The sequence below is a fragment of the Nasonia vitripennis genome (genome assembly GCF_009193385.2).
Source record: "Nasonia vitripennis strain AsymCx chromosome 4 unlocalized genomic scaffold, Nvit_psr_1.1 chr4_random0003, whole genome shotgun sequence".
Taxonomy (NCBI): Eukaryota; Metazoa; Arthropoda; class Insecta; order Hymenoptera; family Pteromalidae; genus Nasonia; species Nasonia vitripennis.
Genome location: NW_022279638.1, coordinates 4,062,289 through 4,190,722, shown reverse-complemented (window position 1 = coordinate 4,190,722; position 128,434 = coordinate 4,062,289). Strand labels below are relative to the sequence as shown.

Here is a 128,434-nt window from a genome sequence, read left to right as displayed (position 1 = left end):
GGAATATGGTGAAATGAGATGGATGGGTGTGTATGTTTCTGTCATGTTTGTGTGTTTTCCAATTTAAAGAAATATGATTTAGCTGTTTGTTTAAAGTGTGATATGGATAGTGTATTGCGAAGGTGAGATGGTAGGCTATTCCAGAGGCAGGAAGCACTGATGAAAAATGAGCTCCTCAGCGTCTCCGTTCTGAAGGACGCGATGTCCAGGGGGGTCACCTCACCCCTTACAGGCTTGAGCGCGACGTGGAAATCAAAATAGGCTAATAGGTAGATAGGTACGGAGGTGTTGAACATTTTCCTTAGAAAACAGGCCATGAAGTATTTCCTACGTCCGGCGGTGGTAAGCCATTGCAACTCACGCCTATAAGGGGAGATATGCTCGTCCCTCCTTACACCGTAGATATAACGGATCCCCGTGTTGACAAGCCTCTGCAGCCTCAAGTCAAGTTCCTGTGTCAGGTCACAGTAAGCCAGTGAACAGTAATCGATGATGGGAAATAGGAGTGCTTGCACCAAGTGTTGGCGCAACCAGAGGTTAGTGCTTTTCCTAAAAAAATAGAGACGGTACATTAAAGAGTGAGCACGTTTACAAACTTGTGTAACGTGCTCTTTCCACGTGAGTTTGGAGTATAGCACCAAACCCAGATTGCGCACCGATGATTCGTAGTCGACCCGGGCTCCCCCTATATTTATATAGGTGTTAGCAGTAGTAGGTAGAGCATTTATATATCAGGGGGAGCCCAGGATACAGGATAGGGGAAGAAACTCCGAATATAAATCAATCATGAACAGTGAGTTAATTATAACACTGCCCCAAGCGGGTCAAGCTTTACAGCCTACTCCCGACGTCGGTTCCGATCAGGTAAAAGCCCCGGTGGCCGACGCAGGCTCCATGGATGTTGGGGGGAACCAATTAACTCAAACAAGACAGGAGGTTATAGAGGTGGGTCACTCGGCCCTCAAAGGAAGATTAGCCTCAAGTGACGCATCAGGATGTGATGGAGTCATAAACAGGGGAATGCATGAGGTGGTCTAAAATTGAGACAGCAGATCGTGCGGAAGAAGAGTTGATGGACAAGATTCAGAACCATCTGGACAAGATGAATGCTGTAGTAGGTCCAGCCAAAAACATTCACAAGAGTGTTAAGAATAACATGAGGAAGGTCATGTCTTTCTGGAAACGGCTCATCAGCGTAAGAGAAGCGTCGCGCAAGACCAAGTCTAGCTTTGGACTGATTATGTCAAATAGCTCACGGACCTTGCTGACCTCAGATGAAAAACGGGAGGTAGAAACGCCAAGGAAGAGGAAGAAACGGTCCCCTACACAGAACGAGACCAATAAGAAAATAAAAGAAGAGGATAAAACGCCAAAGCATAGCCAGAGTGCGCCACTAGCGATGACTTCCAGCACTACTCAGTGCCCACTTCTCACAACAGGGACATTACCACCCTAGCAGAGGGTAGAAACAAGAAAGAAAAAAAAAAGAAAAAGGAAAAAAAAGAAAAAGGAAAAAGAAGACGATAAGATTAACAATAGTGTTGTAGATCAGAAAGGCACTAGAAAATCTAAGCCGCCAAGGGCAAGACCAACCCGACCAGAGGCTCTAATCATAAAAGCTACCGACGGGAAGTCCTACGCTGATATCTTGCGAAAGATGAAAGCAGACCCAAAACTGAAGATGCTAGGGGATATTGTGAATAGGATACGCAAAACGGCGGTTGGTGACTTACTTTTGGAACTCCAACGCGCATCGGAAGGTAGGGCAACGGAACTTCGACAAGCGGTACAAGAAGTGCTAGAAGAGGGTGTCACCGTAAGAACCCTACAAGATTTCAAGGTCTTTGAAGTAAATGATCTTGATGTTCTAACCACTAAGGAGGACATCGTAGAAGCGCTACGGAGGGAGTTTCAAGATAGCGGCTTAAATGCAGTGGAGGAAACGGCGGTAAAGTCTGTGAGCAAGGCATATGGCGATACGCAGACAGCGGTCATTCAAATGCCAGCAAAAATGGTTCAGCAGATGATCGCAAAGCAGAAAATCAGGATAGGCTGGGTAGTATGCAGAATACAGGAGATAAAGCGAAATGCACGTCCACTTCGCTGCTATAAATGTCTAGGATTTGGACATATCGGCAAAAACTGCACAGTAACACAGGATCGAAGTAACCACTGTTACAAGTGTGGTGTCGAAGGACATAGTGCAAGAGATTGTAAAAACAAACCGAGCTGCGTTCTCTACCAAGAAAGAGGAGCAACAGAGAAAGGTGACCATGCTGCTGGTAGCTACACATGCTCAATATACCGAGCAGCAGTAGAAAAGTTGAAGAAACGAAGATAATGACGATAGTGCAGTTGAACTTAAATCACTGCGAGACAGCATAGGATTTACTTAACCAGTACATTCATGACACGGAGGACGACGTAGCCATTATATGTGAACCATACAGGGCTCTGGACGAGACATCGTGGGAAACAGACGAAACTGGCAGAGCAGCGATCTGGGCATGTGGGAACGTGGCATTCCAGGAAAAAATGTTGACCAGCGAGGAAGGATTTGTTCGTGCACATATAGCAGGAATACACGTATACAGATGCTATGCTTCGCTTAACGCACCGATCGAACAGTTCGAGCGGCAGTTAGATCGACTCGTGCAGGATATTGCGGGAAGAAAGCCAGTAATTATAGCAAGCGATTTTAACGCATGGGCCGTAGAGTGGGGCAGTCAGAGGACTAACCAAAGAGCACGAGTACTGCTTGAAGCATCTGCTCTCCTGGACTTGGTGTTAGTTAATCAGGGTAGCACTAACACCTTTAGAAGAGGGGACGCAGGATCTATTGTAGACCTGACCTTTGTTAGTAGTTACCTTATTGGCTCAATTGACAAGTGAACCGTGAGTGAACACTACACAAATAGTGATCACCAGGCCATAATAATGGAGGTAAGAAAATCAGAGCAGAGACCCAGCGCGAGTACAAGGACCAACAGAATCGGTTGGAAAACGAAGGATTATGATAAGGAAATTGTTGTTGTAGACTGTATTGTAGACGACCACCAGTATATTGGTAGGACAAAGAGGTTGAGAGTGCGCGCAGCGAGTGTGACTGGACCAGAAGAAGAGAACAACGGTCAAGAAAGAAATACTATAAAACCGGAAGAGGCCAGGAAATAGTAGATGCCCGCAGACAAGAAAGGAAGGACGCTAAGAGGAAGCTTAAGAAGACAATCCGCGAAAACAAGCGACGGTGCCTTAAATAACTACAGGATGTGGTCGAACAGAACCATTGGGGTCGACCTTACAAAATAGTAATGAAGAAGATTAAAGGAAATTACGTACCCCCTTCAAAATTCCCGGAACTATTACACCGGGTAGTGACCACACTGTTTCCCAGGCAACTGGAAGAGCCAAGTATCATCGAAAGAGGTGCGAATGAAGAGGATGATTCACTGATCACGATTGAGGAATTGTTAGCCGCCTGCAGAAATGTAGGAAACAACAAGGCCCCAGGGCCGGATGGCATTCACAATATTGCATTGAAGCATGCCATCCATGCTCATCCAGAGGTATCCTAGAATTGTACAATCCATGTCTAGAAGAGGAAACATTCCCCACCAACTGGAAGAAACAGCGACTCGTGCTTCTGCCAAAAGAAAAAAAGCCACCCCAGGATTCCTCATCATGGGAATGGATCATTTTATAGAAGAAAAAGGTGAATTAGCGGAACACCAATATGGCTTTAGGAATATTCGTTTAACCCTGGACGCAGGTAGCCTAGTGATCGACACTGCGCAAACAGCGATAGAGGTGAAAAGATGGAAGGGAGGAAAAAAGAAGTACTGCGCCATAGTTACATTGGATTTGCATTGATCAAAAATGCATTCAATTCGGCTAAATGGAGTGAAATACATGAAGCACTCTGGAAACAGGATGTCAAAAATCTGCGCTGCTCTATCACGATTGATGCCAAATGTAGGAGGCCCAACTCAGAAGCGAAGGTTACTCTTAGCCAGTGTAACCACATCGATTATGCTATATGGAGCCCCAATATGGGCAGATGTGATGCGGGTGAATTCACTGTGTACAGACGAAGTGCACTAAGAGTGGCGCCCGCTTACCGTACAGTATCGGACAATGCGGTGTGCGTTATTGCTGGTATGCCGCTGATTGACCTATTGGCGATAAAAAATAAGGAAGTATTCCAAACTAAAAGAAGAACAAGTGACAAAACTCAGAAGGAGATCTGGGATGTAGCAAGAAAGAAGACAATGGCCGAATGGCAAACAAGAGGGGATGTTAGTGACAAAGGGCGATGGACACATTGCCTTATACCAAAAATAGAGGATTGGACTGGAAGAGAACACGGGGAAGTCAACTACTACCTTACACAGTTTTTAACCGGGCACGGATGCTTCCGGGCTTATCTGCACCGATTTAAATTAGACGATAGTCCAAACTGCCCAGCTTGTTTGGACGCTAACGAAGATGCGGAGCATGTTCTCTGTGATTGTTCGCGATACCAAACGGAGCGAGAAGAACTCGAGTGTTATCTCCAGACCAGAGTGACACCTGAGTCAATAATGACAACTATGTTGACGTCGGAGAATGGTTGGAACACAACAACTACGTAAGGATAGAAATCCTATCCTCAAGAAGGTTAGAAATGACGAAGAGAAAAGAAGGCAAAGACAAGGCGAAACAGCGGAATAAAAATGTAGCTAGACGAAGGTCACTGAGCCGTGTCGGGGTTGAGGCTGTCCAGAGGATAGTCGGACAATGCCGCACGAAGCAGTCGACCGGACGATGCGGAAAGAAGCAGACGCCCGGACGACGCAGAAAGAAGAAGGCGTGTTGACGACCATTTAGAAGAGGCTTAAAAGCCTTTAGCCCCCCCCCCCCCCCCGAAGCACTACTTCGACGGTCGGACTGCGGGGAACAAGGGCACAGAAGATGGAGCTAGGTACGCCTTTACCGAGGGTCAATAAAGGCGAAGAGGGCGTTCCTTGGTACGGTTGGGAGTTTTTTATCTGGACGTAAAAAGGATGGGTTTAGTCGGTGTGAATCCGACACACGGCTGACATTGCGGATGGGGCTGTTTTGACGACCCTGTTGAAATATATGATACATTTATATTGTATACTGCCAAGTTCTGGCCAAGTTCAATATGAGCATAGTAATATGTAGTATAGTGCGCGCTAGAATGAGTGAGCGCGCTAATGAGGGTGCAAGGGGACGCATACATGCCACATGCCACACATCCCCTCTTCGCGGTATGTGCACATTTACTATTAACATTAATAATCCTCTCTGGCCTCATTTATTCAACATGGTTGCAGAGCTGGTTTTATGAAATATTGCTTTTATACTAACTCTCGGGGAAGTATAAAACAATTTAACAAAAGTGAGGTTAAAAGCCACGTGCTGTGATAAAAAGTTACAAGTAAAAACTAAGTGAAAAATCAAGAAAATATTGGTGATGAGATATGGACAAATGTATAAAGAATAAAACACAGTGAAAAGTTTCTGAAAATGTATATGAAATTAGAGTGAAGGATTAGAATTCGAGGTTATGGTAAAACGTGGCAGCGACTCAGAAGAGAAAACTGAGAAAGTCAAGGTTAAACAAGAAAAGAGTAGAGTAAAGCGACTTAAGAGTGTAGTAAAGAAAATAATTATTTTGAATAATACAAGGAAAGTGCTAGAAGAAATAAGACGAAAAATTGATATGGCGGACGAGATGACTGCGGAAAATAAAGGATTTATGTTGCAAATCTTTGATGGGACAGGCTACGAAAAATGGAAATACAAACTAAAATTGTTCTTGGAACTTAAAGAGTGCAAGGAAGTTATTGAAAATGATGAAAGACTGACATCAATAACAGAAGCTGAGTGGAAAAAGAAAGAAATAAGAGCAAAAAATTATATTGTGAACAGTATGACAAATACGCAATTAGAATTGATTATTTCAGAAGAAAGTGCCAAGAAAATGATTGACAAATTGGGCGAGAAAATGTAACAAAGGAAGACAAATTAAATTATTTTTTATTAGCACTGTCAGAAAGATTATCGCATATAGTCGATATTGTAGATGCGTTGCCGAAAAAGGACAAAACAGTGGAATTTGTAAACTCAAAATTGGAACTAGAATTCAAGAAAAGAAATGGCGATATTGGAAGTTATCAATCTAGTGCTTTTGTGTTAGACAAGAAAAAAAGAAGGAAATAAAAGGACATGCTATGTATGTGGTGGTGTAGGACATTTTCAATACGATTGCCCAACATACAAAGATTCTTGGAATCAAGGCACGCAGCAGCGAGGAGGCGGCAGAGGAAGTCGCGCGACACAGTGAGGATGTGGCAACGGCGCAGGCAACAGCAGTAGCCACCTATAGCCAGCGCGAGGAGGCGCACGCTCTCAACAATATCATCAACAGCGAGGCAGCGGCAGCAGCAGTAGAGGCAACGGCGGATACCACAACAGAGGCAGAGGTCAACGAGGCCGAGACGGTCAACAGCAGCAAGATCGGTCTGAATCCAAGGTCTTCACAATAAAAGTAGAGGTTAGCAAAGAAAACAGTGTTGAGGTAAACAATTGCGAGAATGATTTGGAATGGGTTATAGATAGCGGATGTTCGGACCATATTATTCATGATGATATATACTTTGTAAATTCAAAAGAATTAGAAAATCCGATTGACGTAAAAGTGGGAGATGGTCGTGAATTAAAAGTTAAATTAAACTGTTGATTAGAGTAAAGTTGCCAAGATTTATACAATGAAAGAAAAAAACGAAGTTTATGACTGTATCGTGAGTTATGTAAATTTATTTGAAAATATAACAGGAAAAAGGATTAAAAAATTAAGGTGTGATAACGGTAGAGAATTTATCAATAAGAATATTTACAATTTTGCAAAAGCAAAAGGGTTTTATATTGAACGGTGCCCCCCGTATGTTCATGAATTGAACGGAACTGCGGAACGATACAATACGTCGGTAATAGAAACGGCGAGATGCCTATTAGCCGAAGCAAAAATTCATACTAGATTTTGACCGGAAATAGTCCAAACAGCAGCTTATTTGAAAAATAGAACCTTAGCAAATACTTTAGAGAAAAAGACTCCGTATGAAATCATGATGGGAGAAAAACCTAATATTAAAAATCTTAAATTATAGGGTAGTAGAGTTTTTGTTCGAGTCCCAGAAGTAAAGAGAAAGAATAAATGGGATAGGAAAGCAGATTTATGCATATTAGTCGGTTACGACAGTGTAGGCTATAGAGTCCTAGTGAATAATAAAGTAATTGTGGCTAAGCATGTAGACAGAATTGAAGAAGATGTTAAGTTAGTTGGAGTTAATGATATTGACGATGAAAATGAAAACAATAAGGACGTTATACTTCCTCCTACTTCGCCCCGCGGGGAGAGAGTAGGGGAAGAGAATCTGATATAAATGAGGAAAATAAAAATTTGTTTAAAAATAATGAAAATGAAAATAATGAGAATGAAATTACTGCACCTAATACTAGCGACGAAAATTTAAAATTAGTAAGAAGGTCCGAAAGAAAGTGAAGTCCAGTAAATCGATATAGAAATCCAATAACAAATTGTATTTACGTAAATTATGTAAGCGCTGATAATCCTGAAAATTATAATGAAGCGATAAATAGTAACGAGAGCAAAAATTGGAAAGAAACTATGAACAAAGAGATTGATTGTTTAAATAAAAATGAAACATGGAAATTAGTTAAAAAACCTAAATATAAAAGGGTGTTAGATTTAAAGTGGGTCTATACAAAAAAGGGAGAAAGTAAATTTAAAGCAAGACTTGTAGTGAGAGGTTTTCAAAAAAAAGAAATAATTGAAGATATTTATTCACCAGTTGCGAAAACTCAAACATTGAAAATCTTATTAAATTACTGTATACAAAATGATTTTAAAATTAATCAAATGGATGTAGAGTCAGCGTTTCTCAATGGAAAAGTAAAATCAGAAGTCTATGTTAAGCAACCTCAAGGCTATGATGATAATTCAGGTAGAGTATGCAAATTAGAAAAGGCTCTATACGGACTCCGTGAAAGTCCACGCGCATGGTACGAATGTTTAGATAGATATTTGTTTGAATTAGGTTTTGAGAAAAGTAAAATCGATTATTTTTTATATTTCACAAAAATTAAGAATGAGAAAATCTATTTAATTATTTTTGTTGAGGATCTATTAATTTGCAGTAAAAATAAAAAATTGATAGACTAGTAGTCGATCAGTAAAGTTTCTAGTAAAGTTTCAGTAAAATTCAGAATGAAAGATATGGGCCAAGTCAAAACGTATTTAGGAATAAATATTAATTATGATTATAATAAGAACGTTATAACTTTAGATCAAAGGAATTATATTGAATCTCTAGCAAGGCAATATGAAATTGAAAACGCGAAATTATATATGACTCCGATGGAACAAAACTTAAAATGTGAACCTGCTTTATCAGCAACAAATGGGATTAAATACAGAAATTTAATTGGAGCACTATTGTACTTAAGCTCGAGTACTAGACCAGACATTTGTTACTCTGTAAATTACTTAAGTAGATTTCAAAATAGCTATGATCAGAGTCATTATAAATATGCTCTAAGAATACTAAAATATTTGTATTACACAAAAGAATTAAAACTGACATATAAAAAGAATTTAAACGCAAATATTTTGGAATGTTATGTTGATTCTGATTGGGCAGGAGATATTGTTGATAGGAAATCCACGACTGGATATGTAATTAAAATGAATAGAAATAATATATATTGGAAATCGAAAAAACAAAATATTGTAACTAAATCATCGACTGAAGCTGAGTATATTGCGTTATCAATATGTGTAAGCGAAGTAAAGTTAGTAAAAGAGTTGCTAAAAGATTTTGAAGTAGAAATGAATAATCCGATATGTATTTATGAAGATAATGCAGGTGCAATTAGTATAAGTAAACACGGAAATTTAACTAAAAATTCAAAATATATTGAAACACATTATCATTTTGTAAATGAGAATTATTTACAAGGAACAATTGATGTAATAAAAATTGATTCAGATGAAAATCCTGCAGACATATTTACTGTCATTAGGACGAATAAAATTTGAAAAATTTAGAAAAGATAAAATAAGTAATAAATAAATAGAGTAAAATCTATGCACAATATAAATGTAAGGAGGCGTGTTGAAATATATGATACATTTATTTTGTATACTGCCAAGTTCTGGCCAAGTTCAATATGAGCTTAGTAATATGTATTATAGTGCGCGCTAGAATGAGGGAGCGCGCTAATGAGTGTGTAAGGGGACGCACACATGTAAGCCTCCCCTCTTCGTGGTATGTGCGTGTGAGTCACATGACTGTAAGCGGTGTCGAGACTATACGAATCTCTTGGATTCGAACCGTCGTCGACTGCACATGGTGCCGACGGACGTTATATGTATTGAAGCAGTTCAATCAATTACATTTACTATTAACATCAATAATCCTCTCTGGCCTCATTTACTCAACAGACCCCATAAACAAAGTTGCGCTATGGTCTTTCTAAGATTTTCCCTAACACCTCTTCTCCGAGAGAGAAAAAAACACACACCAAAAAAACCTATTTATACTGAATATTACTAAAAATATTTTAAATGATTTACTTTAATTTTGTCATTTTTACTCATAATTCTTTTTTTTAGGATTTAAAGGTGTCTCCTTAATATTTTTACTTTTAATGTAAGCGCCTCTTTTACGTAGTGCTTCTTTTTCTCGTTATTTTTAAGTCATTGCCATACAATTTTTGCAATTTTTCTGTTCTTTGTAGTTTTTTCTTTAATTTTTTCTCTTCTACTTTGCAATCATCTTCCAACAATATAGTTATATCAGAGTGATGAAATACATTAGAAACTGTCATTCAATCATCAATTTCCATTAGAATAATAGAACCAATGTGAGTTTTTCTATGCCCACTATATGAATCCATTTTTTGTTGTTGTTCAATAATTAAATGTCTTTAACTATTGTTTTCTATTATTATAATTTTATAATTTCATTTGAATTAAAACTTAATTTTTTATTAACACAAGCAAATATATGACTAATAGTTCTTCGTATTGATATAACTGTTAAATCATAGTTAATTACGCAAGAAAAATGTTGTAAAATTAGAAATATCATAATGCTACGTGATTGTACTTTTTCTAAAGTAATCTTTACATTTGAATTATTTGGTAATAATCTGTTAATAAATACTTGTGTTCGTCCTGTAAACATTTAGCCGTGTGTGGCTAACTTCATGGTCTTAACATTTTTCGGGCTGAAGGATCCTAAGATGATTTGAGAAATATTGTTCACTGACATACTCGTTTATTATTAAAAAAGCTGCTTTCTTGTCAATATATCGATTAGAAATATAGAAACATAGTTATGGATACAAAATATTATTATACGCCAAAAAAATTTAGATACAATAATATAAATATTTGTATTTTATAATTAAAAATTCGCGAAGCCAATATAAAAGTAAATAGTGTTGCAGCGCCGCAGGTTCGAATGCTTCTCAAACTCGCCTTTGTGGCGTTACCGCACCCCTTGATAAATGTTGAGAAAATTGGTTTTAGTGCTCAGTCCGTTCTGACCTTTGGAAGCTGTAAGATCAGTAAATCATAGATATTTTAAACAATAACATTTTTTAGAATTTTTTAATATAATTTTTCATTCGAAATATTTTAGTATCAGAAGCAGTCTAACAGTTTGGTAGGCTGTGCCGGTTATATTTATTTAAATATTCTCCTCTTGTTTATCAATGACATCTAAGCGTGCGCGACAATATGTATAAATAACTTGAAAAATTGGTTTCAGTGCTCATTCTGCTCTGACCTTTGGAAGCGGTATTTTTAAAATGTGTATAAATATCCAAGATACCGGTTTTGTTTCTCAGTTTTTTCTGGACCTTTAAACCGGTAATTTCGGTAAATTTTTTAACTATAATTAATCTGTATTCTTCTAATATGGTTTTTCATTTACAAGATAATCCAAGCTGCATTGTATTATCATGACAGACTAAACGTGTGCAGACAATAGTTATTTAAAAATTTTTCCGCTACTTATACATACGATTAACGCAGTTTGCAAAATTATTCTAAAATTTGGAGTTGAAAATTATTTAGCGTTTTGTATATGTATATTGTATCATGCCTCATTTGAAATTTTTATCTACAACCTTGTGCCTATATTCACTTTATGGGTTTTAATCGAGAAGCGCTGTTCGCTTTGGCGATCTGTGAGTCAGGTCTGAAATCGTTCCGCTTAAGTCGATGCTATTGCACAAGGTTGTTAATTGAAAGATGATTTGAATAGGAAACGAATTACAAAATCGGTCGCTGTAATTCATAAAAAATGATGATCTCGGAAAACCGGAGAACCGGAGAAGGACGAAATAGCAAGCCCAGATCTCAACTTTTTTTTTATCCGTACAAAAATAATTATTTACTGTATATTAGTCGGCTCTGATGGTATAAACTTTCGAGCGAATATATATATGAATAATATAGAACAATTATAGTTTGAAAATCTAGGTACTTTTTTGAGAATTAAAGATATATTTGTCTCCTTAATAAGTTTCAGAATAAAATTTTACAATATTTTGAAAGTGTCAAATTATCTATAATTAAAAATTCAAATCATTCAAAACGTATTTATGAAATATAAATATTTAACACAACAGAGCGAGCGTCAGCGAGTGAGGCATCTACTGCTAGTTTTTATTATAAACGGAACATCCTTAAGACACTGCGTCTTTGGAAAAAGTTCCAGTTAGGACAAGTATTTCAAACAGCATTAAGTCTGTTCGAGAGAAAATCTCAAATATCTTTTGAAAAATCAAACATAAGTTTCTGTTTCAGGTACACTAGTTTTGACTACAAAAAGTCAGTCAAGGTCGAAATACTTATATAATTCTTCAGATATACATTCCCTTACAGTATAGTACGATTTCAGAAGCACTAAGTCATTTGAAGATTAACTGTACCTGTAACTCTTGTCACGCTCTAAAATAATTCAAGGACACTGCGTTCTTGAAAAAAAGTTCTAATTGAGGAAAGTATCTTAAACAGCAATATGACTGTTTAAGAGAAAAACTGAAAAAATGAAACTTGGTAAATAAAAACCTATTAAGTAGAAGCTGAGATATAAATGTATACAAACGAATGAACACACACGCGCGCGCGCACGCACGCACATCCGTATGGACATTTTCCAAAAATACTATTTTTTAACTAAAAATACGTCAATACACATTTCCTACATGTTTTTACACAAACTCCGAAAATTACTGTTACAAGGCTCCTTTAGAAAGGAAGCAAAACAAACTTTGTACGGAAAAAACGCAAGGCGAGATTATACACAAGAGCTACAGAGCTGCTGGCTCGACTAAATAATAGACATAGCAAAGCGTCATCGAAAAAAGGTTTAAAACGCTGTGCTCGAAAAACAAACACGTTGTTCTGCCGTACTCGGTACAGAGATTCGTTATGATCGTTCACTGCGCGCACGAAAAGTAGAACCCAACCTGTCCCACTATACATATCGTAACTAAACTGTACTGCTTAAGTCGCTCTCAGTGACTCTCGCGGTGCGCTGCAAGTCACGTAATGTGTTGTGTGACAGCCTGACAGCGTTTAATGGTTATAAAAGGTTAAGATCTACTTTTTGTGAGCGCAGTAAAAATTCATTGCGATTCTTCGTGCCAAACACGGCAGCACAACGTATTTTTTTCGAGTGTTGTGATATATGCAATGACATGAACATATTTGGCCCGAAATACGAATCGACAACCGTAGCGTACTACTATATAAAATACAAAGCATGAACTATAGTCATTATCATTATGCAATTTTATTATGTTTTTATGATGTGATAAATTAAAACCACAAAAACATGTGTTTATTTTCATCCGGAACCACTTAATTTTGATAATTTTATATTTTTTCATATAAATAAAAATTTTTGTATACCAAAGTTTGATATCATGTTTATAAAATAAATTCACTATGACCGTACTTATCTATTAGATTATGTACAGTATATAAGCGTGACTATGTAATCTCAGCTCATAATACTTATAGTAGAGCGCGGAGCGCAAATATCATTGGTCAAGCATTAAATGCAAAACGCAAAGCAATGCAAGGCGCCAAGCCACCGCGGCCGTAAGGCCTCGCGTGGCACGCTAGTTAATGATCGGACATCACACCGAAGAAACGTTGTCAGCATGGTATACATTTTGTTTTTTTATTTACAAACTTGGGTTACTCTCATATTTTTGACGGTTTTCCAATTTTTTTTATCATGGAGAGTATATAATACAAATTTCTTTAAGCTATTTTACTGCTTTCTCTAGATAGAATTCATCTGTTTAGTCCGTCACAGCATTTTATCGAGATGGGTATCAATTTGTACTTGTGCTATCTCTTTGAATATATTTTCAAATCTGGCGTCTTATATTATTGATTTAACTTTATTTTCTTCCTTGTAGAAAATTTAAATTAATAAGATTTTACAATAAATTTAATAAACTATTTAAATTACTGCTTTAATAATTTCATGAAAATTCATTCATCAATGTAGGATAATGGTTGTTGGGATATTACTATTGCTTTTTCCCAAAGATCTTGAGTAAGTTGTATCTAAAACAAATATTAAAAATTAATATACGTTAATGAATACATACTAACAATATAAAGTGAAGCAACAGTTGTAAATAAATACAAACTAAATAGATTAATAAATGCATTAATTATAACTGGAGGGGAGATAAATGTAAAATTGACATTGAATTGTTTATATCGGCGTTAAATCTTCGAAATGTATAATATATTGTATTGCTGCCTTTGCCTTAACGAGATTGTAACGGTATATATTTTCCCGAGCGACTGGATAGTCAGTTGGTTCCAGGATCTGGATAGGGGAAAGGGGCAAAAAAGAGTCTGTTTTTATATTCTTAACAATAATGAAGTATATTTCTAAATCAAACTATAGTATTTGGAATCAGTTGTTGAATCCCGGCTGAAACAAAAATCAATTATGCGTCTCGTTAAAAATACTTCTCCTTTACAAGTGAAATTGTTTAAACTAACGCGGTTAACAAATTATAAGAATGTCTACGCGATTTGGTTAGAAATTCATTCGGGACGGTGGAGTCGTGTGCGCACGGCTACGCTGATCCGAATGTGTCGCGTGACAACGATTCCGATCGCTCTGTGTGCGCACACGAACGGTCGAGATAGTGTCACGGTGTTTTGAGGTTATCCTTCAGACTTGTGAAGTCGTGAGCGTACGGCTCTACAAATCTTCGTCGCACGTCTCGTTCTTCTCTTTATCCTGTGTGCACACAGCGATAAAGCGAGTTGTGAGATGTCGGCGTAAGGCTGGTTTTGGAGGTTAGGAGTTAACCTTAGATTAACCAGGGCGTGAGCGCACGACCTGGAGAATCGCCGGCGGAACTACTGTTACCTCTTCAACCCTGTGGGTTCACAGTGGCAGAGGGAGGCAGCAATGTGTCGGTATGTAGGTTAGGATTTTACGGTGGCACCGGGTGTCGCCCACGTGTGCTCACGTAGACGAGGCTCGGTGTCGTTCGGATGTTTCGGGTTACCTCGTGGGCTCAGGAGACGATTTCGTCGGCGCGGGTCTATCTCGCGTTTTTCCTTGTTTTACGTGTGCGCACGATACTACCTTGAGTGGAGCTCGAGTAGAACTGCCCGTTGCGCCGCGCAGTCCGCCATATAAAGGCGCGCGGCGCGGATGTGTAAAGGTGTGTTCACGGCGCGCCGCGTGCGCCGCCTGGCGCGTCACCGCTAAGTCGCTCGCTGGCTGCCGCGCTCCGCGCTCGTGCGGACTCGCCTTGCGGATGTTGCATGCGCGCGCTCAATTCGCGTCGTGCTGATACGCCTTTGGTTCGTTGCGCGCGCGCTTGCTTCGCATGCCGCGTATATTGCGGCCGCCTTCACACGTATTTACATGTGCTAGGCTCGTGTTTCGTTACATTTCCCCCTTCCTTCGGAGCGTGAAATTACGCAAGAGAAATTTCGCGCTTAGAGAAAAGCAAACGTGCACAACGAGGAAAAAAAATAAAATTCACTTCCGTACTTCTAGCCTCGCATTTGTCTGACTTCGCCCGTCGCCGGCACTAGACGGAGTACCCGCTTAACGCCATTGTACCGCACGACGTATTTTTTAACGCCGATTGGCACAATGACATCATACCCGTCCGGTAGCCGTACTAAACGACGCGGGAGGCTGGCCGTTGATTCGCGTGGTGGTGGTGGTGGTGGCAATGAGGGCGTGACAACTGGTTGTGTTGTCGTCACAGGCGGCGGCGGAGAACGCTTCGGCGACGATGGCGGTGTCGTCAGGTCTATGGTGGCCACTATAGTCCCGTGTTGAGGGCCCCGGCGGATTTTCCCTGTTGACACACGGCTTATAGTGGTCTTTGACGGCTTTGTCCATATCTTGCGCATCTTCGGTGTCGGTTTGAGGTGCAGCAGGGGAGGTACTATAACATCGCTGATGATTCGCGGCTTCGATGTCGTTGGCCGCAGATTGTCCCCTGTTGGCACCTGTATCGGTTCCAGTGCCAACGTTGGCTGTGGATGCGGCGCGATTGGTGTTGAAGTATAATCCGGTCCCGATAAAGGTTCGACCGGATTATACTCTAGCGCGTCAGCCGTGAGGTCAGCCTCCATGAGCGCGAGAATTTCGTCGAGCGTTTCGATATCGAAGTTTTCCATTTTACTACCGGCGCGCCTTTATCGTCTCTATTTATATCCTAGCGACGTGTGAATTTGTGAAACAATCTCGAAGTTTCGCATGTTTACATTTTTTTATGTGGGCAAAAATTCATTCGAGCCGCTGTGCACTAAACTCCATACAAAAAAATTTCCCGCTTCTTCGCCGATTTATTTTGATCGTGCTCGGCGCGGTGCTTTCGGTTTTTCTACAGCGGTTGTGTCTACAGGCTTAATGTCTGTGTGCATAGGAGTCGACCTAGCCTAGTTCCTAGACCCTAGTGAATTTTGTGGCTGATTCTACAATGACGGCTTGTTCGGTCGCAACTTGTCGGTTTTCGCTGAATATGTCTTAAACTCTATACATTCGCCTATTCTCGCTTTGATATAACCTAAAACTAAAATATAATATCCTAATTTTACTCTATAAACGAAATTTCTACCTTTTTCGTCTTCTTCGAAGTTACTCCCGATTCCTTCGTCGGTAGCGCGCCATCGTAGTCTTTGCGCCTGGTGCCTGTTGAGCCTTCGCCTCTGGTTCTTTTTCTCTCGGTTTACTGGGCTCATACAAATTTGAGCATGAACGGACCCTGGGCCATTTATTTCGATGATTTAGTGTGGTTGTTGCTCTGCCACTGCTGCCCAAGGACTAGTCACTAAAAAGCCTTTTATCCTCGTTTGGACCAGGAGAGTCTGTTAGATGGTGCTGCTGGTATGGCTGGCGAAACGAAGATCGATCGCTGACTCTGCCTCAGTCCCATGTTCTACACAATAATCCGCGGCTTCTGGGCTCAGGGTGGAGATTCGGGCTCCGGTGTCGATGATGGCGAGAAACTCTTGCTCGTACACCGATATCTCTACCAACATTGGTGTAGCTCTCACGAGAGCGCTCCTGACTAGCCGGTTGTCCATCCTTCTTGGCGTTAGTTCGACGACTAACTGTAGTTTTTCGTCGTCGGCGTATTTATAGCTCCTGTTCTGCATCGGTGAAGGACTTAAGATCTTTCACGTGTATATGTTTCACGTAGCGCCCTCTGTCGTCCTGCAGATCAAATCTTACCGGCGACACCTGTCTTTTGACCGTAAGCGGTTTTGAGCATATTGGGGCAAGCTTGGCATTTCGTGCGTCGGCCTTACTCGACAAAGTTATCAACTTCCTGACTACTTTGTCGCCGATATTCAGTTTCCATTCCCGTCGCCGGAGGTTATAATGCTTCTGTTGTTTTCTGAATTGACGAGCCATTTGCGCCTTCGCTAATTCAATGTCATCCTTTATGTGCTGAATTCTACTAGACAGTGGCGTAGTGTGCTGCGATCCCACTATCTGGTGAAGGCTACCTGGCATTCTAAACTCTCTACCTGTATTTAAATATGCCGGAGTGTAGCCGGTGGCTGTGCTACTAGCGGTATTGTAGGCGAACTCTAGCTCGCGCAAATTGTCATCCCATTTCTTCTGGTGTTTGCCTACATATTAGGCGATCATCGTTTTTACTTTCCTATTGGTACGTTCTACCGGATTGCATTGCGGACTATACGGCGGGGTTTTTCGGTAATCTACCCCGTTTTCCTTCAGGAATTCTTCGAATTCTCTGCTGACAAATTGTCGACCATTATCGCTGACCAGCGTGTTGGGACAACCATGGCGGAGAAAGACTTTTTCCTTTACATGACGGATTATGGCCCTGCTGTCGGCTTTCATGAGTGCTGCTAGTTCTATCCACTTGGTAAATCTGTCCTGCATTACTAGTAGCTATATGTTGCCTTTGCTGGATCGTGGTTGTGGTCCGACAAGATCAATCGAGACCATCTCCTAAGGTTGTTCGACGTTGGTGGCATGCACGGTACCCGCTTTTGTCTGTTGTTGAGCTTTGTAAGTTTGGTAATTTACGCAGCTAAGCACGTATCTGGCTCCATCCTGTAACATACCTGACCAGTAGTACCTTCGGGCCAGTCGCTGTAGTGTTTTGGCCACTCCCAAATGCCCTGCGGTCAGATCGTCATGGCATTCTCTTAATACTTCGGTTCGTTTTTCGGTGGGCATGCAGATTTTCCAATCTTCGGTTGTGTCCGTTGTTCTTGTGTCGTTAAAATCCAACGTGTGTAGGATATGGCGGTCTAATACTCCATTCTTGATGCAGTACTCCAGATAGGTCTTTGGATCCTGCCGGGCAGCAGTCAATTTTTTTGTATACCATGTGCAGTTCGTTTTGATATCGATGTTGCATACTGCTACTGGTTGTCTGGACAGAGCATCTGCGACGGTGTTATCCTTACCTCTTCGGTATTTCACCTCGTAATCCCACTGTGCTAATTCCATCGCCCATCGTGCTAATCTGCCGGACGGATTGTCAATCTTCTCAAGCCATTTAAGAGACTAGTGATCTGTCAGGACAACAAAATGATATCCCTCGAGATATTCTCGGAACTTCAGAATATTGGATCGGTTGGGTTGTAATTCCGCTATGATCAGACAGATGTTCAGTTTGCGTAACGCGTCCACCTCCAATAGCATCTCATGGCGTAGCCCTTTCATGATAATAAATTTGTTCCTGAAGGTGGCGCTGAGGGTTGTCGCCTTACCTTCCACATAGTCTCTCAGCTCGGTAGTTGAGCCGTCTGCCAGCGTAGCGATAGTCTCTTGCTTCCCATGCTGCCAACCGTTGTTTTGTCCGATCATGGCAGTTTCTGGCGTTACGAACGAACTCAAGGCCCCTGGATCAACCAATGCCAGCACCGTATATTGGTTTATCTGTACATTTACGAGGTATTGGCCGTCTTGGGACGGTCTCCCGCTACTGTAGAGCCGTTCCTTGGCGCGTTTCTCGAACGATCCGGGAATCCATGGCAATCTCTTGTGAGGACACCGCCCTTTCCGCATACGGAACAGAACTTCCGTGCTACATTTTTGCAGTCGGCGCGGGAATGGCCGTGTTGTTTACAACGCCAACAGCGTTCGGCTCTGTTATAATAGTCGGTTGTCCCGGTGTTCTTACTCGTGAAAGCGCTATTGATGGCGGTTTTTCGTTCTTGTTCGCGCAGTCTGGCGGCAATATCTTCGTATTCTTCAATGCGCTGTATGAGCTGCGGTACGTCCTTGATCTCCTTCATGCGCACCCGCAATTGTAACTCGGGTTTCATATTGTAATACAGATTGTCGAGTTGTTCTACCAACGTATACCCTCCACTTCTTCTCAGGGTCGTCAATGCATTGCAGTAAGACCTTATGTTCTCGTTGGGTTTCTGAATCCTTTCCGCGATTTGTCTTGTTAATCGCTCGATAAATAAAAATGTCTTAACCTGATTTCGAGCTCCTCCCAGGTCCGACCATCACCGTCGCCATTGCAGGGCTTTTCCTCGCAGCAGTTCAGGGACTCCTTGAAGTAGCTGCTTACCGGTAAATCCGTACGACGCCTGTAGTTCCCGGACCTGTTCTAAGAAAGAGTAGACGTCTCTCCCCTTAAGGTGACAGTTCCATTTGCGTATCTGGTCGAGAACTTTATTTTCTCCTATTGGTATTTCCGGTGGATCTCCGGTCGGGGTGGATAAGCGTCCGGCGTTACGGGTCTCTTCAAGCGTCCGTTGAATTAATTCGTAGCGTTCGAGTTCTAAGTCTTGTTTCAAATTGGCTTTTTCATCATATCCAGTTAGATCTTCTGCTTTCCCGACGAAATCCTGTGGATTCTTTCGGACATATCGAACTAGTCGTTGGCAGAGCTCTACTACGGTACCCTCGCAGTCGAGGTTATCCCCCCGTAGTTCGGTGATAAGCTGCTCCTTGTTGAGGCGGTAAATCCAACTAACTCTCATCGTAAAAAAAAATTTCCAGGTTTTACTTCGAGACGTTGGGCTGTGTACAATTTATCGTTTTAGGCAAAATATTTTTAATCAGGTCTCTGTCCGAGCGCCATGTAACGGTATATTTTTCCCCGAGAGACTGGATAGTCAGTCGGTTCCAGGATCTGGATAGGAAAAAGAGGCAAAAAAGAGTAATGAAGTATATTTCTAAATCAAACCATAGTATTTGGAATCAGTTGTTAAATCCCGGCTGAAACAGAAATCAATTATGCGTCTTGTTACACACTCGCTCATACTTGCTTGAACTAACTTTTTTCACTTAAACTCTACACCATGCCTAGACTAAATTTTTAGAATGTTTTTACCAGACTTACTTTTACCATTTTTCTGACTAAACCTTCTCTTTCTTCTGTCTTTGTAAATCTTGTAATCCTGGTACTTTCTTATCACTCCTTTTTTTTAAAGCACACGCATCATCACAATATATTATTGCACAGCTCGTATCCTGTAAGCCTGTGAACGGTAGAGGCTTGTCTTTGTCAACCACTACTTTGTCATATCGAACACAAAATTTGTGCTGCCCTGCTATGGCTGACATCAGCAAGTCCCTTATATTGCTTTTATCACCATATATATATATATGTATATATATACACGCGCGCATTTAATATTTGCATGTTACTTAAAATCTAGAATTGGTAAATTTTTTATTATACTCTTGTGTCCACTAAACACTTAAATATGTGTAGTTGTGTATAACATACATATACAACTACCGCATATAAAAACAAAGTCTAAAACGATAAATCTTTTATCTTGCTTGCTCTGAACGTAACACTCATAATTATAAAAATACATATAAATTATAAAAATGTAAATTATTAACTCAATGATATATGGTTACTGCATTACAGAATCGACTTCTTAAACAAATATCGAACAAGATAGTTTTACTGAATTATAATTTATGCATTTTATACATTAATTAAATTGTAACAAGATTATGCATAGCAAATTATAACAATCATAAATAACAATCATTATTGCATTGAAAAATTAATAATAATATTGATGATAAAAATTAAAATAAGAACAATATTTTAATCATAATTTTAACCGTAAACAAATTTTTATGCAATTTTTGACTATAATGAAATATCAATGACATTATACTTTGCAATAAAATGCAACAAAATCATTTATATACAAGATAAATAATAATTTTAATAAATTAATATACTTTACATTGTCAAGAGGCCGATAGAAAAATTCATCTGCTACAAACATCATAAACATTGAAGAACCTGGAACAATAAAATAAAATCCACAAAGTAAATGCTTCATAAAAAGAGTTTTAAACAATAATTTTTGTTTTTAATTTATAATAAATCACTTATCTAATAATTCCATTGAAGTACATTATTGAAGACTGGATGTGCATACATGGAACACTTGTGCAATTCAACAAATTATATACATACACGCACATATATCACTAATAATTAGAGAAAAATAATAACTATCAAACAATATTATCATGCACCAACAATATATGCAATATTATTTACAATTTAAAATTGAAAAGTCAAAACAAACTAAAATCTAAAATACTAACTAAATATGGAGTGTAAACTTCGAAATTAAAATTGGACAAACGATTCGTAGCATAAACTACATAAATATAACTATAGAATAACACTATTAGTAATCAAAGGCAACCTCACTTCTTACACAATTTGCTAGCATGACTCCGTGGCTTCTACCGAAAATCTGAAAATTATTAATTTACTAAAATACATTAGCTTTTACTTTTAACCCACAGAATGATATAATTTGCTCTATAAATATAAATCTCATTTAACCTCACAGTAATAGAATTAAGAACTATTAAGATAAGAACACATCTATTTAAGAGAGAGCACACAGTGGCGCTGTCGTCGTTCAACAAGTCCAAAACTATAGGCCGCAACAATGCGACATAAACTGTGATAAGTGACATACAACATGTCGTAGATAGCGGGACTATGTCGTAAGTTGCAGTGTCGTACTGCCATTTCGGCTCCGGCATAGCCGTAGCTGCTAGACAGATGGAAGTGCTGCCACTGTCGTGACTGAAGATTAGGCCCGTTACACGCAAAAAGGAACAGAAACAAATAAATACTGACTTACCATGTTAAATAAGTTCTATCCCGTAGTGCAGCATTTATCAGGAATAGTTTAGTCTGTTTCCTTAGTGGAATAATGCTTTTGCGAAAAAGGTTACGTTGATTATTATTTTCTAATCGTACTATTAACTTATAAATTTTATATGTTATTATCATTACAATCTCTAAAATCTTTTATACACAAATCGATGGTCTTTAAATTCAACATTATTTTTTGCTGCAGCAGATCAATAAAAGTATACGAATGAAACTGAGTAGTTTTATTTAGATTATGCAATTAAAGATTCTGAAAAATTTATCTGTTTCATAAGAATACGAATTTTTTCTATAAAGCATGGTCAGTATATTAAAAATACCATCCGATAACACAACCAGTAATTAGAACAGGAAAAAACGACGATGTTTCCTCTCATTGTCAAGTCTTACCCCATTACAGTTTAATGAATTTATCAACAATATTTGAATATCTGCATACTTTGTGTGTATATGTGTGTGCATGCATGTGTGTTCATCAGCGAACCTTTAAATATCGGCGAATGCCTTATGTGAAAAGCAAAGCGTTTCGCTTTTAGCGATGTTTTTTTTTTGTGTGAACATAATTGACATGTTTTTTTTTTACATTTTTAGATTGCATTCTTTTATGAATTCGGTAATACATTTACATTCTTTTATATGTGGAGCAGTAATTAGCATTGTAACGCAAAGGGGCATACGTTGGAGCTGCATGTGTAGTGCCCTCTCTAAACATCGAAACTAGTAAGTCTATTAAGAACGAAGCTTCTATATTCATAGCGGAATGTTCGACATTAAATCAAGCCATGGACCTCGCGCTTCAATACGGAAACCACGACATTCAAAATTTTACCGATTTATTAAGCGTCTTACAAAATCTCAAATCAACAAAAGACGCTGTCACTATCAATCGATACATACTATCTACAGGGTGGTCCATTTTAATCTATTATGGGAAATATCTCAGATTTATGGTTGGATACAGAAAAATGTTTTAGACAAAAGTTGTAGAGGTCAAAGGGGGTCAACTTTTGGTACCAACAACTTTGACCTTGAACTCGTTTTTTATGGTCATTTCAAGGTCAAGATCATTTTTCTAAATAAGAAGACCTACTTTTGACTCCGGATTTGAAAAGTGCAGAAAATTTTAACTTCAAAATGATATTTTGAACAAGGTCACGGAAGGTCATATGAAGGTCATATTTACGAAAATTGTTAAATAATGTGTGTTAGCTCGGAATAACGGTTGGAAACATCAAAATGTTTTTAAAAAACGTTGTCAAGGGTGGAGAGTTTTACTTTCTGGTTGCAATAACCTTGACCTTGAATTTGGTTCTCAAGGTTATGTCAAGGTCAAAGTGATTTTTCAAACGAGAACCCCTGCTTTTGATATCCGATTTGGTAAAAATAAGAGAATGCCCGTTGGAAATGCTAATCAAGGTCATGGTAAGGTCGTGTCATATAACAATAATATGAAGAATTTAGAAAGACGAATAAGGAATCAATACTGAACTTCTTCTGGGCTCCGTCGCATATAGGTATTCTCGGTTACGAAAAAGCAGACGAAATAGCCAAAAAAGCTATCGAAAGAAATTATTCTAACGTTTCTTGCGTCCCGTATACCGACCTTCACTAAAAATTCAAAAGACTAGCTCAATCTCGATCAAATGACAATATTAAAAAACACATGTTCGAAAAGAGCACACTCTACTTCAAACTGTATTACAGCAAAAAAACAAAACCTTGGTTCCGCCAAAAAAAAAAATTATCTAGAGAGTTTATTGTCGCAATAAACCGCGTCAGAGCAAACCATTACCACATGGTCGAATCGTTATTCAATATTAATGTTGTTGATTCTCCGCTATGTCCCTGTAATCAGGCAAACGAAAATGTCAACCATTTGCTATGGCAATGCAATTTGTACGATACTCAGCGACAAAAGCTACTAAAAAAACTTTTTCTTTATGTATTAGAACGTCATAAAAACACCATAAGTACAATGAAACGGTCATGGCAAGTTACGTAATAAGTATCTTAAGAATTGTTCCGAATTGACCAGTATTATAATTTAACTTTAAGTTAAGTGAGCCCTTTATTAACCAAAAAAAATGTTGTTGCTTCATTATGATTAAATATAACAAACTTGACTTTGGTTGATTGATCTCAGTTCTTTTTTATCTGTTATTTCGTTGCGGAATATATCAACCTCGCCTAACCTTTTACTTTTTTAAAAAGTTAATTTTCTTTTTTATGTTATTGAAGGCGTGTTTTTAAAAAAGTTAAGAAATCCGGAGATAGCTGTTTTGATTTGGAACAAACTAGTGAACGTAGAAGACAGCAATTATTAAATGAAGAAAACTATTTTGCACTATGAAAAAACTGTTGTATTCATTTTTTAAATTTATTTTCTATATTGTAAAATTTTACACCTGAAAAAAATAAATAAATCTAACTGAAGTATCTAGCAAACCAAATAAAACTAAATACAACAGAAGATTGCTGTTATCTGTGTCTCAATTCCGACATTTTTCTGCTATCATCTGCAGTTCATAACGTTTTTTTTTAATTGTTTTCGTTTTTCTTTTTCGTTATGGCTTGAAGATATCGTTATGTTAATATAAAAGTAAATATCGTATTATGTATTACATTTTAGTACAGAATATAAATGTTATGATTGTTATAATCTCACAATTTACATTTTTTTATAAATGTAAATAAAAAAATGTTTAATTAATATTATTTTTTTGTTAGATTTTGTTAATATAGTTTGTTCGAAAAATGATTGTCGCTCGAATTCGAATGTATTAGCCTGCTCGCACGGCACCGAAAAGGGCGTTGCCATGGCAACGCGCGCTCGCTCGCTCCTACTCTCTCTCTCTCCGCCTGTTGCGCGAGCGGCCTTCTGCCGCTCTCGCTGATTGTATAGTTAGTACGTATTGCCGAAACACTGTGAGCGCACGTAATCGCCTAACAGTGTCGTCCGTAACAATATCGTTTTTCACGCGTCGGTACTTTAATACTGTAGCTTTCATTACTTTTCCTTAGATTTAACACTTGTAAATACACTCTTTCAATAAATGTCAAAGCCTTTTCTTACGGTATATCAATTCAAATTAACGGTCGAGAGTGTTTTTTTATTGCCAACTAGTCCATCGAGATCCACAAGTCGCTAACATTTGTTCGAGAGACTATAATTATTGGTAGCAGAGCATGCAGTATCGTGGCAATAAGTGTATTGTGTATGGAAAAGTGTTTTGCATAGTGAAGGTGTGTTAAAGTACTTCGGCAGCCGTTCGACTATTCGAAGTCGCAACGGTCGGAGAGCGTCCAGAAACTTCCTGGAATTCGCTCTCGCAGTTAGCCGCATTGGGCCTAGCTGCTTGTTGTTGTTGTAACAATTTAGACGTTTAGATGATTCAAACTACTTATTTGTTTAGAGGTTAGACGTATTAGAAGTTTAGAGAATTAGAGGTTAGAGGTTTAGAGGCTAGAGGTCAACGGTCAAGATTTGAACTTCGAGGGACGCCACGAGTTCGCCATTTTGGGGCACAACGAAGGGAAATAAGAAGAAGACGGCCATATTGGTACCGCATTCCCGCCAACTTCGGACGACGCGACCAATACGCAAAGTCATCACGGGACACGACAGCGCCGGCGTAAACGAGGTTTGATTTTCATTCTCTCTCTCTCTCTCTCTCTCTCTCTCTCTCTCTCTCTCTCTCTCTCTCTCTCTCTCGTTCGTGCATTCGCACTAGCAGCTGTGCGCAGTTCAATGGCCGGCGCACGCTCATGGCAGCCGGCGCAAGCTCTCTCGCTCGGCGGGTCGTTCGTTGCTCGGCTCGCCGTCCGGACGTTTTCGCTGTCGTGCGTCGTTAGGCCGCGGGGGCCGCACCACACAGCGCATTTCTTCGCGCATTGGCGTCTCGACGGCCATATTGATTAGTGTCCGTGTGTATGCGGACTTTCGGCGGCACTTAAGCATTGTTTTTATTTTTCTGACTCGCTCTCTACTCGTAGTTCGATTGCTGCTAGAATTTCTAAATCAAATTTCTATTTACTTGGATTATTCGTATTTGATCGAGTTGGCACTCTGTAACAATGGCTGACGCGGCTGCAGAATTAGTTAAGCAGAAGCGCATAAGCGAGTTTCGAGCTTGCTGAATTTCAAACGTAACACGGCAAGATTAGCGGCATCTGCTCGCACGCTGCCGCACATGCGCATGCGTTTGAGTTTGTTAGAGTCGTATTGGTCCGAGTACTCTCAAAGGGATCTGGTCCTGCAAGCGAATAGGTCGGCTTTCAAAGGCGAGGCGTACGTCGAGAACGCCGAGTATCTCGAAGTTGAGTCAAGTTATGTGGAGAGTAAAGCGGATGTGCTTCAGTCAATTGAAGATTTAGAAATCGCCGCGAGGGCACCGGTAACCGCTGCAAGCGCGCAAAATAATCAGGTCGTACACTTACCACCTGTTCCGGTTCCGTCGGAGTTCGCGAACATGCCGAAATGTGAAATCCCGAAATTTTCCGGAAAAGCCGAGGAATGGGAGACCTTCAAGGAGCAATTTTCTTCGATGGTGAAAAACAAGGCCAACTTACCGGATGCCATCAAGATGCAATATTTAGTAGACTCGGTTGAAGGGCCTGCAGCGCTCAGAGTAAAGGGTCTTCCGTTGATGGGTGCTAGTTTTGTCTTGGCTTGGCAAAAGTTGATGCGCAGGTACGATAACCCTACGAGACGCATGCAGACATATATGGAATTGCTGATCGATATGAAACCGGTTAAGCGAAAATCATCGGGAGAATTGATCGAGTTACTGGATAAGGCGGAAGCCGCGCTTAAAACTTTCAAGGATGCAGGTTGCCCGTGCGAACATTGGGACAGTTGGCTTATCCATATGGTCGAGCGCAAGTTGGATAATGAGGTGCGAGAAGGGTGGCGTATTTCGCAAGAGTCGGTGGTAGGTTTTTCGACATTTTCACTCTCACAAATTTTCTCGAGACTCGTGCGTCCTCGCTTCATCAGGATGCAGATGGTGATGCGGAGATGCCTACCAAACAATCTAGTCAGAAGGGTGATGGTTAGAATCGTCCGTCTCGGCGTGAGTCAGTCTGAGCCAACGCAACTAGCACGTCGTCTGCTAAAGGCAATCGCAATGCCTCTGTAAAATGTAGCTTATGTAAGGGTCCTCATCAGCTTCAAGCGTGTCCAAGGTTCAATGGTATGTCGGCTTCCGCTCGTTTTGAACATTGTAAAAAGGAGAGATTGTGTCTCAATTGTTTGAGATCTGGACATTTTTTGGCTGATTGCACCTCTCAGAATCGTTGCGTCAATTGTAAGGGCAGACACCACACGAAGATTCACTCGGATCGACGACAAGGAGGAGAGGCTGCGGATTCTTCAAATTCGACCGGTCAGAATGGCTCTTCTAGCGCGCCTGGCAAGTCAAGTATGCTGAAGGTATCAACAAGTACAACAGTGGTGGGTAGAACCCGGTTGATAACCACAGTCAAGGTATTACTTCAATCCGTAGATGGTAATTCGATGTACGCTAGATGCTTGATTGATCCGTGTGCAGAGGTCTCTTTTGTCACGCAAAGAGTTGTGCAATGTTTGTCCGCAAAGATTAAGCCTGTTTCTGTGTCTGTGGTTGGTGTCGGTGCAGGTCCTTCTGCGGTGTCAAAGGGTGAAGTTTTTCTTCAATTAAAGTCCAGGTTGAACTCAGAATTTTGTTTGGAGTTTTCGGCGTTGGTGTTGAGAGAGGTAACGGGATTTTTGCCGCGAGAGGTCGAAGTGTCCAATTGGGATCACATCAGGGGCTTGCAGCTTGCTGATCCAGATTTTGCTCGCTCAAAGCGTATAGACGGCGTGCTCAGCGCAGAGGTGTACGCTGCTATCATTCGGCCAGGGCTCAGAGTTGGTGCAGCGGATACTCCTGTTGCTCAGGAGACCGTTTTTGGATGGATTTTGACGGGTAGAGCGTCTTCTAGTGCTGAGTCTGATGGAGCTCAGACTGCTTAGGCCTGTCATGTGGAAGTGGAGCCTTCGGTTTCGTCATTGTTAGAGAGGTTTTGGGAGATGGAGGAGATTTCCACTTCAAAAGTTTTGTCCAAGGAGGATCAGTATTGCGAAGATTTTTTCGCGGATACTGTCTACCGAGATTCTAAGGGCAGATTTGTCGTTCGCTTACCATTCTCTGAGAGGTTGTCAGAGGTTTCATTTGCACACACGAGGCAGATTGCTGTGGCATGTTTGCTCCGCTCAGAGAAGCGTCGAGCGCAGGATTCGAGAGTAGATGGTGCCTATAGGAAGTTCATGGAGGAGTATCTAAATTTAGGTCATATGGAGCTTGTAAATAGTTCGCATCGAAGGGATAACACGTTCTGTTTTACGCAAACCCAGTGTACTCGGCTGAGGTGGGGCCGGAAGGCAAATTTCGTGTGGTTTTTAATGGTTCCTTTGGAAAAATATCGCTCAACGACGTTTTCTTAACTGGTCGCAAATTGCAGTCGGATGTCACGATTATTATTTCGATGTGGAGATTCTCGGAGGTTGTGTTCACGGCTGATATCATCAAGGAGTTTAGGCAAATTCTCATTCACCCGGATGATGTTGACTGACAAAGAATAGTGTGGCGTTCTGACGTTTCGAAGCCTATCGAAGATTATAGGTTGTTGACGGTTACGTATGGTACGCGCTCCGCTCCATACCTCTCAATTCGAACTCTTCTTCAGCTGACGAGTGAGGGAAGTGTAGAGTTTCCTTTAGATGCGCAGGTGCTCAGACACAATATGTATGTAGATGATGCGTTTGTAGGCGCTGACAATGAGTCTGAGGCCATTGAGATTCGGAATCATCTGATCAAGCTTCTGTCATCATCGTTCGTTAGATTGTTGAAGCACCTGATGGAATTTTATTGAAGCCTGTTTCAGTGCATTGCTGGACAGATTCCAAGGTAGTGTTAGATTGGTTGAAGGGCCACCCATCGAGATGGCAGACATTCCTGGCAAACAGAGTCAGTGAGGTGATCACTACTCTGCCTGGGGTGCAGTGGCATCATGTTAAGTCGGAAGACAATCCATCCGATTGCGCGACTCGAGGTTTTTCGTCGGAGCAGCTTCAGCAGTCTTCCTTGTGGTGGGAAGGACCTGAATGGATCAGAAATGATTGGAGGAAGGTAACTGATAGATGGCAGGTAGATGTTTCGTTAGATGTAGTGAGTGCACAGGTTGCTGTTGAGAAGAAGGTTCGTGAAAATCGGGAATCGCAGGCGCTGGCTTACTTGGCGAAGTTTTCGAATTTCCCGAAGATGTTGCAAATTTTGCTATGTTGCGCTGACATAGATGTATTCGCTACGCTGCTCAGAGTGTACAGCAGCAAATGGCACCGCTTCCATCATATCGAGTTACTCCCCAGCGAGTTTTCGCATACACCGGTCTGGACTATGCGGGACCGTTTCCAATATTGTTCTCCAAGGGCAGAGGTGCCAAGTCTACAAAGGGATATATAGCGATCTTTGTGTGTATGGTTGTTCGGGCCATTCACATTGAAGTGGTGTCTGATTTGTCCACAGCTGCGTTTCTAGCTGCGTTTCGCAGATTTACCGCACGGCGTGGACTTTGTTGGATGGTATTCAGCGACAACGGCACCAAATTCAAGGGCGCAGCCACAGAAATTGACAAGTTATTCCAACAGGCTTCATCCGTATCGCAGGAGGTGGCAGCTGCATTGGCGAAGGACGGCATAGTATGGTCTTTTATACCTCCTAGAGCCCCTCATTTCGGAGGATTATGGGAGTCGGTAGTGAGAAGTTTTAAGCATCACTTCAACCGTGTCATTGGAGACACGTCATTAAAGTTCGAGGAAATGTCGACAGTTGCTGCTCAGATCGAGGCATGCTTAAATTCTCGGCCGCTCTGCCCATTGAGCTCTGAGTCCACTGATTTGGTGGCGTTTACGCTTGGTTACTTTCTTGTGAACGCTCCTCTCATGTATTGCCCAGGCCTTTGACGATGTGAATCTAAAATCTCGCACTTGCAGGTGGAAGCTGCTCTCGGTTATGAGAAACCATTTCTGGAAGCGATGGCGACTGGAGGTATTGCATCATTTACAGCAGAGAAACAAGTGGCTGACTCCTGGATGCCAGTTGGTCGTGGGCGACTTGGTTCAAGTGATGAGTTTCCCAGTTGTCATCAATCGAAGAGATTTTACACACAACACCAACACTGTAAACTCATTTAGCTCGTGAATAGATAGCATCCTAGTCGACTGTTTTAAATGTCGATTCATTAGAGTCAAGTTAATTATTTTGTTCTTTAGTATTAGCTTTGCTAGAAATTTTGCATTAGATTATTCAAGTATATAGGCAAATTTAACATTGTATCAAATTTATTGTAAAGTTGTTAAACTTAAATTGTTGTAAACTTGTTTGTTGATCGAATGTTCGATATAAGGATTGATTCCAAAGAAATTTTAGTGAGAACATTCGATCGGTAGAGTCATGATAGGGACTAGCTTTTCTCGAAGTAGGCTTTCCTATCTTTAAATAATGTTAGTTGTTGATTGCCGGTCTCTTTGTTGCTGCGAGGCAGCAAAAGGGGTGGCATGTTCGAAAAATTAGACGGTTACGCAGAGAGAGAGAGAGAGAGAGAGAGAGTGTGAGAGAGAGAGAGAGAGAGAGAGAGAGAGAGAGAGAGAGAGAAGGTTCGAGAGGCGAGCTGTTGTCGCTCGAATTCGAATGTATTAGCCTGCCATGGCAATGCGCGCTCGCTCGCTCGCTCCTACTCTCTCTCTCTCTCCGCCTGTTGCGCGAGCGGCTTTCTGCCGCTCTCGCTGATTGTATAGTCAGTACGTATTGCCGAAACACTGTGCGCGCACGTAAGCGCCTCACAGTGTCGTCCGTAACAATATCGTTGTTCACGCGTCGGTACTTTAATACTGTAGCTTTCATTACTTTTCCTTAGATTTAGCACTTGTAAATACACTCTATCTTTCAATAAATGTCAAAGCCTTTTCTTACGGTATATCAATTCAAATTAACGGTCGAAAGTGTTTTTTATTGCCAACTAGTCCATCGAGATCCACAAGTCTCTAACATTTGTTCGAGAGACTATAATTATAGTTAATACTGTCATCAAATAATTACAAAGAGTTTAAAAACATTTTTTAATATTCAACTTTTATTTCTATTTTATTCTATAATTTTAAAGCCGGTCCTGTGTACTAGTAGCTATAACTACTTTTATAGAATGTTGGCTGTACTTGACAATAATTAATTGTTATAAAACGTTTTTGAAGTCGTGCTTTTGATTGGTTAGAATTTATCTATCTGGCAATCTTATTGGAGCATTTTAAAAACCTTTCATAAGAATTAACTACCATCGAGTGTACATCTAATATCTAACAGTATATTTAATAATGACACCTCAAATAATTAAGGGTATGTCGGCGCAAAAGCTTCGCAAATCCACCACGGAGTATTTTGTATTTTCAAACTTATAGAAAAACACAAAGCCCGATCGAATTTTTCTTTCAGTAGAACGATTTATTAAACTTAACAATACGGCGCTACAGACTCGGTTTTTCATTTGCAAACTTTATTCAAAAAGTTTTATGTAATAGAAAAACAGTGTTTTTTGGGACGACATCCCCTTAAATATCATCACAATTAATTTGTAAATCACGAGCAAAGCGAGCATTTTTGGCTAGTTTTGAATGAAAATTTACATTTTGATTTGATACTCTTTTGATTTTTTCTAACGTTAAGGCAAGAGCGTCTATGCGCTCGATGGCGTCGAACTACTTGTGTTAAAAAAATGCGTTCGTACTTGTAGCTCTCGATGTGAATCTAATTCCTCGTTTGTTTCTAATTTTTCTACTCGTTCTTCGAGTGTGTTTTGTTTTTTATCTAGTGTGGCAAGCTCATACACTACAGCATTTTTCCATTCTAGCTCCTTCTCTGCATTGTCTGGATTATGTTCATCTTGTAATTTTTGGATTTCTTCCAGTACAGCTATAGAGCGTCTCTTGAGGATTCTCCCTGTGGCTCCTGCCATATTGAAATCGTATGTAGTATACCGATGACAAAGCTAAAGAAGGGCCAATTGGCTTTATTGAGAAGAACAGATAAAAAAAGTTATTTAAAGACTATAAATATTTAGTAAAATAATGGTAATTGAGATTGTCAAATAGATGAGGGGTACGTGTCCGAGGCTTACATTAAATTACACGTAGGCTCGTGGAGCGTTAATTTGCTCATTCCGTCTGTTATTTTCGACATCTCACATTCGAATGAGTCGAGTCGTTCGTTTACGATTCGGAATGTTTTGTCTGTATGCGCCGATATTTTCTCGATCAGTTCGATAGTTTCGGCTTCTCCTTCGATGAATTCATCGAATCCCTTTTCTAAGACGCGCAGATCCCGGTAGAGATTTATGTATTTGTTGCTCTGCGAGCGATATTTGAAGAAGGGGAATCATTGAGCGTTATGGAGTTTTTTAATCTTCAATGTGTAACTAAGTGTTTTAAAATGTATTATTGATCTCCCTTGAATAATCTCCCGCATTAGATCAAACCCGGATCCCTGTTCGGGCGCCAATAAAACGGTCCGCGAAGGATTAGTACATGACCGCGAGAGATTCGTGACCCGAGGTTAGTAATAAGGAGATAAACACACTCGAAGAATGATAATCGACTTTGATCCACCCTGCATCTATCAGTGGAGTGGACAAAAGACTTTCCTATCTTCAAAAGTAGAAAGCCCACTGGAGGAGAACTGCTCGTGTGTTGAAGGGGATGAGTAGGGGATATCCACTACGCATGCCCTGCATACTTAGGTAAACCACGCAGCTTCAGACTGATGTGTGAGGTACTACCATCTCACCATGAGCCTGTGACCAGATAGCTCCACCTAAGAACAGGGTACTACTATCCTGATCCGGCGGAACACCTAAAGAGGGGGGGGGGGGGGGGGGTGGATGATAATATTTAATGAACGGTAGCTCTGTCCTTCTTCGACACATTGATTCTAACCTGCCCACAGGTGGCGCGCGATATTTGAATTCAAATAAATGTCCCTACGTTTCAATCGGAGCATTATATAAGAAGCGAAACTAGAAATTTATCTCGAAAATAACGCAAAAAATCTTATTAATACGCTCAAATTTATTTATCAAAATATGTATGCAGAGCATAATATACGTATATACTACGGTAAAAAATTGTATTTTTAACATTTATAAAACTTAAAATTAAAATTATTAGTCGTATTAGACAAAAAATGAAAAATACACAATTTTATGAAAAAACAATACAAATTTTTTTTAGTATTTTGCTTATAACTTTGCGGAAAATTTTTTGATAAATGGGTTTCAAGAGCGTGGAAAATAAGCAATAAAAAAATCGATTTTTTCGAAGTTTAAAGGTGTTGTGACCCCTTGATGCTCACTACTGACTCCGGGGCTCCTTATATGCTCCCTTTCTCCTGTTATATGCTCGCACCATATCTACCAGCTCTTAGGTAGACTATTTATATTTGGCTACTAGCGCCACTTGGTTGGTAACTTGCCTTCGCCAGGCAATATATCTGTTGCTGCACTTTTATCTCCCCGGTGAGGCATGCCGCCTCAAGGTTGATTATCCTCTTTTTTATTTTCTTCTTTTCTATCCTGCGGAGTAGTTGGGGCTTCCTTTGTTGTACCCGTCTTCCGAGATCTACGACTTGGGGTTGTCTGAGTTTCCCTCCCTTGAGTTCCCGGGCGTTGGCATTGCTGTAAGTTATCATCTCCCATCCAGAGATTCCTATAGCTTGCCCTTATGCTTTGGGCAAGATCTTTAATTTGTTTGTGCACATTGAACCTGTCCTTGACATTGTTGATTAATTCCTCGATTTTGCTGCCAAGGCGGTCCAAGTGCGCATTCCTTTGCGATACGCAAACAGTTTTTTATCTCTGTTTGCATCCACCTCCAATTCCATATCACCTGCGTCTCTACGTGCAGCAGGGCCTCAGGTGACTAACCTCTGCGGCATCTAAGTGATTTGCCCCCTTCCTCCCAATCTCCATTCGGTCAGAGCCGACCACTGTAGCTTTTACCCGATCGGAATCGACGGCGGGACTGGGCTCTGTGGCTTGAACCACATGAGGTAGTAATGTTATTAACTCACTATCCATGTTTGATTCAGTTTCAGGGGTTTTCCCCTAGACAGTTTGGTTGGCGGGGCATATTTTATTTTAGTACGGCCGTCAACGTTCTCACTCTCATATTTGTAATCCTCTGTACCCTCCTCGTGTGCGTGAGTGCGCATACGACACTGCGCGTTTCTCGGTCTGACGTCTAGAGTGCTACGTTATCGGCTCATTTCAGTATTTTATAATATACTATCTATTGGTAATGACGGGTGTCAGAACCGAACTGCAAGCAATGCTTCTGATTTCGTTGCTATTATTTGTTATTTTCTTTGTTTTGGGGACGGGATTATTTATTCGTTAAATTTACATTTGTTTTATAATTTATTACATCATATTCATGCATCTCCTTTTCAATATTTCCCCCGTTCTTTCATTGCCTTTCTATCCATATTTCTCCTAAATCTTTCTTTATTTATTTCAGGGTTCTTAGACATCACACAGGAAGTGTCTCCCGTTGAATCGTCTAAGACTGCACCTGCGACGACTATTTGCTGTCGAAAGGTCGTGCTCACCATTGTTACTACAGTTCCGCAAGGAAAAATTTAGTTATAATGTTTGGCTGTAAACCATTTTTCCAGTAACACTAGAGTCTTAGTTAATTACTTCTGCATACGATTCATTCTGTGTGTTTACTGTTTACTCTCTTGTGCTTTGGCTAGCGATGTTCTTCGTTCGGCAGCTGGATTTATTCTGAGTGCTCGTGAGCTAAGTTTGATATCTGACACTGTCTGAATTCGTATGATATGTGACACTATTTGTACATGTGCCTTTCCCTCTTTTTGCTTACTGGCTTACTGGCTCTTTTCTGTTCGTCATAGCCATGTTCTATACGAACGTTAGATTTGTTTAATGTCGGATTTGCGTGCATTTGACTTATGCATCAGGGATACCCGATACGTGTCTATAAAATCTAGATCTGACTGTAACTTTTCGAGCAATCCATTAGGCATCTAAGATAAGCAGGAGATGTATTCGCACCTTTATCCCGAAGAAGGTTAAAATCGGATTATTGGATTAATCAATATCGCCGATTCCTGAAATCTGTGATTTGAATTTAGCCACCGTTACCGCTGGCGGTCGGCCATCTTACATTACGGGGCTGCCCGCATTCCTGGGCTGCTCCGCTCTCGTTCTTCTTTTGATCAGTTGGTGGTGCTTTGCAGCTGTCTCTTGTCTATTCTGATGCGCTTGTCCCCGTTCTTGCGTTTTTATGCACTGGGCGAGATGCAACTGCACCTAGCCTTCCCTTGTCATCCGCCTCGAGCTATCACCACGTGTTTTTTCTATTTTGCTGCTTTATTTAGTGTTCTTTTCTACGATGTTTGTCTTATCCGGTAAGTTATCTCCTTGTTACATTGTTTGTTTATCTAGTTGTTTTTTTTTTGTATTATTGATTATTTGTGTTGTGTTCTAGCTTAGTTATTACTTTGTATTAATATGTCGAATTGCGTCCTGAGATCTGGGCTTCGCCATGCGTTCAAGATTTCCTAGGTGTGCAATGTAATGCGCGTGGGCCTTGCCAGGGATTCTAATATCAGCGTGCATGTGATGAGTAAAATACGCATGCGTAAATGTGTTTATTATCATATATGTATCGTATATGTGTAAGTACCTTACATCTTCGGAGTCCTTTCCTAATATTAAAGTTCGTGTATTGCTTATTGAGTGTCAATGTTTGCATCTTTCAGCTCTCGATTTTCTCCCTCTTGGGCCATCTTCTCTGGACACAGACACCATATGTTTCTGTGTTTGTGGTTCGCATTGTCTCGACTACATATTATTTCCTTTAACGAATTCTTTCCTTCTTTCTTTAGTATCGCAAGGTACTGACTCACTGCGATAGTCCTGACAATTTCGAAGGTTTTTTTGTTCCTCTACTGTCGCGCGATGCCGCTTTTGAGCGGAAGAAGATTGCTGTTTAATCCCTCTCAGATATCCGATTCGAGGGGCAAACTATTGCACCAGGTGACTCTCTAAAATTGCTCGGAGTGACTCTGGACAACATTCTGACCTGGAAGCAGCAATGCGCGGCAACTGCTAGAAAATGCTTCGCTTCCTTTTCAAGGCTACGTAAAGATGGATATTTCCTTCCGAGAACCACCAAGCTCTCGCTGGTCAAGGCATTGGTGTTCCCGTACTTCGACTACTGCGGGTCAATGTTCCTCGGAATGTCAAAGGAGATATCGAGGAAGCTTGAGCATTGCCTGAATGCAGCCCTGCGCTTCGTGGAAGGCATACAAATTTATGAGCATATCACTCCAGCTTATAAGAAGTATGGCTTCTTGTCGTACCAGGGTCGACTCAGATACACCTCTCTTTCCTTCCTGGCAAGAGTGCTTGGCACTGATCCAACCTCGTACCTAAGGGAAATGTGCGTTTTCCGTTACGCGGACAAGCTCGGAAGCAGAAGAGCGAGTGTGCATGATCTGGTGATCGCACATGCGAGCTCTAAGTGCTACAGACACTCGTTTAGGATTGTCACAGCCCGATTATGGAACGACTTGCCGCACGAGCTAAGAGAAAAGAGCAGCATGGAGGACTTTAAATACAAGCTGCTCGAGTACTGTGCATCGATTGACCAAAGACTGCAATAGTTATCGACAACGTCTCTTCGAGTTTTAATTTGTGTTCTTATTTTTATATTCTACTATTCTAATGGTACCTTGTAGCCTCGACGATTTATTTATTTATTTGTACGTAATTCTACGATTTTTTATATTATATTACTCAACTATATTTTATTTTATTCAATCATTATTATATTTTATTGTTATATTCTTATATTCTTCGTGAGTACTACTTGACGGCCTGCGAGCCGTGCTGCTTCTAGCGTCAGTTGTAATCTGCCATGTAATCATTTTGACAGCGACTATGTTAGACCTTGAGTCCTTAGTCAATTAATAAACAATATCTACTATCTAATATCTCTCAAAATAAATCTGTGTTCAAATTAACAAGACATTACTAGGGAGTGTTACATCTAAGGCGCGACATATCCGTTAAATCAGAATTTAACCATAGTTAATAAGCGAGAATGCGAATAAATCAATAATATTTCCTAACTAAGTATTTTCTCGTACAAGCATCTTCCACCATTCTCCTAGATCGCGGAGTTGTCTAAACACCGAAACGTTCGACTTTTTTGTAAAGATCGAATCGTCTTCCATGTTCCTTCATGAAAAAATAATCATTCAATGTTCCGTTCATTAACAGCCATCACGTGGCTTAGAACGTACTACTCGCGTATAAAATAAATTCTTTAGAAGAACTATAATTCTGTTACAAAGTGCTTTTATGACGAATGCAGGCCAAGGCCCTTCTTATTCATGTAAAGTGAAAGCAAAGTTGCGCATTTTAAGTCATGTACAACTTTTTTCTAAATTTTTAGCACGATGATATATTGAAAAAATACCCAAGTTTTCACAATTCTTTAAAATATTTTGAAATTTTTTTAATGGAAAGCTTTACTCTAGCTGCTTGCCAAAAAGCCTCATTTATGCACGTATTATAACGAACACACATTAATATACCTATATGTATAAAGCTCTGCAAAACATAGGTATACGTGTACAACTAATTAACAAAAACAAATCAAATATAAAATCATAATCATACAAAAAAAAATAATATAAATTTTATTACCTTCTTGTCCAAACCATTTAACGGAAGATCTTCTACTCTAATATATTGCGGATAATTAATAAATAATACTTTTATAGCAGGAACAAATTCAGAATCAACTTCTAGAAACTGGGGCTCATACTCGTGATATTCTTTTGAATTATCATGTGAATAATATAACCGGAACTGCTCACTTTCTTCGATTAATCTAAAAATTCATATATATAAAACATTAATTAAATGTTAGCAGTCACTTAACTGTTAAATTATGACAGTCTTGGATTTAAGCTATGCTATATTGTCTTCGAAGTATGAGGTTCTAATCCACAACATAAAATTAATTTGTGATTCACTTATCAAAAAAATAATTACCTATTTTTCGTCCTAGATTAATGAATTATAATTTTTTTAATTGAGGCGCAAACAGTTATTTTAACCAAACGATATAATTAGAACAATATGTCTTTTTGTCCGAACCATGTAGAAGAAGTTATTTTAGACTAGCGATATGTAAGGATTTATATCATAGTTTTGAACTGAAAAGATAACATTATATAACAAGAATTGCTTCCTCCTAGAGGAAGCTTTGTGAGAGTAAAATTTTCAGTTTTGCTAAAACTTCGTACAAACGCATTTGGAGGTATTTAGAGTTCGAATCATGCATTTTTAGAAAATGTCCGTGCCGATGGGTGTGTGTATGTGTGTGTGTGTGTGTGTGTGTGTGTGTGTGTGTGTACGTATACCGTTATGATTCTGGAACCATGCGACCGATCGTAATAAAATTTGACATGCATGTATGTTTTCTGATTCTGCATTTGAGAAATTTTTTTTTTATGATTCTGACCATTGTATGGCTGTATTATAGCCATTTTTCGATTTTTGAAAAAATATTTATACAATATATTTAACAATAGTGTCTCTAAAAAGGCATAAAAAATATTTATACAATATATTTAACAATAGTGTCTCTAAAAAGGCATAAAAAATATTTATACAATATATTTAACAATAGTGTCTCTAAAAAGGCCTACTTTTTCCCGCAAGATTTTGTAGATTGCTCGTTCCTTTCAATTTTTATGATAAAAAAGGTAATTCTAAAAAAAATTAATATTTTAAAACCTAAATTGTCAAAATTTTTGAAAAAAATTATGACAATAACAAACAATATCTATTTGCCGTTAAAATTTTAAACCATTTTAATGACTAGTTTTTGAGCTAAAACTAAAAAACTAAAAATATAGGTTTTCTAAGTCGTACAATTACTGGAGTAAAGAGGCTTTATTTAAGTTGAAATTTTGGCAAAATATCGATTTTTTGATCACCTCGGCTAAGTTCTTTTTGCAGCTTATGAAATCATTAAGTTTAAAAGATATTAGGAATCAAATTCTTTGTCTCTCACCTTGTATACCGTGTGTAACTGAAAATTACTATTTTTGTTAAACCTTCTAACCCGCTAACTAAAGTTCAAAATGTTTTGAGAAAATTCATGATTTTATAAGGACCCAATGGTATTTAAAATATTGGAGTTTACATTTTTTCATGAAAATTATATGATTTGATATTGTGACGGGTGCTCCTTCTGTAAAATAATTAAAATTGAAAGTATTTTAATAATCATTAGTATACCGTATATTTAAACAATATTGTATCTGTTGGAATTATAAATTTTGTTGGAGGAAGCTACGTGCCAAAGAATTGGCAGCGGTTTTTAAACTATTGCCCTGGTTTAGAATGTTGATGTGATTTTGTGATGTATTAAAATTACATAATTCTTCATGTAATTTTTATGTGATTCGTGACGTCAGTTATGTATTGATTTCGAACGTTTCATAACGTAAGTTTAAGACTTAAAAAAAAATGAAATATTTTATGAAACTTTTTTGCGTAATTTTAGTATGTTATTTAATCACATGAATACTTGGTTTTTTTTTCTTTCCATTACCGGCGCAGCCTTTCGGCCCAGCTGCCAGGGGCCTTACACCACCTCTGTGTGGAAGTAGTGCCTAATACTATCTCTTTTTTACCTCACTACATCTCATACCTATATATTTCCATCCTGAGAGACATCTCCGGTGAGGACCATATTTTCAGACACACACCTTGCTGCTTAAGCCATCACTCTCTGCCTCCGAGAGGGCATTGGGTCCGTCTCTCAGTGCAGATTCCCCCGGAGAAATTCCCGTATTAGACCAGCTCCACACCGGTAAGGCCGGCGTTCCCTGCCTAATGCATCGGATTGGCTACCTTAATTCCTGCCTTAGATTCGGTCCCTACCACTGTTTTGCATTCATCCAGTCTTACGCCTGTAAGACAGGGAAAACCCGGAATTACACTGAAGGAAAATTCCGGGGAAAGACCTGCCTCGAAACAGCCAGAGTCTTGGGTACTTTTCCCGTTGAAAGTAACTCAGGAAAAATCCGAGTGACTTCACCGGGAATCGAACCCACGACCTCTTGAGCGAACGTGTTTCGGACAACTAAGGCGTGAGCCTTAACCAACTGAGCCAAGGACGCTTTAAGAATACTTAGTTCTAAATAATTTATACTCTTAAATACTTTAAATTTGTTAAAATGGGTGGCCGTATAGGTGCTACCATGTGAATTGTAGTGCGGAAAATGGGTGCTAATGACTACTAAATATTATTTTTTTGTATTCTTTAATTTAGTGAAACTATTAAATATGACTAATTTCTAAGGCATAGTCCCTATTTTTCGCACTACCATTCGCATGGTAGAACTTATATAGTCACTCATTTTAACAAATTCAAAGTATTTAAGTGGACACAACATTTTTATACCCTGAAAAAAGATTCACAAGAGAAAATTACAAATTTAAAGTAAATAATTTGAAATTTATTTCTAGTGATACTTGGTAATAAAGGCCTCAAATTTACCGTGTTAAAAAATAAATTACCCCTACTTACCTATTGTGGCACTCGGTTCAAAGTTTTCTGAATTTATGATATGATATGAACATATGATTCCAAGTGAACTCAAGGTTCTTTTGGGCTAAAATTTTAGCCCAAAAGAATAGAATTTTCTAAACATTCAAATAAAAATCCCCGCATTCATACCAAAACTATAAGTGTACAAAGTGTCCTCCTGAAATTTTAACCTAAAAGAATCACTCGCTCACTTGGAATCTTATTGAGAGTGAAAAAATTCATAAAACATTGCATCGAGTGCCACAATGGGTAAGTAGGGGTAATTCATGTTTTATCACGGTAAATTTGAGGGTTTTATTACCGAGTATCACTAAAAAAAAAATTTCAAATTATTTACATTAATTTTGTGATTTTCCCTCCTGAATCTGTTTTTCAAGGTTTAAAAGTGTTGTAGCCCCTTAAGAATATTTAGTAGTAAGTATTTATAGAATTAAATATGTATAGAATTAAATAATGTACTAAAATTACGTAAAAATGTTACATGAAGCTAAAATATTTCAATTTTTTTCAAGTGATAAAATTACATGATGAAACATTCGAAATCAATACATAACAGACTGACGTCAAAAATCACATAAAAATTACATTAAGAATTACTTAATTTTAATACATTACAAAATCACGAATATATTTTCACTCTGAACTCGAAAACTAAATTGCGGAACTTTTAAAAATAAATCACGTCAAACGATCAAGTCTAACGCTTGTGTTGGTTTTCTATTTAAAAAACCATTTTTGAAGACTTTTCCGTTTAACTTTTTTGTAAAATTCTTGAACTCGTGTTAGAGTCAAAAAACCGTTTTTAGCGATTTTCGGAGGTGATCTTATTTTGCATATGTGTGCGGGATTAGGCTCAAAATAAAACTACAAGGTTCTAGTGGTAAGGGGAGTTAGCACATTAATTTTTAGCTTGATCGATTAAAGTCTGTCAGAGATAATCGTGTAACACCAACATTTTTAGTAAAAAATACCCGTAAAAATTACGAATTATGCCCGCCTTACGGCCGCGGTGGCTTGCTGCCTTGCATCGCTTCAAGGCACGACTGCTGACGCTCGCGCTTCGCGCTCGCTATGTCCATCGACGCTCGCACTACGCGCTGGCTATATATTTAACGTTTGTGTTTTACATTCGCACTGTTACCTATTTATTAAAAAAACAAATTGATAAAAGATTATTGTTTTTTTATCTCTTTCGTTTACAATTAAAAGAAGTGTTGGTATATAATATATGACCATGCATAGATTACATTTTTCTAGTTCTTCTAGTATTTAACCCATGATTTTCAATAATGTTTATTCTGGAATATAAATTCACAACTTTAACATGCATTCTTTTATCTCGATGAGATCATATATTATAAATATAATAAAAAACCATAATTATTTCCTTAAAATTTTTTTTTATAAATAATTATCTTTTAATAGAACTTGAATTCAAAAATTTAAATTCTATTAGATTCCATTCCGCTCCTAAAGTCATGAATTTTGCACAAAGATAGATTTATTACCAAAAAGCAACTATGTCTCGGTTTTGCGCAATTTGAACAGAAAAAGTATTGGTCATGTTATCATTTAAACAAAAAGTCATACAACTGTTCGTTGGCTCAGTCGAAACGAGCTTGACTACTGCACAGTGCGCATACATTGTGCCCATCGATCTGGCGACCGGCTGGTGACATGTCCACGCAGCCGTCTGCCTTGTGTGTTTTGACGTTTCGAAACACCCTCCCAGTCTCCGCCAACCGCAATGAATTGCTCGGTTCAACTTTAGGCTATATTATAAGTGAGTGCGTAGTAAGTATTCAAAAATCAGATGTGCTGCTATGGTGCCTGTATGTGTTTTAAAGCAGTCTCTGCTCACCGCGATCTCGGTCGCGGATCAGCTGCTCGCGGTTCTTGCTTTGTAAGACGGTGCAAAACGTATTTAAAAGTGATGCACCCGGAATGGTTCTGACGATGCGATGTGTGAGTGTCAGTCCATCGAAGAATGCTTCAATATGGGGTGATACGAAACTCCAGCAAGAAACTTGACTTTTTGCTTGGAGTTTTTTTTTTGTTTTTGTGACTACTCCTGCCTGCTGCTCTTGCTGATTCTACTGTTGTGCTGATATATTTTTTTTTGTGAGATGCTGTCTAAGTGACGATTCACTATTACACAGATCGACAAAAAGTATTGCTGTGTTCTTGTATTCATCCTCTTTAAAACAGATATTTATTGTGTCATGTGCACTGAAATCAGTGACTATGTGATTGTGTAATCTGTTTTTAGAGTTGAATCAGTGTTGTAATTGTAATGGCTCCTACTGGTGGCTATGTGGCATTGGTGTCAGAGGACAGTGATAATTTACTAATTATCGCTGTCAATTGGACCATGCATGCTCTATCCTGGAGCTGATTCGCACTGTCTGGGAAGTGTACTGCTAGCTGCTTGAACCACGTCTAGATGATCTTGGAGCTGGATTTATGCTTGCTGGGATTATTGATTGATGTTATTGGATACTTTAACCACTTTAATATGGCTCTCGAGATGGGTTTGTACTATCGGACATGGTAATATTCAAAATATTACAATGACTTGTATTGTATGTTTAATTGATAACATATCTTTAATAAGTTTTAATTTGAAATGCAATGTGCATATTATTAGTTTTTGAAATAGATATTTTTTCTTGCTTACGGATACTTTAACAGTGATTATTAATATATTGCTAGTTTTCTGTTTCTAAATATAAACTATGTGACTGAAAAACATTTTTTAACGTTGTTATTCTAAAAGATCAGTGGACTCAATCTATCAATAATTATTCGTGAGAAAACTTTGTAATATATTTTCCTGTGTGTCTAGGTATACGAGCAATGCTGCATTCATTGGCACCGCAGTCTAATGCATGCACCAGAGTATAACTGAAGATATTATTGACGTTGGTACCTGAAGCATTGCAATCTTAGAGTTGGAAGAAAGCTTCATCAAGACTCTGGCTCGTGCGGAGCAGTATAATCAAGGGCACCAGTCTCATGCCTGATCATCGATGACCCTGGATCTTCGTTAGTGTGTAACTTTCATGTACAATATGTTCTATATAATTTAAATAAATTTCATGCAATTAATGTAATTTTAATTTTTGCAGATGCAGGTTATACGTATGTACAACCATGCATTTAGTGCATAAATGGTTTCACTTAGAATATTATTTACATTGCAAAGGCTATTTTTGGATTTTAATTTTATCCTTTTTTTTAGGTGAAAGGATTGAACATAATGGTAGGCATTTGCAGCAAGGGATAATATTTTCAAGAGGATTCCATAAAACAAAATAGAAGATTTTTATTAATTAGTCCAGCCAAGATTTGATTTGGTAGTTGGGCATAATTTATAAAATTGATTGTTTAGAGTATAGCCTTAGTATTTATAGTCTCTCGACTTTGATAGAGACTTGTGGATCAAAACAATTACTGTAAAAATAATAACACGCTCTTTAAATTTGAGATGAAAAGATATACTATGTATACCGTTAAACTATTGATGTTTATTGAAAAGAAAAGAGTGTGATTACAAATGTCTTGACTATGGAAAATTGAAGAGTATTAGAAAAGTGTTAGAGCACCGACGCGTTAACAAACGATATTGTTTAACGGGCGACACTGTGAGGCGAGTCTCACAGCGCTTCGGCAATACGAAAACTGAATAACACAAATCAGCGAAAGCGGCAGAAGACCGCTCGCGAAAACAGGCGGAGAGAGACAGAGTAGGAGCGAGCGAGCGCGCGTTGCCATGGCAACCTCATTGGTGCCGTGCGGGCTAGCGAAAACCGTCGAATTTGAACTTAAGGTGACAAGCTTCTCGAACCTTCTCGCTCTCTCTGCGCATATTAAACTAATATTCGAACACTTAGTTTAGAGAGACATGTCAGGCTTCTCAGAGCCTTTCTTCAATCTGAGTTATTTTCATTATTATTGAGTTGAAAGTAAATTGTGCTAATTCAATTTAAAAAATATCAATTATCTGTTGTCAAATTTCATGCGCTTATTGCGAGTTTATACAATTACGTTTATGTTGTCTTATTTATATACATGTTCGGGATATAGTTCAGAATTTAACTATAAGCTTATAATGATAGGGAGATATCCCTACAAAACTTGGGGCCTGTAGGCGCGTCGCATCTAGAACGTGATTAAACTATTTGTATCAAAAATCGTTTGTGAGGCTTTGTTTTGCATCGAAGCATTTTCAAAATATATTTGTCTTAGTAATAAGTTGTATTTTGAAAATATCTACAACTTTTGCATTTAACATTTTCATGTAGAACATAAAGCTGCAAAGGTTTATGGCCAATAATTGGATTTTTAGCTGTAAAAAAACGATGTTGGGCTGTTTACTCGAGTTATAAGCATTTTCATGATTTAATGTAAACAAAAAAAGTTGTATTTTTCAAAAACCTACAACTTTTCCCTTCAACTTTTTTTTAGAATGCTTAGAATTTGAGTTAATCCCAAAAAACCGTTTTTAGCGATTTTCGGAGGTGACCGCATTCTGCGTATTTGGGCAGGATCAAGCCCAAAATAAATTTGGCACCTTACTATCGTGAGAGGAGTTCGCAAACAAATTTTTAGCCCGATTGATTTAAGTCTTTCAGAGATAATCGTGTAACACCAAAATTGAACAAATTGTGCCCAAATTTTAAAAAAACGTAGACAATCAGGATTGGTGGACAAGCCGCTCTCATATCCGCAAACAACGCGTAGACTTTACCTCTTTTCTTATCCACTTCAGTTTCTATTGCTTTACTTAAAATATAAATTGCGTCCGCCATGCCTCTCCCTTTTCTGAAACCCATTTGGGTATCGTCAAGCATCTCTTTTCCCTCTTACTCCCTTTTCATCTTTTCCCTTATTATTTCTGCGTATAATTTATACCCTATGTCCATGAGAGTTATCCCTCTGTAATTCTTTGCTTCCTCCTCTTCCCTTTCTTGAATAGCGGGGTTATCAGTCCCGTTTTTCATTCATCTGGTACTTTTCCCCCTTCATATAAGCTATTCAGTATCCTAGTTATTTCTCCTATTACCTGTTGCACCCCGTGTATCCATACCTCATTTCGTAGTCCGTTTGCTCCTGGCGCTTTTCCCTTCTTCATTATTCTAATTGCCTTCCTCACCTCGTTTTCGGTAATGTGTTCTTCTTCTCCCGAGCTCTCTCCTTCCTCCTCCTCCCCTCGTATGCCTGTTCCCACCTCTTTCTCTTCCTCTTCTCCCAGTTGTTCTTTAAATTGTTTTAACCATTCCTCATTCTTCATCGCACTGCTACATTTTGTTCTCCTCTTTCTTCTCCTGCACTTTACTACTTCCCAGAATTTCCTCCCGGTTATGTCTTCTCCCGCTTTTTTTATCCACTTTTCCATTTCCGCCTCATTTTTCTTTTCTACTAAAATTCCCCATTCTTTTTTTGCTTTGACGTATTCTTTCCTTCCTGCTCCTTTCTTTATAGCCTTACCTAGCTTCCTCGCGTCTGCTTCCTTGATTCTGCATTCCTCATCCTACTGCTTCTATTTTATCTCCTAAAAGTTTTCTCGTTTTTCCTCTCTTATGTATAAGAGAGGAAAAACCCCCCTTTTTATTCTTGCTCCTATAAATTCATTTGTCCTTCTTCTATCCACTGTATTCTCTCTGTTTTCTCTCCTAATTTTACCGCTATCACCATTCCTCCTTCCCCTTTTCCTCTTTCTCCCCCTTTTTCGCGTTACTAGTTCTGACGTCATAACCTCCTAATTTCTTTTCCTAGAAATTTCCTTCTTTATCTTCTAGCCATGTTTCCTGTAAACAAATTACATCAAACCCTCTTAGGTAACCCTAAGTCCTCTCATCTGCTCCCTTTATTCCCGCTACATTCCAACTAATTATCCTTAAGCCCTTCTGATCTCTTTTCATCTCCTTCTCCTGTACCTTTCTTGTCCGAAAAAACTCCTATTCTCTTTCTTTCCATATATATTCTACCCCTTTAATCCATAATTTGTTGTGACCTTTCTTAATTTTTTTTCCTCTTTCCTTTCCCCTGTCGCGTATTCTTTTAGTTTCTCCTTCTGGTATACTGGCAATTGTTTGTCTGAGTTATCGCCATTTAGAAAGATTGTCAGTTATATTAGAAACTAGATTTTATTCTTTTATTTTAAATATTCGCGCTTCTAGTATGGCGGACGGTATATTTACGTAACACGGCTGACTACTAAATCACTCTGAAGTTTACTGTGAAACTATTCCTTATTCGTTGGAAAATATATACATGAGCGTAGGAGACTACGGCTCTGTTTGGCTGTTCGAAAATAACTAACTTAAACTAGAAAACGCGCACGTTTTATAACACTAGCCCTTTGGTGGATGAGGGGCGAATTACAAGGCCTGCGCCTGCGTACAATGCTACGATTTGAAAATAGGAGCGGGGGCAGTCGGAAGGTGTGCCTCGGGTCCGCATACCTGCGTCCGAGACGCTGAGGGCTGAGGGCGGAGTTGTTCGACCGATTGCGGACAGTTACGACCCTGCACTAATGAGGGTTTTATTGCGCCATACCAAATAGGGTGCCACCATCAAAAACGCGGATAACTCGCGACTCTCACACTAGGTGCGACTCGCGAAATTCGAAACGCACAATATAAAAACGCCGAAATTCAAAAACTCGGGAAGCATTAGAGAACCGTAGAATGTAGGGTTATCACTCGTTTCTCTGGAGGCTATAGAACAATAAAAGCGTGGAGACACGACGAGAAGCATAAGCAGTCATAAAACGGAGACCCAAGCCGAGCACTAATGACGGTCTGGGGAAACCCAAAGGAGTGGAGAGGGCAGCAGCACAGCAGAGGCAGGTCAACGCGCGCGTTCGCCGCCGGCTTTGCGACGGACCTTTCCACCACTCCAGCCACCCACGCGCGCCCTCCCTCGGGGCCCTAAACACCACCAAGAAGGGAAAAACCGAGAGGAGATGCTTCAGAACAAGAGGAGATCAAGCAGATCACTTCGAGACGCGTTCCGATTCACATATAGTTTTTGTAACCTACAGCCGAATAAACGTAAGACTTAGCACGTTATTCTAAGTCCTGCTTACAGTCAATTCAGTTTGTTGCTTGTACCGAGTAGAATCCTGCTAAGATCAATTCCCTTCCTTTACACAACTTTAACTCGATTGACAAAATACAGTAAATTTGAATAGCGCGCGTCTATCACGCTACCATTTTTAAAGTTTAAATATTATAATATTCATAAAAATGTTTGGCTGAGTTATCGCCATTATTGTTCTCAAATATATACTATAATAACGAGTTAATATTTTTTTGGCTGAATTATTGCTATTGTCATTTTTATATAAAACAATAATAATAACCACTTAATAAAGATATCAAAAAATATATTACATATGATAGTTATGATACTGGCTGTGTTATTATGATCATAAATTTTATCATTATTATTTAAGTATGATATTTTAACTATTTTTTATATTATTTTCAATTATAAATTATGATATTTATAGATCGCCGGATGAACTCTATACAAAAATAACCCTACACCCTACACGAAATAATTCTACACAGGAAATAACTGCACGGAAAAATTCCCTACACACATTTTGCGGTGTAGTAAAATTATCGAAAATGTGTGAAGGGAATTCCCATGCAGTAAATATCTGTGTAGAATTTTTCCGTGCTGTTATTTCCTGTGTACAATTATTTTGTGTAGGGTGTAGGTTTACTTTTGTGTAGAGTGCATCCGGCGTCATTCATAGCAAAAAATATTTACACAGGTCGACAAATCCATTATTTTATTTATTTGATTCAAATATGTAATGATAGTGTTTAGTATATAAAAAACATATTCATATTGTTTAATAGATATTGACATTTCATTAACATATTTTATTGAAAAATATAATATAATTTACAATATTTCATTATTTTAAAACGTGTTTCAGATTAAAATTTTGTGAACAAAACAGATAATTCACCAATAAAACTACCGTTTTTTTTATGTCAATTGTTAATTTGAGATATAACAAATAGAATAATAAATAAATTTTTAAGTATAATAAACGAATTAAATAAAATAAGGATGTTCTTATTAGAACATCTATATCTAATAATTACGAATAATACAGTATAATAATAGTACTAATAATTACAGTTTCAACCCTATCATACGCAGAGAGCAAGTTTTATTTATACTATAATCCAAAATTTATCACGAATTAATATAGTTTAAAATAAAGTATATACTTTGGGTCCAAAACGACCCTCACGATGACGGGATGTCAACTAGAAATGAGTACATCAGATATCGATCGAAATTACCGTCAAATATCTGTCACATCTCGTAGACGATGTCCAGGTGTCAAGGCGACTTCCAGGACGACGGGACATCGTCTACGGATGAAAGAACCAGATATCGATTAAAGTTATCGTCAATCATCTGTCATATTACGTAGACGATGTCCAGGTGTCAGAACGACTCTCAGAATGACGAGACATCGTCTACGAATGAGTGCACTAGGTGTATATATGTTATAAAGACGAGAAATATCAACTTATTTACTGAAATATATTATTATATACACATGAATATCATATCTCTTTCATGTTTCTTAGCATGATTATTCTCAGCATCATGTAATCTTGACTACAGCTGATAATTTTTATTTGGCATTTTTATACATACAGGGTGAGTCATTTTAATCTTTAATCTCAATTATCTCGTTGGCAAAGCCTGCCAGCGAAAAAAGTTTCGGGTAAAAGTTTTAGGATTTTTCCCTGGCTATCTGATGATGACCTTGACAATGTCATTGAGCATGACCTTCAAGGTCATTTGAAGGTCAAGTCGATTTTTTCAAATAGAAACCCCTACTTTTGGCACCAGAAATGGAAAGAGCGGGAAATTTTACGTTTGAATATGACCTTGCCTTGACCTTGAATTCAATGGTCAAGGTCATTGGTCATGCCGATAACAGTACAACTGGTTAGCCGAACTGGAATGCATTCAAGGAGAAAATGTTACCCACAAAAGTTTTCAGTTTTCTCCCCGGCTGACGAATGGTCATCTTGACCCTGTCGTTAAACAGGATCTTCAAGGGCATTTCAAGGTCAAGTTGATTTTTTGAAATGGAAACCCCTACTTTTAGCCCCATAAATGAAAAGAGAGTGACATGCATTCAAAAATGAAAAAATTTTCAATATTTCCAGAAATTTTCAATATTTTCTAAAATTTTCGTAATATTTTCAGTTTTCAAAAATTTTCAAAGTCATTCCATTACTTTGTATTAGTGTCAATTTTAAAAATTCTTGATGTAGTTAAGTCATTCCATTATTTTGTATTAGTGTCAATTTTTGAGAGTGAACTACTCTTAACAGTTATGTAGATAGCAAATTAGTGCAGAAAAGCTTAATCGTGTTTTTTACTTCTTGTAAATCGATAATTATTATTGAAAAAAATCTGTTTCCCTGTTTACTGGTCTGTAACAAATTATTTTGATTTTGATCATGGCTGATTATGGTCCCAACGAAATCGTTGATATGATCATGATTTTGGGAGAAAGTCGAAATAATTATGCAGCAGCTGCCAGACTTTATGCTGAACGCTATCCCAATAGGAGACACCCAAGTAATGTTACTATTCAAACCTTAACTCAGAGAGCTCGAAATGGAGCTTTTGTTCGTCAACGCCGTCATCATGAATACGACGAAAACGATCCTCGTGTTATTACCATTCTAGCGATTATTCATCTTGATCCTCACATTAGTACTCGACAAATAGAAAGAGAAATAGGTATACCTCAATCAACAGCATCCCGAATATTGAGAGCGAGAAGATATCATCCTTATCACATAACATTAACACAACAGTTAACTCCAAATGATATGATTTTGCGAGTACGTTTTTGTCGATGGGCAATACGAATGGTTCAACAAGATCAAGACTTTTTCAGGCACGTTCTTTTTTCAGATGAATCAACATTCAGAAACACTGGAGAATTGAATAGACATAATTGCCATTATTGGTCAGATGAAAATCCTCATTGGTTCAGGCCCATAAATAATCAACACCGCTGGAGTGTTATGGTCTGGTGTGGAATCATCAATGGCTATTTGATTGGTCCTTATTTCTTTGAAGAGAACGTGAATGGGGTAAACTTTTTGAGATTACTTCGAGACATTTTACCTGAATTACTAGAAAATGTAGACCTAGCCACAAGGCTAAGAATGTGGATCCAATTAGATGGAGCAACACCACATTATGCACGCACTGTTCGTGATTATTTAAACACCAGCTACAATGGCAGGTGGATTGGGCGAGGTGGCCCAGTTGCCTGGCCCCCTCGTTCACCTGATTTAACCCCTCCCGATTTTTGCTTATGGGGATATCTTAAGAATGTTGTTTATGCTCAACGGCCAACAACGCGAGATAATATGATCGAACGCATTCGTACAGCTTGTGCAGCAATCCCTCGAGATGTTCTACTTAGAACCATAAGACAATTCAGAGCTCGACTTGATCTTTGCATCCAACAAAACGGCGGTAATTTCGAACAATTAATCAATGGTTAACTCCAGTTAACATTCCATAAAAATACCAAAAAAATAACAAAAAGGGAAAAAACCAAAAAAAACAAATAAAAAAAGAATACAAAAAAAATAAAACAAAAAATGGGATGCTAAATCCTTTTGACAACCTCCTCGATGGTGCATCCTGGGTTCGGCTGATGTCAAAGGTAATTTCCGCACAAAAGATGATTTGTTTCCAAAATTACATGTTCGAACGTAAAATTTCCCGCTCTTTCCATTTCTGGTGCCAAAAGTAGGGGTTTCTATTTGAAAAAATCGACTTGACCTTCAAATGACCTTGAAGGTCATGCTCAATGACATTGTCAAGGTCATCATCAGATAGCCAGGGAAAAATCCTAAAACTTTTACCCAAAACTTTTTTCGCTGGCATGCTTTGCCAACGAGATAATTGAGATTAAAGATTAAAATGACTCACCCTCACAATAATTATATTTTGCTTCCTCCTACAGGAAGCTTTGTAATAGTAAAATTTTGAGTTTCGTCAAAACGTCTATAAAATACTTTTTGGTAGGTTAGAAGTTCAAATCAAGTGTTTTTAGAAAATGTCCGTATGGATGTGTGTGTGTGGATATGTGTGTGTATGTATACCGTAATATTACTGGAACGACTTCGTCAATATCAATGAGATTTGATATGCATATCTATTTTTGGATTCTGAATTCGGGATAAAGTTATTATTTATTTTCTCAACTATTTTTTATGGGCATTTTTTGATTTTTAAAAAACAATATTTTGCGTTTTTTTCAATCATCCCATTGTTACAAACAATTCAGCTATAATGCATTTGAAAGAGAATAAATTTACCTTCCTTTCCTCGTTTGGTGCTCGGGATTGACCGCTTTGTTCGGCAGATAAAATGAAAAAGGCGATTTTTTTTTTAATTCATATCTCTGAAACTAAACATCATAACCTTACGAAAAAAATCATGTCAAAGGGTCATATGTCAAACTATATCCCAATAAAATTTCAAGTGATTCGAACACTTATTTTTTCAATAATAAATCGAAAACTGAAAAAAAAGTTTTTTTGTGCCTCGATTACGGCTGTAAACAGGCCTTATTGCTTTTGAGATTTGGGAAAAAGTATATATTTTACATAAAGTGTGTTGGCTAAGTTCATTGCGCAGCTTTCAAACCCCTATGGTTCTTAAGATATCAAGGTTTCAATATTTTTTTTTGAAAATTTTTTGATTACTTATATCTCTAAAACAATGTAGTCAAATGCTTCAAAATTTTACTTGTTAATTTACCACGAAAAAGCTATCTGCTGCTAAAATTTTAAACGATTTCGTCAAGCGGTTTCAAGTAAAGAGCTAAAATGTAAAAACCGATTTTTCCCAAAACTTTTGCTTCCTCTTATAGGGGTGTCGTTGCACGTCGTTAAAGTCCCTCCCTATGAATTCGTGTCTTACTGATATGTATATTCTGTGAAAAAAATTGTCAGCAGCGTTCGCATTCTATAATAAAAAAACAGAGGGGGGTCTGCAAACTTTTGGACAATGAACCATCCAAAACTTATATATTAAATTATGTATCAAAAACCACCTCATACATTAGCAGGCAGATTATACTGTATATTAAAACAATATTTTATTTATTAGACCTATAAATCTAGTTGGAGGAAGCTACGTGTCAATGAATCGGCAGCGGTTTTTTTACATCAATTAAAAGATATTCATGTTTGTACGTACGTATGCTACTTACCTAATATTTACTGTTAATGTTTATAAAACCTAGTCATTTGAAAATTTAATTTCTGTGATGAATCTATGTGTTGATGTACAAAGATTACAACAATTTATCGAAAATTTATTTTCACAAAATATATCTACTTAAGATAGGGATGTTTACAGAAGACATAGTTTTCAAAATTAATAGTACATTACGATACTAGTGGCATAAGTCTTATGACGCGTTTATCGCACGATATTTTATAGCACTGACTGGCATAAATCCGCTGTCACGCCTGTCCGTTGCCTAAACAGTCCATTTTTGTACCGTGCAGTTAGCGCTCGAGCATAGTGAGGGCGATCAGCACGGTGCAATAATGGTCCATTTATGCCACGGATAGATGTGACATAGATGCGGATTTATGCCACCCAGTGCTATAAAGAATTTTAATATTATGTAGATATTCAATGGGTGGTAACTTGTAACTGAGTTGGTTTTGAACGCTGCTGCCCATTTTACAAGTATTTTGTAAGAACTTGTGTAGTTGCCTGGAGGGTTGCTTGGACTTCGCATGTCACAAGTCTTTTGACCTACAGAGCAACGAAGCTTGTTCATTAGAGTGGGTTGGATACAAATATTTATCGTTGGGTTACGCGTTAGTTAAAAATAAAATAAGAGAGCGACTCCATCTTGAGTTTTAGCGTAAGATATACTCGAATCGGAGTAACGTCAGTGCGTCGTTCGGACATAACAATAGTTTTAAAGGAAATCGAAAAGATAGTTAAAGAAATGAAGGAAGAGAAGGGAAAAGAGAGAGAAACAGAAAATCGAGCGACTAAACTATAAATAGAGAAGGAAGAAAGTTGCTAAACTGCTGCGAGGAGATAGGGTGTATAATAAAAACGGTTGTACTAAAGGGGACTGGGAAGGCAAACAGTTTGTCGGAAGCGATAAGCACTCAGTGCTTTACCTGGTTCTAGAAAGAGAGAACGAGTAGGTAAGTACTATGAAAGAAGTAATAATCAGAAAGAACAATAGAGTCTGATCATCCTCCAATACAGTTAACAATAGGGGGAACAGAAAAGAAGTGTGAGGAAGCAGAAAGAGAGGAGGGAAAAAGAGAAGTAGAAGAAAAGCTAAAATGGATAGGGAAAAGGGCGAGAGAGTGCAGTCTGAAGTGCTAGAGGACTATTAAGAGCGAGACGGAAAAAAACGGGGGAAGTAGAAAGAAACTGAAGTGGTTAGCTCACTTCAAGAACCTTTTAGGAGCACAGGATGAGGTAGGAGGAAGAGTAAACAGAAAGGAAGGGATAGATATTCGGAAAAGAGAAAGAGATGGAGACATACAAGAGTTATATAAAGACATAATTGTAGGGAAAGTAGGGATAGCGTGGGAAAAAATGAAGAGTAATAAGTCAGCAAGAGAGAATGGAATACAATTGTAATTATAAGAGAGCAGCCAATAAAGTAGATGATGAAATAGCAGGGATTAGTAATGAAATTTTTGCAAAAGGTAAGATTCTGAAAGGATGTAAGACTCCAAGAATATTTCCAATAAACGAGGGGGGGGGGGGGTCAAAGAGGAGGTAGACAAGGGTGCCCGATGAGTCCAACGCTGTTTAATATATACTTGGAGGATTTGAAGGATCAATGAGAAAGGAAAAAAGAAAGAGCAAGTGTGATGAGGGAGAACAAAAATATATTGCTTGAAATTTCGGATGACGTGGAAATGGTAACAGATACGAAAGAGAGTTTATTAAACCCATTAATGCCCATGACCAACCCTTGAGCCTAAGCACCCCGGAACCAATGCAAAACAGGACATTAGCTCTAATTATGCAAAGATATAGCAAAATTACAAATTTTGGAAATTTTTTAAAACTATTGTTTAAACAAATTATGCAAAATGCACTTTTTCAAAAATCTGACAGTGGATATCAATTCTATGTTGAAACTTACTTATGGAATGACTATTAGTTTCATGATAATCCAATTTGATAAGTAAAAATAGCGTTATAAATAGATAATGAATTGGACAATAATTGTTTAATCAAATTGTAAAATTCGGAATTTTGCCGTATCTTTGTATAATTAGGGCTAATGTCCTGTTTTGCATTGGTTCCGGGGTACTCGGGCTCACGGGTTGGTCATGGGCATTAATGAGTTAATGGATACGATGGTGAAATTAGGATGCTCGTATAGAGCGGAAATGGAAATATGGGAATGGGAAGGGTAGAAGGACATTAAGAGGGTACAGGGTGAATATATCAAAATGACTGTAGGAGTAAGTTATGTATTGCTTTAATATCAAAATTGTTTTTACTTCACATATAATTCTTTAAAGTTTTTGTACTTTTTGACATTCGTCACGATAATGCGCGACAATAGCCAAAGAAAAACAAACAGAAGGACTCTGGATTTGCTTCATGAAAGGTCTTGGGATTAAAGTAGCCTATATAGTTATAATAACCTTCGATAATAATGATTTTTTAAGAAAAGTTTAACATTTAGTTTCCGAGTTATAATGGTTAGAATAGTTTGCGGAACGCGTCTAAAATCACTAGTAATCGAAAAATCGCCATGAAGATCTTCTTTTTCACAAATTGGTAAAAAAAAAAAAACAAAAAAAACGAGCCTAGGTATAGATTAAAATCCATTAAATAGAAGCTGAAATCTAAGAGATGCAGTTTTCAGTTATATAGAGTATACACGGTGAAAAAAAAACAAAATTTTGAAGCCTAATATCTTTGAAACTAACTAGTTTCATAAACAGCCCAAAGAAAGGGACCAAGGTGCTATATAATTCTAAATAAATCAAAAATTTGAACTTGATTATTGCCTTTTTACACCAGTTAACGCGTCACGTAGAAAAACGACTTTTTTCAGTTTTTGATGTTTTTCTCAGGATCTGCTCCATGAAATGACTTACAATTAAAATGGAGTATAGTTCTAATAACTTTCTAATAATAATTATATTCTTCATCATCGTAATTATTTTCAATACTAGATATATGGAAATCATTTCATTTCAACCCGTTTAATAATAAAATACTTTCTATGTTTTTCAAAGCTCTTTGTTCTGCTTGAATTTTTGGTAATATTAGGTCCATAAAGTGACATTTATATTTATCGTATAGTTCTAACGAATTAATAGGTCTTTGAAATACAAGAATGTGTGCAAATGATTCACACATAGATTTTGGAAATTTGAATACTGCAGCTTCTGCCAAACATTTATTCCATTCTTCATCAGTACTAATAATACCTCTTGATATACAAGCATTTCCATATTTATCATAAATAATTTCATCTACAGTACGTATATCCGCAAATGATTTTGCACCACGTACATATAATAATAAAAGTCGTAGGAAAAATGCTTTACGATTATTTGGATTTACAAAATACATTTTACTAATGAGAAGTTTTATACATTTTTTTCTTTTATTGCATTTTTTTGTTTTTTTATTAAAAACATAATAGTACGGAATTTATTTATTTACAATCTTTAATATCTTAAACTGCAAATTTTGAAGTAGGTAACTAGTAGTCTTATATGCACCTCCCCAAGCAATAATTCCGTAAGAGAATATGCTATGAAAAAAGGCATAATATATCAACATCAATGTTTCTGTTGACATGTACTGGGAGATCTTGTAGAAGATGTAAATTAGGTACTTGGTTTTATTGATGATATTATGTATGTGTTTATCCCATCTTAGGTTATAATCGAAAATATACAAATATGGCTTTCGAAACTACATATTTCTACATTAATATGACATTCTAAAAGTTAAACAAATATGGATTATATGGTACGACAAAACTGTTATCTGCAATCCTATGTTTTGAAAACGTAATTTTATTACTATTTTTTCTTCGTCGGTCAGGATTATAGTAGGTTTGATTGACATAAGGTTATGGGAAATTTTTAGTACGTGTTTTATCTTCATTCATACAAACACAATTTTTATTTTGTGATCCACAGGGACCGTGTATCATATTATTTTTTACTGTATTGTATAATCTTGGAAATTCATTTTCATTTGGTATTTCAGCAATTATTATAGAATCAATTTCATCAGTATCTCAAAATTTATCATTGGTATGCAACCATAATAATATATGAACATGTGGTAATCCCCTTTTTTGAAATTCTATTACGTAAACATAACCTTTAACTTTACCAAAAATTTTATTTTTTAGTAGTTCGGTTTTTAAACTTTTTCATGGAAGACTTGAGATTAAATCAGGACGATCTATTGTGCTTTTATACGATAATACATTCTCTTGAATTTCCTTCCAAATTGGATTACATGTCATCGTTATAAAAATATCTGGTTTACCGTCGACTTGTAGTTAAGTAATTGAATCTAAATAATTTTGTTGTATTGATTTAGGACTACCTATATGAGATGATGGTAATATCACCATTTTTCCAATTCGAGAATTATAAATATTTGCCTGGTTGGAAACGTAATCCATCAATCCTTTATACATTTCAGTTCTTAATTGTGCTTGGTAAGTACGTAAGTAATATAATCGACATCCTTCGATCTTTGTCTAAACAACAACAATGAATTGTTGTGATAAATTTAACAATTTCAAATAAGGATTGAAATCACTACGTATGGTTAATCTATATAAATAAAACTGTAGTGTAGATATATTATTATTTTTATATTCTTTTTTTGTACATTTTATATAAGGTTACCATCCTGGGTGACCAAAAGGAAATATCAAAGGATATGTCGTTGGGTCAAGATGTTTACTGAGAATATTTATTTGTTGTAGTTTTTCAGTTTTTGGGTAAATACGTATATCACGGTCAAACGGAGGTTCGCCATCATTTCCTATATATACAACAGCAACTTCATTTCATGATGCAATATATGATTTATTCTTTGCATGATTATCACGTGTTTATGACATTACTATTTCAGGAGATGTTATATTATTATTATAAACATTAATATTTTTTTCATTTTCTATTTCATACATCATTTTATATGCTTTTGCATAAGGATTGTTTAAAGACAAAAAAGTACATAAAAATTCTAATATGTTTGAATCGGGTTTATAAATTTTATAGTTATTTGCTCTATATTTTTCTATTTACATATATATAAATATAAATATATATATATATATATATATATATATATATATATATATATATATATATATTATATATATATATATATATATATATATATATATATATCGTCGCGCGCCTGACTTGATAAAGCAGTAAATGGGGTAACGACAAGGTAGGAAGGATTGTCGATGAAAGAAAAACACGGTGATTGTAGAAAACCAAGGTACTCTATTTTCCCTCCAACTAACTCCGTCCGTCTTCCACATCCTTCTACTTCTTCTTGTGGTCTCGGGGTGTCGAGGCCAGAATCTCCTTATGGAGCTCCAGTCTGGGCAGTGGTTGGACCGCTTCTCTCCCGGGTATCCGCACACGAAGCAGCGTGGTTCCTTGGCTCTCTTTTGGCGCAGATACTCTGCGCGCTGCTGCTCCTTCTGCCGATCGACCTCCTCGTCGTGTCGCGCACGTGCGAGCCGTGCTTGCGCCCTGCTTTTCCAGGCGCGCCTCTTCCTCCAGCCGCTGTACGGACCAACATACGGCAAGGCTAGTTTCGCTGCTATTCCGCCGATGGCTGACGACAGTACGTGCCTTCTCTTGGCGACAATATCGCCGACCTTGAAGGTCGCCGCTCGGCGACGAGCATCGAAATATGAAGCGTGGCGATGTTGCGCTTCGCCAGACAGGGCTTTTGCTCGCTCGTGTAAAGCTGGTAGCTTGACGAGGCGTGCTTGCCAATCACCTACGGCTCCCTGCCGCGCCGCTTCTTGGTCTTCTTTTGTTCTGAGCGAAGCTGGCATTGCTGGTTGTCTGCCGAAATTCAGCATTGCAGGCGAGGCACCCGTAGGCTCGTGTACCGCGGTATTAAACGAGAATGCGATCTCGCTGAGATGCTCATCCCACGCTCTATGATTTTCTTCTGCAAACGCGGCGATCTCCCTCTTGATCGTTCGGTTTACCTGCTCAACCGGGTTGGCTTGCGGGTGGTACGGCGGCGAGTACGAATCGTGAATGTCCTGAGCCGCCAGGTACTCATTTATCGTTTTATTTCTGAATTCGGTGCCGTTATCGGAGTGGAAGATCTCGGGCGCTCCGAATCTCAGAATGACTCTCTCTTTCAGTGCTGCGAGTATAGATTTGCCATTTGCTTTGCGGAGAGGGATGCACTCTATCCACCGAGTGAATAGGTCCTGGAAGACTAGTGCATACTCATGACCTTTGGCTGATTTTGGCAAGGGGCCCATGATATCCCCTGCTACCCACTGCCAGGGTTTCCGCACCACGCGTTTGTCCATAAACCCCTGCGGTGCGCGCTGTTCCACCTTACCCAGCTGGCAGTGTCGACACCGCTGTGCGTATCTTGCTATGTCTCGATACGCTCTTGGCCAGAAATACTTCTCCGTCACTCTTTTGTATGTTTTCTCGCGGCCGAAGTGTCCAGCCGTCGGCTGCTCGTGGCATTCTTGCAGCACTTGCAGTCGTTTTTCCGCTGGGACGACGAGCTTCCAAGCATCGTCGTCGTCTCCCATGGCGCCCGTGGTGTCAGGGTCCGACCTGTACTTGTACATCCGCCCCCCCACAATTTTCCACTCCGGAAAATTTTCTGGATTTTCCTTGACTGCTTTGAAACGGTCATTATACCAGGAGTCTTGGGGTTGCGGATCCTGACTCACTGATACTATCTCTGGCTCTGTCTCCTCATACATCCGAGACAGAGCATCTGGCACATGGTGGTCGGCGCATTTCCGGTGCTCGATTGTATATTTATGCCCTTGCAGCTCGAGCGCCCAGCGAGCCAATCTGCCTGTGGGATTACGCAGATTGCATAACCATCTCAGACTGCTGTGGTCTGTTATTACTTTAAATTCGTAGCCTTCTATGTACTGGCAATTATATTTTGGGGATTTTACTACATTTGTAAAAAACAACACTTACTCACTAACGCTCCACCTTTCAGAATAGTTTTTTTATAAAAGATTTCACAACTTTTATAGGCACAAAGCTTCAGCACTTCATCTAAATACATTATTAATTACATATTAATTCATTGAACTAAAAATTTTAAAAAAGGTAACACTATTTTAGTTTATAACCACTTTTCTTATAGTTAGATGCGATGCATTTATCTGCAATGGTCATCGTTCGAGTTATTACATATAGTTTTATATTTTAATATATTGCTTGACCCAGAATTCTTATGCAAATCAAGTTTTTAAGGTCGATCATATGTAAGGAGAATAGTATCAATGTTTCTAAGATGTTTTCAAATATGCGTGCATATTTGCAATAATTAACACAGGAAACCTGGAATTTATATCGTAAGATGTATACATTGCCTTTAAATTATATATTCAACAACTCGAATCATATACTGTAGGCAGATGTGTTTTATTCTTTATATAAGCAGAAAAGAACTGCTTGTTATCCCGATTAGGGTAAACATTGTGTCTAACCTCAAAACATTAAATACTATAGCTTATCATTGTACTTAGTGACGTCTGCCGAAATCCTACGAAATTAGTTGTGACCTGCAGAAGCTTTTTCGATGACAAGCAACTGGTTAATTTGTACACCTAACAAATCCTGATTCATCCGAGCCTTCGGTAGACAGCCGGTTGAAGCCGACACAAATAACACATTGTATAGTAAGTATACACATCATGCGTATAGCAACAGAATTGTCGTTCTCTCATTTACTCGGTAAAGTCACTCGGCTCACTGCTCGAACACACATGACTGATATTCCACGCATACTAACCTAACATTAATCCACCGGAAGTCACTTGACCTGATGGACACTAAAAATTTTCACGGGAGAGAATGGACGGTCTTAACGAAAAGAAATATATCGAGCTAAACTTCAACCTGCAATATTTCGCTAATAAACGAATCTTTTAGGATGAATCTTTTTTATCTAGAAAGATTGGGTGAATAAGCTTTTAACTAGATAGTGAGATAACGGATATAGGTGCCTCAATTATGATATAAATGAATTTCAAGGAAAATTTCTTTTGAGGTTAGACAACTCAATTTCAAACTATATAAAGGCCGCGATCCGCGCCGTCGTCGTGGTTCGCCACGCTTACATTACAATCAGGTTAAACAAGTCAGTAATAATAAATGTTGACTACGATACGCTTGGCTAATATCGTAGACAGTAAATCCATGACTCAAGCACAAGTTTCGTACTTTTGGATCTTTGAGTAAGGGTGCTTCCAGTAAAGTTTAAAAAGCTTAAAATGCATAAAGTTATTATCAATCATCTCTCACTTCTGTAATCTCGAGTATTCTTAGAAACAAGAAATAAAAGAAATTGTACCCTTCATCGTCAAAAAATCAAACCCGTGCTTCGAATATATTATTATATTTGGACTTAGCGCTAAGAAATGCAGATAAACGATACTTTGTCCCTAAAATACTCTGAAAAGCATAAAACTAGTAACTGTGATAAATGTAGCGTTTAGTGCATAAACCGTGACTACAGTACATATGATTCTAACTTATGTAGCATATTGAAAAACAAAACAGATAGATATATCGACTCCGTTTATCACCCGTTGGTAAAACCTACCTTATCAGCAACTGCATCAATTCACTGTAACATAAAATTACCAAACAGACTAGAAATACCTTCAGATAATAATAAAGCTGTAGCTTATGATCAGCAGCATAAAGAAAAAAAAACATTCCACGTATTAAACAAAAAAAAGAGACTCAATAAAACCTAAGGACACTCCACAAGACATGAATAACAATTTATATTGAAACAGCTGTCTATGGCATCACCACTAGGCATAAAGAGTAATAAAAACAAAGACTAGAGATACGTAAACCAGCTTAAGCTTAATATAACAAACCATTACACGATTTTCATTGTAAATAAGTTGAAGACAGTAACTAATAAACCATCAGTAATCTTAAACTTGAAAAATTTATAAATACTGCTAAGTCTAGAAAATGTGTAAAATTATGTCGATGATAAATGGTTCAAATTTAATTGCAGATCAATTGTTGAACAAGATCCAGCTATGCTTCGAATTGGCAAAAAAAAATCACGGATTCTATAATAAGATATTCGGAAAATTTTTATTTTACACGATAAAGCAAATATTTTGTTTAAAAAAATTATTGTAAAATAAAAGTTTCGGAGCTAACAGTCAGTTTTGTTGTTATTATCCGGATAGTATCAACTAATTAGGCCCAACTTATGTAAATTTTATAAATTTTCTTAATTTCAAAAACAATTTAAAAAAAATATTCAAGGTAACGTATTTTTTCATGATTATCGCCTGATAATCAGCTGAATATAATTTACATTTTATCTCATACAAACGCAAATTGATAACACTTAGCTTCAATAAAAATATTAGACTGATATCACCTAATAATCAGCTGCCGTTTTGGCATGATTATCAGCTGATTATCATCTAATAATCAGCTGATTGTTATCTGATCTCACTTTTTTCAGGAGGGCAATTACTGTGTAACTTATCAATACATTACTATTTGCATATTAAATTAATATTTGAACGATACATTTATTAAGGTATAGTGCATTCGTTTGGAGGAAGCTCCGAGCAAATGTATAGGCAGCGTTTATTTTCTTGGAAACCAGGCCTGCGAACAGATAACACCGTTCATCTATGCAACTTTTCTAGTATGTGTACAGACTTTGTAAATTTATTTTGGTATTCATAAATAAATATGATTGCACGAAGAATTAAATTGTTTATATTATATTACCTATAAAAACATACTTTTATTAAACTTATGAAATATATTGAAATTAGCAATCACGGCAGAAGGTCGTATAGTTTGATGTCAGCTTTACGATTGCCGGGCGTGCAAAAGGCACGGCTCATATATGCTCGTGAGAATCGTACAAAACTTCCCTCGTAGACGCCACGAACGATAATCTTCATTCACTGCAGTATAAAAATAAATAATATTTATATTCTTTCAGGTAAATATTTAGTGAGAAGGGGGCTCGAGGGGACCGTGGCGGCCGGGGGGGGGGAGTATAGCCAAAATAACTAAACAGTATATGTCGCAGATAAAGCGGACACAATTATTTCTTGGCACTTTTAGGAAAACTAGCGTTGGAGCAAATCAGATTTTTTAGAATAATAAAGATTAAATCGTGCCCTACAAAGTTGCCGTACCCTTTGTTTCCCCAAATCATAAGGTTTTTACGATACCGAGTTTAATACAATGATGCATAAAAAAGGTGTGGTAAGATATTCTAGGCCCTCCCATCCGATAGGTCGTGGCAAAAATGCTTAAAATCGCGATTACACGTATATGAGATACCTCACGTCAACCTGTGGAAAATTTTTTCAAATCTCAGTCAAAATTAATGTACTGGTCCAGTATACTCTCAAATGAATAGAAAAAAATTCAGACTTCTAAATGTCACTAGAGAAAAGTTATAGCCATATCTGCCATATAGCCATCATATAGCCATATATAATTTTGTCTCAATTTTTGCTTTTAATGCTAACTTTAATTGCTATTTGAGGCATGTTAGAAACAATTTAAGTAAAAATCCGTAAAAGCACATACTTTTTCACAAATATCCTGTGAAATAAAAAAAATCTATTTAAATCTATGAAGGATTTTTAACTTTCGGACATATATACTGCAAAGAAACATTAGAAAAACTTGTATATTTTGTAACGGAAGCGACTTTTTCGACTAAAAGTCTTCACCTAGCATCAGGTTCATAATCCTGCGACGTGGCGGAGAATCTCCACGACGTCTGCGATAACTCCACGTCGCATGCAGCTCTCGCGCTGCTTTTTTTTGTCGTGGTCGACGCACCTCCTGGTGCTTGCTCGGCGTTATTGATTAAATGATAATGTTTAAAGTTCGAAAGTCGAGAGCTCTCTCTCTCTCTCTCTCTCTCTCTCTCTCTCTCTCTCTCTCTCTCTCTCGCTCGCTCGCTCGGTACCCGCGGCAGATTGCTACACAATCCCTCTCAGACATCCAATTCGAGGGACAAACTATGCACCGGGTGACTCTTTAAAATTTCTCGGAGTGACTCTGGACAACATTCTGGCGCGTTAGTCCACCCAGGAGCCTGGAAACGACGGGCGCGAGATCTAGCTTCGTCAAGGGCAGCCTATACAGCGTATACAATTCATTCTAATAATTACTTCAAACATAACTTTTTTGTACTGTTGAAACACCTCAGGGCATAACCTGCACTATTTGCCGGCAAGCAGCGTCCCCCTCTCCCCAGTTTTTCATGCAGCGCAGTCGCGAGTTTCGGACTCCAGCAGCTCTACATCGTCGAAGAGGTATACAGTACGAGCATAGATACACTGGGAGAAAGATATCATTGCCGTAAACATGTACACACGTTAGGAGCAATGATTGCTAATATATTCGTGTACATCTTAAAAATATTCTATACGAAACAAAAACAGTTTGTATGTATACTATAGATTTCTATAGTATACATACAAAATATTGCGGGAAATATCTGTATGTTAATAGTTAACATATGAATTTCATGGCTATCGTGCGTAGTGTTACGTGCAGATGGCGTTTCTCTCGTACCGCCTAACCTCAAAATCCGTCATCCTCTTTTATACAAAAAATATTCTCGAGGGTTTATTTAACATGAATAATCAATAAATCATTAATAATAGAACAAAAGCAACTGAATATATCTAAGGAAGCATGCAAAGTGCCTTTGGAATGATATAATGTCAAAATTCAAAATTTTGTCTTTCATCGGCTTTTTGGGTCTAAATACCAGATTTGACAGTTCTAGAGATAAAATAATAAGTGTGATTCCAACTGATTCAGCAGCCTCTGGCATTTCCAAAAAGGTATATATCAACTAGTTTATCACTATTAGTTCAAAAGTTATTGGAAAAATTCAATAGTGTGTTAAACATCATATTGTAATCATTCATTTTTCAGATTTGAATTTTTCCAATAACTTTTGAACTAATAGTGATAAACTAGTTGATATATACCTTTTTGGAAATGCCAGAGGCTGCTGAATCAGTTGGAATCACACTTATTATTTTATCTCTAGAACTGTCAGATCTGGTATTTAGACCCAAAAGGCTGATGAAAGACAAAATTTTGAATTTTGACATTATATCACTGTAAAGTAACTCAGCATTAACAAAATTCATACAAGTGTTTTTTCAAATAATTTTTATCTGATTACTTAATAAAGTCTATCAAAAATTGTAAAGGGCAGCCATATGTTAACTATTAACATACAGCAATTTGACATATAACATAGCTACGTTAACTATTAACATATGTATTATTGGCTCAAATCGAACATGCCTATGTTAACAGTTAACATATATGTTTGCTGCAATGTTTCTTTTCCCTCAGTGTAGGCACAACGTTGCAGGTTTGCGCAGTGGATGTCTTAAGGTGTTTTCAGTGTAAATGTTTAGATTATCGTTATTAGAAGCAATTATTATTATTACAAGCCCTAAAAATCTTCAAAGTTAAAGTTACACAAATTCATTTTATGAATTTTTTTATGAAGTATGTTTGTATAATACTTTGTAAACTTTACGACGGGGTAACCGTCGAACCCAGTGATATAATTCGCACTTGTCTTTACCTGAACCGTCATGAGTAACCATAATAGTTACTTATTTCGGTGGTGTTGGGAGGTTGTGACATATAGTTTAGGAATCTACCTGAGAATATTGGTTATGTGTACCAGTCAGTTATGAAATTGCCAGCATCTTTTATCAATAGAACATCTAAGAAGCTTATGGTGTTATTGGTCTCGGTTTCATGTATAAATTGTAGTATATTGTTATGAGAATTGAAAGTTTGTAAAATATCATTTACTTTATTATTTGGAATACATGTAATAATGCCATCGACGTATCAGTGAAAGAAAATCGATTGAAATGATAGTTTTGATAGGCATTCCGTTTCCAGATCATCCATGAAAATGTCAGCGAACACACCTCATATATCCTCTCAAACGTGGAACAATAGAGTGATAACTCTGACGTCAGAGCTGACAACAGTACCGAAAAAATGTCAACAAACCGCTCGGATCTCTCTGGCTCAGCCTTTGTATATAAACACCGCGAAATTTCAGCTTCGAGCAAATTTCGAACTAAGCAGCTGGGAGAGAGACACACCTGTTCTCCCATCCCCCGCCACTAAACGGAGAAGCGGCTTTTCGATTCCTCCGAATCATGTACTGACGACAGCTCCGTAGTCATAAGTTTATTGTGGCACACTATTGTTTTTTTTATCGTAAAATATTGTAAAATAATTTGTATCGTTTGTATTCTTATCGAATAAATCTTAACTATGGCAATCTTTTCCTTATAAGGGCGACATTCAACGTCAAAACGTTGAAGGGTTTAAGAGAAAACATTCTTTGATTTTTTCACTCCTTCCCCTTCACGTTCCACCTGCCTCGGGTAGATCGATAGAAGGTACCAAATCTTTGTTGATAACCAACGAAAGATAAAGTCAACATAGGGGAAGATTCCTTTTCCTCTATAAACACGCTGTCCTAGTTGAAATTGTTATTTAAGTCCTTTTGAACCATTTTTGTTTTTCGTGACTGATATTTTTAAGATGGATTGATACACTCTGGATAATCAATTGCGCAGCAGAGCCCAGGATCAGAAGCTCCAATGACACAAGTAGCAGCAACAACAGCATCAGCACGAGCACCAGCACTAGGCTCTGGACGTGCGACTGCAGTAGATTCTGAGCCAGTAGAAGCAGTATTAGTAGTATATCCAGGACGAACAAGTAGAACGTGGACCAGTAGCAGCAGTAGTGTAGTGTAGTTATTTAATCTCAAATAAATATTTTTTTATTATGTAGTTGTTTAATATACTAGGTAGGTAAGAATTGGGTTTGAGACTGTTTAACAATTCAAGGTATATTCGTCCCCATAAAGGTATACAAGTTATTTCTCTCATTTTAGGGTATCAGCAAACCATTAAAAACGGCTTAGCGGAATTTTTCTCCTATATTCCGGTAGCCCTACTTCTAAGTTTTTTAATTGAAACAAATTTACAGCAATTCAAATGCTTTACCCCACTGTATCCGGCATCTTTGACGATACAATTAAAAGTGAAATAACGTAAAACTTTCTACTATTAGACTATGATACAGAGAGATACGCTTATTACTTAGGTTTGAAATATTGTTAAATACAACTACCATTTTATATTAATCTTTGTGTTTAACTATAGATTAACCTTAGTTGTAAAGAATTTTAAAGTTATAAATGTTGCACATTCATTATTTAAACATTTTTTTAAATACTAGCAAAATCTTTGCGCGCTTTGCACGCACAATTGTATGCCTGGGGTTATTGCTTAATACCATATATATTTTAAGATATCAATCATTGTTATATCATTTTTAGAATACATCTTTAAGTTCTAAGATTAGAGTAATTGGAAGAATCGAACAAATGAACTGTAACTCTTTTGCTTTTAACATAATCTTATAAGAGTAAATCAAAATTCTCAACGAATAATTTATTTAATTTAGCAATAAATAATACTCGACTAAAATTGGGAATTATCCAAATCTTAGTGAATTTCATATTATCATTAAGTGATAAACATGCTACTTAGAATTTAAAATTTTGAATTTCTCACTGAAAACCACGGGCAAATCCCGTTCTTTATTTTTAGGTTTTAAAATATCCAGTCATCACTCTTTTGAGAGAGTATTATGTTACTAGATTGTGTATTGCAAATTCAAAGGTGTAAAATGATCTTTAATACACAAACTAAAATAGGCCTGCAGGTTGAAAAAGTAAAGTTTATAAAATTTGGACTTTTAAGACCTGTTGTACTTGGTATGTCATGTATAAATTATACTTTTCTATAGAGTACTTGAATACATCGTAAGACTTAATACAATTATAAAAGTTTTATAAAATAAAGAATTGAATTAAAAATGAGAAGTATCTTATTAGTTATAATTAATTTACCTTGCGCAGTGACCTCTAGATAGTTTTATTAAAGTATTGGGTTCAATTTCCACTCTGTTAATTACCGCACCATTTTTTATCATCTTTTCGCCTCCATCATAAATTGAACAAAGTCTTTCGTTTTGATTAAATACTGGTGGTAGAAAGTCATGTATATGATTTACCGCCATTAGGTCTGCAGCTTTATCAATATCTATGCATTTTGATAAAATTGTCAAAAGAGAAATAGTATGATTCGAGAATTTTTTACGGATTGGACAATCAAAATTTTCAGTATACGTGGATCCGATGTACCTTAAATAGTTTATTGGTAAACCCTTTCGGAAACGACTATCATTTTTAATAGCATTATTTAAAGCTGCAGGGATAAGTTTTTCTAAAAAATCACCCCAGCTATTTCGTTGATAAACGCTTAAAGTTATATGTAAACTATGTTCGTCAAATCCAAAAGTATCTCCTTGATGAATAGTCCCTCGTGGAAAATATAAAATGTCTCCTGCTTCAATTACTGTATTGAGAATGGGTTCTCCTAGATCTTGTTGTGAAAAATTAAGCGAAGAGTACCTTGGTAAAATTTCATTATCCGTTTTAGGTTTATACAACCTCCATCTTTTTTTCCCTTCGATTTGTAGTATAAAAGCTTCAATATCATCATAATGGGGGGCGAATCCTTGACTGTTTGGTGGTGTCAAATAAGAATTTGACCCAACAAAACATCCGAAAAATTCTTGAAGTATAGCTAAAAAAACAAATTTTGTCACAAAGAGGTTACGATTGAAAATGTTATTAAAAAACATACATACCATTCAAAGTATGTAATTTCGGGATAAAAGTTTGAGGATTTAACAATCGCACTGAACATCCGTTAGCATAATAATCCCAAACAATACTAGGTAAAGCCCTTCCATGTGGATTATGAGTTTCACGTTTGTTATTTGTGAATGATGTAATGTCTATATTTTTTGTAAATAAAATATAATTTTTCCTTAATATTTGATCAAGCATTGGTGTAGTCATCAAACTTTGATAATATTTTGGTTTATTCCGTTTGATATGCAAAGGATTTTTTTCCCAATTTTTTCTGTGAAGAATAAAAAAAATTCTGATAAACATTTTGTAATACAAATAATTCTAACACTATGAATTACAAGACATATTTTTTTGTGATAATATACGCATAATATACAAGTGTTTGCGTGTAATCGTTCAAACAAGAGAAATAACATTCTCTGCATTAGTATCGAAATGTAAAATCGTTAGTCAGGTGATTACTGCCCTTGTTTCTCGGGCAGTAAACCCACCTGCGAAAATAATCTACTACTTTAGTCTTTTGTTGCATAATGTATCAGTAAAGAACCGGAAATCTGAAGTCAATAGCATAATTTTTGATTTTACAGATATTAAATTAAACAAGCATTAGAAGTTTTTAAATTAAATAAAGTCATCAATAGATAACTGAAATGTGCGCTATTCTCAAATAATTTAGCACCAGTTGAATTTATTAATCCTTGCGAAGAAATGTGTTGACGTGCATTAACGACCCTTTGCAGAGATTACCAAATTAAAATTATTTAAATCTGATACAATCTATTAACATCTAGATAATAAGAGTGATATAGAGATATATTGCAATCTACCATTACAGTGGTAGATTTTTAAAGTAGAAATTCCTTGTCTTCTTTAATGATGTGAGAAGAAGAAAAGTTGCAATTTAGTGGACACATAAAGGATCAAGGATTCAATTTAAATAGTAAGTTACTATCGCACTTAAAAAAGTAAAACAACAACAAATGACGAAAGTCATTATTGGTCTTTACAAATTGAAAAAAATAACAAGCCTATAACTTAAACATTGCTAAAGGCGAAACACTTTTCTTTTCGCATAAGACACTCTCCTACCCCCTAAAAAAACTAAATAGCTAAGACATATAGCAGTGTTGGGGTCAACAGTAAGTACAAATAGTTTAAATGGCCGAGAACCTGATTGATCACGTGGAATGGTCCGCGAAAAGTCGACGAAAAGGATTTTTATGCGATTTCGAGGTCAAAACACCTTTGTAGCTTCTATTGGGCCGGATCGAGAGACATCGCTAGAATGGCAAAGGCGTATGGGGGTTTCTCTCTATATTATAAAAAAAGTTTCGCCGCCTCCACCAATTTAGAAATTTTGCCCCTCAAATACTTCCCCTCAATCAGTACCCCTCAATCATTAACCAGCAATCGTTGACCTACAACAAAGCTTAACTAAATAAATGGGTTCATTAACAAACAGTTGGCCAAACTGTTCGCCAATAACAATAGTGGCCTGCTGCTTGCAATGGTTTGCGAACGTTTCTTCCAGGGTAGTAATATATAAAACAAGAAAAGATTAAAAAAAAGTTTAGATATAGAAATACTAGTTAAGCCATTAGGATTAAAATAGTAAAGATACTGCCTTTTTTTTCATTTTTAAGCTTGAATAGTGGCCTTCTGGTCGAAAGTAGAATAAAATACTATACCCAGCACGGGACGAAAGTAGATTTTTCCTTGGCTGATTACTGCTAATAAATAAGTATTTTTCACAGTATAAAGTTGTGTTTTAAAAATGTCTACAACTTTTACATTCAACACTTTCATGTATAACTTACAGCCGCAAAATGTTACGGTAAATAATTGACGTTTTGCTGTAGAAAATCGAGTTTGGGCTGTTAACTCCAGTTATAAGCATTTTCATGATTTGATATCAACAGAAAAAAGTTGTATTTTATAAATATTTACAACTTTTCTATCTAACTTTTTTCGTAGAATGCTTAGGATTGGACTTAGGGAGCCAAACCTCGACTAAAGTCTCTTAGAGATAATCATGTAATACCAAAATTTTTATTTAAAAATTGTATATAAAAATCGAACAAATTGTGCCCGCATTTGAAAATAACTTAGAGGATCGGGATAAAGAAAATGGTTTTTAAGTTTGTGCGAAAATAGACCCCTCCAAAAATTAAAAATCTAATCTGATTTAAAATCAACTGATACTAATGATAACACAGCCCCACAATAAAAAAAATTGTAAGTCCCCAAAAACTTGACCACGGTACTTATATGTTTTTGGGATCGCTGAATCCGAATTCAGGGTCATTTTAACCCCATCAGATCTTAAGTCAAGGTCAAATAGGGGTCAAATTATCAAAATACATTAAGAAAAGACTAAACCATTGTATCTTGGGGTTTTTGGGGTCGCTGAATGCGAATCCGGGGTCAGTTTAACCCCATCAGAACTTTCTCAAGGTCAGTTGAAGGTAAAATTATCGAAATACATGAAAAATACACTAAAACCATGGTATCTTGGGATTTTTTCGGGCGCTGAATCCGAATCCGGGCTTATTACAACCCTATCAGGTCATGGTCAAGGTCAGTTGAAGGTCAAATCATAAAGATTCATAAAAAGTAAAATCAAACCATGACATTTAGGGGTTTTTGGGGTCATTGAATCCGAATACAGGGTCATTATAGTCCCATACGGTTATATTTATGGTCAGTTCAAGGTTAGTTCAAGGTCATGGACGTAAAGAGAGTGAAAAAAATAGTTATAAACTGAAACAATGCAAAAGGTAATGTAAACCATAAAGCAAAGAACAATATACATGCAAGTACAATCGTATCCTTTAAAACTATATCATAGTTTGCTGCTCCTTCATTTACTTTAAATTTGTTAGAAGTATATGCAATTCAATAAAATACCCGTAAAAATATTAAGCCCATTACTCTTTTTTATGGTAACGAACTATTTTATTGGCAAATGATCTACGAAGTGGATTACGTTTCCGCTTCTCCGATATTGATGGTAGATCTCTTTTTAACGACCAACAGTAATCTGCTAACATATTTACGTCCCATCATCCTTGGTACCTGCGCTCCATTTCCTTGATATCTTGGTGAAATCTCTCTCCCTGCGCTTCGCTGTAATCACCTAGTTTTTCTGGAAACTCATCAACATGCGAATATAAAAAGTGTAACTTTAGATTCATTAGGCAATCTTCATTATCGGGTGTCTCTCTCAGTGTAAGTCCCAAGATGATTGATGTTGACTATCTTGGGTTTGTGTTAAGGTCTTATTTCCCAAAAGGTTTCCAAAGTCATGTTACAGTAATCTTCATCTCACTTGTATCACTTGTATTTCCTACTTGATACGAAGGGATATGAATATGCTGTTTGTTTGGTCCCAGGGTACCTCCACGTGGTGACGGTGGGAAACGACCGATTCTTTTTTTCGGTAGGCTAAACCCCTGGGTGAAGGCTTTAGAGCCGTCATGGCAGACAAACAGCAAAAAATTACGATGCAGGGATTCGGAACCCCAGTATCGGCGGCTGGTCAGGATGAGCAAGCGGGCCCGCAGGCGTCGTCATCGAGCGACCGCAGCTCTTTGTTAGTGGGAAACTTGGCTTTCGAAGAGTATAATACTACAAGAATTTATCACTTGAGGTCTGGTGACCAAGAATGCGTTATAGAAAAACGGGATAGTTTTTGTTACATTTGTGGCAAGTATGAGACCCCAAAAAATAGAAGAAAAATCAATCAAAATATTAAAGAGCAGTACAAGAACATGTTTGACTTAGACATGAAAATTGACGAATTTGATTGGGTTCCTAAAATCATATGCGGAATATGTAGGAAAATGCTACAGAAAGGCAAAGATGGTAAAACTGAAGTATAAATGAAAGTGCCTACGATATGGAAGGAACCTTTAAGGAAATAAGACTGTTATTTTTGTAATACGAATTTGCATGGAGTTAATAGTAAAATCAAGTCGCACATTAATTACGCTAACGTTGAAAGTGTCACGAAACCTATATATGAATCGTCAATTGATAAAAGAGAAGATCCACTGGGTACGTACGTAAGTGGAAGTATGGATCTTGAGGAAAATTTAGAAAGACATGATAAAGATGAAATGGCCTACCAAAGGATGGGGCGGAGTACTTGGCTTCATGGCTAAAAGAAAATACTAATGAAGCTGGAAAAATTCAAATTTCTTACTACCGAGACAGAGATAAGAAATATCGTGATTATTTCGCGATTAAAGATGAAGAATTTCCCTTAGTTTACTGCAAAGATATAGTTGGGTTGATGAATTGTTTTAAACATTGATGTTACAACCCCAACGAGTGGAGATTGTTCATCGATTCGTCGACGAGAAGTTTAAAAGCCGTTCTGTTACACAATACAAATGTTTATGCAGCCATTCCCATAGGATATTCGGTAATACTGAATGAAGAGTACTGTAACATGAAAGTAATATTAGACCGAACAAAATACAATGATCATAAATGGCAAATATGTGGGGATCTTAAAATCATAACAATACTTCTGGGGCAACAATCGGGATTCACACAATATCCTTGCTATTTATGTGAATGGGATAGTAGGGATAGAAAGAATCATTACATAAAAAGTGTCTGGCCCCTTAGAAAAAAGTTCGAACCGGGTTCTAAGAATATAAAAGAAAAGCCACTTGTTGATCCATCAAAAATTCTTATACCACCTCTGCACATTAAATTGGGACTTATGAAACAATGGGTAAAATCTTTAGACAAAGATGGTAGCTGCTTTAAGTATCTGCGAAATCAGTTTCCCAAATTAAGTGATGCTAAAGTAAATGAAGGAATTTTCGATGGCCCTCAGATTCGTAAGATAGTACAGTGTATAATGCATGGCGTTGATTAAAAACAATTACATTACAGAATATATTTAATTGGGGATTATTTAAAAATTATATAACATTTCAGCGGTTTTTTGGGATGATTCGACGTTATTCATACAAATGTATAAACTAGTATCTACTTACTCCTTAATTGAGCCTCCTAAAGGTTCAAATGTTTCTGGTGGAGAAATTATAGATGTATTACTCAACATCAAGGATATAAAAAATGATTATGATCGTCGAGAGCAATGGGATGCGTAAATCGATACGATTCTGGATAAAGGCTTGTGCGCTGATATCTTAACTGATGCTGCCATTATTATGGAAGATCATGACTACTTTCAATGCTCAACGTCGGATTATATTTTAGCCTATGTAGCAGGCTTTGTGGCTCGAAAAGCAACGAGATTTGCGAAATTCACATCTGCTACAAAGCCATTTGTGTGTGAAGAGTGCATAGAAACGCTGCATCGAAAAAAAGAAGATGATTACTCTGAAATATCTTCTATTATATTAAAATGTGCCTGGTAGTCTCCGGCTATAAGTTCATTTCATCCCCAAGACCACCCCGCCTTAGGAGTTTGGGTAAACCGGAAGTATACCAAAAGTAAACCGAAAGTGAGCCGGAAGTGAACCAGAAGTAATCGAAAAAAATCCTTCTCTTCCTCCTCTATTATATTAAAATGTGTCTGGTAGTCTTCAGCTATAAGTTTATTTTATCCCCATCCTTGGGGGTAAAGTTTATTTTACCCCCATCCTAGGGGTTGGGGAAAACCGAATGATGACTGGAAGTAGACCGGAAGTTGACCGGAAAATAACCAGCAATGAGCCGAAAAGATAACAAAAATAAACAGGAAGTGAGCAGAATGATGTATATTTGCTGAAGTACTCCTAAGAGGTAATCAGAAATTAATCAATAAATAATTCATAATTAAAAATTTTGAAAAGTTTGAAAAGTATTATTCTTAAACTGTAAATAATGTTGAAGATTTTCTTATACATAAATATATACGTATTAGAATGTCCGTTATTTCCAGAATCGCAAAATTTAAAGAGTCACCATTGAATTTCAAAAATATATGCCAAAAAACTAAGAAAGAATATATATATATATATATATATATATATATATATATATATATATATATATATTCTTTCTTAGTTTTTTTGGCATATATATATATATATATATATATATATATATATATATATATATATATATATATGTGTGTGTATGTGTGTGTGTGTATGAACATATTTTAATGTTGAAATATCAAAATATTTAAAATTATATACAATTTTATACATCTTATACTAAAAATCACATCAATATAACTCATTTTCAGAAATGTATATTTAAATAAATATTCAACGCAGTATACAGTTGAACACACTTCAACGTTAATGTGATGGTTAAATTTTAATAATAAATATGGGCTATATGAAAAAACAAATCAATTATCTGTGTATTTTATAATATCTTATCTATTGATATGTTATCAATAAGATATTATAAAATACTATACTGTCTTAAACAAATTTTCGTTCTAATGAAGTATTTTTTTCTATTTTATTTGATAAATATACAATACCATTGTTATTCACATCCATCAGTATGACTCTTTCAAAATGATGAATACAATTATTAGTTGTTTTATCAGCTAAACTTATTATTTTATTATCCATATTATTTTTTTGATTATCTTGAGCAGTTACTTTTTGTTTGTGTTGGCTAATTCTAAAAGAGTTAATTAATGATTACTGTATATATTACCTTCAGTTCCTCAATATTAATTTTATTAAAATTTAATTAAAATTCAGCAAATTTTATTGCGTGGGTAACATTTCTTATAATTCTGATTTCAGCAATTCTTTCAAAATAAATTTTATGTTCATAATCTTTCGATATTGCAAAAAATAAGGTTATTGTATCATACATTCTAATCAAATCTTCTCTCATTTTACTAATATTAAATTGAACATTGCATGAGCAAATATTAAATACAATAGCGACTGCAAATGCTATAGCAAAAACATCGCAATCATGATAATTAGTCTGATACTGTACTTGCTTAAAAGATAAGCGTAAATTATCTTTATTTGGAAACAGCCTATTCCCCGTCAAAACGATCAACGTTGATTCAATGCTGATTTCAATATTGATTTCAGTCTGAAATTAGCATTGATTCAATACTGAATTCACGTTGAATCAACATTGAATTTGTCCGAAAACGCAACGCGGATTCAACGTTGATTTCAGACTGGAATCAATATCAAATCAGCATTATATCAACGTTGATCGTTTTGACGTAGGTTGCTAACGTTGTCGAAATCTCCGTTGATTCAACGCGGATTCAGTATTGAATCGACGCTAATTTCAGACTGAAATCAGTATTGAAATCAACATTATTTCAACGTTGATCCCCCGTCGAAACGATCAACGTCGAATCAATGCTGATTTCAATACTGATTTTACTCTGAAATCAGCGTTGATTCCATACTGATTCAATGCTGAATCCACGTTGAATAAAAGTTAAATTAGTTTCATTTCAGACTGAATTCAGTGCTGGATTTCAGGGTTCAATCAGGGTTGAAAATTATAAAAAAAAAATCGTCGAGACCTGAGCTCGAACCCAAGACCTTTTGAATAGTAGACGAATGACTTGACCCCTTAGCCATTTCGGCACTTACACATTTATATCTCATGATGTAACATAAACAGAATCCTATAGAGAATAACCGAAAACTAACCTAAATTATCCATCTTCGAAGAGGATCAGGACTTAACGTCTACACGTTCCCAAGAATTTATGCCGGCAAAGAAACACATAATTGTGAAGAGAGAACTCCTGTGCTGTCGAGGCTCCGAATCCTACATCGGAGCTGAGAGAAAAACTGCAACCAGCAACCGCCGACGTACCTTACAAAAAAAAATCACTATGACCAACGGACCCCATAAAGCCAAGATCAACTACCTAAACCTGCCCGGACCATCGAGGACCAGTTATCACGCGCATCCAGCCGCCAGCGTGGACCAGCCGTTGGCGTGTGCGAATTTGCAGCCCCATCCACTTTAGTCGCAGCTACCCATCGTAGTCGCAGCCATCCCGAGAGCCGTCACGTTGTTCATCACCGCCGCAGTCAGCATTTCGATCAACCTACTGTAAATCTATTCTGTTACATCAGCTTGGCTCGCGTTTTTACCGTTGCGATTTTGGTTCGAAACACTCGGAAATAACTGGTCGAAATGACGGAAATTAATATTATGACATATTTTTCAAAAACTAGGTCATGATGTAAAATCATAATACAAATCAAGGAAATAAAAATTTGATAGGGCAAACGATGCTTTTTGAAAAGTTACAGCAATCGAAAGTTTCAATTCCATGCTATGTAAAGTGCAAATTGTCCCAAACGAATTTCCCATAAGCGAAGCAGGCATAATAGGGCGGGGCACAATCGAAAAGCACAGCTGGTGCGTCGATGCAGCCAGTAAAACACTCAAACTAGGAAATAGAATTATTCCCTTTGAGACGGACAAGAGAATCTCGATTCCGCCGAGAGTTGAATTGGTCATAGGCGCGCGTGAGCAACAATGTAGAAGTAGGTTGGGCAGAGCTGACAAACCTTCACCCAAACTTGCTGTTCGGCAATTTCATAGGCGTGAATAGAAACGGGCGCGTTTACGCTGTATGCATCAATATAGGCGACACGAAGGTATCAATTGACAGTCCGATGGTCGAATTAAAAGAATGCGAAACAATCGCAGACAATCGTCTTTATCAAGCCGACGGGAACGGCTCGCCAGAAAAAATCTCAGAATTCGCCGCAACTATCCGACGCATGTATGAAGTAGAAAAAGTGGATGAAAAATACAATGAGGTAAAAAACCTCAATGATAGGCTGCGCGTGAACGAAGCAGAAAGACGCGAACGCGTCGAAAAAATCATGAAACTCGCAGACTTGGGGGGATATAACGAACAAGAAGTTCTTTGCATAAGAGAAATAATCGATGAGTACGCGGGCGTATTCGGACTCGAAGGATAACCGTTGCCGGCTACACACCTGATTCAACATAAAATAACATTAAAATTAAATAAAGTAATCCGCAATCACAGATTCAGATTTCCCCCGATGCTCAGAGAGCAGATGGTTCGCGAGTTACAGAAGCTCCGCGAATAAATCATAGTAACAGAATCAAATTCAAATTACTCTTCTTCATTATAGATAGTTCCAAAAAAGCCCGACGCACGGGGCAATAAAAAATTCCGACTAGTAACGGACTATTGCGCGCTAAATGAGGAGACGGAAGGCAGCTGCCATCCACCCCCCTTCACGAGTGACATACTCAAACATCTCGCCGCGGCAAATTACATAACGGTCATGGACTTAAAACAAGGCTACTATCAAGTTGAGATGCACCCAGATTCGGCTTATTTAACCGCATTTCACGCGCCGGACGGGGAGCATGGTAATCAGCTGCTCCAATATAATCGTATGGCTATGGATCTAAAAGAAGCGACCATAAATTTTACGAAAGCCATGTCACTGGCAATGACAGGGCTGCAGGGCAACGAAGTAGAAGTTTATCTAGACAATTTAATGATTTTTAGTGAAACGCTAGATTAACATTAGGTACGATTAAGGCGCGTTCTAAAAAGATTATTATGGGCCAATATGACCGTAGAACCAAGAAAGCGCCAATTTCTCCAGAAAGAAGCGCAAGTTCTTGGACACATAGTGGGCGGGGCATATATAAAAACAGATCCCAATAAAATCAAAGCGATGGCAGAATACCCCGCACCAACAGACGCGAAAAAAGTTAAACAAGCGCTCGGCCTCTTTAGCTATTACCGCTGGTTCATACAAAATTTTTCAGACATAGCATATACACTATTTAGATTACTCAAAAAAGGTACAAAATTTAAGTGGGGAGACGCGGAGCAGGTGGCTTTCGACAAATTAAAAAACGAGATGTGTAAAGAACCGATATTAAAAGCGCCAGACTTATCCCAAGAATTTATCGCGTGGTATTAAGCCAAGGTGAATTAGGGAAAGACCTACCGTGCGCATATGCTTCTCGCTGCCTGAAAGGAAGAGAGCTTCTTTACCCTACATACGACAAAGAATTGTTAGCAATAGTTTTCGCGAAAGAACAATTTAGATATTATTTATACGGCAGAAAATTTAAAATCATAACGGACCACGAGGCCCTAAAGCATTTTCACAATACAAAGAAACCCGACCTACGCTTCAATCGGCTAAAAGCCGCTCTCAGAGGCTATATATAAATTCGACATAATATACCGACCCGAAAGTAAAAACGCGAACGTGGATGTATTATCGCGCAGCCCAGTTTTCGAGCCGATTGACGAAAACCCGGAATTACCGCGCAAAGAATTGTACACGCTAGCCGAAAAACAAAACCAGTTAGAGTTAGACGAAGAAGCGAACGCGCCGCTGGGAAATTTTTTTCGTACGCGCGTAGAAGGAAAGAAAGGCAGGAAGCAGAAAGCAGTCGAATCACGGAACTCATCAGAAGCACGCAAAAGAAGCGTGACGACTGCACGCTAATCTATAGTAAAAACGATACACTAGCCGTTTTGAATGAGTTCGACGGATTCTACTTATTCCGCGCCACAAACGACATTTATCACGACGACGATATAATTAAAATACAATGGCTAACAGCTATCGAAATAAGTCAATTCTACCCAACGTTACTTTAAAAAACTTAGACAACAGCTGCCTCGGATTAAGCAAAACTGAGCGCCGACGTATAGAAAGTATTCTCGCCAAATCGATAAAATTTAGAGAACAGTCGATAATTACTCAAAAAACCGAGCGCACGGACGAATCGAACGTTCAGTCCGAATCTGAGCCAGAATCAGTAAATTCAGAAATCTCAGAATTTTCAAGCGACCGCGACATCCCGAAAGAATTGCGCCCATACTATCGATGCTTGGCATCCATCGAAGACACAACCAAAAAGAAAACAAAGCGCAAATTCGCGAAAACTTTACAACCCAAGCAGTTCGGACGACAGCGAGGAAAATACACTTCCGCCGGAAAAACCCGCAGTCGCTTCGGGAAATTAAAAAAAATTCAAATTCACCGCGAAAAATAAAATAGCGACAGCGTCAGCAAAGCCTCAGCTGTATCAAACACAGACAAGTTTCAACGAGTCGCGCGAAACCAACGTCGCAAATCTTTCCCGTGAGAATGAAACAGCTCCCGAGCCCAAGCTAAATGACGCATGGCCATTGCTAGGTGAGAAATTAAACAGAAATTTCATTTTCAAGTTTCAGTTAACGTCAGAGAAAAACAATACGGGATTAGAGACGGAATTCAAGTTAATATCCACGGAGCAAAAAACCCAAGAGGCCAGCGATGGCGAGTCGGGTAGAATCGCGCAAGTGTCGCATGCAACCGCCAAGAGCAACAGTTTTCATGAAAATAATGCCGAGACGATGAATGCCATCGGAAACTCCCAACCACGCGAGCGTAAAACAATACCATCCGTTGCTGCACCCGAAACGAGTCAGAGCGAGCCAACACCTCGAGAAAAGTCCAGAGGTCCAAGAATCATCTCAGATGTAATCCTACCCCGGTCGAGCCACGTTAACGCTACGCTAGCACAATTAACACCGCTGTCTCTGAGCCGCGAAGCCAAAGACATCGATTCAAATGATAAAAACGCGGCCGGCGATGCAAGCGCTTGCGAAGGGCCTTTCGAAGATTTTGATGGCATACCAATAAATTATGAACGCGCGCACCAGCCCTCCGACGAAAATTCGTTAGCAAGTTCGGGAAATGTATTGGTACAAAGCTATATCCGAAAAAAAATGCGCTGAGCCGCACGCACTACTAGTACGATCTAACGACATCCCCCCCCCCCCCCCGGGCAACTGCTTATTCTTTTCATTACTCAAATTATTGGACCTAAATATATCGGCCACACAACTGAGGAAACGCTTGCTTTCTTCCCCAGAATTAAATTCATGTGGCGAACCCGTCGAAACAAGAAAAATCTTAGAATCGATAACAGAATACGGTTCGGTAGATTGCGCGTATATTTTTCCCTAAGAGTTCGAAATTAACATCTGCATTCACGTGCAACTAAAAAACGAAACAACGGGATTTTTCCACATACTTTCGGATAAAGCAGGAAATTTTATTCACAGTAATCTTAATCTAGCCGGTCAACATTTCACTCCTTACCTACTCCTAAACGAACCAGTAACTGTCGAAAATGCGACAAACCAATCTCGGGATCATTCATCAACCAATGACGAAGATACTAGCGATCCGAGGTCTCCAACATCCGATAGACCGAGACTCGCACGCAAGAGAGCCCGATCGCACACTCAGATCAGTCAGTCCGAACTAAAAGCAAAATTAAAAAACCAAGCAGATTCTCAATGAGACTGCGAACGTTTTACAGCCAATCATAGCGTCCTGGGATATTGAAAACGGTACGCAAAACCGCAAATAATCGGCAACGTATCAGCCCTGGATAAGCCCGAAAACTACAATAATAATTCGGACATCGAGACAGAATACGCGGATCCAGAACGAGCAGCAAGCAACTATCGTGTAGATAAGGATGCGGCGATAACACCTTCGAGATCGCACGACATCAGCGCAATTAGCAGCGACGACGAGGTCAATGCCGCGAGAACAGCTGCAACCGTAACCGAAGCTCTTAGCTAGAAGGCAAAAAACCACCGCTTTTCGTACACCTACGTTCGTATAACGAGCACCCTTTCAGATTCAGGGAAAATCTTGTTTATTTAGCTTCTGCGGACAATTTTCTCTCAACAGAAACCGAAGATTCTCTAATTGAGCGCGGATACCTAAACGAGAAGGAATTAAGCGAGGAAGAATTCGAGCAAGGTGAAATCAATGTCACCGAGTGCAAGGGCATCAATATGATAGGCGTATATATAAAATCTCACTTTAATGAAAAGTCGTTACTAGCAAACATTAAAAAATGCACATCAATTCAATCGCGATTATTCGCGACCTCGCCATGTTAACATCAACAGAGTGGGAAAAATTCATAGATGCATTCGACAATATCCTTATGAATAAACCAATAGTCGCCATTCTCTATAAAAACAATTTGCCCGTACCTCCGGTTTTAGAACGCTACAAACTTGAAACGGTCCAATCTATGTTAGCCGCGAACCGAGTGTAAGTTCTATGCCCGATTAGTTATTAGAGAAGATAAAAGCACACCCGATGAATGTAATTAATTACCAAGGATCATCCGACACTACGGGTGATGATCAATGGTCTACGCAATTAGGAGATGCTTCGGGAGGAACCACTATCTCATATACACATCTAGTTAGTACCGTCTTAGTCAAGGCAGGGATCCGCAGTCCTGTCCTTGAAAAAGAAAGACGAGGGGGTGGGGGGTGGACAAAATAAGGTTGAACAGATTTGAAATAGAGAAAATAATTATTTATTTATTTAAGCATGAGTACAGAATATCGCAATCTGATATACTACTGGAAGAGAGGGATAATCACCCGAATAACCTTTCGAGAGCGCTATGCTCGTTACATACTAAGCATCCGGACGATTGGTCGATAGATGAGATCCGCAGTCCATACTAACGGCCTGATTGCTACATCAGAGAGCGAGTGACTCCGCCAGCGCAGCGGAGCTTCTTAAATACCCGGGGCTATCCTTTCCTCCAACGCTTTATATTCGCACGCCATCTACCTGCGCTCAGGTAGATTAATACATAGTCGACGCTAGCGCCACATGGTCGGTAACTTGCAAGTTATCCGTTGCTGCTCTCTTACCTGCCAGGTGGGCCCGCCATCTCAAACTATTAAAGGAATATCACGATTCAATTAAAAAAAAATTTGTTTAAATTAAATTATTGAAAAACAAAAATATTGGAGCTCACAGCCAGAGTTTTCGTGTTATCATCCTGACGGTAACACCAGTAGTGGCCCTCATTATTTGAAATTTATAAATTTTACTTATTTTAAACAACTTATACTAAATATATTAAAGGTTACAAATTTTGAATGATTATCACCTGATTATCACCTGATTATCATCAACATTTTATCTCACTTAAACGCATATTTATAACTATCAGCTTTATTAAAAATACTGAGCCGAAATCACCTGATAATCAGCTGACGTTTTGGCATGATTATCAGCTGATTATCAGCTGATTATCAGTTGATTGTCATCTGATTTTTTTTCAGTAGGGAGCTTCGCGCGCTCAATTTTCGTAAGGTTACAAGTTTAAAATCATAACTATATTCAGACCAGATTTTTGTTTCTCAGCCAATCTAACGCTAAACCAATCGCTTTATTAACGGGTTCACAGCCTCTAGTCGTTACTTTTTAAGGGGAGGTGGGAGCTATAGCTTCGCAAATCCCTCTCGGGGTATTTAGTATTTCAAATGCCAAAAAAAACTAAAAGCCGTATTGACATTTCTTTCGATAGAATGATTCACGTATCTCAAACCTATGGCGCTCTGCTCATTATATTGATGAAATTTCAAATTAATAAAAGTGTATAAGTAAAATTGGTGTTTGAGGTTGGCGCTGTAATCGCATAAACACGCGTAAACACCCGCTCGTATTTCACAACTTTTACAAAAACCAAAAGTCCGATTGGTATTTTTTTCGGTAGAATGATTCACTAAACTCAACACTATGGCGCTCTGGTCTTGGTTTTTCATTGCAAGATTTATTCAAAAAGTTATATGGAACAGAAAAACAATGTTTTCAGCTTCTACATCCCCTTAAAAGTAGCATACCAAATAGCAGGTCTCAAGGGTCTCTTATGGGAAATTGTACTAATCTACATATTCCAAAGCATTAAGGGGATGTCATCGCTAAAGCTTCGAAAATCCGCCACGGAGTTTCTGTATTTTCAAACTTTTAGAAAAACAAAAAGTCCGATCGAAATTTTCTCCGGTGGAACGATTAAACTAGGCGCTATTTATTCGGTTTTTCATTGCAACCTTTATTTAAAAAGTATTGTGTAAAATTAAATTTTAAGGTTGGCGCTGTAATCGCGTGAGTACTCGTAAGCATCTGTTCGTATTTCCAAGATTTTAGAAAAACTAAACGTCCGATCGAAATTTCCCTTGGTAACATGATTTATTAAAAACACTAGAGCGCTACAAGCTTGGTTTTTTATTACAAGCATTATTTAAAAAGTAATATGTAATAGAAAAACAGTGTTTTTAGCGACGACATCCCCTTAAAAAATTAGATTTTGTTCAAAATTATTGTAGTTGTAAATGAATACATGAAATACATTATTTTTCCCTCAAAAATATTGTTAAGAAACTCTGACTTAAAGTTTATTGAATATAAAAAACGTTAACTTTTCATAAATAATTAGGATAGATAGAATCGTATAAATAGAATGCATAATCATTATTTTGAGTAAGTTTATCTGTGCAGCTTATTTAACAAAGTATATTTCACAAATAAACTATGATTAAGAAGGGCACACATTTTGACTAGTGTGGTACCAGTAAAACCTCCTTAAGATATTTTATAGTGTTATGCAATGCCAAAACCTTACGATTCATAGTATCAAACATTACAATGGTGATATAAATTATTTAGAGAATAAAATACTCTCAAAACAAGCAAAAGAGAGAAACACTGCGCATCTTATACATAGACATACTGATATAGATATACTAATACATACGATTTTGTTAGGATTCTAATAACATTTTGTAACAGCGGCGTACGGAAATATACGTAAACGTACACGAACGTATGAATAAAACTTAGAATTATACGGATTATTTGCAGAAATCTTCAACATACACTTGTACGACTTGACCTTGATTTCTCGCCGCTATAATTATCTGAATTCGTAGCAACCTGATAGCTCTTACCAACCAGTATAAAAGCTTAGCACTTGCAAGAAGAAAAAACTATATGCCACCTAGGGCGGCTCTGCAACTATCATTAGTTTTCTTAGTTTTCTACATTTCCACACGTTGACATACGCCTGCGTATAATTACGTAATAAACGCGTTATAATCGCGTAATAATCACGTTATTATCGCGTGATATTTTCAACAAAATTATCACGATTTGATTATCACGTGATGATCAAGCGATTATCGCATGATTTATAATAAATATTGTTAAATATTATTAAAACCGCTGCCAATTATTTGGCACGTAGCTTCCTTCAACATTATGCATTGCTATCATGATATATCAGAATTGTTTTTACTTCATATATAATTCTATCAAGTTTTTTTTTGTTTAACGGATAAAATCATTTTGAATCAATTATATATATATATATATATATATATATATATATATATATAATTAAATCTCTCTCTCTTTCTCTTTCTCTCTCTCTCTCTCTCTCTCTCTCTCTCTCTCTCTCTCTCTCTCTCTCTCTCTCTCTCTCTCTTCCTACCTACGGCTACCTCAGACATACTGCCAGCTGAGGTAGCCGCGAACGACAATAGCCATGTACCCGCACGTTAAAGTTAAAACTACTTAACCCACCCGCCACTGTGAGGACGCTAGAGATATAAGCGATGCAGTTTTCAATTATGCAAAGTATACAGGGTGAGAAACAAAATTTTGAACCTTAATATCTTTTAAACTAACTGATATCATAAACAACCCAAAGAAAGGAATCAAGATGCTATATAATACTAACTAAATCCAAAGTTTTAAATTGATTATTGTCTATTTACTCTAGTTATTGCGTCACGTAGAAAAAGGAATTTTTTCAGTTGTTGATGTTTTTCTCAGGATCTGCCTCATGAAATGACTTAAAATTGTAGTGAAGTATAGACCTAATAACTTTCAATAATCATGATGTTTTTAGAAAGATTTAAAATTTAGTTTTCGAGTTAAAACAATTTCAAAAATTTGCGCTTTATGGTATGTAATAAAAAACGACAAACAATAATATAAATTTTCCGTGGTAAAAAGATAGGTAATTTCATTCTTTTCCAGGTACATATTAAGCAATTTACTTTCATGAACTTTTCCAATAACTTTATTAGAAAAAACTGAAATCTCAAAACTGAAAAATCGATATAAAAATGGGCCCAGAAAATGTAAAAACGGACTGTTATCCCGCTATGTAATAGTAAAAACAAAGAAAATGAGACTCGGTGGATTAGAATCCACTGAGTAGAAGCTGAGTTAGAGGCGATACGAACAAACAAACACACACACACACACATCCCTACAGACATTTTCTAAACAATTTTCTAAAAAAGGCGAAAGTACTGTAGCTATAGAAGCTGCGATAGAGACCGAAGCGGCCAACCGCGCAGGAAATCAGCACGGAATAAAACTAGAAACGCTAGAAGCAGGCACAGCGCTTCGCGAAATAGCCAGCAAAGTCCGGGAAATCTCAAAGCATAAAGCAACCGAGTTCGAGCTAAGAAATATAAGCAGTTGGACATTATGGTTCAACTACTCATTTTCAACCATGGTGACCATCGCAGTTTTTGCAACGATAGGTTGGTGTATCGTTAAGCTACGATGCGCTAGCAACGCAGTCGACCGGGTAATTAAGCAGCAGGAAAAGCAATTAGAAATAGAAATATTAAGAGAAACGAACCGCGCACGCCGCTAACGCACAGAAAATACTGCTGAAACTACCGGGCGCGAATAACACGCGAAAAGTAAAAAACTACTACCAAACATTATATAACTAACTATTCAAAAAGAAAAAACGAAAAGCCAAGCTCATAACAGAATAGACTAGAAATAATTTATAAGCTAAGCCATACCAGTTCAAGAACTGTAATTTGAAGCTAACTTTACATTTATTCATATCTATCCTCGTATTACATATTTTTATAAATAGCACCTTTGCGTGGAGCAGTTTGCATACGGCCAGCGAGCCGGCAGATCACCGACGACACTCGCCAGATTAGGAGCCCCTCTCTCTGCTTATAAACCAGAACTACCATCAAGTTGCTTTTCTTGTCCATTACCCGAGTACCACCCTCCTTTTGTAACATTTAAAATTTTTACTTCCACCTTTATTTGGTATTGATATTAGGAAAAAAGATCTTAAATTTTATCACTATTGTAATATATATGTTAACCGAGCGACGTTAGAAGCGAGGTGAATCACGCTAGTTTTCAGTATAATGCCGGTGGCTGAATAGGTCCCACTTTTCAAAAAATAAAGTGGCTACACAGTTCAGTCGTGAATAAAGCACTATATGCAACACGGCACTAAAGCCGATCATGCACTCGGGTGATTACTGTTCTCGCTTTACTCGGGCAGTAAGCCCACCCGCGGGATTAATCTACAACTTTAGTCCCTTGTTGCATAATGTACTATTATTCACGGCTTAACTATAATAGCCACTTTATTCCCTAAAAAGCGGGACTAAAGTAGCTTTTTAATCCCTTGTATAGTTGTTAGCCTGCATTTGACTATATTCTCGCAAACGAAGGAATAAAGTTACTTTATTCCCGCAAATGCAGGAGAAAAATAAAAAAATTATTAATTTTTTAAAAAATTAATAAATTTTTGGAAAAATTAGATAATTTTAATTTTAGAAACATTGAAAAATTTTGAAAATTTTATTTGTACTTAAGTCCCACTTTTCAAGGGAATAAAGTGCCTACACAGTTAAGTCGTGAATAAAGTTCTATATGCAATACGGGACTAAAGTAGATTATTCCTTTAGTCCCTTGTTGCATAATGTACTATTTATGCGTTATGAGTCAAAGAAAGCAAACGTCTCAATTGGTAAAGCAATGGATTGTCACGCGAAAATTCTGGGTTCGAATCTCGATCACAGAATTGTTTTTTGGTCGCTATTTCTTGTTAATCATCTATTTTTCAGCTTTAAATATTGTTTTTAGTCCTTTGATTCCTTCCTAACAAAGCCTTGTAATAGTAATTTTTGGAGTTTGTGTAAAAACATATAGGAAATACGTTTTGAGGCATTTTAAGTCGAAAAATAGTGTTTTTAGAAAATGTCCATATGGATGTGTGTGTTCGTTCGTATCGCCTCTAGTTCAGCTTCTACTCAGTAGATTTTAATCCACCAAGTCTCATTTTCTTTGTTTTTAATAGTACATAGCGGGATAACAGTCCGTTTTTACATTTTCTGGGCCCATTTTTATATCGATTTTTCAGTTTTGAGATTTCAGTTTTTTCTAATAAAGTTATTGGAAAAGTTCATGAAAGTAAATTGCTTAATATGTACCCGGAAAAGAATGAAATTACCTATCTTTTTACCACGGAAAATTTATATTATTGTTTGTCGTTTTTTATTACATACCATAAAGCGCAAATTTTTGAAATTGTTTTAACTCGAAAACTAAATTTTAAATCTTTCTAAAAACATCATGATTATGTTATTGCTTAATATGTACCTAAAAGAGAATAAAATTACTTATCTTTATACCGCGGAAAATTTATATTATCTTTTGTCGCTTTTGCTTTCTCCTAGAGGAAACTTTGTAATAGTAAAATTTTGAGTTTCCTCAAAACTTCTAAAAAATACTTTTTAGTGTGTTAAAAGTTCAAATCAAGTGTTTTTAGAAAATGTCCGTATAGATGTATGTGTGTGTGTTTTTTTTTTCTCATGGAGAAAGAGGTATCAGGGAAAATCTTAGAAAGACCATAGCATGACCTTGTTTAAGGAGTCGTCGAAACAGCACCACCCACAATGTCAGCCGTGTGTCGGATTCTCACCGACTAAACCCATACCCTCTACGGCCAGTGAAAACACACCCATCCGTAAAAAGGAACGCCCTCTTTGCCTTTATCGACCCTTGGTAAACGTATCTAGCTCCATCTTCTATGCCCCTGAACCCTGCGATACCACCGCCAGGCAATGCTTCGCGGGGGGAAGGGGGTGGGCGAAAGGCTTTTGCCCGCTTCTGGTTGATCATCACTATATTCATCCTTCATTTTCTGCTTCGCACATACTCACGTACGTATTCCGCCTCTTTCTCTTCTTCTGTTCTCTTCGTCTTTCCGGACTTTCTTGAAAATGTCTGCTGCATATCCATTCTCCAGTTAAAAATCCATATCCAGTTAAGAAGAGATCTACCATCAACATCGGAGAAGCGGAAACGTAATCCACTTCGTAGATCATTTGCCAATAAAATAGTTCGTTACCATAAAAAAGAGTAATGGGCTTAATATTTTTACGGGTATTTTATTGAATTGCATATACTTCTAACAAATTTAAAGTAAATGAAGGAGCAGCAAACTATGATATAGTTTTAAAGGATACGATTGTACTTGCATATATATTGTTCTTTGCTTTATGGTTTACATTACCTTTTGCATTGTTTCAGTTTTTAACTATTTTTTTCACTCTCTTTACATCCATGACCTTGAACTAACCTTGAACTGACCATAAATATAACCTTATGGGACTATACTGACCCTGGATTCGGATTCAGCGACCCCAAAAACCCCTAAATGTCATGGTTTGATTTTACTTTTTATGAATGTTTATGATTTGACCTTCAACTGACCTTGACCATGACCTGATAGGGTTGTAATAAGCCCGGATTCGCATTCAGCGACCCCAAAAACCCCAAGATACCATGGTTTAGTCTTTTCTTAATGTATTTTGATAATTTGACCCCTATTTAACCTTGACTTAAGATCTGATGGGGTTAAAATGACCCTGGATTCGGATTCAGCGATCCCAAAAACATGTAAGTACCGTGGTCAAGTTTTTGGGACTTACAATTTTTTTGATTGGTGGGCTGTGTAATTGGTACATTGTTACATTGACTGATGATAAATTGAAAAAGAAGATCAAAATCTATTAGTAAAAAAATGGACCAATGATGTATGCAAATTTTGGAATTGAAGAAAATTGATTATTGGAATTCAGAAAAAAAGGAAAAATTTATTAACGTAAACAGACGAAAGTTGACTTTACTCAGAAAATACATCATGACGTGCTATAGTATATCGTGTACCAAGGGCGTAAAGTAAGCTTTTTTAGATCGAGTGTGGAGTTTGCAGTACGAGTCAAGGCAAGAGCGTTACGAGCCGCAGACGAGTACTGCAACCACACGACGAACCTCGGCCTTCGACGGCTTCGTCCAGGGTATCGAAAATATTGTGCTACTCACTCGCTCGCTGGTCGAATGCTTTTCCTCGTCCTCGCGACCGGTCACGGCTCCCCAGGAGTAGAAGTTGGCTGCTGTGGCTCCAGTCACTTGAAGCACTATGGGTTCTCTTGTGCGCCGAGTGGGGTGGATCGGCTCGTGGTTTCTCGACGGAGTTTATCGCGTAGATGTAAGCACTACCAAAGCAAAATCGAGTTTGAACGCGCGCTTGTCTCTCCACGGAAAATCCTTCGTCATCGCCAACCGCTGACGTCTCGTTTGTAATCGCGCGACATACGTGCGCGCGAGATTCAAAATCTCAGCACTCGTTACAATATATATACATATAATTTTCCAAAAAATTTTCGATACTTGAGTAGCGGGCGTTTTTTAATTTTTGTTTGCCTGTCGGTCTGAAAAAAGTCACTTTAATCCCGCTTTATAGGCCAGAAAAATCGTGCTTGTGTTACAAAAAAATGTTTATCGACTGCTGTAAATTCTGCAGACATACTAGAAAATGACAAAACATTTTGAAATCACTCTTATAGCAAGAGGAATCTTGTGTAAATCAATCTTAGTAGCAATCGAAGTAATGCTCTCTACAATGCTTTCATTTAGTATATTTTCAACTCTCCAAATATGAGGCATATCTAGTAAGGCAAATTGAGTAGAAATAACTTTTGCTTTGATGTAAATATCATCGTCAATTTAAAAAAAAAATACAAAATTTGTACAATAATATTACTTTTCAATTATACAATACTATTATTTCTTTTCATCCCAACAGAATACTTTTGGGATGTGTAAATATTTCCAAAGTATATGCATTGATTATACTTTTATATCCCATCATCATATTCTAAATTTGAAAGCACTACATCTTCACTTTCATCTGCGTAAAAAGGTTTATTATACAAAATACTCTCAGTGAATTTTGTACTAATTTTGTTTGGTGTTAGTAGTGGCAATTCATTCCATTTTAATAAATTCATTTTCAAGTACCTTCTAATAATCTGTTTATCGACACCTTTAGATGAAGTTTTTGATTGTTGTAATTGGAACATAAAACTTTCTGCTGGAAAAGTAGATGTTGCCAACAATGGGCTAGACGTTTTTACACTGTAAGCTAAATGTAAGAGACTGTGAACGTTGAAAGTCATGTCATTTATTCCATAGTATAATTCACACTGTCCAACAAATGTTAATAGTTCTTTATGACAATTCAGGCATTCCTCTTCAGTTATTGTTTTTTTTTTTTTTTTTATAAAGTGTACACACATTTTATTAATATGCTGAAATGACATAAAGCTTCATCTGGAAGAATATTTTGCAAACAAATAATACTGAAAAAAAGAAGCCATGAAAGCCACTCTGATCCTTTCTTTTTAATTCTTGGTCCAAATGAGCGACAACTTCTATGAATTTCTGATGGCAATTGAAAGTTTAATAATTGTTTATTGACTATTTTTTGCTTATGACTGTTAATGTAAAATGGGCTGTTAGTTTGAGTCCAATTATCCCAAAATTGCTTTGTTACACCAAGACATACACAATGCAAAATATCAATCGAGAACCACCATACTGGATCAAAATCAGGTAGTTGCATTAATATGCATGGTCCTTTTACGCCATTAAAATTTTTTAAATTATAGTCCATTACTTTACGCATACCTTGTATGTGCGATGCATCTGTTCTTATTTTAGAGTCACTAAATTTAAATGTATACCTCATGGTGTTAGTATATTCACCCCGAGCATAACACCAAGCGTATCCATAATAAGCATTAAACTGCAATCTAGATTGTATAACTGGTCTTGCTTTAGAATCCACAGTTACTAATAATAAAAACATTTTGAATTTAATGTTTTTACCTTCATCATTATAAATTAAGCGCGTAGAACTTAATTTTTTAATATTTTCTACAAGCACAGTTTTTAAGTATAAATTGTTTAGTTTTGAGCTTGGTTCCTTATTCACAAGAAAAAACCTGCTTAAAATAACATTGTTTGCATTATCCATTGGTAATAATTCATTTAGCCTTAATTGTACTGGCCACATAGAAGTAAGAGAATTTTTAAAAATTGGTGCTCCATCAGTATATACTGTGCAATAATTTTCATCCAGTGACAGTTCGTATTTTTTTTTGTTTTTAATAGCTGCTTCAATTGATATTTGATGCTGATAGATGTGAAATATGGTGCATTATTATAAGATAATATTTGTTTTTTTTTTCACAAATAGGACATTCTTTACTGATTTTTGGTAAAACATCTTGCTTTGTTGTATATAAAATTTGTTCTTCACAAGACTCACAATAAAAATGGTAATTTATAATACCATAAAGCACAGAAAATTTTTCAGACAAGTAGTAATTGTTAAACAGTGATTTATGATTAAAATTATGTGGACCCAAAAGTTTTATAAAAGAACCAAACTGTTCTTGTGCAACATCAGGTAGGTGGTATTTTGTACTTAATGCTGTTAAAATTACACTTGTTTCATGCACTGTGATTTTGGAGTCGTGAAACATAATACGATTGTCTTGAGTATTCGTTCTAACGTTAGAAACTTTTTCTGCATTTCTGTTACTTTCACCAGAATCCTCATCTGTATTTGCGTCATGACTACTAATTGTTTCAACAATTATAGCATCACTATGAGTTGAATCATTATCTTCTAAACTACTGTGATGCGTATCACTTACATCACTCTCATAATGGTTATCCTCAGAAGATTCTTAAAAAATAACGTAAATATTAATATAATCGTTAATATTATTAGCAATATGAAATGAAATATTTAAAATGTTTTTGTTTATTACCTGCTATGAATGATCCAGAAGCTGTTTCTATAATATTTGCAGCCTGCTCAAAATGTTTCGCTGTTTTACGAGTAATGAATATGGAATTTAATATGAAATCACATTCTTCACTGCTGTTGTCTTTATCATTAAGCGCACTTTCTTCATTAGCATTACAAGAAGATGGAAAATTACCTGAATATTATAAATATATCTTATATTAATATATGAACAAATAAAAATGAAGATTAAAAGAATTTTTAAAGCATATAAGCAGTATAAACGCAGTCTTACCGTTACAATTATTAAAAGAACTATTTTGTGTAACAAGATGTGCGATATCATAACCTTTACTATTTAAGTTGCTATCTTCCTTGTTATTGCAGCCTTCATTATAAATATTTAATTCGAGGGATTTGCTTGGAATTAAAAAATTTCCTAAAATATATATTTTATGTTACGATTGTTAAAATAATTATTGTGTAACAACATGTGCAGTTAAATGTAGTACCTCTACAATCGTTGTTAGTTGATTTGCAATTTTGCGGTTTATTGAAATCTTCATTAGAAATGTTTTGTCCCAAGGTTTCATTTTTAATAACGCAATTTTCTAAAATATAAGTTTGTAAATAAAATGTCTGGAAATATATACATGACTGTGATACAAAACTTGTTTATAAACATACCAGATTTACATAATTTTTTCCAACGGTGCAGGGTACTTGAACTAACTTCTATTTCAAAATCAGGTTCAAGAAATTGTTTATTTCTTGTAGAGATTCGTTTACGTTTTGTAGAAGTCATCACTGTATATGTAAGTATCACAAATTTGTAAATCTATATTTTTACTCATTAATGTATACAAGATTTGAGGTTATAATCAGATTGCATTTCACAGCCTTATTCTACTATTATTTTTATAAATTTACTGCGTATATATGTATGTGTAATTTTATCCAATGATTAATATAATTTTCGTTGATAATTTTTAATAAAGCCGTAAAACGCACAAAAATAGGCTACTTTATAGTACCTTAGTAGCACACTTCTGTACCTATAATCAACGGGCAACGGGCCAACGGCTTTGCAAGTTAGCACAATGTACTGCAAGTTTCGGAATACGCTGATATAGATATAGTATTGACTTTTTTGTGCCTCCTAGTGAATTTCACAGATGGCGCCATGGATGCTTTTGATGTAGGGAGTCTCCTTTCCCGACCAGCGACTGCGAGGAGTGGGGAGATCCGCCATGTTGACGTGAAGGAGAGAGGAGCGAGCGCATGTAGCCGCCTGCGAGCGGCATTCCTTCGGAGACTCTTGAGCTGACCAGTCGTGAATAAAGATCAGTTCCACGAGACAAGCAGTTATCATTTACACCCGTCTACTCCTTGTTACAGAGAGAGTAGGACTCTCAGCTTCATCAGCGTTCAGACGCTGACTCCTATATTGACAGCGTTCCGCATCTCGGCTAGAGTTCATGGTCAAAGGTATACTTATATACTAACTGTACGAGTATATTGGAGCATGCGGTGATAAATATAGCGGAAGATCATAGCTAAAATTCCAAGAATCTAGAATTCGCTTTTACAGTACGACATTGCAGTTTTCTTTATCAAAAAACTGCATCAAGCGATCAATTATGAAAAAAGATTGTCTGCAGTTCATTCACACGCGTAATAGATTAAAACAGTATTTTGTGTTAGATGCAACTGATACTCGAAGTGCGCTGGAACCGACATAGAAACTTCGTCGATTAATTTTTATTGTTAATTTAAGTTTTTTCATCAGAGTTAAGTTACAGTTGCAAGTTCTATTAATATTACAATAACAGAAGTACACCGAAATAAGTAAAAAATTTAAGTTTATACATTCATTTTAAAAATCATAAGTTAACCTCAAAGCCTGGTTATATGATTGACTATATATATATATATATATATATATATATATATATATATATATATATATATATATATATATATATATGTAGCAATGGATAGAAAGAAGTACAAATTCATGAACGTAATTATTGTCGAGTCAAAACAAAGTAAAGTTGTACCTATAAAGAATTAAAAAAATTATGGATCAAAATACAATGAAGACGATATTGTATTAAATACTAAACAGTATTACGTTATGATCAATGGAAAAAAAGTAAAATTCATTATTCATGCACTTGGAGGTACTAAACCTTACATCTTTAACATACATTAATGTCATAATCATCAATTTTTTGTAAATATTACATAAATTGTATGTATACTTGATAGCATCTGAAGAGGAACTTAAGAGCACGGGGAGAGTACGCCTTCCATCATCAAAAATAATGCAGTCATGTTCTGAGTCTGATTTAAATAAAAAGCAGTCAGGAAAGGTATTAGCTTGTAAACTTAATAATAAAAGCTGCTATATTTACAATTTCTTTAATCGTTATTTTAAAAAAATGAAGTTATCTAAGTTTAACGCTGTTCAGCATAGATTTTTTTTTACTAATTTATAAATATTTATTATAGTTGATCAAAATGAAGGAAAACGTTACCTTAGCAAAACATGTACGATTGATAACTGATATCAACCAAAAACGACAAGCATTAACTGTATGTATATTGCAATGCAACAACCTCATAACATACGTGAAAATATATTTCATATTTGATATAATCTTTTTTACTACGTAGCACAAAAGTTTCAATGAGATTTATCCTGAAGATCAATCTCCAAATTCAAAAGATCAAAATAAAGAATTGGCGACAAAAACACATTCCTCACAATCTCCAATGGAAAATTTGTCGATTAATGAAAATGCATTTGAGCATCTTGTAAGTGAGGCAGTCAAAACTTGGAAAACCAAGACACTATAAAAGCTCAGTTTTCAGAGATCGTCCAAACGGAAAAAGGATTGTTGAATTTTTGTCAAGATCTATGTGACAGTACTAAATATAATTACTAAATATAGTTTTAACCTTTTTTTAATATTTATAATGTAAAATTTGAATTAATTAACAATATTTTCTTAAATTATAGATAAAGTCAACATATCAAACATGGAAGCACTTGGTCTCCGACAAGGTGTCGGTACTTTTAGGATTAACGAAAGCAATAAAGAAGAGGTAGCTATATTTAAGATAATGCTCTCATTTATACTATATAAAAAATTTGACACGTTACAAATTATATTTTTGTTACATTTAATAAAATTTGTTTTAAAAAAATTCTTTATTTTCAGATTCATTTGGGAAGAGGTGTTTGGCTTTTAAAAGAGAAATATGATGCAGCTGAAAGGAACGCTGTTGGCTCATTTGCTAAGTTTGTCAGAAATTTGGCTGTCGCAATATTTGGAAAAGAAACCTTAATTCAAAGTTCCGTATCAGGAAATCCAGGTCCTCGATCTCAAGACAGAGATAATGAAGGAGATAGACAAGCACTGTCTTCGACAAAATTACTTGCACTAAATGGTATGTATATAAAAATTGTACATGCACGTATTAAATAATGTATAAAATTGCTGCTTTTATACGTACTAGTGTCTAGCACATAAAATTATTGTGTTTATTTACAGATATTTGCAGTTGGTACCTCAAAAATATTTTATCGATGGAAAATGAAGAGATAAGAAAAAAATTGCACGCCATTGGCACAATAATTGCTAAGCAAATCGACGAATTGCGTACCCCTGCTGAAGTAAAGCAAGCAAGAGTCACAAAATCTAGGGCTGCAAGAAAAAAATGAGCTACTGGTAAGTTTTAAAACATTATGTTATCATATTTTTTATTTTTATACCGAACCCTTGCAATAATTTTTTTTTTTCAAAAATTACAGAGAATAAAACCAAGGCGAAGACAAAGTCTCGGACGGATACAGAGAGTAATTCGAGTGACACTGAATCGGGACAAGATCGGTCTTCTAACAAGAATATGGATGCTAACAAATCAAAATTTAATAGTAGTGTACCTGAAGAAGCCAAGAAGAATACAAAATCCAAGAAGGATGAAAAAAATTGCAAACTTTGAAGAAGCCAGAAAATATTTGGTCTGATGCTGATTCCAATGAATCTGAAAGTTTGATCTCCCGTAAAAATTCAAAACCACGTAATTCAAAAAGGGTTTTGTCTGCTAACTCCGAAGACAGCGAATCTGATCTGAAAAGGGCAAAGGTGTTCCACAGTGATAAGTATAAAAATATACTTGATAAGATAGCTGCAGATAGCAGTAATGAAGATGAAGGGCCGGCTGCGAAGTAGTCAGGTTCTGATGAGACGAGCAGTGAATGTTCTGAGATAGATCCTACAGTACTAATAAAATCCTTACTATATATTTTACTTACTTACGAGGCATCATTAAAAATTTTATAATTTTTTTAGAGATGTTTGTTGATGTCGATGAAACAAGAACAAACAATTCATCGTTCCTGCCAAGTACATCATCACGAGATCCCCTAGAATAAGTAGTCATGTACGTTAAATAATGTATTTTTCTAATAATTATTATACACGTATTTGGAACTCAAAAAATATATATGGTTATTTTATTTAAACCCTATAAGTTTCAAAGTCTAAAAATAATAATCTATACTACACATCCGCCATTTCAGTTAGTGCCTTTAATTTTCAAATCTGTTTCAGTTCATTTTATTTAATTATGCAAGCTTTTCAAATGTCAATTTGAAAATTAAAATTTCGTGGTACAATATAAAAGACAAAAAAATAACGTTATAATAGACAAAATATAAATGTTTATTTTGTCTTTTATATTATAGCGCGAAATTTTAATTTTCAATTGACATTTGAAAAGCCTGCATAATTTTAAAATAAATCGATTGAAACGGATTTGAAACTTAAAGGCACGCAATGTATTTGAAACAAAGGTATCGGATCGGAATAAATTCAGATTGAAATGAATTCGGAGTAAATTGGAATTGAATTAAAACGTATTGAACAAACTGATTGAATCGGATCTGAAACATTGAAAATTTTAAAAATGTACAAGCTTGAACCAGATTCGAACCTTTCAAAATGATTGAAACGGATTTGACACTTTGGAACAATTGTTCATCACTTTCGGATTGAAACGGATCTCACTGGATTCAAAAAACGGATTGAAACGTATCTGTCCATTTTTGTCTGAAGTTCAATCCGTTCCAATCCTTTTTTTTAACGAGGGAGAAGAAAGCAAAAATATTATTGGCAGGAAGATACAAAGGTCTAAGCAACCACCCTATTAGAGATCAGCAAATAGTTAATAATACAAATGAGCAAACGATAACTTCATTTTCGAAGTAATGAAAAATTGTTGTTCTCGAAAGAATACCAAACTCTATTTGGCGTTGGCGTGGAAGGTTAGATTGATAACGATGTAATCGGTGCTTTTGCTGCTATACGAGAGAACAAATAGCATAATACTGTCAGCTGGCCTACCCGACCAATTTAATTAATTTTAGTTGACTTCGCTACCACAAGTGTAAATAGTAATTGGAGTATGTTCCATATAAAAGATCACAACACTGTTGCTTATTTCTTGTTGATTTCGACCACAAAAGACCAGGAAACTTTAATCCTTAGTATATCGTTAATAAAACTCCATATCAAAAGTCACAACAACGGTTACATAATTTTCAATTGTATTTAACCGCTTTTTTAAATGAGAAGTGTACCCCATTTAACAGCGAAGAATGGATTTACATAATTTGTGATATGCTACACAGACTGCAACACTACGGCTATAACTGCGGTGGATATATGATAAAATTGATGAAAGTATTGCGATATTAACCCCAGCCAATATAGTAATCATATTGCTTAAGGGGACACAACACCTTTAAACTTCGAGAAAAAATCGATTTCTTATTGCTTATTTTGACAGGAAATTTTCCGTAGAACACGCTCCTGAAACCCGTTTATATAAAAAAATTTTCCCGTAAAGTTATAAGCAAAATAATAAAACAAAATTTTTACTATTTTTTCGTAAAATTGCTTACTTTTCATTTTATGTCTAACTAGCAAGATCAATGCGCGCTACGCTTTATATTAAACATTTTTATAGGTTAGAAACAAATTAGCACGCGCGTCCCGCCATCTATCTCGTAATCTTATTGGCCAATCGACGACCAATCAGAGAACGAATAGAATGATGATTCCTTCTATTCGTTCTTTTTCTTTTTTAGAGTAGGATACGACTTATAATTTTAATTTTTTTAAATTCAATCTAAAAGAAATTTTCATAGTAAATGTGAAAAATAGTAGTTTTTTACCGTAGTATAAACTATATACTATATACTATATGTATATAGTACTCGTACTCATATAGTATATAGTTATACAATTATATACTATATGTATATAATACCCGACGTATGTATTTTATTAAATAAATTTGAGCGTATTGATATGATTTTTTCGCGTTTTTTCGAGATAAATTTCTAATTTCGCACCTTATATATGGCTCCGATCGAAACGTAGGGACATTTATTTAAATTCAAATATTGCGCGCCAGCGCTCCACCTGTAAAAAGGTTAGAATCAATGTGTCGGAAAAGGACAGAGCGACCGTTCTGCTGTTCCAAGTGGAGTGTTTTTTTAAAAGTAGAGCACTGGAGTGAAGTTTTTTTTATAAAGTGTAAAATTAAGTATTGTATAAGAGTGTGTGATCAGCGAGATGCTCAGGGCAGGTTTCGAGTACACATCACTCGTCTGCGGCTCGTAAACGCCCTCGCCTTCGGCTCGGCCTACTCGCCTTGACTTGTACTGCAAAATCTACACTCGGCCTAAAAAAGCCCACTTTACGCCCTTGGTACACAATATACTATTTTGTCCGGCGGGCGTTTTTCATTTTCTTTCCCCGCAAATGTAGCATATGAGCGCAAAAAATAATACATTATGCATTAAGGGAGTAAAGTCCTTGATTATTCCTAAGGGTGGGAGTTTACTGCCCGAGCGAAGTACGAGATTGCGCTTCATGGTGTATAACAAAAGAATGACAAATAATAGTATAAATTTTCGACAGATAAAAGATAGGTAATTTTATTCTCTTTCAGGTACATATGAAGCAATTCACTTTTATTAACTTTTATAATAGGTTTATTAGAAAAAACTAAAATCTCAAAAATTAAGAATTACCTTAGAAAAAAAACGCGTCTACAAAATGTAAAAACGGAATTTTTTCCCACTATGAACTAGTAAAAACGAAAAAAATGAGACTTGGTGAGTTAAAATCCACTGAGTAGAAGCTGAGATACAGGCGTGTACGAAAGAACACACACGCACGCACAAACACATCTGTACGGACATTTTCTAAAAACACTACTTTTCTATTAAAAATACATTAAAACACACTTCCTACATGTTTTTACACAAACTCCAAAAATTACTATTACAAGGCTTTCTTAGGAAGGAAGCAAAAATTAGAAAAAATTTTGGGTTTTGAGGCAAGTCTTGTCTTTGAGAGGAACGTCTTGATTGAAGCCAAAAGACCAGCTCATCTCTCTAACGCCTTACCGTCAATGCTTATGATTCATAGCGATATTCGTGAACCGAACGTAATAGGAGATGTTCGATTACGAATGTTAAGATTTGTATCAGTAAATACAGATAATTACGTTATTGGCAGCACCTATGTACCTACTATTGTTATTCAACTTATTGCAGACCGTTGAAATACACCGTAAGTGATTTAAATCAGCGCGATTACAATATTTTCGAAATGACTATAAAGCTGCGGTGCGATAATAGGTATGCGGTTGCGGCATCGGTGATTCGGTACGGTGTCGGAGTTACGAACGCACGCGACGGAGTCGTGTGCGCACAGCATGGCGCGTTACGGCTTCGTTCGATCGTTGTGAGCCCGCGCGCTCAAGTCGCGTCGTGCAGACTCGCCTTTCAATTGTTGTGCGCGCACGCTCAATTCGCGTCGAGCACAACAATATATGTAATAATTGCCTTATACATACTATAATAATAGTATAAATGGGTGGTTCTCTGTGAAATCAAAGATGAAAATTTTTATTTTTGCCTAAACTGTACATATATGTTCTATATGTTGTACCTAACTCCTAACAAAAAATTTAGCGCGATTCCTTCATTTAGCTTCGAGTTCTAGCTGGTCAAAGTTGAGGTTTTAAGCAATTTTTGCCTATGTTCAATGATTTGTAGCTTATAAGGGATGCATTTTTAACTACAACTATCCAGATACTTTTCTTTGTGAAATTTTCTGAATTTTTCAATAAAAATACTTTTAAAGACTTATATGTATGGAACCTTATTTGCATTTTTAACCTTAAAATATGAAAATCTGAATGTTTGATCCGGACTCCGACAACCTCAATACAGTAAAAAGATACCTTTTTATAGTAAAAAAGTAGCTGTAAAGTTTTAGAATGGGCTTGACCTTCTACTAGAAGTTATGTAGAAAACAAACATGATATAATGGCTAATAAGTGGTTTTACATTCAAATTTGACACTTATAACCTAGTACATTTAATGACTACCGATACCAACATGTATTTACCCATATACATGTAATAAAACTATAATATAACTATATCAATATAATCTATAATGATTACATTTATTCAATATTGACTGGATTATCCCATAAACGAAGTTAGGGCATTAGAATTCAATTCTAATATCAAACATTTTCATAAAATTATGTCTTTTCTCTATAAAATTGATTAAAATAGCAGAAAAACTTCAAAATAGTAGTAATTTTATTTTATAATCCCGCAACCCATGCATAAGGAATAATATATAAATATATATAATTTTTATTAAATTCTAATACAAAAAATTAAATTAAAATTTAAAAATTATATATAAATAAATATTCTTATCGAATTCTATCAATTTAAAAATAATCATTTTAGTATTTAAAAAAAAATATTTTTAAAGTTACATGTTTTATTATTATAAGAAAAAATTAATATTGCATAACATTTTTTTATATTATAATATATTTGTTTATAACTTGTAACGAGTTGAGTACCGCTGCTCCGTGACGATGTAGCAAAGATTCGCGCGCGACGAAAACACGTGCGAATTCGGCCGGTTACGAGAGAGAACACATGCTTCAGGTATGCGCGCTCAGATAGGTCGCACGAGAGAGAAAGAGAGAGAGAGAGAGAGAGAGAGAGAGAGAGAGAGAGAGAGAGAGAGAGAGAGAGAACACATGCTTCAGGTGTGCGCGCTTAGATAGCTCTCGGCTTTCGAACTTTAAACATCGCAACTCGTGACTTGGCTATTCGGTGGATTGTGTGCTGTATCCAGCAATTTCGGAAAGTGTGTGTGTGAGTGCACGGAGTTCAGCGGATCCTAATTTGCCAGCTGTACGGTGCAGCAATCGATTAAGACGAAAAGCGTCGAGGATCCGATGCAACCTCCACGGAGCGAAAAGTTATGTGAGCGCGAAGTGCCTGTGATTGAGTAAATGTGCGAGGGTGATTCGGCACTTGCGACCTTTATCGCGTTATACCAATACGACAATGGAGATTTCGACCTTCAGCTTAATGCAAATCCTAACTTTTTCCCGCGATCACCGCCGCCCCCACGGGCGTTATTAATCAATCGATGACGCGTATTGAGCAACCGAGCATGCACCAAGAGTCATGTGTATACCATGACAAAAGAGAGCTGCATGCAACAAGGGTTTTTGCAGGCATTCTCAACAGAATATTGTCCATTACATCGCAGGATTGCGATCTCGATGCCAGGCAAAGACTTTTAGTCAAGAAAGTCGCCGCCGTTACAAATTAAAATATAATATTTTATACTATTATAATATACGTTAAATGTAACATTATGTTAATTTTTATGTTAATCGCGAGCAAAGCGAGCGGATCCTGTTTATCAGCGATTAAAAAAAACAACTTAAAAATGGATAGATACGAAGAATATTTTAATACGCAAACTGGATACAGCCTGTAACACGGCAAAATTTCGCCGTGCAACAACGACGTTTTACGCGGTCGGGGTAGAGCGTCTCAAGGCTACCTGTATGAATAAGAGAGTGAATGTGTTTAAGCGCGTTGTTTATTTTTTGAATGAACGATGAGAGAGGAGCAGTGGCTGCGGCGGACAGAAAGGACAACGCACGTCGCCGACTCGCGAGTGAGAGACGCGAGGAGACGACGAGCAACGTTGGCGCAGCAGCAGCGACCTTTCACCTCGACAGGGCGTTCAAGTCGGCCCCGCGCGCCGCAAAACCGCCGATGCAGGTGAAGGAGCCCTTCGGACGCTCACGTAGGGTCTACCTACGTGAGCGTCTTATGCAGCAGGACCAGCGTGATGGCAGCTCGCCCGCACGAACGCCAGGAACAAATACTACAGCGTCTCGCGTTTGTAGTGGCAGATGCCACCCGAGTCAAGGGCCCTGATAACGGGGCATTGGGAGTCACTACGGGTTCCGCGGCCAAGAGTAATCTTGGTTGTTTGTGAGTGAAAGGCTGTCTGTGTGCTACGAGAGTTTGAATTTCGCAGCTATCTACTTCGACATCGTATCCGCGGGGATATCTGCGCGCATGCGCAACCGCGCCACTCAGCAACGGCGCACGAACCGATGGTGTTGCGAGCGAGCAGGGCGCGACGCGTTGACCAATCGGCGCTCGCGCGGTACGGCGGCTAGGGAGAGCAGAGTATCGTCCGCGAACCGCACTTGCCTGCCCCGACTAATCCCGAACGGCCGTGTCGCGACTTCAACTTCACCCGGTGCTTCAGCTCAACATCGCATTCTAGGAGGATTGAGGTCAGTAAGTCGTTTCTCTCTTCTCCGGTCAAATCCGTGTCGAGGGTGAACAGCAGTTCCACGTTCGGTTTCGCGACTTATTGTAACTTACTGTACAGGTTATCTTCTCGCGCTATAATTGAAGTGTAGGGTTATTTTGTAAAAGAGTAGGATTATACTTCGCGCCGACACCTGGACGCACGAGGCGTAAGGTGGTCGGGCAATCTTAGGATAGGTCGTTCGGCGTTTGCGGAATTCGCGTGCGACATAAGTGTGTGAGTGATTGAGAGTTGAAACGTTCAAACGAGTGTGTTATTCGGTTGCTTCTTAAGCCTTGAGACGCGCGCGAGTCACGCGGGATATCTTTCATGTACGGGTATCTGCTTGTTAAGTGTGTCTATGTTCACGGGTTGTCTCGATAAGTTGTGTAAATCTTGAGTAGAAATTGTAAGAATTTAATCACAATATAAAGTACTGTCTGATAATCCACGTGTTTCTATTATCCTGAACTGCCCTTCCTCCTTACCGTTCTCGGGGCTGCAGCTAGCCGAGCATAAACAACGTACAAAACCTCGTACCGGGAAACAAAGAGACGCGAGACTCTGACGCTCACGAGGAGCGTCTGGCGCCACCGGGTTACTTTCCAAGGCCCGGGCGAGGAATTGCACAATCACTGGGGTAGCACAAAAACCCCAGTTACAAGCTACAGTGCTGAAATTGGACAACTGTACATGGGTTCTTCGTATCAGAAAGGTCACGGAGGTATTGGTTCATTTTTAGCTGGTATATTTCGACATAACTGGTGTCTGACGTAACGTTGGAAAACACATTTTACGTCCTAACGTCGACGCACAATGTAAAATTCTCCGTTTCGAGTCAGCTTCCGCTGAACTCGGGATGGAGTCGCTCCCTAATTTATTTTAACAACCCGCGTGAATTTATCAAGATTCCATCCCAAACTAACGAACAGGGCTGTAGGTCAAAAGGCCTCCGACTAGCGAAGTCCAGTCAATCCTCCAAGCAACTCGACAAGTTCTCCAAAATTATTTTATAAAATAAGCGGCAGTGTAAACCTTGCTCACTTTACAAATTTACTACCCTTTAATATTTTTAATACTTTTAGTTTACTTACTTTTTGTTTATAGCTGCTAACTGTAGATTCTGAGTTTACTCGGACGTAAACTCCTTTCTTCCTTCTTTGTTGGAACGAATAAGATTGAAGAATAATAAGAATTCAAAAATTGTAAACACGGTACTTTTAAATTTTCGAAAAATATTTTTTCATTTTTGAAACTCAAGTAAAATTTAAAGCTTCCTTTAACCACCAAGGTATAGGTTACAAAATATAACTTAAAAATTTATTTGGGAGCAGCCACCTTGGCTGAACTCCTCGACGAGACTTCACTTTCCTCCGCACGCTTTTCCTCCCTTTGCCCCCGCGTCGTATCTTTTCCCTTTCCAAACCGATTTTTCCCACAGGCCCATCCCTTTGGATCCGCATCAGCGCCCTCTATATCAGTCATCGACCTATAGCATCGCTCTTTTCCGCTTGGCTACCGCCTCTTCTTCCGCTCTACCTACGGTCCCACCCACGCTACTTTCTTAGCCTTGCCGATTTCCCGCTAGATGGCTCTCCCTGTACCATTTTCAACCTATCTATTTGTTTTTTTATAATTATTTATAAATTTTACATTTTTTTGCTTTATATTATAAATATTCTACTTTTATAATTTTAAGTGCGCTTTGCACAGCCTCGTATTCTGTGACAAGCACAAACAAAGTTTAAGGCGCCAGATTGTAGCTCGCAATTTCCCCTGACACTTGGGTTTTTCCCGGCTGCGCACACATTCTACGATAGGACCGCTGCCCGCAGTATACCGATCTTGATCGCCATACCTGCGCACGCTCTTAATTGCTATTTCTACGGACTGCCTAATGGCACTCTTTTGCCGATCGCTCACTCTAAAGTCCTACGGAAAAAAAATATATTTTTTGTCACGCAACTGCATCGTCATTTATTTAATTTAATTTTTTATATTTTTTTATTTAACTTATGACGTAACACACACCCATTGAACTGAAAAAAAAGGTTCAAAAACTGAAAAGGCCACCTTCATTGCGTGTATTCAACCAAGAAAAACTGTTGTTGAACAGTGTCGAGGTAAGAGTGCGACTTGTAAGATCTCGAGATAGTTTTTGTCTGATGAACGTTTTAGGAACTTTCTCCGTGCAAATAGAAGAAGCAAATTCATTAGTCTGTGTGTGACTATCGACGGATATGTATTATATCCACCACGTGGTTAAATCAATATATTATATCAAAAATATAGGTGTGCATAATGCTCACCGGTTAGAAAATTGGTTACGCCTGCGAAATGGCCAGTATTTTTATCCAGCAGATCAAATTGATAATGGACAGTCTATAGATATTGAAAATTCTGTCAAGCATTCAGTCACACGCGGTGGGTGTATTCCCTGCGGATCAGATACCTCGTGTGTGGTCGAAGCCGACTTGTTTTATTGCAAACACTGATCACACGAAACCAGGTATGCATTGGGTTGCTATATATGTAAACAAATTAAGTGATGTCTTGTACTTTGATAGTTTTGGCAATCTTCTGATAAGGAGATGTTCCTGTTAGCACTAGAGGAAATGCAACTGTCTGGAACTGCTATACCTCGAAGAGTGGGATACAGTAGACGACCACCAGTATACTGATGGGACAAGGAGATTGCGAGTGCACGTAGCGAGTGCCACTGGACCAGAAGACGAGAACAACGAGCAAGGAAGAAATACTATAAAACTGGTAGACGCCAGAAAACAGTAGATGCCCGAGGACAAGAAATGAAGGACGCTATAAAGAGTCTTAAGGGGATGTCGTCGCTGAAAACACTATTTTTCTATTACATATAACTTTTAAAATACAGCTTGTAATAAAAAACCAAGTTTGTAGAACTCTAGTGTTAGGTTTAATATATCATTCTACTAAGGGAAATTTCGATCATACGTTTAGTTTTTCTAAAATCTTGAAAATGCGAACAGATGTTTACGCGTACTCATGCGATTGCAGCGCCAACCTTAAAATCTAATTTTACATAGAACTTTTTAAATAAAGCTTGCAAATGAAAATACGAGTCGATAGCGCCGTAGTGTTAAGTTTAATGAATCTTTTTACCGAAAGAAAATTTCGATCAGACTTGTTGTTTTGATAAAAGTTTAGGAATACGAAATACCCCGTGACGGATTTGCGAAGCTTCGTCGCCGACATCCCCTTAAAAAAATCCGCGAAAACAAACGATGGTACTTTAAGGAATAACAAGATGAGATCAAACAGAACCCTTGGGGTCGACCGTATAAAATAGTAATGAAGAAGATTAAAGAACGCTACGTGCCCTCACCAAAATGCTCGGAACTATTACACCGGGTAGTGATCACACTGTTCCCCAGGCAACTGGAAGAGCCAAGTGTCATCGAGAGAGGTGTAAATGTAGAGGCTATTCTGTCGATCACGATTGAGGAATTGTTAGCCGCCTGCAGAAGGGTAGAAAACAACAAGGCTCCAGGACCGGATAGCATTCCGAATAATGCATTGAAGCATGCCATTCACGTACATCCAGAGGTCTTCATAGACTTGTACAATGCATGTCTAGAAGAGGGAACATTCCCCACAAACTGGAAGAAACAGTGACTAGTGCTTCTGCCAAAAGGAAATAAACCACCCCAGGAGTCCTCATCATACAGACCGCTCTGCATGCTGGATACCCCGGGCAAGATCCTGGAACGCATTATCTGGGTCAAAATGGATCATTTTATAGAAGGAAAAGGTGGATTAGCGGAACACCAATATGGCTTCAGGAAAAATCGTTCAACCCTAGATGCAGTTAATCTAGTGATTCACACTGCACAAACAGCGATAGAAAGGAAAAGATGGAAGGGAGAAAATAAGGAGTACTGCGCTATAGCTATATTGGATGTCAAAAATGCATTCAATTCGGCCAGATGGAGTAAAATACACGAGACAGTCCGGAAGCAGGATGTGCCCTTATATGCAAGAAGGATGATGTCCGACTACTTGAAGAACAGAATCTTATTATATCACACTAAGGACGGTATTAAGTCCTATGAACTTACAGGAAGCGTCTCCCAAGGGTCAGTACTTGGCCCACCGACTAGGAACATCATGTACGACGAGATACTTAAGCTGCAATTACCTGAAGGAGAAACAGTCGTGGGATTCGCTGACGACATAGCAGTAGTGGTAGTAGCAAAACATAAAGAAGAGGTGACAGACCTAAAGAGTCAACCTGTATAATACACGAATGGCTAACAGAAACGGGTCTGAAACTAGACATTCACAAAACGGAAGTTATTCTCATTTCGAGTAGCAAGAAGATGGAGGAAATCACATTGACGGTGGACGGACATGAGATCGTTTTAACCAACCATTAAATACTCGGGCATCACCATCGATGCAAGACTAAGTTTCAAACACCATCTGGAAATAGTCAGTGATAAAGCAGCAAAAGTTGGCGCTGCTCTATCACGATTGATGCCAAATGTAGGAGGTCCATTTCAGAAGCGCAGGTTACTCTTAGCCAGTGTAACCACATCGATTATGCTATACGGAGATCGCATCGCATCGCATCTGCCCCAATATGGGCAGATGCGATGCGAGTGAAATCGTATGCACGAAAGTTGACTACCGTGTATAGGCGAAGTGCACTAAGAGTGGCGTCCGCTTACCGTACAGTATCGGACGATGCTGGCTGCATTATAGCAGGTATGCCACCCATTGACCTCTTAGCATTGGGAAAAAAGGACGTATTCGAAGCTAGGAGACGATCAAGTGACAAAAGCCAGAAGGAGATCTGGGATGCCGCAAGAAAAAAGACGATGGCTAAATGGCAACCAAGATGGGACGCTAGTGGTAAAGGACGATGGACTCATCGCCTTATACCAAGGTTAGAAGACTGGATTGGAAGAAGACATGGGGAAGTTAACTTAATACCGCACATAGTTTTTGACCGGGCACGGATGTTGTCGGGCGTACCTGCATTGTTTCAAACTAGACAACTGTCCGAACTGCCCAATATGTTCGCATGCAACAGATGATGCTGATCACGTCTTTTGCGAGAAGAACTTGAGAGTTATCTTCAGATTAGAGTAACTCCTGAGTCGATTATGACGGCCACGGTGACTTCAGAGGATGGATGGTGCGCAGTCAGCAACTGTGCATCAGACATTTTCAAGAAAGTCAGAAAAGACAAAGAGACTGAGTATGTACGTATGTGTATGCGTGACGCAGAAAATGAATGACCACATTAACCAGAAGCGGGTAAAAGCCTTGCGCCCCCCGCGAAGCATTGCTTGACGGTGGTACTGCGGGGTTCAGAGGCATAGCAGATAAAGCTAGGCATCTTTACCGTGGGTCGATAAAGGCAAAGAGGGAGTTCCTTTTTACGGCTGGGTGTTATCACACCTGGCCGTAAGGGTGTGGGTTTAGTCTGTGTGAATCCAACCCACAGCTGATATTGGGGATGGGGCAGTTTCGACGACCTTATAAACAAAGTCATGCTATAGTCTTTCTAAGATTTTCCCTAATACCTCTTTCTCCAAGAGGGGAAAAAATATACTCATACTCACACACACACACCCACGCACACACGCACGCACACATGCACACACGCATCCATACGGACATTTTCTAAAAACACGTAATTCTAACTCCAAACACTTTAAATCGTGTTTCTAGCGTGTTTTTGATGAAATCGAAAATTTCACTATTACAAAGCTTCTTCTACGAGAAAGCAAAAAAATTATGTGCTACCACTTTTCATCGCCACCTCCCAGTTCTCTCGTCCTCTTCTTTGTACAGCGATGTAAGCATACGCGTAATACGAAAGTAACTCTGCCAGGATGTTCTAAGTTGCCGATGCAGCAGTCAACACGTGAGAAAGAGATACTCTTTATCAGACAAAATGCGTGGGCGTTGACCACCCGCAATCGAAATTGTATCGAATATCTCTCTCCTTCCTGTGCGCGTATGAACTCTCTCTCTATCTCTCTCTCTCTCTCTCTCTCTCTCTCTCTCTCTCTCTCTCTCTCTCTTTCTCTCTCTCTCTCTCACTCTCTCTCTCTAGCATCAGAAAATTATGCGGTACCACTTTTTGTCGACATCTTCTACTTCTCTCCGTCTCCACCCACTACGGAGAGAAGTAGGGGCATTTGACAGAAAGTGGCACCATAGACTACTGCTGTACCTGAGGCTAGGACCTTTACTTTAATAAATATCTTTGTATCGATTGGGTAAGTCGGGGCTAGATTACCTTTGTTTCGTAGTGACAAATCAGCGCCTGAATCGGCATAAAATCTGCCGCAGCTGTCTCTTAGTTGCATGCATGATATACTTACTATTCGTGGCTGCCTTCTTGCTACTGGCAGCAACCTAAAGGTGAAATAGTTCAACACGTCGACAAGCGCGCGGGAGTAATAGTGGCTGCGGGGCTACTAGGCCAAGCGGGTTCTGGGCATCTAAATACCGGCTGATGGTAACTCGTATTAGTAGATCCCTCTTTTACCGACCAATGGACATCTGTATATTTCTGTGGACAGCGCATGCTGACCCCCCTTCGACGGTGGTGCCCTCATGCCCATCTGAATTACCGGTCGTGCTGTTTCTGCCTTATCGACGTCATTGGGTTTAAAGTCAATATGGCTGATCGATTTATATTAACATATACATTGCTTCTCACAGACTATATCATCAAAGACAAACATTAAGTTGGGTTAAGTTACATTAGGTGATACGACGAGATCGTGTTCACCGAACGATAAGTATTTATTACCTTCTAGAGGCTCAACAAGTTGTTCCAAAAATTTATATTTAGGCTGATTCAGAGATTTCGAATATACGTAAATATTTTCAAATCTCAAACCATTAGGATGAATGATTAGAGATAAGAAAGCGTTCGTTTTGCCGCAATTAGACGAACCACAAAATACTGCTCTTATACTGATAGGTAGCGATTTTCCATGATGATTGAGCTGTTTTTCTGATGCTGCTCTGTTAAAAGGTTAAAATTAACTACTAGCAACTTTGCTGACTGCTTCTTAAGATCTATCATGCTCCTATTTTATATCACGACTGGCTCGATATATTAAAAATGTGATCATTTATAGTTTCCTTAGCCAGTCTCGCACAAGCTAGTATCATGCATCAAAAAAAAAAGGTTTAGGTTTAGTGAATACATTGATTAACAAGTTACCTATTGAACGTCATGTGCCTAGTTATCAGCACTGTATTTCAGATACTAAACTTGCTGAACGTTTAGCTCGTGGTGATTTAGGAATAAATCCTCTTGACGCTGCTTGTAACGAACACGACATTGTCTACTTGAAGAATCCTGATAACATTCAAGAGATAAACGCTGCTGATAAAATTTTAGAATATAAGGCGTGGCAGAAAGTAAAATCTAGAGACGCTGGTTTAAAAGAAAAAGCTGCTAGGAAACAAATGAAAGAGCAAAAAAGACATGATGATAAAATTGAAATGTTGGCACACGGTAAAGGACTGTTTCTGAAAACTTATCATAAAGGTTTCGGCATCTTTCTGAAAAACAAGAAGTGTAAAGGAAGAAAAAAACTTCCATGAAATAAGATTGCTAAAACGTGCACTTACCGACTACAATCTGCTCAAATATGTGAACTTAATAAAAATGCTAAATTTTCGTGGAGTTGTTATAGAGAATCGGCAATCATTAATCTTAATGATGCAAGTGGACCTGGCACGCATTGGGTAGCTTATAGGAAAATTAGTAATGAAGTTACATACTTTAATAGTTTCGGTGATTTACAACCACTTCGAGATCTCATAAATTACTGGAAAGTATCTGAAGTTAAGTACAATTATCACAGGTATCAAGAATTTTAAACTTTCATCTGTGGTCATCTCTGTCTGAAATTTCTCTCCAATCAGCTCAATAGTAAGAATAATTTTTATCTATATAAAAAGAAATCTACATGAGTGATTTGAATTAGTCTACTCAAGATGGTTGTTGAATCAATAACTCTCAGCCTTTCCGGCACCTCCTCGATCCTTGAAACGCACTATTTTCCTCCAATAGAATTGGATTCGGATGAGCAATACAGTCTTCGACTTGTTGAGTTACTGACTTTTAATTCTATACCAAACGCCGATGAAAACTGCAATAAAATTTATGTTGGTCAAGAAATAATTGCACTACCTACTAGTAGTTATGAGATTGAGGATATTGATCAAACTCTACAAGGCATCCCTTGATACTCGTGGGATAAAAGTTAATGAATTAAATAATCTGAAGATCAAAATAGTAGGTATCGACCATTATATGAACATAGAAACTAAAGAAATCGAGAAGGACATCAATAAAAGGAATTTCAGTAAATTTGAAAAAAACGGACGAGTCCTTCATATGTATAAGAAACAAGCACAACAACTTGAGTACTGTCCTGATGGAAGTTCCAGCTAAGATCTACAAGCACGTAAGACAAAATAGCAACAAAATTTTTGTTGGGTATCAACATTGTAAAGCTTATGATTTAGTAAACATCTGCCCATGTTCCAAGTGCGGTAGACTTGGGCATAATGCTAAGAAATGCAGGAATAATACTTTGTGTTCAAAATACTCTAAAACCCATAAAACAAGTGATCGTGATAAGGACAGTGCAAAGTGCATAAACTGTCACTATAGTAATACGAGATATAAATCAAAACTAGACACAAAACATTTCACCTGTGACTCCAGCCAGTGCAGCATCTTAAAAAAGAAAATTGATAGATATATCGTCTCTGCCGATTACTCCATAAAACCTACCTTACCGGCAACTGAATCGATCTATCGCAACATGATATCAGTAAACAGGCTTGAAGTACCTAAAGATGTCCACAATGCTGCAGATAATGAAATTCAGCAACTGGAAAATAGCACTCCACGCAATAAATCGAAAAAAGAACCTCAGTATAATCCAAGATCACACACACGATATGATCAACAAGTACTACTAAACCAACCAAAGCTGCACTCCTTTGCATCGACACCAGTCAACAAAAGCGATAAAAACAAGATTAAGAAATAGGTAATATGAATACTTTTAATTATTCAGATAGGTTTCAAAATAAATCAACGCAAAAAGAAAGGACATGCAGTAATATTAAGATTTTCAATAAAGTTATAAACAATAAAAAGGATACTATCCTGCACGTTAATATTCGAAGTATGAATGCAAATTTTGATGAACTAAAAATATAAATAGAAAGTTTAGCTTTCAAACAAGCGATTGTGATATGTTCCAGAGTTTTTGAGCAAGTTATATATAAATTATACCAACTAAATGGCTCAGATTATGAATATATTATTTACTATAACAAAAGTAGGATAAATAGGATTGATTGAGTCATTGTATGTGTCAACAACAATCTAGTCCAACATACAGAAGTTGTTGAAGCAGGTAGAATTAAAATAATACATAATAAGATAACATTAAACGATAAAAGTAGTCTTGAAATATCGACTTTGTATAGATCGCACGGGATACCAGATACTGAGTTTATACTAGACCTTAATAGGTCCTAAACTGAAAAGAGAAATGTAAAGAATCACTTAGTGAAAGGTGATTATAATATTGACCTGCTAGATCACTATAGTCGAGATTTTTTATGCAATTTTCTCGATAAGGGATATATTCCTGGTTTTGTAGGTATTACAAAGCCACCTATTCTCGCCCTCACGTGCCCCGGAAATTCTGTCTGTGGCCGCGCCTTTCTCCCCGATCGGGATGATGCTCGCCCTGGTCGATCGGGTTCGCCGTGTTAAAGTCCCGCTCCGTCCGCTACTCGCCTCGTCGAGAGCGCCGGCACTTCTTGCTGCTATTGCAGCTATCGGAATAGTGACCAGGCTCGGTTACGCTGCCTGGTATTTCGGCTTCCCTCTCTTGGTCCTTCGGGGTGAGCTGATGTCTGTTTCTCGGCGGCTAGGCGCCGTTTCGGGTATAGCGCTGGCTCTCGTGTCGCGCTATACTTTCTCTCTCTCTCTCTCTCTCTCTCTGTCTCACTCTCGCACCTACCTCGTTTGCTCTATGTTTATGCTTCGCGGGCGACTCCTGTCGCCTCGGCATGCGTCTCGTAGGCGCGTGTCGTGTAGTGTCTGTGTGTGCGTAAGCGCTGCTTACGGGCTTGTATGTGCTGTGTCGCACGCTGCTATCGGTGTGTGCGTGTCCACTGTCACAACGCCCCCCCCCCCCCCCCGCTTAAATTCTCAACTCAAACAAGAAACCGTTCAAAGGATACCAATTTCCCATCAATCGAACGCAAAAACCATTGGTCCAACAACAATTAAGCAAAATGGAAGAAAGAGGAATTATAAAAAGAGCGCCAATTGACTACATCAATTCACTCGTAGTAACAAAAAAGAAAAATGGAGAACCAAGAATATGTTTGGATGGAAGACTGCCCAACCAAAACATGGTGGCAGATCACGCAAAACCAATAAACATCGATGAAATATTAACAAAAATAAAAAATGTAAAATGGTTTACACGGTTGGACATCAACAACGCATTATGGACCATCGAACTGGACGAAGAAAGTCAACAATACACCGGATTCCTATTCGAATCACAAACATATGTATTCCTAAAATTACTATTTGGATTAAAAATATCAGCAGCATCATTTATTAGAGCAATGGCCCAAGTACTGGAAAGAAGATTAGAGAATATAGTTGTAATATATGTAGACGACATATTAATTTTTGAAGAAACATGGGAAAAATGATGAAGCTAGTCGAAGAGGTCCTAGAAAAATTAAAACAAGGCGGACTTACAGTAAACCAAGAAAAATCAAGAATCAGTGTTAGAGAAGTCATTTTCTTGGGCCATGTCATTAATGAACATAAAATAAAGATGACAGAAGATACAAAAAAGGCAATAATAAAATACAAAACACCCAAAAGCAAAAAACAATTACAAGGGTTCCTAGGACTAGCTATTTGGGAAAGAAAATTCATGCCTAACCTAGCTGAATTAATCAGACCACGAGATCTATTATTGAAAAAGGATCAACGATTCAAATGGGGACCCGAACAAGACAAAGCAATGAAAAAAAAATAAAGAAATGCTTCGAGAACGCCAAAGAACTGTATTTAATGAAGGAAGGAGCACGATTAGGCATTGAGACAGATGCTTCTTGCATAGGATTAGGAGCATGCTTATTCCAAATTGTTGACGGAAAGGAACAAACAATAGCATATATAATCAGAGCACTAAAACCAGCTGAAATGAAGTACACAGTTACTGAACTGGAAGGACTAGCGGTCAACTGGGCCTTAAAGAAGTGGCAACTATGGTTAGCTGACAGACCAATAATAGTAAGAACAGACCACAAAGCATTAACATTCATACAAACAAGCAGACTAACAAATAACAGAATAACTAGATGGCTATTAACATCCAACAATATGACATCGAATGGCAACATATAAAAGGAAAGGATAATATAAGAGCAGACACATTATCCAGAATGATACCAGGAGATAAAAAACCAAACACGAAAAATACGGAGATTAATATAATAAGTACAAACGAAAACACCTCTATATGGAAAACATACAGACAAGAGATAATAAAACATAAAAAAAAACATGGATAATAGAGTTAGAATTAGAAAATAAAAAAGAAACAGAAACCTTAACAGAACAAGACGGATTATTCAAAGTAATGGTTCAGAATAAAGGGTGAGTCATTTTAATCTTTAATCTCAATTATCTCGTTGGCAAAGCATGCCAGCGAAAAAAGTTTTAGGATTTTTCCCTGGCTATCTGATGATGACCTTGACAATGTCATTGAGCGTGACCTACAAGGTCATTTGAAGGTCAAGTCGATTTTTTCAAATAGAAACCCCTACTTTTGGCACCAGAAATGGAAAGAGCGGGACAATTTACGTTTGAATATGACCTTGCCTTGACCTTGAATGCAATGGTCAAGGTCATTGGTCATGCCGATAACAGTACAACTGGTTAGCTGAACTCGAATGCATTCAAGGAGAAAATGTTACCCACAAAAGTTTTCAGTTTTCTCCCTGGCTGACGAATGGTCATCTTGACCCTGTCGTTAAACAGGATCTTCAAGGGCATTTCAAGGTCAAGTTGATTTTTTGAAATGGAAACCCCTACTTTTAGCCCCATAAATGAAAAGAGAGTGACATGCGTTCAAAAATGAAAAAATTTTCAATATTTCCAGAAATTTTCAATATTTTCTAAAATTTTCGTAATTTTTTCAGTTTTCAAAAATTTTCAAAGTCATTCCATTATTTTGTATTAGTGTCAATTTTCAAAATTCTTGATGTAGTTAAGTCATTCCATTATTTTGTATTAGTGTCAATTTTCAAAATTCTTGATGTAGTTAAGTCATTCCATTATTTTGTATTAGTGTCAATTTTCAAAATTCTTGATGTAGTTAATTAAGTCATTCCATTATTTTGTATTAGTGTCAATTTTTGAGAGTGAACTACTCTCAACAGTTATGTAGATAGCAAATTAGTGCAGAAAAGCTTAATCGTGATTTTTACTTCTTGTAAATCGATAATTATTATTGAAAAAAATCTGTTTCCCTGTTTACTGGTCTGTAACAAATTATTTTGATTTTGATCATGGCTGATTATGGTCCCAACGAAATCGTTGATATGATCATGATTTTGGGAGAAAGTCGAAATAATTATGCAGCAGCTGCCAGACTTTATGCTGAACGCTATCCCAATAGGAGACACCCAAGTAATGTTACTATTCAAACCTTAACTCAGAGAGCTCGAAATGGAGCTTTTGTTCGTCAACGCCGTCATCATGAATACGACGAAAACGATCCTCGTGTTATTACCATTCTAGCGATTATTCATCTTGATCCTCACATTAGTACTCGACAAATAGAAAGAGAAATAGGTATACCTCAATCAACAGCATCCCGAATATTGAGAGCGAGAAGATATCATCTTTATCACATAACATTAACACAACAGTTAACTCCAAATGATATGATTTTGCGAGTACGTTTTTGTCGATGGAGCACCACCACATTATGCACGCATTGTTCGTGATTATTTAAACACCCGCTACAATGGCAGGTGGATTGGGCGAGGTGGCCCAGTTGCCTGGCCCCCTCGTTCACCTGATTTAACCCCTCCCGATTTTTACTTATGGGGATATCTTAACAATGTTGTTTATGCTCAAAGGCCAACAATGCGAGATAATATGATCGAACGCATTCGTACAGCTTGTGCAGCAATCCCTCGAGATGTTCTACTTAGAACCATAAGACAATTCAGAGCTCGACTTGATCTTTGCATCCAAAAAACGACGGTAATTTCGAACAATTAATCAATGGTTAACTCCAGTTAACATTCCATAAAAATAACAAAAAGGGAAAAAACAAAAAAAAAACAAATAAAAAAAAATACAAAAAAAATAAAACAAAAAAAAAATGGGATGCTAAATCCTTTTGACAACCTCCTCGATGGTGCATCCTGGGTTCGGCTGATGTCAAAGGTAATTTCCGCACAAAAGATGATTTGTTTCCAAAATCACATGTTCGAACGTAAAATTTCCCGCTCTTTCCATTTCTGGTGCCAAAAGTAGGGGTTTCTATTTGAAAAAATTGATTTGACCTTCAAATGACCTTGAAGGTCATGCTCAATGACATTGTCAAGGTCATCATCAGATAGCCAGGGAAAAATCCTAAAACTTTTACCCGAAACTTTTTTCGCTGGCATGCTTTGCCAACGAGATAATTGAGATTAAAGATTAAAATGACACCCTGTATATACAGGGTGGGCCATTTTAATCAAACCAGTCTAATAACTCCTAAATTAAGCCATGAACAGAAAAATTGTTCAGATGAAAGTTGTCCAGGATCAAGGGGGACATCTTTTTGTACAATTAGTATTGACCTTGAACTCACATTTCAAGGTCATTTGAAGGTCAAATTTTTTTTTAAAATAGGAACCCCTTTTTTTGATAGCAGATTCGGAAAGAACAGGAAATTTTACGTCCGAAACGTCCGAAAGTCAACATCCTCTAAAAGCTCTGGCAGTCGATCTCTGAGCAATGCCAAATAGCTATTCTGGTTAACATTTTGACCGAAAAAATATGGCCCAATCAGGTAACCATTAATGATCCCACACCACACCATTAAACTCCATCGGTTTTGATGGTCAATAGCCCTGTACCAGTGGGGATTTACAGGTGACCAGTAGTGACTATTGTGCCTATTTAATTGACCATCACTGCGAAATATAGCCTCGTCAAAAAACATAACAAATCTGAAAAAATCTGGATCATTTTGTAAAACTCCTAAAGCCCACTGGCAAAAGTTAATACGCATTAGAAAATGGCGTGGCCTCAGCTCATGAACTAATCTTATGTGGTAATCGTGATAGTGGAGATTATTGAGAATTCTCAATGCTGTTCTTCGTGGTATACCGATTTCTCTTTCAATTTGTCGACTACTAATTTGTGGATTGAGATGAACAGCTGCTAAGGCGGCTATAACATTAGGATCATTTTCGTTGTATTCGTGGTGTTTGCGTCGACGACAAAGATGTCCATCACGAGCTGTTCGAAGTAATCTGAGTAATGTGTCGTGAGTAGGACGCCTTCTTAGAGGAAAGCGTTCAGCGTAGAGTCGCACCGCGGCTCTGGCATTGTTTTGGGTTTCGCCTAAGATCATTATCATATCAACAATTTCATTGGATTGATAATCGCCCATGTTGAAAATTTTGTTTATAATAAGAAAAACTATTTTATTTACACTCACTCTTTATTGAAATTGAAACTAAACCAAAATAAGAAAGTGACAACAAAAAACTCGCCGAACAGCTGATCGTCTGCTATACTATTCGACGGGCGAGGATGAGCAACTGACTTACGCGTTCGGGGCTAGGGGCGAAGGAAAGTTGCGAGCAGATCGCCGTGCTTCTCGAGTGGCTGAGACGATTAAGAGGAGTGAGCCGTCGCGAAAAGGGACGCCGACTATGCTCGAGTGAGATGAGTATTTGCCACGCTGTTGTTCGGAGAGTGAGAGCGAGTCGTTTCATAGCCGCGGGAGTGTGCGTGATGTGAGGCGACCGATTGAGCGAGTAGTTAAGCCGGAGTACCGAGAGGATAGCCAAGATAGGCGGGAGACAACGAACCCATCGCGGCGCGGAGACGACCTGTCTAATCAAAAATTGCAAACGGTCAAAATTTTGAGAAGCTGGGGAATTTCGGAGTTCGCGAGCGAGGAAAAATCGGAGGATTCGGAGGAGTTTCTCGAGCAAATTGATGAGTGCCGAGACGGATCAGGAATCTCTGACGCGGCGTTGTTGGCCGCGATTCCGTGTTGCCTGATGAAGAAGGTATCGAGGTGGCAATAGGACAGCGCACGCGGAAATTCTCTCGTGGCCGGAATTTTGTAAGAAATTTAGGAATCACTTCATAAAATTCTATGACCGCGAGGATCTGATGGACGATTTGCAGCGCCGGACGCAAGCGGAGGGGGAGAAAATCACAAGTTATTTAGCTAGCTTTAAGTATATAATTTCGCGATTTCGCCATCCGCCGTCGGAGTGTGAGCAAGTCGAGCTAGCTTATCGCAAACTCCATCCGAAGTACCGCGAAGCGATCGGGGATAAAATAATCAAGACCCTCGACGATATCGAGAGGTACGGCCGGATTTACGAGAGGAAGAAGGAATTGGACTTGCGTTACTTTCCACCGCCAGCGGCTGAGAAGATGCGAGTGCCTGGCGCGGCATACATGGGCCCGAGAAGGCCTAAGGTAGCCGCAGTCCAGGAGGAAGAAGAGGGAGTTGCTGGGGTTGAAAGTGTGGCCGGAGGAAAGAAGGGTGGCAAGGGAAAGGGGAAAAATAAGGCTGGGAATAAGGGAGGCGCGCCGGCGCCGTCGCCTCTCTCGTATGCCGCTGCAGTTCAGAACTCGGCGAACGGCGGAGTGTCGCACGCTAATCAAGCTCTCCCGCAGCAAGCTGGAAATCAGCAGCAGAACAGCAATAACGCGCCGAATAAGGGCTCTAATGCCAAGGCGAAGGCTGTAGCTAGCGGAGGTACGTTTGGCGCGGGCGGAGAGGCCAAGAAAGAATATTTCTTGAACACGAGCGGCGCAAACAAGCCAAAACGAATTTGCGGGGGCATGTTACACCTGCCAGGGAGTAGGTCATCGCACGTCGGAGTGCCCAGAAGTTGTCCCCAGAAGCCCAGACAATGTCCGACGAGGCAAGCAAAGGGGACGTTCGTAGAGAATAACTTGTTCGCAAGACCAATGCCAGGGATGTAACAGGCCCGGGGTTACGGTTAGGACATGTCCCACGTGCGCTCCTTTATTCGGAAATCTGGGAAACGCGAAGAGCGGGGCACAGAGATAAATCCTGTGTCCCGCAATTCGATCGTTATGTGAATTTTACAAATTTTATTAATTTAAAACAACTTCGAAAAAATATACTGAAGGTTAAAAATTTTTTGATAATTATCACCTGATAATCAGCAGCATTTTATCTTATATAAATGCATATTTGTAACTATCAGCTTAAATAAAAATATTAAGCTGATATCACCTGATAATCAGCTAACGTTTTAACACGATTATCAGCTGATTGTCATCTGCTTTTTTCAGTAGGGTGCACATCGTATAACAATGTTCGCGTGGCTCAAATATAAGGCGCGTGACATACGAATTTCGCCTCCTGGAAGGCGTGAGTGCTAGTTTCCGATCAGACTCAATTTTTTGGAAACAATTTTTTGCATAGAAATCATTATTCAATACCTTCCTTTAACGGAAACTCCCTCTATGCGTGTTAATACCGAGCTTTTCATACCAAACTCCAAATTGCAATATCCCACGTGTAACTGGATTCCAGTTTTTTCCTAACTATTATGGGAAGTTACTATTAAGCATACTCAATCTAAGAAAAAGCATTACATTTTGTAACAAAATCTGGCAAGTAAAACTACTAATTTCTTAGATTGAGACCCTAAGAACTTGCTAGTTATTAGGATTCCGTTTCTACCAGGGTATTAGAGTTGTTATTTAGGCATGCTATCCACCCTGCTTCACTGAAAAAACTATATATTATATTTTACTACATATGTAGGAAAAATTACTATATTATATTAGATATTAACGTTATGAACTTTCGTTACTATATTAGATAGTAACGAAAGTTCATACCTGCTCCATGGTCATTTTTACTATATTCCTAGTAGAAACTGTTAGACTTATATTAAAAATTATTACGTGATTTTTAAAAATTACTTTATTATATAGGAAAAATTAATTTAAAAATTTCTCCGAGTGTCAGAATTTGAGGTTACGCGTCTGTGTGAAAGTTGGTTTATACAGTAATCAAAATCAGTTCAAAATCTATTATTTTTCGTTTATCTGATATTATCAAGTGATTAAATATTATTCGCTGCTATTATTTATTAATTTTCGTCAATTTATTATCAATAATAACTCAGAAGTAAACGTGATTAATATATCAGATCTCAAATTCGGTACATAACAGTTCTGTTTAGGTAAGTGATCAGTGCACTCGACTTCCATGCCGGAGGTCCAGGTTCGAATCGCGGCGCCGCAAAAAAATTTGTTTCTTTAATTTCTTTCTTGCAGTTTACTAATAATACTAAATAACAATAATAAAATCTCATAAGCGCATAAAATTGATCAGCTAAGAATAAATTAAATTTTTTAAATTTCACCTCAGTATAAAAATATATATAATATAGTAATTTTTCCTGCATATGTAGTAAATTTTTATATACAGTTTTCTCAGTGTTCCAACTCGCGTTTTAGCCAAGCAAAGAAGGACTCCGCCACTCTCCGCGGTTCGTCGTAACGGAGACACTGGAGCCTGTCTACAATGCTTTCTTTCCGCTGTTCTGGAATTCCGTTCCCCGGAGAACAGAACGCTGTTGTACCGACAGGAATATCAATGGAGTTTCCTATCTAGATAATTTTCAATTCATCTTCTAGACTTTCTTTTGCAGGAATATAAACAATAACAATAACAAAACATACATCTGATAAGTTTGATAAATTTCTTCTGACAAAAGTATGTACATACATTAAAAATGTACAAAATGTCGTCGTCGTAGATCAATGACTATGTTGATAAAAGAGATGGAGTACTCATATTGAATTCCTATCGGTATAGCAGAATTCTGTTCTTCGAAGAACGGAATGCCAGAACAGCGGAAAGAACGCATTGTAGACAGGCTCCTGTGCAACCGAGGTAAGACCTTCGTCATCACCGAGACGACATTTTGTTGACTGGGAAGGATCCGCGCGACAGCGCGACGCTTGGCAAGGCTAGAAACGAACACTACGCACCGGCGAATCCTCCCCACGTCACAGCATTTTTATCATTATACACTAATGAATGTAGTTAAATCAGCTTTAAACATGTCAAGTGTTAAAAATTAGCACACTGACAAAAATTATTTCTTACTCCAAGAAAAATTAATCTCACTACAGCTTCAAGATAGAAATCTACTTTGTGTTGAAATGATTTTTCTATAATTACGGGCAATTTGCTTGTTTTTTTTTAAATTTATTTTAAAGCAAATTTTCATTTTAAAGCTATTGTGAGATTAATTTTTCTTGGAGTAAAAATAAATGATTGTTGCGAGCATGCTGATTTTTAACACTTGACATTTTAAAAAACTAATTTCACTACATTCATTAGCGTATGTTGATAAAAATACAGAAAAACTTTCGACAATTTCTTTATTGATTATTGCTTAATAATTACATGTAATGATAATAAAATAATAAACACTGTAAAATGTTTAAATATATATTAAACAAAAGGACAACTTTTTTTTATTATTAGGAAAAAATATATTTTCTTAACACGTACATGGAACAGATCTGTTTCCATGCATCTAAAGTGAATGGCAAGCTGTTCATTTCAAGCATGTGAGAGGGAATGGCCATTCTCTCTCGCTACTCAAACACTCAAAATTAATCAAATTTTTGAAAATTTTTTAAAGAGAGTGGCTTAAAACTCAAAATGTGCAACTTACTATTCACGTTATATGCATGAAAACGGGTCTTTACAGGCACTTGTAAAAAAAAGTACAGTGTGCAACAAGGGGGAAGGGGGTGAGGGCAATTTCTACCCTGGGTGATACATAAGCACTCATCTCTGTCTCGAGAGCAGACGGCACCCGAGACTCCAACTCGTGCTCAAATTTCACCCTTGTTAGAAATAACCCTTTTCCCCCCCTAGTTGCTCAATATACTGTTATTCGGGTTTGCAGGTACTTGCTTTGTTACCCTAGTGGAAATGGCAAACTTTGCCTAATTGAAAAATCTCATGTGAGATCTCAGGTGAGATTTTTCAATAGGGTGGCACACTTTGGCATAGTTTGGCACAGTGTTCCATGCTCGGGAACTTTCATGTTTATGACGAATAACTGATATAAGTCCCTGTACAAGTCTAAAACATGATATATATTATGATATATATTATTATATTATTAATATTCCATAAATATTAACAAGTAATTTTAAGTTTGTGAGACGGAAAAATTTTCCGGAAAAATCTTAGTCACGTGAAAGGTTCGAGACACGTAAATTTTTTGTTACAGTCGTGTAAATTAAGAAAACACAAAGTTGTTCCGATTTAACGTTTGGCCATTTTTCTAGAGTACGTTTGCAAAGAGTGACTGAGTGGATGTGATTGCTTTAGCACATCTGAGCAAGAAAATCAATTAATTAGTGACTTGTAATTTACTTTTTTCTGCAAAGAGTAAATCTATGTACTGTTGATTCAGCATACTGATCTTTTCACTCAGATGTACTAAAGCAATCATATCCACTCAGTCACTCTTCGCAAACGTATTCTAGAAAAATGGCCAAACGTTAAATCGGAACAACTTAGTCTTTTCTTAATTTACACGACTGTAAGCTTTATGTGACTGTAAAAAAAAATTTACGTGTCTCGGAGCTTTTACGTGACTAAGATTTTTCCGGAAAATTTACGTGACCCTAAGTTGTCCGGAAAATTTACGTAACTCAAAGAATGTGACCAAAAAGTTACCCTTAGAGTCACATAGTCACGTAATAATGTGAATCTTGGTGCAAATAATGATGTCCTTAATAATTTGCTGCACTTGGATTCGTGAAGTTTTTGTTTTAACTTTTAGGTTATTTAAAAATTTTGAGCTTGGGGTAATCAAATTTCAAAGTTAAAATTAAATTAGTTTTTTTTATAAATATTGTATTGATACAAGTAATATGAATATTTTTGAGTCAATATATTGCAAGTATCAATATTTAGTTTATTGATACATATTAATATGCAGTATCGATATTTTTTCAAATATCGTGCATCCCTATTTCAAGGTTCAATTTTACATGTGAGAAACGGTTTTGTCTTTCTCCACTTATCAAAGGGACACAAAGCATACATTTTTACAAAAAATATACATTTTTATACATTTATATGTATTTTTCATTTTCACTAGGGCAACAATCATCATATGATGACAAGGTTCATGGAATTTATGAATATTACATAAATAAACTTATACCACATATTGATTATAAAATTAAATCAAACAGTATTATCCATCTTATATTAGTCATTAAAACATTCCATGAAAAAGCTAATTTTGCTAATTTTTAAGGTCCTCTCTTAAAAAAATGATGGCCTTTGTTGTGAAGCATTTAATACGTGATTCTGATTGGTTGCTGGTTGGTTGCCTAGGCAACGAGATCAGAACCGCGCTTTAAATTCATAACCCTCAAAACAGTCATACCTCATAACCCTGGTAGAAATGTTTGAGGTGTTTAAAATGAAATATGGAAACCTTGATAACAGATTAAATATATGTAATATAACTAGCAAGAAATTTTAGTAAAAATTAATCATTACCAAGAGTGTGTAGTATTACAACATGTGTATTGAAAAGTGGCACCCTAACTCCATTTGAAGTAGTAATAAAATGTGTGAATATTATTTTGTTTTTTTAAATGTCAGTGAGAAGTTCAATTAAAAGAATAATGAGTTTGAAGATATACTGTGTCTCTGTGCCCAAAGTCGCCCTCGGTGTGGTTTGAGAGGTGAATTTAAAGAAAAGTTCAGTATCCGAGTCAGTAAGTTTAAGTCTATCATTATACAATGCTCTTTGAATTGTAAAAGGGCTACTAGACATGTTACCTAGAGATATATAACCTAGATGATTCTGATTTAACTGTTTTTGTTTATATTTTCACATCCAGACTCATGCGAAATTTTTAATTGTGCAGGTCAAATTTTACTTATAGCCAGTTACGCAGAAACTACTATCTCTAGTACATTGTATTTCTGGTTTCTAGCATATTTTTACATGGAGAAAGTGATAAATGTTTTGGCTTTTTTGTCAAGGTATTAGGTAATTAGAATTTTGACTTTTAACAGTTGTGAGAGATTTTGAGACCGATACCTGTTTTTCCATTTTTGCATTTATTTTCATTCAAAAACTAACAGGTCTAGAGAGCTCATATTTTGCATATAGATTTCTTTTGTGATTGTGAAAAGATATTTAAAGTTGAATCGACCTTAACTGAAAAACTTCTGAATTCGACTCTGACACTGATGTGAATGCAAACTCATGCTATATGACTAAATAATTATCATGAGTGTTGTAGTCGAACACAAAAGTATTTTAGTTAACATCGATTCAACTTTAAATATCTTTCCACAATCACAAAATAAACTGTTAGTTTTCGAATGAGAAAAAATGCAAAAATGGAGAAACAGGTATCGGTCTCAAAATCTCTCACAACTGTTAAAAGTCAAAATTCTAATTAAGGTCTTGATAAAAAAGTTAAAATACTTATCACTTTCTTCATGTAAAAATACTGGAAACCAGAAATACAATGTGCTAGAGATGGTAGTTTCTGTGTAACTGTCTACAAGCAAAATTTGATACGTTAAATCAAAAAATTCATATGGACCTCGATGTGAAAATATGAATGAAAACAGTTAAATCATAATCATGTAGGTTGCATGTTTTCTAGGTAGCATAGCCAGTATCTGTGTAAAATTTCAGTTGTATAGCTTTTTTATAATGCAAATAAATGGCATTTTAATGATAGAGAAACCCACTGGCTCTTATACTGAACGTTTCTTAAAATTCACTATTCAAACCAATGATGACGACATTGAGCATTATTAATATATTTATTGAAAAATAGTTTTGAGGGATTTAGTAACATGTTACATGCTTATAAAATATTAGCAGACGTTAGTGTGCCGCCCAACACTTATGGTAGATTTTCTACCAGTATTATTAGACAGAGATAGAATCAAGAGAGCGAAGCGCGCCTTCATTCCTAGTATTGTATGATTTTCATTTTATTTGAATTTTGTTTCATAAGTTTGAGTTTTCAAATAATACATTTTAAAAGTAACTATTAGTAAATAATTTAACTTTTACTACAAAATTTATATAATTAACAGAATCACTTTCAAGTATTATTTTTTATTAATTAAGTACTGAAAACTAAGTTACGAGAGAGAAGATCTTACAATTATTTTATAAGACCTAATATTTTGTTTCTACTATATATATATATATATCGCTTTGGATCAGGTGGCAATTTACTCAAGATATGGAGTGTCTCAGTTTTTTCACTTCGTGATGCAAACAAATAAACAAATGAATCAACTATATTTATAATCTACAAAAATATAATTCACAATCTTACTTTTACTTTAAACTTACTCAAAAAATTCATCTATTTGAAGTGGATAGATTAGCCATGCAAATAGTTTACTACTTTCTTCTATGAAATTTGTACTAAAATAGGATGATTTTTTAAATGCTTTTGCTTTTTTTCCATCGTAAGCAGTTTTTTCTTCATCCAAAAGATCTGTTGTTGTTAGAGTTTTAGTTTTAAAAACTTTACTGCTTTGATTTTTCTTTTTCTTCATGTTCTGGAAATTACCAGTTCGTTTTCCTTGAGCTAATAATAATCCATTACTAATACCCAAAGTTTTAATTTTGTTAGGCTTTACATGCTTTGAAATTTTCCTAGATTTATTATTTTTCTGCCTATGATTTAGGCAATTCACAGAATGCAGAAATGTAACATTATTATGATTTTGGTATATTGTATATGCAGACTCATTAATTCTTTGACCCATCTATCTATAAATTATTAACATTCAACTATATTTCATTAATGAAGGATATTAAAAATTAATAGCAAAGTATTTTTTTTTTACAAAAATTTGGTATCACCTTTAACTTTCAAAGAAATTATTATTATCAAATAAATTATTTTTTGTCTATTTTGCCTAACATATAATATGCTTAATATACAAATGTATAAAAGTAATAATAATAAAGGAGTAAATAGCAGATCTAACCTAAGTTGCTTTTTCTTTTATTACATGGAGCCAACGAATATAGACTTGGTATAGAAGGACGGTCAGTATGGGCAGAGATTAGAGGAGAGATTGCCGATGAGCATGGGCGAAAGCGTGCCGCGCGATATGCAGTCGTAAGCTACTGCCGCCTCGCGGATTTTCGCCCGAACTATACGCATCTAGCTCGAGCGGAGGAGAGTAGTAGGGGCTCTGGTAGGGGCGGTAGTACGCATGTCGCGCGGGAGGGGAAATGAGAACCGGCGGCTGGCGGCAACTCGAGCTTTCGCGATCTCATGCATTGAAGCAGACGCATTATAATTAATAAAATTATTTATTGAATTGTAAATATGACCAATACTTTTATATCCAGTCCTTTACTTCTGAAACAATTACAATTACATATGGTTTAAAATATTGATCATTGACTGTTCAAAATTATTCTTTGTAGGTTCCTTATAAAATGTTTTACAATGTTTAAATTTATGAACAATTTATGTAAAAGTATTTTAGAAACTAAAATACTTCTATATTTGTTAAACGTGATGAATAAAAAAAATTAAAAACAAGTATGAAATTATGAATAAAAATTTATTTAATTTATTTTATATCATTAAGATTTTATTAATTAATAAATTTGTAAATATGCAGGTATGTATGATTGTTCTATTGATTAATACTTTTTATATGATGATATAATCGGACCGTAACGAGTGTATTAGCGAACAATCATATTCTGTCAAATGTTTCGGAAAAACTTTTCAATCGATATTTTAAGAAAATCACAACACTTCTCGGGGCGAGCTAATTCGCGGAATCTAGCGACGTCGCGCGCGAGACGATGTGCATTTGTTTTGATCTGTCAGTTAGTGTTTACATCGCCGTCGCGAGCATCGAAATCGAACACGTGTAGTTGCGTTTTTTTCGTGTGTTTTGTGATATTAAGTGCAATAGTAGTGCAAAATGGCCAAGCAGTTAACAGTGTACGACTTTTGCAAATACATCCACTGCAACAATGGAAAGCTCACAGGTCATCGCTTGTTTCGTTTTCCAATGGACCCAGAAAGACAGCGATTGTGGATTGAAAATTCAGGCAAGTGTATAGTTGATTTCATATTTATTAAGAGGTTGAGCGCTACGTGACTCATACATATCAATGCTAATTTCACATTGCTATTGTGTAATTGTTAAATGCTGCTTCGACCAAAAGAAGTCGATACCGCTATTTTCAAAACGATTACAGATCATAATTAGCGGCTTAGCACTCAACCTGTTAATGAATTTTCTGTTTTGATTATTAATGTTGAAGCTCTGACAAAAGTAGATTAAAATAACAAATGGCTTTATGTGTAAGCTATGAAAATATACAACTTTTGATCAGCTGTTGTAGAGTATGTTTGTAGCTCAGTGGTCTAGATGATAGCCTGCTAATCTGCGGATGAGGGTTCGAGTCCACCTAAGGATTTTTTTTTTTTTTTTAAGTGTTAAAAAAAAATATTTATTTTCAGTCAACTTTTTGATCCAAGCAGACTTTTTTAATTGAATTAATTGTATTAATTAATTGAAAATACGTATTATCTAACTGCAGGCTTTAAAAATAGATAGCAGCATATAATTTTTTTTAACAGGTACTGTATGCAGCTGTCAATTCGCTCGCTTTTCAACGCCAGCAATCTTATAATAACCAAGTTATGTTTATAGCTTAGACATAGCGCCACTTCTTTGTTTAATCGAACTCGTATATGTGAATTTAGGTTCAACATGGTCAATTAAATAATTTGTTTTGCTATTTTAAAGTTCGATTAAACAAAGAAGTGGCGCTTTGTGTAAGCTATAAACATATGGGACTTTTGGTAATTATCACGCATAACGTGTTTGTAGCTGAATGG

General features: G+C 37.2%; 2 protein-coding genes across 5 annotated transcripts; one reads left to right on the top strand and one right to left on the bottom strand.

Annotated features, from left to right (window-relative positions):
* Window positions 1-12,943: 12,943 nt before the first annotated feature.
* LOC100114113 (ribosomal oxygenase 1) lies at window positions 12,944-126,644 on the bottom strand. Of its 3 annotated transcripts, XR_004345267.1 has the most exons (7): window positions 93,089-93,553; window positions 92,914-93,012; window positions 92,697-92,840; window positions 92,424-92,597; window positions 89,626-92,338; window positions 68,635-68,912; window positions 68,283-68,570 (listed from the first exon to the last, which is right to left on the bottom strand). XR_004345267.1 is itself a non-coding variant. In XM_031928055.2 (5 exons), the coding sequence occupies exons 1-5, from the start codon at window positions 126,321-126,323 to the stop codon at window positions 13,610-13,612; spliced, it is 1,701 nt and encodes a 566-aa protein (XP_031783915.1). In that variant the 5' UTR covers window positions 126,324-126,644; the 3' UTR covers window positions 12,944-13,609. The 3 variants fall into 3 exon arrangements, 2 of the variants coding, with proteins under 2 accessions (XP_031783915.1, XP_031783916.1); XM_031928055.2 differs by lacking the exons at window positions 89,626-92,338; window positions 92,424-92,597; window positions 92,697-92,840; window positions 92,914-93,012; window positions 93,089-93,553 and adding exons at window positions 12,944-13,684; window positions 37,582-37,768; window positions 125,902-126,644 and having other exon boundaries at window positions 67,832-68,570; XM_031928056.2 differs by lacking the exons at window positions 89,626-92,338; window positions 92,424-92,597; window positions 92,697-92,840; window positions 92,914-93,012; window positions 93,089-93,553 and adding exons at window positions 12,944-13,684; window positions 125,902-126,644 and having other exon boundaries at window positions 67,832-68,570.
* Window positions 93,801-95,329, top strand: LOC116417023. 2 transcript variants are annotated; one of them, XM_031928058.2, is made up of 4 exons: window positions 93,801-93,889; window positions 94,673-94,776; window positions 94,916-94,999; window positions 95,081-95,329. In XM_031928058.2, exons 1-4 carry the CDS (start codon window positions 93,880-93,882, stop codon window positions 95,261-95,263), a joined length of 381 nt encoding a protein of 126 aa, XP_031783918.1. In that variant the 5' UTR covers window positions 93,801-93,879; the 3' UTR covers window positions 95,264-95,329. The 2 variants fall into 2 exon arrangements, with proteins under 2 accessions (XP_031783918.1, XP_031783917.1); XM_031928057.1 differs by lacking the exon at window positions 93,801-93,889 and adding an exon at window positions 94,400-94,584.
* Window positions 126,645-128,434: the final 1,790 nt, after the last annotated feature.

What these genes read in the sequence shown, in the direction of transcription:
- LOC100114113 (XM_031928055.2), bottom strand. Translation starts at nt 126,323, where the DNA reads ATGGGTCAAAGAATTAATGAGTCTGCATATACAATATACCAAAATCAT. An exon ending in TCTAGAGGTCACTGCGCAAG is followed by an intron (nt 37,769 to 67,831) that starts GTAAATTAATTA and finishes ATGAATTTTTAG; the next exon opens with ATTAATCGAAGAAAGTGAGC. An exon ending in TAAATGGTTTGGACAAGAAG is followed by an intron (nt 13,685 to 37,581) that starts GTAATAAAATTT and finishes TATTTGTTTTAG; the next exon opens with ATACAACTTACTCAAGATCT.
- LOC116417023 (XM_031928057.1), top strand. Translation starts at nt 94,539, where the DNA reads ATGATCAATGGAAAAAAAGTAAAATTCATTATTCATGCACTTGGAG. An exon ending in CATTATTCATGCACTTGGAG is followed by an intron (nt 94,585 to 94,672) that starts GTACTAAACCTT and finishes TATACTTGATAG; the next exon opens with CATCTGAAGAGGAACTTAAG. An exon ending in ATAAAAAGCAGTCAGGAAAG is followed by an intron (nt 94,777 to 94,915) that starts GTATTAGCTTGT and finishes TATTTATTATAG; the next exon opens with TTGATCAAAATGAAGGAAAA.